Below are 136,668 nucleotides of genomic sequence, written 5' to 3'. Positions count from 1 at the left end.
AATAATAATAATAATAATAAACAAGTATATCACAATAAAAAAAGAAGTACGTCACCAAATAATTTATCATCCGAATTATATATGAATTAAATTGATAATATGAGGGCTAACACTACAAAAATCGATAACAAATTCGATATTCGCACTTTTTATGTTTGGATCAGATATCAAATATATCCATAAAATAAAAAATATTAAAAATTTTTATTTTTATAAAAAAGTCAATAATTTTTTTTGTTTACTTTTGTAAACATATTTACTTCTATATGATTAGAGTGTGGATCCAATTCGATCCAATTCGATCATCTTACATATCAGATACTGGTTCATTGTTGCAAAAGAATGCTTCTTTTATTATAAACCATTATTAGATCTTAATTACCATTAAAACAACTTAATTGTCAACAAAGAGATAATACTTATTGGTCTCTGAAATTATGTTCGTATTTGAATCCATAGTTGTAAAAACCGAACTGAATCGGCTGGTTCGACCAAAAAATTAGTGAACCGGACTAGAACCGAATCCTAGTTCGGTTCGTTTTACTCTTTGGACCGTTTAAGGAATAAAACCGGTGTGAACTGGTAAGAACCAGTGCAAAGCAAAAGCAATCTCTACTTGCCACTTAGCCATTGCACTTCTAAGTATTATATTTGACAAATACTAATTATATAGTATACATAAATATCTAATTTAATTTAATTTTTGTTTTTTCTATTTTTAAAATTAATTATATTTTAATTATATACCGTTATTAATATAAATATAAATTTCACTAAAAATTTATTAATTTACTTGATCTATTTTATTGCTAGTATTGTGATTAAGGTTATTTGTTTTGATGTTAGTGTTAAAATCTACTGATATTATAGTTAGATGATAGGTTTTGTGAATTAATTATTTTTTATTGTGTCAAAATAAGATACTATTGTAGTATTAAAATTTTATGATTTTTTTATATTAGTTATTTTTAGAAGTTGAGACTTGATTCTTCATAAAATGTTAGTGAAGATATGTATTTCAAATTTTAATTTTAAGTTTTTAACTATTTTATATTTTATATTTACGTGAGACCGATTTTATCGGTTCAACCAGTGATTTATCGGTTGAACTAATAAACCAGTGAACTAGTAGTTTGACCGGTTTGATCACTGGTTCGGTTCTAACAACTATGTTTCAATCTAATTTCAAAAATTTCGATTTACTCAATTTAGTCTCCTAACTTAATAGTTATGACTCACATTGGTTCCTAATCTTATTTTTGTCACTGTCTCACAAAATCGTTAATGACATGCTGAGATGGACTAACAACTGTTACATTATACATTCTAACGACTATTTGATGTGACAATTGAAATTTTTTTTACCTTATTTTTTTTTCAACTAAACACTTAAAACCCTAATATGATATGAGTCATAGATACCTAAGTTAAAAAATCAAACTAAGTAAATTGAAACTTTAAAAATCAGATTAAAGCTCGAATATAATTTCAAAACAGAACTTTAACTTATGTAGTGATTAATTTAAATGAGAATCAAATAAATCAAAATTCAACATAATTTTTATCAATGTTTTCAAATTCGAAATTTCTATACCAAAATTAACTAGGATTTTTTTTAAATTAAAAATTTAATGAAATAGTGAATTTAATTATCTTAACCAATGTCCTACTTAATTACTTTTATGTCTTAAAAAAAACTGTATATGAGAAGAAAATAATTAATTTGTCTACTTTAACAAATAGTTATTTTACTAAAATAAAAGAAACTATTTTTTTTTGGAATTTTTTAAGAACTAATTAATATTATATATATTTTGTTACACTACATTTAGTTATAAAAATTTTATTTATTTCTAATGCTTATATTAAAAATAAAAACAAAATTTAAATTAGTAAATTTTAATCTATAATATAATAATAATATAGTAATTATTTTATATATTATACGAATAAAAATTAATTATTTTTTTATTTATAAAATTTTTAAGAGCTTGTTATATATATATATATTTTGATGAATGTGATATATTTTTTTTTGTAAATAATCTTTTAAAAAAAATCTAATAGTTAATCTATTACTTGTTTTGTTTTAGTCTAAATTAAATATTTTTTTATTATTTTTAGAAAAAAAATCTTTTAAAAAATTTAATAATATGTGATGAGGAACACCGAATAAATTATATAAAAACCAATTAAAACACAACATGAAAACATCTTTAAAAAAAGACGTTTTAGGCGTCTTTATTTGAGTGACCTCCTTTTCTTTAATAGGTAAAATATATACTTGTGACTATAGAAGACTTGATGGTCATATATGTACCCAATTAATTGAACCACCAAAAATGCGAATTGAGTATTACTCCTCGTAAGAAAAGATTTGTAGAGTAGAATCATGTGAAGTGCATTTAATGCAAAGAAGTAGAATAGGCTTTAGGGTTTCAGTGTTTCAGAGCTTGGTAGAACTTGATTTTGTGAGTAAACAACTCCTAATTAACTAATTTTAAATAATTACAATTAATTATTATTAATTTTACATTTTAAAAAATAAAATTTAAATAATTACCAATTAATAATAATTAATTAGTATAAAATGTAGTTTAAAAATATTTATTAGCTAGATTTCTGTGGGTTACTTAACAAGATTATTCTTTAAAATAATATATCCATAGAGGCTTTCATAGTCTCGATAACATACATTAATCAAACAGCTAGGCTTCTTATTTATAATAATATAATCATTTAGTAATTATAAGTATTGTCTGCAGTATATGCAGGAGCATTGCAATAACATGACCATGCATGATTTGCAGCTGCCCAATAATTTTCTGTTGCTGCTACTGTGAGTATACAACTCATTCCTTTGGCTCCACTGAACATGATTAATTTTATATTAACTATGTGTTTTCCAAGTCGGTTTTTTTAATAATTATGGTTAGAAATATAATTATTTATATATTTTTATCTTAAATTTTTAACAAAATTAATTTTATAATATAATATAAAATTTTTATAATTTAAAGATTTAGAATTTAATTTTTGTTTATTTTAAAATTTTTTTAATATAAAACAAATAAAAAAAGTCTATACAAAAATAATGAAAGATGAATTAAAAATATAATTATTTATATATATTTTTTACAAGATTAAAATAAGATATGCTTTAGTCTTTTGACTAAAATATTTTTTAATAATTATTTTAATTATTATAATTATATATAAAAATTAGTAATATATAATTGTTTGCTTAATTTAAATAATAATAATAATAAATATTTTAACTTGTTACAGAAGTTAATTTAAATTTTTTTGTATTTCGTAATTGATGGTAAAATATTTAAAAAAATGACATTTATTACATTATGTATATTTTTATATTTTATTCTCATTATTTGTATCAACTAAATAATTATCACTAATTATATATAATCATAATGATTATTGAAAGATATTTTAGTCAAAAAGACTAAACAATAGGTTATATTAATTTCATAGAAAAATTTACATTTTAAAAATAGAGAAAAAGAAAATTTCATTTTTCTATATATAACTATTTTCTGTTTGTTAGATAGTCATATAGATTATAGATGTAGAGATTAGAGCATTTTCAGCATTTTCATAATTACATAATTTCAACTTAAATTCCTAAGCAAGAGGAGGAGCGAGAGATATACAGAAAGAGTGTGTTTTTTCTTTTTTGAGCGTGTTTATTTCCATTTGAAAGTCCGAGACAACAAACATTCACGTTGAACTCTTCTCTCCAGGGTAGTCTCGGTCCAAGTTAGGGTTCCAATTAAGTTTCCTGCCTCACAAAAACCTATAGAAAGTGAACTATACTAGTTAATTATTTTCTTAATATACTCCATCTGTCCAAGATTAATAGCTGTATCATAACTCGCTATTTAGAGCACATAAATACATGAGTACTTCGGATATTAAATGCATGTACGACCACTATAAAATATGTTAGAGTAAAGTATGTTTTTGTCTCCAATGTTTGGGGTAAATTCTATTTGTGTCTCTAATGTTTAAATCATTCTATTTGTATCCCTAACGTTTGTAAAAGTGATTCAATGTTATTCTGTCATCAATTACACATCATGAACACTTTAGTTTGAGTTTTAAAAATCTCTTCTTGAAGTTAAAATACAAATGTCTGTAGGATAGAATCGATGATCCACTCCGAAAAATAGCTCATCAAAAGTTGAAACTAATTCCTACAACATTTACATAATTCATTTTTTTAGGGACATAATTGAATCTAAACACAAATAGTGGGTATAATATTAAAATCGAGCACATCCAAGTGAGACCTAATTGAGAATAAATGTATCTAAGTGAGAATAATTGAAAAATATAATCTAATTTGTTAGTGTAATTGATAGTAGAATAACATTGAATCACTTTTATAAACGTTAGGGATACAAATAGGACGATTTAAACGTTAGCAACACAAATAGAACTTATCCTAAATATTGGAGACAAAAATCATTATTTACTCAATATGTTATATATACAGGTGATGCATGTATGGATGGAATTTTTTTATTTAATTAATTATTGGTTTAGAATTTAAATTTTAAATATAAAAAAATACTGTCGAGAGAGTTGAATTCTTAAATGCTAGAATATATTATATAGTAAGAGAATATTTGTGATATTCAACAAAATATGCTAATTTTTATATGGAATAATAGTAATAATGTAGTTTATAATTTTATATTATATGCCTTTTAAATGAGATGATAAGTAATTACGTCAAACGCATTTTACAATAATATAAGAATATATATTATATGTTCATATAAAATAAAATATATTTACATAATTGCATTAATAGGAAATACAAATTAAATCTTATATATATAGAATAGAAAGTTTAAGAGTCAAATGTGTACGTGAAAACTACACAAGTGCATGGATTGCCAACCTATCACGCGCCTTGGGCAGTGTTTGACCACCGCCTAGGAACTTAATTAGTTATATTATATAACCCCTTGAATTCATTATTTGCCCTTCCCTCTTTGACTTTATTGCTCCCTTAAGTACCTTGTAAATGCCTCAAATACCGTTGTCTAAACTTGTAATTTTAACATGTGAACAACATTTTTATAAATGGTCTTCATGGGAAGAAGTGGTTTCTATATTTCTTCCTTAGTACATCAACTCCATATTTATTTATATTTATTGACAAATAAATTCATGGTTTCACAAGAAGTGCATGTGCCTCTAGTGATGCTACACACTCTAGGCAGCGCAAAGGGACTTTAATCTCACCGTCCATTATATATATATATATATTATAAATAAGGGATTTTAAGTTCAATCTCTTAAATACCAAGCTTCATTGTGCTGTGTTTCACGTTATTACTACTCTTCATATACATATACATCAAATGAGACAATAACAAAATCAAAAAGGACAATCTTTAATTTGTTTCCAAATGGGGGGTTCCTCACCTTGTGCTTCTTGCAAATTGTTGAGGCGGCGTTGCACCAAAGAATGCATCTTTGCTCCTTATTTTCCTTCTGATGATCCTCGCAAGTTTGCCATTGTGCACAAAGTCTTTGGCGCTAGCAATGTCAGCAAAATGCTTCAGGTACCTCTCTCCAACTCTTTCTTACCTTCTTTTTTTCATCCATCAAATCTTTTAGATATACATATAAACAAATATTTCAAATTAATTCTTCAATGTGTCTAAAGCTTAGCATATAGAAAATTTGCCAATTATTGATGGGAATATATGGATATGCCTACTTAAGAAGTTGTGTATAATGTTAATAAATAACTAGCATCCATCTATTATTGTTCTTTGATTATTGTGCAATAAGGTTAAGAATTTATTATTTATTAAATTGATGTATGTATGTATAGGAACTTCCAATTGATCAAAGAGGAGATGCTGTAAGCAGTTTAGTTTATGAGGCAACTGCAAGGGTGAGAGACCCTGTGTATGGTTGTGTTGGAGCAATATCATACCTTCAAAATCAAGTTACACAATTGCAAATGCAACTTGCAGTGGCTCAGGCAGAGATTCTAAGCATCCATCAGATGCAACAAGACCCTTCTAATAACAATACTACCTTATTACCAAGTCAATTATTAGATCAAGATTATAGTGAAAAGTTTCTGCTCCTATCATCAGCTGAAAACAATAACAACTATGACTTTCTTCCCCAATATCTTAGCTTCGCTTCTTCTTCTTCTTCTTCTTCAAATGTATTCCAAGACTCTGAGCCTCTTAAGAGAGAGTCTTTTTGTTAACTTTATCAATGAATTCTATTAGTTCTGTTCATCAAACTATTATTATTATTATTATTATTATTATTATTATTATTATTATTATTATTATTATTATTATTATTATTATTATTATTATTATTATTATTATTTGGGGCTGCTGAGAATATACCTTTTGTCTTGTATAACTGCATGCTTGTTTATGTTTATCATGTTAGAGAGACACGTATAGGGAGATGGGGCCCGAAAAGAAAGACAAAAGAGAAAATTTTTAACAAGGGAGAAATTTTGGTTTATATATATCATAATTTTGGTCTATATAATTTTTAGTCAGTAAAATTTTAGATGTTTCTATTTTATTTCTTACCCATTAATTATTTGTTGGGAGCTACTTAAATAAATATGTCAAAAACATCTTTTTTTAATATATTTTTTAAAAATTAAAAATTTAACACATATAATCAATTAAATTGTATTATTTTTATTAAAATTAGACTAGACAAATCAGTTTAACAAAAAAATTAATAAATTAAATTTTTAAATCGGTATAAATTAATATTTTTTATAAAAAATTACTACAATATTCTTATTATAAAATACAACTAAAATATTCTTATTATATATATATATTAATTTTAAAAATTTTAAATTCTAATCCTATAATGATAGAGAAAAAAAAGGCTAAAATTTAAAATTTTTAAAATTAATATATATAATAAGAGTATTTTAGTCATTTTATATAATAAGGATATTGTAGTTATTTTTATAAAAAATAACATTAATTTAGACAGATTCAAAATTTGATTTACTATTTTTCGATTAAATTAATTTATCTGACCTAATTTTGACAAAAATAACATAATTTAAGTGATTATATGTGTTAAATTTTAATTATTAAAAAATATCTTTAAAAAAAAAGACGTTTTCTGCATTTTATAGGAGCATCCTCTCCTCTTATTGTTGATGCAGCAAGATGTAAAATTAAAAAAGAAATTGTATTGAACCAAAATAAAATACCAAAAGAAAAACTTTATAAGAATAAAAGATTTATTGAAGCTTATATATTATTTATAAAGAATTAATGTAAGTATTATTTAATGAGCATCATGTGCAGATATTATTATAACATAAATCAAGAACATGAATGTTTAATGACAGGAAAAGAGTAGGAAAAAAGAAAATGATAAAATAGAAGAATCAGGATGTACGGGTCAAATTCTGCATGTGAGATTTGGCTTACACAGATGAGGATAATTATATTTACAATAACAAATCATGTTCCATGTCTTATTTTGCACAAATGTTCCTTCGACCCTACTTGAAATCATCGTATTCACATTGATACATAGTAAACATATACCTTTTCTGAAGGAAACTTTGATTCTTAATTAAGATATGTCTGGTAATTGAAAGATAAAAATAGGATAGAAATTGTCACAAATATGAGAGAACGAGTGAGAGAAAGAGCAAGAGATAAGAGGTGGAAAATACAGGTTGGGTTAGAATTAGGAACATGCCTGTAAAAGATTTTAACATTTAAAATTGAGAAGAGTACGAACGGTTGAAAAATAAAATTTTTTTCATGTTTATTGATAATTTTTTTGAAGATATTTTGAAGAATGAATTATTCTATCAATTCAATTAGACTGAAAGCATTAATAATATCTATTTATTATAAAACAAAAAAGTGGTAATATGTATGTTTTTGTGTTTGTCCAATACACAACAAAAAGTGGGATTCTGAAGACTATAGCAAAAATGAATCATATAAGGTTGAGAGGGAAGATTGTGTACGTAGAGAAGCGAAGTATAGAAGGACAACTAAGACAAAGGTCTGAAAAATAGCTCAGAAAAGAGGTGATAGTCGGAACAAGACAAATTCTCAACCTCATTAAGGAGATAACCAAAGGCAGGTAGAGAAACTAACGAGCCACCAAAAAGAACCAGACTTACATGGAAATGGGTGGACGAAAAAAGTGAAAGTATCGGTGGTGAAAGAGAATCTAGACTGGCTGTAGAGAAGTCTGGTCAGCGGTACGACAAAGGCAATTGATTTTAGTTCCTTGAAGGAGATGATTAGAAAAAAACTGCCTCAAATTGTCCAAGTACGAGAACTAGAAGCTTATAAAGTTTTTTTTTTTACTTTTGATTCTGTATTGAATACAGAAGAAGCATATACGTTTAAAATGAATAGTCTCTTGCAATTCTTTCATAGTGTATAGAGATGGGATAAGACGGAGCGATGTGAAAGTCGAAGAGTGTGGTTAGAATGTTACGGAGTTCCGTTACATGTGTGGTCAGCAGATACCTTTAATATGTTAGGAGGCCAATGGAGGGAAGTAGTCGGTTGTGACAAAGTAATAGAATCGTGCATGTCTTTTGGTGTTGGACGAGTGCAAATTGATACTTGTATCATGGATATGATTAATGAATGAGTCCATATCACAGTAAGTATTAGTGGATTCAATGTGCTAGTGAAAGAAGTGAGACAGAAGACTTTTGGATTGAATTGTTACGAAGAAGCTAATGAAAAAAGTAACTATAGCTGTGAACAATGAAGAACAGTTGTAGAAAGAGAGTATGCAGATACGAGTTTAAGAAGTGCACGGGCTACGAAACCGACGGTTTTCAACGACCAGGTAACCGATGTGGTGATGGGGAGCTAAAGAAGACAGAGAAGATAAGGGTAGGTTGATAATTTCTGAAATTATTTTGAATGAGTTGATTAATGATCATTCAAAATAAAAATCAGATAACAACAGTAACATATCAACCAATTTATGAAAAAATTGAAGGGAGAGTGACTTGTGTGGGATGTGGTTATATTAATTATGAAGCTGACTTTGAAAATATAATTACATGGGTTTATAAAGGTAATTCTAATGGGCTGGAAAGGAGGGACAAAGGGAATAAAAAAAAGTTCTTTGTAGGTTTGGTGCTAGGTCCAACAATTTAAGGATGTCCAAAAAAAATAGAGAAGGATCCTTGAACCCGGTTTTCTCAATCAACCGGTTCGGTGATGTTAGGTTGGGTCTAGAATCCGAGTCAGACTTGATGGAAATGGAGCACAACTTCCATGATAGAAATGAGAACGTTAGGAAAAGGTCTACGACAAGTGTGCAGAAAGTTGCATCAGTGATACTTGCGCTGAAGATCGGTGCAGAGGTGATCGAGGGAGGCCGAATTGGTGTTGAAGGAGGGAAGCTAAAAACTAACTACGGCAGAGGAGGCTTAATGTGGCAAGGGAGATGCGCAACCCTGACGCCACCTATGTTAGGTCGTGAGATCGAGGAGGAGTTGGTGGCGGAGAACCAAGCCACTACTCTCCCGACGGTGAGATTGAATGAAGGGACTGGTGGGTTGAATATGTATGTTGATGATGATGGTATGGAAGACATTGATAAAGAAACGGGTGATAGAGATGACACGGTGATTGATAGTTGTATGAATTTCGGTACAAAGGGAATAACATTGACAAAGGGAGAGGGGGATCTGTCGGAACACGATGAAGAAGTAGTTGGAAAGAAGGTTGTTGATGATGGTGATTCGGACAAGAATAGGAAGTAAGGGAAACTTGAGATTTTGCATTGGAATCAGGTGCAATTTTATACAATGAAAAAGATGATATGATCATGGCTATTCTCGAAGCACAAAATGAAAAAATTGCTCAAAAAAGAAAATTGGCAAAACAGAAAAAAGAAGCAAGACGCTGTAGACCCAAAGATAAAAAAAATGTGTGTAATAATTTATTAAAATAATTTTGTTCTTGGAATGTTAGGGGATTGAGGAGAGATGAAAAATTGAGCATGGTAAAAAATAAAAAAAAATTTAAATTGAATATGTTAGGCTTGTTTGAGGCTAAAAGGCAGGTAGTGACGAAGTTTGATGTAATAAGAATTTGGAGGAGTGATGTTGCGAGATGGGAATATGTTGCGTTCGAAGGTGTTTCGGGTGATTTGCTGTTAATTTGTGATAAAATAATGTTTAAAATGAGTCGCTGTCATAAAAGAGAGCGAGAGCGTGTGTTGAAGGGATCTTATTAAAAATAATTTTAATTTATTTTCTTTGGTGTACGAGGCTCATACAAGAGAAGAAAAACTTGCTGTAAGGAAGGAATTAAGTTATATAGCAGTGTATGTTAGTCTCCTATATAGGAGATTTCAACAAAATTGTGTAGGTGGAGGAGAGAAATGATGCTGTTAGATTAATAGCGACTATGAACGATTCTAAGAATTGGTTACAAGATATGTAATTGGTGGACTTCCACTTAGCGATCCAAAATTTACATGGTTTTGACCGATCTTACAGAATTTTAGTAAATTTAGAGTGACAGAATATGTTTTAACAAGTACAAAATTAGAAGTACACTATAAAAAGGTGGAGGATAAAAAATAATTGATGAGCTCTCTTTTATATTTTTTTGTTGTTTTTTTTTATTTTTTTATTTGTTGTTATTTTTGTTCTATTTATTGTGTTGAACTCTTTTATTAAAAAAAAGTTATCATAAATAAATTTTACATGACATTTTATATATTAAATTTATTCATAAAAATTTTATCTCAGCAGTTTAATTACCGCAACTATTTATTGTTTCAAGAAAAAAAAAGTTAAAAGGGAAAAGAGGAGGAGATATATGTTATGCCTGGTTTAACTGGTTTTTTAGGTTCTATTTGCAAAGTACAGCTACAATTACAATTAAATTATATTATAGGATAAAGTATTGTTTTCTTTCTTAACATTAGAGTAAATTTTAATTTAATTTTTAATATTTTAATCATCTTATTTTTATTTTAAAATATTTAAAATTACATTAATATTATTTTACTACTGTCAAATTTTTTGCTAATACTTAACAAATTTTTTTTTACAATATAAAAGAGTAGTTTTCATTCATGAATAAGACCTATTAGATCTAAAAGAGCAAGATTATAAATGTTTGTGTGTCATACTAACACTTAACGAAATTAATGTAATAATAATAATAATAATTTTGTTAAAGTTATATAACCCATCTCTCTCTTATTTTTATCCTTTTTCAACAAGTCTAAACCAAAAAAAAAAAATCCGAATTCTACAAAATATGATTCGGGTCCATGCCGGTTTTTCAAACAGGGTCGGGTCGAACGCCCCTTTCAACCCAGCCGAACTCCCCGACTCATCCTCTTCTCTCCATTCTTCCCCTTATCTATCTTCCAACTATGCCAGAGTCCCCGCCGTCGGTATTGTTGCTCCGTTACCCACATCTCCTCCTACTCCGTTTAACTCCTGCGTCGCCACCCGCGTCTCTGCCCTCTCCCTCACGCAGCTCTACCAAGTTCCAAAAGTCTTCCATCGCACAACCCTTCCTTGATAACCCTAGCCTCATCGCGCCGCCGTTCGTCTCACCCTAGCCGCCCGTCGCGCTGCTCTCCTGTCTCACCGTGGTCGTTCGGTAATTCTCTTGCCCGTCATCCGTCCGTCGTGTGCGTCTACAGCTTGCCGTCGTCCGTCGCCAGCTCGCCAGTGTTTGTCTCGTCGTCCGTCGCTCTCCCTCAAGCCTCTGCTCACTGCCCTCGCCGAAGGTAATGCCTCGAATGCTCAGTTCTCAGTGTTTGTTCTTGGTTGATTGGCTTTGCTGAGTTTGCTCCCTGATGATATTAAATTTGATAACTCTGTTACTGTCTTAATGCTTGATGATAATTTGATAACTCTGTTACTGATTCATTGCTCAATCTTGTTTTTTTTTTCTTTTCCTTTGTTGTTAAATTTTCTTGATGATCAATTTTGTGGTCGTTCAGACATTCAGTGCTTTTTTCTGTCGATAATCATAATCATTGTGCTGAGTTTGTTAAAATTGGGAAATTTTGTTAATTTTTGTTAAAATCTTTGTTAATCTTTGTTAAATCTTGTCAATTTTTTTAAAGTTGTTAATTGTCGTGCTAACATAAATTGGTCAGTTTTGAAGTTAATTCAATAAAGAAAAGCATAAATTGAATTAAGTTAATTCAATGAATTTTTCTTTCAATTATGGATGATAGGGTCAATCAAGAAACACTCATTTGTGCATCTTTTAGCTTTTGAGTTTGTATTTTGTTAACATCACAAGACTTTGGTTGTTATAATGCTTTGAATTTGAATGACATTTTAATGTTTATATTAGATTATAATTATGTTTTTGTGTATTTATTTATATTTTATTTATTATTTTATTGTAAAACGGTTATTTCGGTTGAACCAGTTGAATCAATAAACCAGTGAACCAGTAACAAAAACGATTCGATAACCAGTCCGGTTTTCAAAACCTTGCAGAAAACACAACACCCCCTAAACCCATCAGAGCTGCTGAGCAGAGCTGCAGCTACCTTCAAACAGAACGTGTGCCAGCCCCCACCACTATCACCGCCAGCGGTTGCCATCGTTGCCTCTCGAAGGTCTGCTCGGAGCTGTTGGTGTCTCTGTTTTTGTCCTCGTCGTCAAGCCTCTGTCTTCGAGCCCCTTCTCTCTCTGTCCAAGCATACTCCCTTCCTCCCTCGCCGCCAGTAAGAAAAGCTGCTTCAATTTATGTGTGCTTATTTTGTTAATTTTACTGATTCTAAGTTGCTGAAATCTGATTCTGAGTTGCTGATTTTTCTGTTTTTGTTCATTTTTGCTTATTTTGTTAAATTTTGATGGATGATGGTTGATGGTGTTTTGTTAAATTTTCTGAAATAATTTTGTTAGTCTGAGTTGCTGATTTTCTGAAACAATGTTGTTGCTGATTTTCTGTTATAGTGCCTGTTGCTGATTTTTTGAAATAATGTTGCTGTTTTGTTAAATTTTGTGATTTGTTATGAGTAGTGTCTTTGTTTAGTTGAAAACTTATTTATTAATGTTTCTTTTGGTGGTAGAACATTGTGTGTTTATCATTTATATGTGTTTTAATTTTCTTTAGTTATAAACTTTGATGTTTGAAGTTGTTTGTGAACTTTTAATGATAGATTATGAACATTTTATTGTGAAATGTTGAAGTTTATTAGCTTAGAAATCATTGAATTTAAATATTTGAAATTATATATTAAATTTTTAATAATTTTATTTTATATTTAATTAAACCGGTTGAATTCCGGTTGAATTCCAGTTGAACCTCAGTTGAACTATTAAACCATTGAACCAGTTACTCTAGCGGTTTATTGACCAGTTTGGTTCTCGCAACCTTGGTTATTACATACTGTTCTCTCAATTTCTGCATTGAATTTGATTCATGATTCATGAATTTGAGTTTATCCTAATTAATAATAAGTTTGCTATTGCTGAGTTGCTCTTTAACCTTCTCTTAACAATTTTAACCTTTTTTGTTGCTCTTTAACCTTCTCTTAACAATTTTAACCTTTTTTGCCGAGTTTCTGTTTAACTTCTTTTAACAAAATAGTGAAGATATTCTTGGCCCTGAATCTACAAAATACCATATTGATGTTAGTTATGAACTTTGAAATCCTGCTATCGATGTTTTGTTGTTGCTGATTGTTGATCAAATTGCTGATTAAATTGTTGATAAAAGTCAAGTAAGTTAATCTCAAGTGAGAAAAAATGAGTAAACAAATTAAACATATTGTTGATAACTTTGTTATAGCTGACTTATGTTTAATCTTTATAGTTGCTTGGATTTTGTTTTTTCAGTTCCTAGCTGATATGGTGAGCTTAGTGTTTTAGCTGCTACAATTGGATCTTTGTTTATTGTTTAATTCCATTTAGTGAAATTTTTTCATATTTGTTTTTATTCCACAGCATCTCAATTTATCATCATTTTGCAAAATGAATAATTTTGATGTATAAAAATATCCTAAACAATGTAATTTTCATGTATAATTTTGATACTCATTTTTTGTCGTGTCAATTTGCAGGTTTGTTTATTACATCAGAGAAGACCGATTGCCCAACATTGAGGAGGGGGGAACAATGCACGAGAGGCATTCACAATGGCAGCAACAAGAAGCATTGGCAATTGTATCCTCCGAAACCACTCCGTCTGTTTCTCCACTGCTTCTTGTTACCGGAAACAGATTTCCCTCGCCAGTCTCTTCCAAAGGTATGGTTTCCCCCCTTCCCAAATTCCCCACTTCATCTCCAACAACTCCTTTCTCTTAGATTCCAACATACCTGAACTCGAGAAATCACTTGCCACTCTCTTCTCCTTCCGAATTCCCCAAAATGCTGTTGTCTCCCTCATTCGCAATTGCCCTGCCGTGTTGGAACCCAAGTTCCTTCAAAACTGGGAGCAGGGATTGTCGAAGCTCAAGGCCATGAACCCTTCCTCATCCATGATTGTGAACTTCTTGGAGTGTTCTAGAAGATTCCAACTGGACCCGGTTGAGGCTTCCAAGAAAGTCGAGGAATTGAAGGGATTGGGATTTTCTGATGACGTTGTGTGGAAGGTTTTGGAGGGTTTTCCGAGTGTGATTGCAGTGAGCAGGAGGCAACTTGCTTCTGTGATTGAGTTTCTGGTGGAATTTGGGATTCCGAGGGATGAGGTGGTTGATCGAGTTGTGCGGTTGAACCCAAGGGTGTTGGGAATTGGGGTTGAGCAGAGGTTGAAGCCCCTGATTCGTGAATTGGAGGAGTTAAGATTTCCTAGGAATGAAATTAGGACCGAGGTAGTTAGGGTGCCAAGGATTTTGGGAATGGAGATTGGGGAATTTTCACGGTGTTTGCGGTTGCTAGAGGGTTTGAAGTGTAGGGAAGCCATCAAAGAGAGGATTTTTCAGGATGGTTTGCTGAGGGCTTGTTTTGAAGTGAAGTTAAAAGTGGATTGCTTGTGCGATCACGGTTTGATTCGAAGTGATGCTTTGAAGTTGTTATGGAAAGAGCCAAGGTTGATAACCTATGATGTAGAGTCCATTGAGAAAAAGATTGGGTTCTTGGTGCAGAGGATGAATTATAGTGTTGATTGTTTGCTTCATGTTCCTGAGTACTTGAGTGTGAACTTTGAGAAGCAGATTGTTCCTAGGTACAATGTGATGGAGTACTTGAAAGCGAAAGGCGCGCTTGGTTTCGAGGTTGGACTAAAGGACATGGTAAAGCCAACCAGGCTTAGATTTTACAATCTTTATGTCAAGCCCTATCCAGAGTGTGAAAAGATTTATGGGCGGTTTTCTGGAATTACCAAAGTTAAAAGTAAGCATCCACCTGGTCTATGGAAACTCTTTAAACCTCCCAAGTTCCTGACAACCGATGAAGATGCGAAGAATTTGAAGTCATTCATGAACACACTGGTATAGTGATCTAATCTGATCCTTGTTAATTGATTGTTACATCATGCATTTTTCTGAGCTTTATATAGGATTGTCATTATTTCTCTTGGTTGAATGAATGGGTCATGAGAATCCTTCTTACATTCATGCAGAAATAGGCCATCATTGGCACCTTAGCTCATAATATTTTTACTTGGTTTGCAACAAGCTTCTTGTAAATTTGCATCAAAGAAACAATTGTAGTAATAATTCATTTTAAGGATTCTTAATTTAGCAAGCTGCTAACTACATTCTCTAGTTGCTTTCTTCTAACTGGGGAGTGTTCAAGTTTAAGCATATGGATGTTGGAGTAGAAAGCTTAGAGTAATCTCATTTGTCAGATTCTGAGTTGTATAAATTTGGTAACAAAATTTATTCCCACCAATGTTAAGTAAGGAGTTAAGGACTATCATGAGTATTTTCCATCCTGCCCCATATTAATGTAATTCCTATTTCCTACAAATTTGGTAGACAGTATTTGTTAGATAATGACATAAATCTTAACATAATTTTATGCTGACAATATATTTTATTAAATTTATGCTATTACATTTAAGTGATTTCTTCGAATCATCAATCTTTGATAACAACGAGCCAAAAGTTCATAGATAGCGATATATATAAAATTAGAACACTTAGTCAAATTAATACTAATAGTCACTATGTGACTGAACTGCAATAAGTTCACCTTTTATTTTACACCATAAGCACAAACAGACACAGACACATACACAAACAGTAACTGAGAATTAAAGTAATATAAAACAAAAACCACATGAAATGCGACGATGAACAATGAGTCATAGAAGTAATGATGGAAGAAATACTAATAATAATTAACACCATCATCACCACTTTGTGACAGTGATATATGCAGTCAGTCCCCAAAGGCTTCTTCAATAGAATCATTATATAATAAAAATTATCTAGACATAGCCAAGGCTCTTCAAACTCTCCACAGCATCAGTGATAATTTGATCAATAGGAGTGAACTCTAACCCTAAATCAATGAGCTTCTTTGATGCATCTTTTGCTCTCAACAGTCCTGGTTGGGTATCCTTTGGCAACCTAAAAAAAACACAAGCAAATTAAAATAAATAACTACTAATTAAAAGTTAAAAAATAAAAATAAAAAACTCATAATACTCTATTTTTCCAAGTATCACCTATTCTAACCCGACAGGTCAAGACTCGATTTAAGGGTTTTGATTTTGAAACCCTTGATACTTGTTTAAGCCGATAAATGAAATAACCATTCAACTAATCATTAATTCTCATCTGACTCTGTTGTTGAACTGAAATTCGGTAATTGAAAAAAGAATGGAAAGTAACTCACTTAGCCACATTGTATTCAGGGTAAAGCTCAGCAACCTTGGCAACAAAATCACCATAGTGACGAATAGCTTCTACACACAAGTGCCTTCCAGATGCTTTCTTGTTCTCAAAAGCCAAAATATGTGCCATTGCTATGTCCTTAAAGTGTGCCATTCCCATGAAGAAATCCTCGTACGTTTCTTTGTCACCTGTAATGTAATGGTTCACAAGCTCCAAAATTTTACTAGTAACTTTGCATGACTATGATATATACTTAGAATGTCATCAAAATGAGTTCCTTAACTGCAGGGGAAAGGATAAACAAATATGATTATGAAGAATTCCAATGGTATTATTTGGTATCTACAAATATAATCATTCATATATATTGTTTGTCATAATAGTATAATATCATTTTTCTTTTTAAAAATTTTTTTAAGAGTAATAAAAATCATACTTAAATTATTAAGTAAAAATACATAAATGATTATATTTCGGATGAATCGTATATGTCATCCCAAAATTACAATAATAATTATGTTTAATAAATACGGTAACTATTCAAATGAAATTATTTTCACATGAAGACAATAATTAAAAAGATAATTTAATCAAACATATCAAATTATATAATAATTCGTATCTATTATCTTCATACGAAAATAACTTATTCCAAATAGTCGCAGTAAAAATTTATTTGGAAAGAATAGATTACCTTTAAGGACACTAACAAGAACAGCCATGCTAGAATTGATTCTTGGTGGAATGAGAGGGCCCAAAGCAGTGCCAGGATTGATCATAACCACATCAAAACCTGTCTCCTTTGCAAAATCCCACCCTGCTTTCTCAGCCAATGTCTTTGCAATAGGATAGTATAACTGCACCCATAAAACACATAAATTTTCATTAGAGATACTAAAATTGCCATTAAACCAAAATCTCAAGTGCCTTTAATTACTTAACTTGTCTTGTCCCATCAAGACATCATAGAGAACCGACCAAAAATAAAATGACCCACAAAGGCCAATCAGTGAAGAGTGCAAACACTACTCCATTCGCCAAAAAACAAACATGTAAAACTTAATATGATGAATAAGCTTCCAATTTAATGGCTAAGAAATAGATTTCAATTTCATATTAAAAAAAAAAACTGAATAGTGACTCATCAATTAACTTTGGACAATCATTCTAAGCTTTAGCATTATTGAACTAGTTTGGGACCCAATCAGGAAAGAGGGTAATGGGTTACATCATTATCATATATAAATTAGAACTTTTTTTAAGTCTATAAATTATTGTATTTTCTTGTCTCTCCTTTTCTATTCATCCAAAACGTGCGTTTCAGTGTCTCACTATAATTGGCCTGGCTTGTCTCTTTCATTTATCTTTAAATCAGTGCGGATCACATATTAAGGGAAGTTCCTATATATAAAAAATAAAATTATTTATCCTAATTTTTAGAATTTAGAAAATAAATGATACGCTAAAATAAACCCGTTTTAACAATTATACGGGATATATATAAAAGAAATATACTTCTTGCATATACACCTGCTTTTTACTTTTAATATAGTTATTTTATATAATTATTAAAACAAATTATTTTACCTAATATGTATCTAAAACTTATTATAAGTCGCACAATAAGGAAGAAACACATATGCTAGTATATTCACAAAATTTCCCCATTTTAGATATTATCTCTTCTTTAGTTAGTGAGTTTTGAATCATATTCCTTACAAAAACTACTATTGTAAAAGATTTAATTATAATACCCTAACTAGCTGTATGAAATATTTTATATAATATATAAATATATAGTAACTAATTTTAATGGTTGATTTATAAATAGTATTTTTAAACTAGATATACTTATAAAACTATTTTATATTTATAATATATCAAAATTAAATTTAAAAAAAAAAAGATAATAGTGTAAAAAAATAATTAAAATACTGACCCCCTTCTGCTTGCAATAATCAAGATCAGTCCAACAATCTTCATTCTTAATCTTATCAGCTGGCCAATTAGGACTTGGAATTATGGCAGAGATTGATGATGTTGCCACCACTCTCTCCACTCCTGCTTCCTTTGCTGCTTTCAGCACATTCACTGTCCCTTGAATTGCTGGTTCCAATATCTCCTTCTACACTCTCATTCATTCATTCATTCATCAATAACCATATAATATCACAAATTCAAGATTAATTCCTATCATTAATACTACACATCCAACTTTTTTTATAAACTAAATCTAATTAAGTTAAATAATAAAACTTAAAATAATGCTATTCATAACTGATTTTTGTTGATGTTAGACCAATTTAGTTAAACTCCGTTCCTACCTCCGGGTCTTTGACTTGTCCTATGATGTTGGGACATGCTAGGTGGAAAACACCGGCACATCCCTTTATGGCCTTGGCAATCGACTCCTTGTCTAGAAGATCCATCTCGAAGAACTCCAGATTACCCTTCGCTCCTTCCATGCCTTCCAAATGCTTCGTCTCCTTCTCATCCTCTGAAATTATGAAATATCAAATTTAAATAATTATGCCTTTAGTTATAACAAGAGAATTCTAAGAGACTAATATTAATAGTCTAATATTGTTTTTAAATATTTATGTACTTTATTATAAATACGTGTATAATTTAATTTATTTTTAATATATATTTTATATTTTTGGTAACATAGTGAATATTAGATAATGTGTGTGTTATAATAGTGAGAGTGTAATTAGTGATAGTAGTTAATGAGAGTGATGAATTGTGAGGATCGGAATAAAAGAAAATGAAGTTATGAGAGAGGGTAACTGAGATCTTGGACACAGGCGTGGACGCTGTAGCCACGTTGGAGGAGGAGCTTAACCAGCCATGATCCGATGGCGCCGCTGGCTCCGGTGACACAAACCACCTTCGACATGTTTTTGTTGTGTGATGAGTTAGTTATGTTGTTAAAAGGATTTTGATGTGTGTGGTGGTGAAGCCAGGTAACGGTTCAACCTATTTATAAAGAACAAAGTGAAGAGCAAAATAATAATAAAGAGAAAAAAATATCTAAGATTTCTTGGATTTTTAACTGCCAGAATAAACCAAACGTGAGGAAGAGAGAATCTTCGGTTCTTCCTCATTGTTCACTACTTCACTTGTAGGATAATAATATTTCTTTTTAATTATAAAAAAAATGTATGGAAAATTAAGAAATATAATTTTTAGGGGGTGAGTACGGGTCGGTTTGGTTCGGATTTATGATAAAATTAAAATTGAACCGATCAAAATGTAGTTGGTTTGGTTTGGTTTGAATTTGTATTTTTTTGTACATGTACTCGAATCAAACCAAACCGATTAGGAACGGATTGGTTCGGTTCAGATAATTGGGTACCCGATGATTTTAAAATTCATAAAAAAAATCAAATTCTTATCTTAAAAATTCAACAACTACAATAAACATGTAACATCAATAGAAATAATTCAAACATGTTAAACACCAAATACATTAAAAACTAAACTCATTAAAATCCAAACATATTAATAATAAATAATCATTGTCTCATGAAAAAGTCATATATATATTTTTATTTTTTTATTTAATTAATATATGATCTGGTTCGCGGGTTGGTTCAGGTTTCATACCTCTAAAACCGATACTCGAACCAATTACTAACAAAAGACAATGATTTGGTTCAGGTTAGACCCAATTACCTGTTAATTTCAAAACCAATTTAATTGGTTTGGTTCGGATTCAAACGGGTAATCGGGTACCCGCTACTCGTGCTCACTCCTAATAATTTCAATTCCAAACATTTTTTTTTCGTTTAACTAATTATATTCCAAAACAATATTAAATAATAGAGATCTCTTTAAGTAATAAATACAAATTTAATTATATTAGTTATAAACTAAAATTAATCACTAATATAAAATATGTGTATATATATAATTAATGACTGATTTAGTAATTATTTTTATGTATGTACGTTTATTTTTCGTACAAGTTAAGTGTGTATATAGAATTCGTTTTGGATTCAAAGTATATGTATATGATTTTCCGTGCAAGTATAGGCATGTTTCTTTTACATGGCTCATTCAGCACTTATATTCACTTCTGTTAAGATTTAATAAAATTACCTATCCTCCATGTTTTATGCTTTTTTTTGTAAAGTTTTGAAGGAAAAGGAAAACTTGTGTTTTTATAGGGTTTCCTTCACTTATTATAAGAAACTTTGTGTTATTTTACACTTACATTACCATGAACCATAAAAAGAAAAAAAAGAATCTGATTTTTTTTACTTGTGGGCATTAGAGGTGCATATGGGTCGTGTGAAGTCGGGTTTGATGTGACCTAAATTCGGTTCGAAATATACACCGGGTCTATTTATTAGACTCGAATCCGACCCTAGACCCAATGAAACCAATACACTTTCGGGCCACAATTATACCGGGTGAAAACCGGGCCGTTAACATTACATTACGTTGATATCTTCTTGTAAGCTAGCATGTAAAAGTATCCAAATTTTCAAGACTCCAACCATTATTTAACATGGTAAAATTCACTTAGAAAAATATAACAAGAACCAACCATTCTTCAAAATTAAAGCATAACCACAATCAATACTAAAGCATAACTACAATTAATACTAATATTGTCTAATAATACCAAATATTTAAATCAATGCAAATAACACAATATTATGCATTCTAAACATAAAATATTAACTTATAGTCTTATAATGACTAATAACACAAAATATTAAGGTTTACAATACTAAAATTCCACATAAGAATACTCCTGATACATCACTAATAACACAAAATATTAATTGTGTATGATGACTGGGTCACCGGGCCGACTTCGGGTGACCCGAGCTATGGCCCGAACCCGACCCAAAATAATGACCGGGTCTATTTTTAAGACCCTTACTCGACTCTTAACCCAATAAAATCACACCAAATTAATTTCTAAAATATTCAAGATCGGACTGAACCTTCGGACCAGGGCCGGGTCATGTGCACCCTAATGGGCATAAAAAACAGTAAAGAGTATTGTTAGACGGAAATCAAATGAGTGTCATGTCATAAGGTAGTTTTCACAAATTAAAATTAATTGAAAAATGTTAATCAGTTTTGCACAAGAAAAAGCCAATGGCAATGCTTCACTAGTGATTTGTTTCTTTATGGGAGAGTGAAACTTTACTTCTTTATTAGGACACGCGTCTTCGAATTTTAGGACCCGACAATAGTTGATAGATTCACAATATCTTCTTTTTCTTCTAAAAAAATGGACCCACTTTTTTGGGTTGTCATGAATCAAGTGCCACGTGGGACTCTTAGGAGCTAGGATAGAACATAAAAAAAAAAAAAAGGAAAGAATGAGATATAAAGACATCTAAAATACTGTTTTTATTCCTAATATTTGAATTGAATTTTTATTTTTAATTTTAATGTATGAAATATTTTATTTAAAATATTTTATTTTAGTTTAATTTTTTTATTAAAATTAAATATTTTTTATTATTATTTTTTTCTAATAGTAACAAAACTTATAATTATAATAATCATCATAGTTATTGTAGTGATTTGAGATTAAAAATAATAAAATAATAAAAAATAATAGAAAAAAATTATTTAAAAAAAAATAATTTTAATAAAAATTAAAATAAAATATTTAAAATAAAATTAAAATATTTAAATATTAGAGATAAAATTAAAATTTAATCTAAACTAAAATAATACTTTATCAATAATGATAAAAGAACCTAATTTTGGGGATGAGTCCAAAATGAAAAATAAACTGCCTGATACTTTATTTATGGAGAAATTGCAATGGAATAATAGACTTTTAAAAAAAAAATCTCCAACCCAATCAATTTTATCTAGTAGCTAGTTTGACATTTTAAGATGTTAGAAATTAAAAATTAATTTAAAATAATATAAATATAAAAGGTATAAATATCTCTTCAATTGGTATATGTATAGCCATGCATCATTTGAAGTAATATTTTTCCTTAGTAAAGAAACACCTTTGAAGATTAAATTAAAGTGACATGTCTATTGAGAATTGAGAGACAAAGATGTGAGGAATCACATGAATTTTCTCCCAAACTATAAATACTTCATGCGATCATTTTCAAAAAAACAAAAAACAAAAAAAAAACAAAAAAAAACAAAAAAAAAAACACGCAACATTTTGAAGATATAGATAAGTTATTATATATTTGTAGACTAATTTTTTTACATATTATTTTAAATATTAATTAATTTAATATTTAATTAGAATGTCTATGATATAAATAATTTGCTAGAGTATATTATAAGAGAAAATATTTTTTTATTCAAATTTATAGAAGATGACATATTGTTATTAATCCACAAAAAAAGAGGCATATTATAATATATCTTTCGACAAATTGATAATACACTCTAATAGATTGTACTTGTACAAATAATTTATTAAGATGTATTATCAATTTGTTGGAAAATATATTATTAATTTTCAACTTTTTATTAAACATCGTTCTGTCTAATATATATGTATTTTATACATTGCTCTGCAATATCAAAATAAAAAAAATTGTTATATTTGTAAGGGAGGAGTGTTAGGGGATAGTAACTTTTGTGATTTGTAACCATCAAATAGCTATCAATAATAATTTTAATGGTGTGAGATTTCATCCAATGACTCACTTTTTTTTGCTGGTTACATACTGGTCAAAATTTAGAAAAGTTGTTGGCCCTAGATTTTTTTTTTTCTAAGGTGAGAATCCAATTATTTGGTGTTCACTGTGCAATATAATGTGAGTTTTAAGTATTTTTAAATATAATATTGCAAGTTTGTTAGTGATTCTGATCGATAAGTTTAAGATAGTAGAAAATGCTTTATTGTTGTGTAATGAGAAATTTACAGAAGGTTTATTGTATTATTATTATCAGGTTTTACAGCCACTAGTTATCTAGTTGGCAAGTTAAATTAGTTAGCTATTTTAAGAGTTTAGTTAGAGGTTTTTAGACAGTTGTACGTAGGACTAACCATGGTTAGTAAATATAAGCATACAACATTAATTATTAAAAGATTTCTACTTGAATAAGAGGTAATGACTTGTTAAATAATTGTTTAAGAACATATATATTAAAAAATTAATTATGTTAAAAATAAAAAGAGAATAATAATTGTAAAGTAACTGTTTAATAATAATAATAATAATAATAATAATAATAATAATAATAATAATAATAATAATAATAAGGCACGTTAATAAAATAGCTAAAAAGAACCAATAATTGTAACAATGATTCCAAGGTACTGCAATTATTATTGTTGTTTTGTTTTACCATCTCCAAAAGGAACAGTCATGCAAATTATTATTATTTTTCCTTTTACCTCTACCACAAATGGAGGCTCCACTCACCAAAATATGGGGCCTAAATACGGTCCTATACCGTACTTTCCTACAATATTAGGGCCAACTAGATACGTGAGTATTAACATGGACCACTTATTATTATTATTTATTTTTTATCAAAATTATCAACCAAGAAGCATTAATTTATTTAATATGTAAAGAGCATAATCAAAATACAATATATTTATACATTATTTTTTTTTTCTTGTAAACATTATTCCTTTGATTGAGAAAAATTGCAATTATGTAATTCAGTAAAATCCACAATTTTGATTTTAGTTGTTTATGTAATTTTACACTAAAACTGTGCAATTTTACACCAAAATCAAGTAATCCTAAAATTAAACAATAAATTCTGCAATTCTACATTAAATATAAATTCCATATAATTCAAACAAAAAAATACACACTAAAAATTCTGTTAGCTTAAAGCAGATCAATAGTTCAATACACACAAAAAAATCTCGGAGAAAGCAACAGGCAAAGTCCATTCAAATAAGATCCTATGAATAATTTTATAATAATTTCAAAAAAATTAGACCATTCAAATTCTCTATACTATTATTCCTAATTCTACATTGTACAAATATATTATTACAAAAAAAACAACAGGCAAAAGCCCATGACATAGCCGACAAGGTATAACTCAAGTAAGATACTTCAATAAAAATGGTTAAAACGTCTTTTTTCAAAAATATTTATTATTAACTAAAATTTAATACATAAAATTGATTAAATTATATTATTTTTGTCAAAATTAGATTAGATAAATTGATTTGGTAAACTAAATTTTGAATCAATTTAAATTAATATTCTTTTTTATAAAAAATGACTACAATAGTCTTATTATAAAAAATGACTAAAATATTTTTATTATATATATTTTTTTAATTTTAAAAATCCTAAATTCTAATCTTATAACGACACAAAAAAAAATGTTAGAATTTAGGGTTCTTAAAAAAAATTATATATATATATATATATATATATATATATAAAAGAATATTTTAGTCATATTTTATAATAAAAATATTGTAATTTTTTTTATAAAAAAATATTAATTTAAATCGGTTTAAGGTATAATTTATTGATTTTTTGGCCAAATTAATTTATCTGATATAATTTTGATAAAAATAACATAGTTTAATCAATTATATGTATTAAATTTTAATTATTTAAAATCATCTTTAACAAAAGACGTTTTAAGCATCTTTATATAAGTGACTTCTATAACTCAAATGACATAATTTTTTTATACTCGCTTAAAGTTTGTGAGTTTGAGTCTCACTCATAACTAAAAAAAATGTCCATGACATAGCAAAAGTCATTATAAAATATTGCTGCGATTTCATTCTCTCTACTTGTAGTTTATTTTTTTCTTTATAAGTTTGCTCCTTAAATTCAACATCGCAATAGATGGAGGAAGACAATAACAATTGAGAAACGGAGATACAGAAGGTGGAGATGGTAAGGAAAGACGATAACGGAGAAAGAAGAAAAAACAACATTGACAACAAAAAAAATGGGCGATAATTAAATAAAGACGTTTAAAACATATTTTTTAAAAGATATTTTTTAATAATTAGAATTTAACACATATAATTGACTAAATCGTATTATTTTTGTCAAAATTAGGCCAGACAAATTAATTTGACTGAAAAATAGTGAATCAAATCTTGAACTAGTGTAAATTAATATTATTTTTTATAGAAAATGACTATAATATCTTTATTATAAAAAATAATTAAAATATTTTTATTATATAAATTAATTTTAAAAATCCTAAATTCTAATCTTTTTCTTCTCTACCATCATAAAGTTAGGATTTAAAATTTTTAAAATTAATATATATATATATATATATATATATATATATATAAGAGTATTTTAGTTATTTTTTATAGTAGAAATATTATAGTCATTTTTTATAAAAAAATATTAATTTAGATCGATTCAAAATTTAATTTATTAGTTTTTGGTTAAATTAATTTGTCAGATCTAATTTTAATAAAAATAATACATTTAATCAGTTATATGTGTTAATAAATTTTAATTATTAAAAAATATCTTAAAAAAAGACATTTTTGACATCTTAATTATATGTATTTTATTATCGTTTTAATTTTTTGTTTTTGGACATTCTCCTTAAATATTACTTAAATTAATCATTTGGAGTAATTTTAGTATAAAAACTGTTCCGGGGCTTACCTAGAACCGGACGGTGGTTGGGCTTGTTTGTGAGGCCCAAGCGCTGGAGGAGTGTGGTCTCCGACTTGGTTTACGTCTGGGAGCCGCCTCCGAGTTGTGTGTTCCAAGAGATGGGAGTGGTACCTGCAAAGACACTCCGATGCCTAAGTCAGAGTGGGGTTAAACAGGTTTAGAATGTATTGGAACTTAAAGATACCTGAGGGGTGTCAGTGTATTTATAGTGGTGAACCAATAACAACCGTTAGAGTAGTGCCACCTTTTTAGGTGGATAACCGTCCTTTTTATCTAGGAATTGTTGAGATATGGCTTCTAGAAGTGGGTTGAGAGATTTTAGGGGCAGTTACTTATTTGAATAAGTGTTATCTGCCAGCTATCTCTTAAGCCCGACTTCTTTGGAAAGAAGTCTGTGTTGAGTCTGACCTCTTCTAAAGAGGTCGGTGAATAACGAAGGCCAATCTTTGGATTGGGCCTTTTGGTGTATTTGGACCTGGGCCTTAGTGTTGGGCCAGTGTATGAACAGTGCCCCTACTCGAGTTCAATCTCTTTTTCTTAAGAGTTGGATTCGAGTATTTGAACTCGGGCTTGTAGGCTCTGCATGATTGGTTTTAGCACATCTTGCTTAACCAAAGAATATTTCTTGTCCTAGTTTCATACAACTCGTTCAATTCGAGTTGTTTTGAGGATACATGACTTGTTTTAATACAAATCACCTTTCCGAAACTTATTCTGATTTCTTACGACTTGTTTTGATACAAATCGTTTATTTCAAAACTCGTAATTATTTTTTAGTATAACTTCATCTAGCTCGTTCGACGTGAGTAGTTTTAAGGTCTTACGATTTGTTTCATTTTAAATCGTTTAATTAAAACATGGCTATTTCTTGATCTAATTTCATACAACTCATTTAAATTCGAGCTGTTTTTTAGGACTTCACAATTTGTTTCAAGTACAAATTGTTTATTTTGAGTCCTTTTAAAGTATCAGATCATCTTTATAACCATCGGACTTTGTTGCTTTATCCATTATGCCCCTGCTCGAGGTCGAGCTTTATGAAGTCGGACTCGAGCAATCAAGCAGAAAAGATTTTCGAATGAAGCCTTTTTTTGTTGAATTCATTCATTCTGAGTTTTCTAGATGACTTGTTTTTTTATACAAGTCACTTTTTTAAAGCACAACTCGTTATATATCAAGTTGTTTTACGCAATTTGTTTTAATACAAATTACTTAGATCATATGGTTATTTTTTACTCGATTTTGTTCAACTTATGGGCTTGAGTTGTTTTAAATCATCAAGCCGTATTATAACCATTGGACACCAATTTGTACCTCGTCGCTTTATCCGAGCGACCATTGAAAATGTCAGCTCGTGATTTTTGCGCTTTGTCGAGCATAAATTGGCGCCTTAGGTGAAGGGATTATATGTTTATTCCCTCCCCTTTCTAGTTTTTACAAGGTTGTCGTCCTTGTGTATGATACAACTTGTTTTATCCAAGTTGTTTTGGAGGATAGTTTTTACGTTTCGATTTTGTTCAAAAACATTTACAATCCTTCCTTTTTAACTCGTTTCTATACGAGTCGTTTGGTTGAAGTGATTCATTTTGATACAAATCACTTTTTAATGTTTTGCTTTAATGATTTGTTTTGATACAAATCACTTTTAAAGCTTTACTTTTAGATAGACACGACTTGTGCTTAACACAATTTCGTTGAAAATATGGTTGATGGCATAACTCGTTTAATCCAAGTTATCCTTATGTTGTTGTGAATACTAGAACGAGTTTTCTTGAAACAACTTGTTTTTGTGAAATTGTTCCATTTTATACGACTAGGTCGTTTATTTTTAGAACTTGTAGAGATGAGATCGTGGGCTTGAGATTTTGTACGATCCATTTGTTATCCGTGTGGATCGAGTTGTTAGTTCGTATTTACGCCTTGAGGGGCATATTTAGTTAAGTTACTTTTGCGACTTGTTCTAAACACAACTTTTTCAACCCGTTTGGCTCGAGCTGTTTTGAGGTGTTTTCTTTCCAATTCGCATATGTAACTTCTTTCCACCAATTGGTTCCTCGTCGCTTCATCCAGGCAATTTCTATATGATCGGCCTGTGATTTTTGCGGTTTATCGAGCTTCAATTGGTGTGTGTTAATTGTAGAAAATCAATTTCCATAAGAAATTGTGGTATCTCCTTATATTGGAGGTGTGTCGCGACCTTGGCAGTTTTTCACCCTTGAAGTTAGACACTTTGTAGTAGCCCTTTTATAAGATTTCAGTAATCTTAGAAAAAACCTTTTTGATCTTTGTTTTGAAAAACCTTTTTCTTGGCTGACTGTCCCTTTCTTTAAGTTAAGTTTTCCTTAACAACTCGGGACAGCCTTTTGCCTTAGTGCTTTCAATAGGTTTCCTGATCTCTTTTTGGTATTCCTTATACTCAATTTTTGATTTATTGAGCTCTTATGATTTAGGTTATTTTTGCGATGCGTTTCCTTGTTTCTCGGTTTTTCCGACTTGTAAGTCAGATAATTTCCGAGTTTATTACGATCGACTTTTATAACCTCTTTACACCGACTTGTACCTCGTCGTTTTATCCTGACGACCATCTAGGTCGGTTCATGGGATTTTCACGCTTTGTCGAGCTTAAGTCGGCGCGTTTCATAGAAAGAAAGAAAAACGAGAAGGAATTTATAAGAGATAAAAGATCTTTATTTATTTGCGAAGGTACTTTTACTGCTACTAAGAGTTTTTCACTATCTATGATCCCTTAGTCTCTACTGTGATGCCTCGTTAAAAATTCCCCTTCAGAAAAAATCCTTTCCTTTTGGAAAAAAATCATGAAGTTGGGAAAAGAGTACATCAGGGAGTAGAGTTCGCTTTTAACTATAGTACCTTTTCATGTTACAAGCATGCCACGACCTTGGTAACTCGGTGCCGTTTAAGTCGGTCACCTTATAATAACCTTTGATCCGTCACCTTATAACTCAGTCTTTATTATGCATTATGAGTTATAACTCGGCGTTAATTATCATTTATTCTTTGCTTGTAACCGACACCTTCATTACCGACTTAATGACCATCATTTCAATCTTAATGACCAAACGGTCATAACATGAATATCATTCATCAATTCTATGCCTATAAAAGGAACATTCTAGATACATTCTAGAGAGATTCTAAATACATTCTATATTCATAGAATTATTATAAACACAACATAACACATGATAACTTTCATTTCATGTCTTACATTCTATATTCATAGAATTATTATATACCTCTTAAACACTTACTGACTTGAGCGTCGGAGTGTCTTTTGCAGGTACCCACCCCCTTGTTCTCTTATTGCCGACGTATAACTCATCCTGACGAGAAACTTAAAGACATTCATCGACGGACGAGCTATACACCGGCCAAACTCAGCAAGAACAATTGGCGCCGTCTGTGGGGACGAGTAAAATAATTCCCACTCCCCTTAGGTTCATAAAACTTGATTTACATTCAAATTTTTGAACCAATCTCAACAATCTTATTTAATATTTTATTTGATACATTTTATCAAATTTTAATCTAACGTATCATAATATTTCACATGTCATAATCAATCAAGGAATCAATCCGAGAATAAACTCGGCTTTCAACCAATCCGAAAAAAAAAAAAAACTCGATTTTCAATCAATCAAAGTATAAACTCACCTATCAATTTTGCTAACTTTTTCAAAGTTCTCTACTTACACAAATAACATTATTTATTTTATTCACACATATTTTTGCATTTATATTTTGTGTAACTAATATTTACTGATTTATTAGTTATATTCAAACCTCAATATATGTTTTATACAATAATGACATATAACAACCATGTCAATTGAATTTTTATTTCATTATGTGCTATATTCTTATTGCTTAATGATTTCATTTATACAATTAAATGACAGTAATGATGAGTTCAAATCTTAAAATTAGATTCCATCAAAAATTAATTATATATCAATTGCATATAACTGTTACACTATTCACTTTATGCTATTAAATTTTATGTTACTATTTGTTTAATGTAAAAAATTAAACAGACAATTTACTATTATTGCACGAAGAATATCCCTCGTCATATTGTAACTGCTAGAAACATTATACTAAATGTATAATTCAATAACTGTTATCTTATTGCTTTATTATCAAATTAAAGCATGTCCTACAAAACAAAATTCAAATATTCACATTTGGCATGTATGACATTCATATATGTCGTCTTCTTCTCTACAATTATCAACTTTCAAGGTATATTTTTCTACTTTGAACTTTTTTACTTTTACAATATATATTATTCAATATATGTTGCGATTTTAGACATATTCATTTTCTCAATTTATCTTATTCATGTCGTATGACATTCACTATAAATTGTAAATATTCAATAACTAATAATTGCTTTGAGCGAGAAATTTATCAATAAGTTGTTGTGGGTCAGAAAAATTCCCAAGACAATTAATCATTATATCATCGGATCATACAATCGATTCCGTCAATGGATATCTATCTCTGAACTTTTCAGTTCACATACAATCAAATGCTAAAATTGTTCTTAAGCGGAAAAGTATCCCCCACTCAACTATCTTGATTGAACGACTCTTATCACTCAATTATTTTTTGAATAAGTGCCGACATAATAACCCGACTAAGCTTGGGGGCTCACCATATCATTATTCACTTATCTTTTAACCGAGTTATAACTCATTATATTTTCTAAGCTTAGCCTGGATCATATGATCGGCGGACAAAGCTTGGGGGCTATGATCCGTCACCTTATAACTCAGTCTTTATTATGCATTATGAGTTATAACTCGGCGTTAATTATCATTTATTCTTTGCTTGTAACCGACACCTTCATTACCGACTTAATGACCATCATTTCAATCTTAATGACCAAACGGTCATAACATGAATATCATTCATCAATTCTATGCCTATAAAAGGAACATTCTAGATACATTCTAGAGAGATTCTAAATACATTCTATATTCATAGAATTATTATAAACACAACATAACACATGATAACTTTCATTTCATGTCTTACATTCTATATTCATAGAATTATTATATACCTCTTAAACACTTACTGACTTGAGCGTCGGAGTGTCTTTTGCAGGTACCCACCCCCTTGTTCTCTTATTGCCGACGTATAACTCATCCTGACGAGAAACTTAAAGACATTCATCGACGGACGAGCTATACACCGGCCAAACTCAGCAAGAACAACCTTTTCCTAAGATCTCAGTAATCTTGTAGGGTCCTATCCTTTTTGTTGTCAGCTTTCATTCGCCCGAACTCAGTAGCCTGATATTTTTTCTTATCAAGATGAGGTCTTTTGCGGCGAATCTCGTAGCCATCCTTTGTCTCAAGAGCTCTTTCTTCGTGCTCTGATATCATTGTAGAATGTTGTCTTTGGTTTTTAATAATTTTGGACTTAGCTTTCATGATAAGCCAGTGCCCCTACTCGAGGTCGAGCTTCATAAAGTCGGACTCGAGTATTCAGTCATGCCATTCTTGAATCTTACTATTTGTTGCTATGTGACTTTTACAAGTTATTTTGGACTCTCTTTTTGGGAGGTCGGATAACTTGTTTTATACTTGTTGTGTCAACTTAGTAAGGTCGGATACTTATCTCTTGACTTGAGGAGGCATTCTTATAAATCGCCATTCTTTCTCAATTTGTTTTAAACAAATTGTTGTGACGTCGGGTTTACATCCTCTTCGTGTTGATGTTTGATTATGATCACGTTGTCCTTAAGTTATTTGTGCAATTTGTTTTAGGTTTTGCCCCTTGCCAGCTTGATTTAGTACAAGTGGCTTAATGAGGTCGGACCATGATTTGCATTTATAACTTCTTACACCACTTTGGATCTTGTCACTTCAAGTCAGAAAAAGTGTGCATTAGGGAGTAAGGTGCGCTTTTCTAGCTGTAGTATCCCTTTTGTTGTAGACATGGCACAATCTAGGTAGATTGTTTTCGAGTAAGTCGAGTATGTTGTAGTAGTTCTTTTTCAAGTCTTAAGTGACTTTGTTGGATCTTTTCATTTTGGTGTTGGCTTTTCTTCGTCCGATTTTGGTCCGATGTCATTTTGGATCAAGACGAGGTTGTCAGTTGAGAAATTTCTTCGTATGACCTTCTCATGGCCATTTATGCTTGGGATCTGGTTCTCGAAGTTGTACCTCAAGAAAGAAGTCGGACTTTTCTTTGTAAGCTCTAAGCCTGTCTGACCTTGTTGTAAAGTCTGACCTTTAAAAAAGGTCGGACTTTTCTTTGTGAGCTCTAAAAGAGGTCGGATTTTCCTTTATAAATTCAGAGATTTTGACCTCATTGTAGTCTGACCTCTAAAGGAGGTCGGATTTTCTTCGTAAGCTCTTAAAGGAAGTTGGATTTTTATTTGTAGACTTGAATCCCCAGAAGAGGTCAGATTTTCTTCATAAGCTTGGATCCTTAGAAGAGGTCGGATTTTTCTTTTTAAGCTTGGAAAGAGGTCGGACTTTCTTTCTAAGCTTGGAGGTTTTCGACCTCATTGTAGACTCTGATCTTTAAAAGAAGTCGGAATTTCTTTCTAGTAATCTTCGAGATTTTCGACCTCATTGTAGAGTTGATCATGAAAGAGGTCAGATTTTTTCACAAACTCCAAAAAGAGGTCGGATTTTTCCCTTGTCGGCTCTGAAGAGGTCGGATTCTTCTGAGCAAATGAGGTTTTAGACCTCATTTGTAGAGTCTAACCTTTAAAGAGGTCGGACTTTTACTTCATGAGCTCTCTAAAAGAGGTCGGATTTTCTTTGTGAGCTCCAAGCTTATCCGACCTTGTTGTAAAGTCTGACCTTTAAAAGAGGTCGGACTTTTCTTCGTGAGCTCTCTAAAAGAGGTCGGATTTTCTTTTTGAGCTCCCGGCTCATCCGACCTTGTTGTAAAGTCTGACCTTTAAAAGAGGTCGGACTTTTCTTCATGAGCTCTCTAAAAGAGGCCGGATTTTCTTTATGAGCTCCCAACTTATCCGACGTTGTTGTAAAGTCTGACCTTTGAAAGAGGTCGGACTTTTCTTCATGAGCTCTCTAAAAGAGGTCGGATTTTCTTTTTGAGCTCCCGGCTCATCCGACCTTGTTGTAAAGTCAGACCTTTAAAAGAGGTCGGACTTTTCTTCATGAGCTCTCTAAAAGAGGTCGGATTTTCTTTGTGAGCTCCCAACTCATCCGACCTTGTTGTAAAGTCTGACCTTTGAAAGAGGTCGGACTTTTCTTCATGAGCTCTCTAAAAGAGGTCAGATTTTCTTTTTGAGCTCCCAGCTCATCCGACCTTGTTGTAAAGTCTGACCTTTAAAAGAGGTCGGACTTTTCTTCATGAGCTCTTTAAAAGAGGTCAGATTTTCTTTGTGAGCTCCCCACTCATCCGACCTTGTTGTAAAGTCTGACCTTTGAAAGAGGTCGGAGTTTTCTTCATGAGCTCTCTAAAAGAGGTCGGATTTTCTTTTTGAGCTCCCGGCTCATCCGACCTTGTTGTAAAGTCTGACCTTTAAACGAGGTCGGACTTTTCTCCATGAGCTCTCTAAAAGATGTCGGATTTTCTTTGTGAGCTCCCAGCTCATCCGATCTTTGAAGAAAAGTCTGACCATCATCCCCTCCAATGAAGACTGGGCCTTTGTCACCCTGACTTTCTTTTTTCTTTGGATCAGATTCCAATTTTCTTTCTGGAAGACATCCATCTTTATTGGTGTGCAAACAACATCAAATTCTACCACAGGAATATTTCTTTCCATATTCATTGGCAGTGATGTAATTTGTGAGCAACCAACGAAAGATGTACTATGAGAATTTTTTGTGTTATTCACTGCTCTGTTGTAATTGACATGTGAATCCACTGAAGAAAAACTGGATTCATCACTCCATTGTCGGATTGGGTTGCATTCAAATTGGCTGATGTTGTGTATTTGGAACATGCAACTGCTCCATTCCATGAGTGGGTATCATGGATTTTTCCAAGATTGTAAGTTGGCACAGATGTCATTGTCCATCCTATTTCACGAAGAGGTTGGGATTAGTCACGTTCCCTTTTCCTCTTTTTTTTCACGTAACTTCTTTTGCCAATTGAATTTTCTGAATTGAAAATTCTTTTATTCAATTGGCTTTCGAGTTCATTTTTTTTTTCACGTAACTTCTTTTGCCAATTGAATTTTCTGAATTGAAAATTCTTTTATTCAATTGGCTTTCAATTTCGTCTTTTTTTTTCACGTAACTTCTTTTGCCAATTGAATTTTCTGAATTGAAAATTCTTTTATTCAATTGGCTTTCGAGTTCGTCTTGGTTTGCTTTCTACAATGGCCTTGGGACGGTGCTTTCTTCTCTTTTGTTTAATCCAATTTAACTGTAGAAGTAGAATCATCATCCCTATTTGATATCCTCTGCCCATTGGGAGAAGTTTTTACGGGATTTCTGGTATCCATAGAAACTGTATTCCAGCTTCTTTTTAACATGCTTGCATCTTATTCATGTCGAGTGGTTGTCTGACTATGTTGTTGATCATCCGCCATTATCAAGAGTTGAGCTCCAGGTCCCCGGCAACGGTGCCAATGTTCCGGGGCTTACCTAGAACCGGACGGTGGTTGGGCTTGTTTGTGAGGCCCAAGCGCTGGAGGAGTGTGGTCTCCGACTTGGTTTACGTTTGGGAGCCGCCTCCGAGTTGTGTGTTCCAAGATATGGGGGGTGGTACCTGCAAAGACACTCCGATACCTAAGTCAGAATGGGGTTAAGCAGGTTTAGAATGTATTGGAACTTAAAGATACCTGAGGAGTGTCAGTGTATTTATAGTGGTGAACCAATAACCACCGTTGGAGTAGTGCCACCTTTTTAGGTGGATAACCGTCCCTTTTATCTAGGAATTGTTGAGATATGGCTTCTAGAAGTGGGTTGAGAGATTTTAGGGGCAGTTACTTATTTGAATAAGTGTTATCTGCCAGCTATCTCTTAAGCCCGACTTCTTTGGAAAGAAGTTTGTGTTGAGTCTGACCTCTTCTAAAGAGGTCGTGAATAACGAAGGCCAATATTTGAATTGGGCCTTTTGGTGTATTTGGACCTGGGCCTTAGTATTGGGCCAGTGTATGAACAAAAAATAAAATGTATTTTTTAACAATGAACTTGTTCATACCCTGGCCCAATAAATAGGGCCCAGGATCCGAGCAAAGACGCCCAACCCAGAGGGTTGGCCCTCCATCCAGTATCAGCCTTCACTCAGAAGTCGGTACTGAACACGACCTGTTCCAAAGAAGTCGGACACGAGGGTTAGCTGGCAGATAACACTCATTCGAATGAGTAACTGCCCCTAGAAACTCTCTAACCACTTCACAGAGCCATATCTTAACCTCCCTAAGATATGGGGACGGTTATCCACCTAAAAAGGTGGCACTACTTCAGCGATGGTTATTGGATCACCACTATAAATACACTGACACCCTTCAGGTATCTCTAAGTTCCAATACTCTCTAACCTGCTTAACCCCATGCTGACTTAGGCATCGGAGTGTCTTTGCAGGTACCACCCCCCATTCTTTCACACGTACAAGTCGGACGGAGGAACACCGAGTAACAGATCCACTCGAAAGCCACCTCCTTCACACGTTTGGGCCAACCAACGCCATCCGGCCCATTAATCTCCGGTTACCCACCGTAACATTGGCGCCGTTGCCAGGGACCCGAGAGATCAACCAGTGATGGCGGATAGATCCCCTGAAGAGGGTCACGTGGAGACTGATTCTGAACAAGAGAATCTGAACATTGGAAACAATGAGGCAGACCAGACCCTTCACCAGGAAGCCAATGATCAACACAGGGAAGGCACCTCCGGAATCAAAAACCCGAAGGTGAATTCCTCGGAGGGGCGCGAATCAGAAAAAGAAGGACCATCCCACGCAATTGAGCTTATGGGATTAATCCATAGTCGCCTCGAGCAGCTAGAACAGGAACGGGAACGACAAAAGGAAACCGAAAAGAACCTAAAAGAGGAGATGGAGCGACGAAAAGAGTTAGAAAAAAAACTCTTAAAGTTAGAATCCTCCCTCAAAGGCCAGAACTCCCACGACGGTAGAGAAGATTCTCCCTTAGGGGAGAAAGATCCTTTCAGCGAAGACATAATGAGGGCAAAAGTTTCGAGAAACTTTAGAAGCCCCGATATGGACCTCTACGACGGAACCACCGATCCAAAGCATCATCTGAGCAACTTTAAAAGTCAGATGTATCTGGCTGACGCTTCTGACGCTACGCGATGCAAAGCTTTTCCGACAACCTTGTCGAAAACAGCGATGAAGTGGTTCGATGGCCTCCCTCCGAGGTCAATTAACAGTTTCGAAGACCTCTCCAGAAAGTTCTTGATGAGGTTTTCCATCCAGAAAGACAAAGTAAAACATGCACCAAGTCTCCTGGGAATAAAACAGGAGGTCGGGGAGTCCTTACGGGCCTATATGGAAAGGTTTAATAAAGCATGTTTGGAGATTCAAGACCTGCCCACCGAAGCAATCATCATGGGGCTAGTCAATGGCCTTAGAGAAGGTCCCTTCTCACAGTCCATATCAAAAAGACACCCCGCCTCTTTAAGTGATGTACAGGAAAGAGTGGAAAAGTACATCAATATGGAAGAGAACGCTAGGCTAAGAGACCCGAGTTTGCGACTCGGTCACCCTCCCTCAACGAAAGAGAGGGAGAAGGAAGCTAAGAAGAAGGAAGAACTCGGCCTCGATAGGCCAAGAAAATACCACTCTTATACTCCACTGAAAATTCCTGTAGTGGATGTATACAGAGAAATTTGCAATACCGAAAGGCTGCCTCCCCCCAGACCCATTAAAAATAAAAAAGGGGGGAGCCGCGGTGATTACTGTGAGTACCATAAGATATATGGGCACTCCACAAACGACTGTTACGACCTTAAAAATGTGATAGAAAAGCTGGCCAGAGAAGGTCGGCTTGACAGATATCTCATAGAAAGGTCGGACGGTCATGGAAAAAGAAAGCGAGATGATACGGACAAAAGAGACCCACCACCACAAACTCCGGAGAGACATATCCATATGATCTCAGGAGGGTTTGCAGGAGGGGGACTCACGAAATCCTCTCGTAAAAGACATCTCAAGAGAGTTTACCAGGTTGAAGAGGGATCCTCCGACCTCCCAACCATTTCATTCACAAAGGAAGATGGGCGACGAATAATCCCTGGGCACGACGACCCAGTAGTAATCACCATGATCCTGGCAAATGCCCATCTACACAGAACACTAGTAGACCAAGGAAGCTCGGCGGACATCCTCTTCAAGCCCGCTTTCGACAAACTAGGATTAGACGAGAAAGAGTTAAGAGCCTACCCCGACACCTTGTATGGGTTAGGCGACACGCCAATAATGCCACTAGGATTTTTGCCCCTCCACACCACCTTTGGAAAGGGGGAGAAGACAAAGACTCTGAGTATAGACTTTATAGTCATCGACGTGGGGTCGGCCTATAATGCTTTAATCGGCAGAGCTACCCTTAATCGACTCGGAGCGGTGGTATCGACGCCCCACCTTTGCATGAAATTCCCGACCTCAGCAGGGATAGCAACGGTGAGGGGAGATCAGAAGCTAGCAAGAAAATGCTACAATGAAAGCCTAAACCTGAGAGGAAAAGGCAAAGAAGTTCACACAATAGAGCTCGGTGGAGCAAGGATTAAAGAAGAGCTACGGCCCCATCCCGGGGGAAAAACCGAGGAGATTCGGGTCGGCGAAGAGGAAGGGAAAAATACTCACATAGGAGCCAACCTAAGGGAAACCCTAAGACAAAGGTTGACCAAGCTTCTAAGAGATAATTCCGATCTCTTCGCCTGGAAGGCCTCCGACTTGCCTGGGATAGACCCCGAGCTCATGTCCCACAAGCTTTCGGTCTACTCGGGATCTCGGCCTGTACAACAACGAAGACGCAAACTCGGCCCAGAGCGAGCTCTAATAGTAGAGGAACAAGTACAAGCGCTCCTAGAAGCTGGTTTCATCAGAGAAGTCAAGTATCCAACATGGCTAGCCAACGTAGTGCTAGTCAAAAAACAAAATGGTAAATGGAGAATGTGCGTCGACTATACCGACTTAAATAGGGCATGTCCCAAGGACCCTTATCCACTACCAAGCATTGATGCCCTAGTAGACTCTAGCTCGGGGTATCAATACTTGTCGTTCATGGACGCCTATTCAGGATATAACCAAATCCCGATGTATGAACCAGACCAGGAAAAAACATCATTCATCACGCCCAGAGCTAACTTTTGCTACGTGGTCATGCCATTTGGATTGAAAAATGCAGGGGCCACATATCAGAGGCTGATGAATAAGGTGTTTTCCCCTCACTTAGGGAACTTAATGGAAGCATACGTCGACGATATGTTGGTAAAGACCAAGAAGGAAGTCGACCTCTTGTCCGACCTCTCACAAGTCTTTGACACCATAAGGTTGCACGGGATGAGACTAAATCCTGCAAAGTGCGCCTTTGCAGTGGAGGCAGGAAAATTTCTAGGATTCATGCTAACACAAAGAGGGATCGAAGCCAATCCCGACAAATGTAGAGCTATCCTAGAGATGAAAAGCCCGACTTGTTTGAGAGAAGTCCAACAACTGAACGGCCGACTAGCAGCTCTCTCCAGATTTTTGGCAGGATCAGCATTAAGATCCCTTCCACTGTCCTCCCTACTGAAAAAGGGGCACCCGTTTGAGTGGACTCCCGAATGCGAGGAGGCGTTCCAGGAGTTCAAAAGGTTTCTAAGCCAACCTCCTATCTTGACTCGACCTATAGCCGGAAAAGACCTCGTCCTATACCTATCCGTGGCAGACAAGGCTGTCTCAGCAGCCTTGATAAGAGAAGACGAGGTCAGTCAACACCCAATCTATTTCATCAGTAAAGTTCTACAGGGCCCTGAGCTAAGGTATCACAAATTAGAAAAGTTTGCCTACTCCTTAGTAACAGCCTCTCGAAGGTTACGGCCTTACTTTCAGGCTCACACAATAAGAGTCCGCACGAACCAACCCATGAAGCAAATCCTCCAAAAGACGGATATTGCAGGAAGAATGGTCCAATGGGCAATAGAGCTCTCCGAGTTCGACTTGAAGTACGAAACTCGAACGGCGATTAAAGCCCAGTGCCTCGCCGACTTCATTACAGAATATGCAGGGGACCAAGAGGACAAACCGACTACCTGGGAACTCTACGTGGATGGATCCTCCAACAAAACAGGAAGCGGCGCATGCATAATACTGGTAGATGAAAGGGGAACCCAGATAGAGGTTTCCTTCAAGTTTGAATTCCCAGCTTCGAATAATCAGGCAGAATACGAAGCCTTGATTGCAGGATTGAAGCTGGCAGAAGAGGTCGGTGCTATGAAGGTGATGGTATACAACGACTCCCAAGTAGTGACCTCCCAAATAAATGGGGAATATCAGGCAAAGGACCCAAATATGAAAAGATACTTGGAAAAAGCTTCGGAGCTCCTGGGGCGCTTTGCAGAAACCGAGGTGAAACACATAACTCGGGATCTAAACAGCAGAGCAGACGCCCTATCCAAGCTAGCAAGTACCAAGCCGGGAGGAAATAACAGAAGCCTGATTCAAGAGACTCTCCAGGAACCTTCAGTGGTAAAAGCGGAAGACACACTAGAAGTCTTTGAAGTGGTTGGATTAAACCTCGGATGGATGAACCCCCTAGTCGAATACCTAAAATTCGACATTCTCCCTGAGGGGGAAAAAGAAGCCCAGAAAATCCGAAGGGAAGCACAACATTATACCTTGGTGAAAAATGTTCTCTATAGAAGGGGGATATCAACACCATTGTTAAAGTGTGTACCGACCTCAAGAGCCACCGAGGTGTTGGAGGAGGTACATAGTGGAATCTGCGGGAACCATCTCGGAGCCAGGTCATTGGCCAGAAAAGTGATCCGAGCTGGATTCTACTGGCCAACCTTACGGAAAGATGCCACAGAATTTGTGAAAAAATGCCAGCCATGTCAGATGCATGCAAATTTCCACGTGGCTCCCCCAGAAGAGCTCATTAGTATCACTTCTCCATGGCCCTTTGCAAAATGGGGAATGGATTTGTTAGGTCCTTTTTCCCCAGGCGCCAGGACAAGTTAAATACCTAATAGTGGGAATAGATTATTTCACAAAGTGGATAGAAGCAGAACCACTGGCCACCATCACTGCACAAAGAAGTCGGAGATTCCTCTACAAAAACATAATCACAAGGTATGGGATACCTTATTCCATTACCACAGATAACGGAACCCAGTTCACCGACTCCACCTTTAGAAGCCTAGTAGCCAGTATGAACATCAAACACCAGTTCACCTCAGTGGAACACCCACAAGCCAATGGACAAGCCGAAGCAGCCAACAAAGTCATACTAGCAGGGCTGAAGAAAATGTTACAAGATGCGAAAGGAGCTTGGGCTGAAGAGCTCCAACAAGTACTATGGGCTTACAGAACAACCCCCCAATCCGCCACTGGAGAAACACCCTTCCGACTAGTTTATGGCGTAGAAGCCATGATCCCAATAGAGGTCAATGAGCAAAGCCCAAGAGTGATTTTCCACGACGAGATCAGGAATATACAGGGGCACAAAGAAGAGCTCGACTTGCTCCCTGAAGTCCGAGAAGAAGCTCAGATAAGAGAAGCAGCGCTGAAACAAAGGATGACTACAAGGTACAACAAAAAAGTCATTCGAAGGAGTTTCACCCCTGACGACTTAGTCTTAATCAGAAACGACATTGGAGTCAACAAATCGGGGGAGGGAAAGCTCGCTGCTAATTGGAAAGGACCATACAAGGTCAAGGAGGTCTTAGGAAAGGGCTATTATAAGGTCACCGACTTAGACGGCACCGAGTTACCAAGGTCATGGCATGCCTGTAATATGAAAAGGTACTACAGTTAAAAGCGAACTCTACTCCCTGATGTACTCTTTTCCCCGCTTCATGATTTTTTCCCAGAATCAAAGGGTTTTTTCTGGAAAAGGGTTTTTAACGAGGCATCATAGTAGGGACTAAGGGAAATAAATTATCAAAAGCCCTTAGTAGCAATAAGGTACCTCCTCAATTAATAAAGATCTCTTTCATCTTAAATATCTCTTTTAAATTCCCTTTTTATTCTCTTTCTACGAAACGCGCCGATTTAAGCTCGACAAAACGTGAAAATCCCATGAACCGACCAAGATGGTCGTCAGGATAAAATGACGAGGTACAAGTCGGCGTAAAGAGGCTATAGAAGTCGATCATGATAAAACTCGGAATCAATCTGACTCATAAGTCGGAAAACGAAGCCGAGTAAAGTTAAAATGAATCGCAAAAGTAGCCTAAGTCACGAAAAACTCAATAAAACAAAATTGAGTACTAAAAATAACAAAAAGAGATAAGAAGAAACTAAGAAAAAATAGTAAAGCTGCCTTGAGAATCAAGGAAATTCAGAAAGGCAGGCAAGCCCCAAAGAAAAGGTTTTTTCTAGAAAAGATCAAAGAGTCAAAAGAACCATGAACAGAAAAAGCGTGCGCACATAAGGTAACTCAAAAACCCTTATCCAAAAAAGGGCATTTATTTAACGCTAAATTAAACCCTTGTTAAGAAAGGGCATCATAAGTTGTTTTGTTTACGGCCTTAAAAGGCCAAAAATTGTTCAAAACACCAACAAATAAATATAAAGAGTTTAAAAAGAGGGGCCCACAGGCCGGGCCCCAATAGCCAAAATCACTTTTTAAGAGGATCACCACCAGCAGAGTCAGGGGGAACGTCAGGAGCAGAAGTCGAAGAGGAAGTCGGAAGAAGGGTAGAGGAACTCGGAGCGTCCTTAGAGCGAGGAGGGGACTCTACGATCCTCTGCCCCCGAGTCTTCAAATCAGACTCAGACTCCACCACGGGGACAGGAGGATCCACGATGGAACCATCAATAACAATCTTATCAGGGTCCAAAGGAGAAAGGTCCAAGTCAGGAGCAATAACTCCGACCTGTTCCTTGAAGATCCTCCAAGCCTCATCAGCACCATCCACAATAGAGTCCTCCAACTCGGTGTAGGCCTTCCGAGCGTTCAGCAAGTCGTTCTTTACAGACACAAGATCAGCAAATAAACTGTTGTAGCTGGCTTGCGCTGCTTTTCTCAAATCCATCTCCATGTTACATTGGGCTTGCAACTTCTTCCCCTTCTCCCGGAGGCTGTCTCTCTCCTCCTTCAGCTTGGTAACTTCCCCCTCCAGCTCCCTCTCATGATCCTGATATATGCGAAGCCTACCCTCCAGCTCCTCGACCCTCGAGGTCGTCCCTAAAGAGCTGATAGGAGTCTTCTCGAATATATCTAAGAGTTTGCCACAAACCCCCGCCGTCTTAAGACTCTCCTCAACCACAGTGGTGAGGTAGTGCCGAACAGAAACATCATCCATATTCATACGAGCATGAGGATAAATGTTCTTTCAGACGAACGCAAGAGCGTCTGCCTCACCAGAAACGCCAGACTCTAAGGTCTTGCGCTTCTTTGGCTCTGGTTCGGGAGTAGGTCGGACAGAAGGGGGTGGCAGAGAGGGAGCAGAGGAAGAAATTACAATAGGTTGAGAGGGAGTCCCAACGTTCCGAGGAGGAGGAGGAGAGACAACCGTCCTAACACCACCAGATCTGGCTCGAGACTTTGCCTTGGCTTCCTGAACCCTCTGGTAAGACTCTTGAGCGTTTTTCTTCGCCATCTCTGCAAAAACAAATTGGTAGCTAAAAATCAGACAAGTCGGTAAAAGAAATTGCAAGTCGGAAATAAGCGAGAAACGCAAAAAGCTACCTAATTGTGACTGGACAAAGGCCGAAGACCCCTGGAGAAATTTTTTAGTATCCAAGTATGGGGCCCTCCCCCACACTTCTCGGAGGAACCCCACGATGGCTGCTTCTACCTCATTTAGGTCATCTAGACCATATTTCTCACAGGGGGAGGCCTCCAGCCAATATAAAGGAAATCGGGGAGAAGAATGATCATCCAGGAAAAAGGGGTGGTGACCCTCTACAGCTTGCACTTTGAAAAAGTAGTTCTTGAAGTCGTGAAAGGACTCGTCAAAAAGGGTAAAAAGCCTCCGACCTTGTATGGCTCGGAAGGACACCCACTGTTGCTTATTATTTAGCCCACTGAAGGGCTTGGTCATATGGAAGAGGTAAAAGAAAATCCTCAGAGAAGTCGGAAACTCTAGGGCCTGGCTGATAAATTGATAAATTTTCAGAAAACCCCAAGAGTTGGGGTGAAGCTGGGTGGGAGCAACCCGGCAATGACGCAATACAGACATTTCAAACTTTGAAAAAGGGAGAAAAACGCCCAAACGAGTGACCATACTCTCATACATAAAAAAGAAATGAGGGGCCGTCTCGTCGGCCCTCCCGAAACAAACCCGGTCTTCTGGACCCGGGACCACCAACTTGTACTTTGGCTCATCTTCTTCAGAAGTACAAATTCTATAGTGAGTACGAAGGTGGGTAATAAATTCAGTGTCAACTGAGGGCTCCTCCCCTAGGACTGTAACGTCTACCCACTGGGAGAGAGCATCTACGGAAGCCATTTTCTTTTCTTAAAAAGGGGATGACAAGAAACCTACAAAAGAAAAGGAAAATCAACACACGGTCTCTAAGGGAAGGGGCACGGAACTAAAGCCTACAAACCAAATCTACCTACAAGATAAAGGCACGCAAATAGAAAGCATGTTACAGAAGGGGAAAAAACTAACCTTTAAGTCTGAAATCAAGACGGGAGAAAGTAAGAGCCTTCGAAACGCAAGAATGCAGCACGAACAAATGCAAGGGAAATTCGAAAGATTGCAGAAACGAAACAACGAAAGAGAGGGAAAGTATTTATAAAGACGTTAGGGGCATAATGGTAAAACTGGGGCAACTCTTAATAAAGGTGCACCGTTACCAAGGTCATTAAATCCCTACGCATACCCAACGGACACGACGCTTGATTAGACGCAACCGTCAGAACCGAAAGGTCAAAGAAAAATCACGTCGGTTCTTAATCATCACGTCGGTCCTCTCGCAAATCGGCCAAGACCCCGAGTTGAATACTCGAACCCAACTCTTAAAGGAATTGGGCTCGAGTAGGGGCACTGTTCATACCCTGGCCCAATAAATAGGGCCCAGGATCCGAGCAAAGACGCCCAACCCAGAGGGTTGGCCCTCCATCCAGTATCAGCCTTCACTCAGAAGTCGGTACTGAACACGACCTGTTCCAAAGAAGTCGGACACGAGGGTTAGCTGGCAGATAACACTCATTCGAATGAGTAACTGCCCCTAGAAACTCCCTAACCACTTCACAGAGCCATATCTTAACCTCCCTAAGATATGGGGACGGTTATCCACCTAAAAAGGTGGCACTACTTCAGCGGTGGTTATTGGATCACCACTATAAATACACTGACACCCTTCAGGTATCTCTAAGTTCCAATACTCTCTAACCTGCTTAACCCCATGCTGACTTAGGCATCGGAGTGTCTTTGCAGGTACCACCCCCCATTCTTTCACACGTACAAGTCGGACGGAGGAACACCGAGTAACAGATCCACTCGAAAGCCACCTCCTTCACACGTTTGGGCCAACCAACGCCATCCGGCCCATTAATCTCCGGTTACCCACCGTAACAGAACTCATCCTCTAATATTAGAGTAACTCTCCCTATTTTTTTATAAACACATTTTAGTGTTCCTGATATCAAAGAATTAAGGCTTAATTGGTCTCATAAAATATTCATTTTTTCACTTTTAATTCCTATAATTTTTTTCCAGTTTTGATCTAATAAAATTTAAAAGTTATATAATTTAGACTAAATTCAGATGTTGCACATTCTATCAATTTAATATTTTAGCTTGCCACTTTAATAGTAAATTAATAAAAATGACCAATATAGACAACTTTTAAATTTTATTCAACTTAAAAAAGAAAAAAAAAATTATAGACTCTAATAAATGGGTAAATAGGCCTAAGTCTAGGGTTTGGCGTCATAGCAATAAAGAACCCTAATTCTTTTATTTTTTATCAGTGAACATAGACCCAAAACACTTCCCTTTTAATGAAATAAAAACGCCTTGATACAATAAATGGGCTATCCATGTTTTTGGTCTTTTGTTCGTTTATTTTGGCCTGGATTGGCCCATTTATCTACCTAAGAATATAAAGATATTTGTATTGTAAAATAAAAGATATATAAAATAAAGATGTATAAATAGAAGATTTTAGTATTAAAATAATTAGCTCAATAATAATTTATATATATATATATTATATGTTGTAATGCATAAATATATACAAAGATAGAAAGGAGTATAAAAAGTAAAGAGAGAGAGAATAGCATTTGCTTTTATTATTGCTATGTGTATAAAGGGAGAGAGAATAATATTCAGTTGTTGTTGTTGTGTAAAATTGACGGAGGCTTAACCTCCTTTTATAGATACATAAAGTCAAATATTCAAAGCTCCATTTATTATCATTTTGACTTGGGAGCTTCATATCTCATATGGAAAATGGGCATCCACGTCCTTTCAGACTTATCACAACACTCCCCCTTGGATGACCATTTTAGGATTATGCCTCATTAAAATCTTACTAAAGAAAACCCAATGGGAAAAACTTTAGTGAAGGAAAAAGAGTACAAAATTCTTTAGTGATGGGGACTGCCTCATTAAAAACCTTGTCAAGAAAAATCCAATGGGAAAAAAAACTTGACCAAGGGAAAAAGAGTACAGTCTCCCCCTCTTGCCGACATCATTTAATGTCTCGAAATTGGCGCATCCCAATCTCATGTACCAATCTTTTAAAGGAGGATTTTGGGAGTAACTTTGTAAATAAATCTGCCAGATTGTCAATTGAGCGGATCTGTTGGACATCAATTGTCCCTTGATTTTGAAGATCATGAGTGAAGAAGAATTTGGGAGAAATATGCTTTGTTCTATCACCTTTGATGTATCCACCCTTAAGTTGAGCAATGCATGCTGTATTATCTTCAAACAGGACAGTTGGAGCTATCTTATGATCAACCAGTCCACATGATGACAGAATATATTGAATCAGACTCCTCAGCCAAAAACACTCGCGACTAGCTTCATGAATCGCCAGTATTTCAGCATGATTAGAGGAGGTTGCTGCTATCGTTTGTTTCGTGGACCTCCATGATATAGCTGTACCACCATATGTGAATAAGTATCCTGTTTGAGATCTCCCTTTATGTGGATCAGACAGGTATCCAGCATCTGCATAACCAACTAGTTGTGACTTGGATCCATAGGGATAAAACAATCCCATATCAACCGTTCCATGAAGATATCGAAAAATTTGTTTGATTCCAGTCCAATGTCTTCTGGTTGGAGAGGAACTATATCTTGCTAGTAAATTCACCGCGAATAATATGTCAGGTCGCGTATTATTAGCAAGATACATTAGCGCTCCAATGGCACTAAGATATGGTACTTCAGGACCAAGGATATCTTCATTCTCTTCTTTAGGACGGAATTGATCATTTTTCACATCTAAAGATCTTACAATCATTGGGGTACTTAATGGATGTGACTTATCCATATAAAATCTCTTCAAGATCTTTTCTGTGTATGTTGTTCGATGAATAAAGATCCCATCTTTTGTATGCTCGATCTGCAGGCCGAGACAAAATTTAGTCTTTCCAAGATCTTTCATTTCAAACTCTTCTTTTAGAGTTTTTATAATTGTTGGAATCTCTTCAAGAGTCCCAATGATATTTAAATCATCAACGTACACAGCAATTATAATGAATCCATAGGTAGATTTCTTTATGAAAACACACGGGCAGATATCATCATTCTTGAATCCGTTTTTGGCCAAATACTCAGTAAGACGATTATACCACATTCGTCCAGATTGTTTCAGACCATATAAAGATCTTTGCAATTTGACTGAGTATAACCCTTGCGAATATTCACTAGATGGTTTAGATATCTTTAGTCCTTCAGGGACTTTCATATAGATATCCCGATCTAATGAGCCGTATAAGTAGGCTGTTACCACATCCATTAAATGCATATGCAGTTTATGATATGCAGATAAACTGACCAAATAACGCAATGTTATCGCATCCACTACAGGGGAATACGTTTCTTCATAATCTATACCGGGCCTTTGTGAAAAATCTTGTGCCACAAGTCGGGATTTATAGCGCACAACTTCATTTTTCTCATTTCGTTTTCTCACAAATACCCACTTATATCCAACAGGTTTTACATCTTCAGGTGTACGGACTACAGGTCCAAAGACTTCACGTTTTAGTGAGTCTAACTCAGCCTTCATGGCTTCTTTCCATTTTGGCCAATCATTCCTTAATCGATATTCTTCGACTGATCTTGGCTCAAGATCCTTATTTTCATGCATGATATTCAATGCCACATTATATGCAAATATTTCATTGACAATTGTCTTATTTCGGTCCCATTTCTCTCCTGTAAAAACATAATTTATTGAGATCTCATTATTTTCACAATTTTCAGGTACCTGAACGTCTTCTGGCGTTAAAACTATATCAAAATTTTGGACCACTGCAGGTGTCTCTACTATGTCTTTTTCAACAGGAACAGTATTTACCTCTTTTCTCTTTCGAGGATTTTTATCTTTGGAACCGACAGGCCTGCCACGCTTCTGGCGTGTATTTGCTTCGGTGGCAATTTTTCCAACTGGGACATCAATTCGAATTGGGGCATTTTTTGCTGGTATATAAGATTTCGTTATCCTCTTTGTATCGGAAAATGCATCAGGCAATTCATTTTCTATTGTTTGCAAATGTATAATCTTTTGAACTTCTAGTTCACATTGCCCTGACCGAGGATCTAAATGCATCAATGATGATGCATTCCAATTAAGTTCCTTTTCAGGAAGCTTATTCTCTCCCCCTAATGTTGGAAATTTTGATTCATCAAAATGACAATCCGCAAACCGGGCTTTAAATACATCTCCCGTTTGTATCTCAAGATACCTCACTATAGAGGGAGAATCATATCCAACATATATCCCCAATTTTCTTTGGGGTCCCATTTTGGTGCGATTAGGTGGCGCAATGGGAACATATATCGCGCACCCAAATATTCTTAAATGGGAAACATTTGGCTGCTGGCCAAAAGCTAATTGCATAGGGGAGAACTGATGGTAACTCGTTGGCCTCAAATGAATAAGTGCTGCGGCATGTAAAATAGCATGCCCCCAAACCGAGGTTGGGAGATTTGTTCTCATAAGCAAGGGTCTAGCAATTAATTGGAGGGGCTTAATAAGTGATTCTGCTAACTCATTTTGTGTGTGAACATAAGCTACTGGATGTTCAACACTTATTCCATTAGCCATACAATAAGCATCAAAAGCTTGGGAAGTAAATTCACCAGCATTATCAAGACGAATTGCTTTAATTGGATTTTCTGAAAATTGTGCTTTTAATCGAATAATTTGAGCCAATAATCTCGCAAACGCCAGGTTGCGAGAAGATAATAAGCACACATGTGACCATCTTGAAGATGCGTCTATTAGGACCATAAAATATCTAAAAGATCCACATGGTGGATGAATAGGTCCACATATATCACCTTGAATCCTTTCTAGGAATTCAGGGGACTCAAATTCAATCTTTACTGGTGATGGCCTTAAAATTAACTTCCCTTGAGAACATGCAGCACAACAAAATTCACTAGTTTTAAGAATCTTCTGGTTCTTTAGTGAATGTCCATGGGAGTTTTCAATAATTCTCCTCATCATGGTTGTTCCCGGATGACCCAATCGGTCGTGCCAAGTTATGAACTCATTTGAGCTAGTAAACTTCTGGTTTACAATGGCATGTCATTCAATTGCACTAATCTTGGTATAATACAACCCAGATGAAAGTGAGGGTAATTTTTCTAATATAACTTTCTTATTTGAATCATGAGTTGTGATACATAAATACTCATGATTTCCTTCATTCATAGTCTCAATATGATATCCATTTCGGCGAATATCTTTAAAGCTCAACAAGTTTCTTCGAGACTTGGTAGATAACAGTGCATTATTTATTATAAATTTTGTTCCTCCAGGAAACAAAATTATAGCTCTTCCGGAGCCTTCTATCATATTGCCTGAGCCAATAATAGTATTAACATATTCCTCTTTTGGCACAAGATGGGTAAAATATATATCACTTTTGAGAATAGTGTGCGAACTTGCACTATCCGCAAGGCATACATCTTCATTACATATCCTTGCCATTCTCTTCAAAAACAAATAATAATAAAATGAGTAGTATTCACAGTTAAATTGAATATTTGATCAGAATCATTTTTTAAAAAAAAATACTGTACATAAAATAATGTCATATACTAAAATTTTATTTTAAAATTTGACACATTTAATAATTTCAAAATTCATAAACATTAATATTTCATTATTTATGTACATCACATTTGAAACTTAAATACATAGAAAATAAAACTTAACAATAAGTTCTTTACATTATTTATTTATATATATACTTCACAATTCCACATATTAAACTATTCCATCATTGATCAAATGACCAATATTTCCTTCAGGATCCTCAAAGAAATCAGATACATCATAATGAGTGGTGGAGTTCTCAGCATCATTTGAAACAAAATTTGTTTCCTTTCCTTTGTCGTCCTTTTTCAAAGATGCCTGGTAAAGATCGACTAGGTGCCTTGGGATACGACAGGTACGTGACCAATGGCCCTTTCCACCACAACGGAAACACTTATCCTCTGTTGATTTATTCTGCCCGATATTCCTTTCTTTATCCCACTTCTGGTGAGATCCTCTCTTTTGAACATAATTCTTTTTCCTTCCATAATTTTTCTTATTATTAAAACCTTGCCATTTACCTCTTCTGGGGTAATTTGCCACATTTACTTCAGGAAATGGGGCAGCGCCAGCTGGGCGCGCTTCATGATTTTTCAATAACAACTCATTGTTGCGTTCAGCAACAAGAAGGCAAGAAATTAACTCATAATATTTTTTAAACCCTTTCTCTCGATACTGCTGCTGCAGGAGCACATTCGAGGCATGGAAGGTTGAGAAAGTTTTCTCCAACATATCATGATCAGTTATTTTTTTCCCACACAATTTCATTCGTGAGGTGATTCGAAACATTGCAGAATTATATTCATTTATAGATTTAAAATCTTGTAAACGCAAATGCGTCCATTCATATCGGGCTTGAGGAAGTATCACCGTTTTCTGATGATTATACCTTTCTTCAAGGTCTTTCCAATGATCTGCAGGATCTTTTAATGTAAGATATTCATTTTTCAATCCTTCGTCAAGATGACGACGAAGAATAATCATGGCTTTAGCTTTATCCTTCTGGAATGCATTATTTTCAGCCTTAATGGTATCTCCAAGATCCATTGAATCAAGATGGATTTCAGCATCTAATATCCATGATAAATAATTATTTCCAGATATATCAAGAGCATTGAATTCAAGATAAGAGAGTTTCGACATAATGAAAAATTTGTTACCTGAGTCTTCCTAAAAATTTGATCAGAGTCTCGTGCTGATAACGTATTGTAAAATAAAAGATATATAAAATAAAGATGTATAAATAGAAGACTCTAGTATTAAAATAATTAGCTCAATAATAATTTATATATATATATATATATATATATATATGTTGTAATGCATAAATATATACAAAGATAGAAAGGAGTATAAAAAGTAAAGAGAGAGAGAATAACATTTGCTTTTATTATTGCTATGTGTATAAAGGGAGAGAGAATAATATTCAGTTGTTGTTGTTGTGTAAAATTGACGGAGGCTTAACCTCCTTTTATAGATACATAAGGTCAAATATTCAAAGCTCCATTTATTATCATTTTGGCTTAGGAGCTTCATATCTCATAGGAAAAATGGGCATCCACGTCCTTTCGGACTTATCACAACAATTTGGGATTTGTGGCAAAAGTATTTGCCTCAAACCAAAGCCACACACGTTCAAATTCTAGTGTGTGTGAGTGGGTGTGTGAGTGTGTAACCTAGAATTGGAGGTTGTCCAATTCATCGATAAAAAAAATATATTTGGGATTTTTTCTTCAAAATTATTAATTTTGTTATATTATTTATTCATTTTCGCTAGAATGCTATATTCACACTTTTTAATTTTGACATGGGGATCGGAATGGTGTAGGACGGCGATATGAGGTGCATAGGTGCTATACGCGAGTATGGTGTTAGGATCAAAGAAATTGGACGGTTCGATTTAAGGGTAGGTAATCGAATTCTGATTTAATAAGGGACACAAATCGGACTGTCTGATTTGCGTCCTCCAGGTCACGTGTCGCGCATGCGTCCTCTCCCAACAGCAGTGCCCCTTATACGAACATATTCCCTTGCTGAGCCCATTCTCTCTCTTCGAAGTCACTTTCTTCTTTATCCACCCAGCTACCATTTTCTCTCTTCTTCTTCATCTTCACTACTTCAATTTCATCTTCTTCTGTAGTTAAAAAAAAATTACAATGCCAAAAAAATAAAAATGTAAAGATGTTGATTGTCTTGAATTTCATATTATCAATTATCTCTGCCATCTTGATTATGCAAGTTTTTTTTTTAAATTTTTTTATATTTTAGAATTATTATTATTATTTTTAAAAATTTAGAAATATATGTTTAAATGATATATATGTGGTTGTATTTGTTATTATTGTTAGAAATATTACAGAATTATTATTATTGTTAGAAATTTAGAAATATATGTTTAAAGAATAGTTAGAAATATATATATTTAGATTTATTTAGTGAATATTTTAATCAATAATAATATTTGAATTAGATTAATATGATTGATTAGTTAAAAATATATGTTTAATAAATTCAAAATCTTAATAAATATTTTTAGAAAATATTTGATTTTTAATAATTTATAAAAAATATTTATAATTATTATTTTTTATTTATGATTGAATGTACTCTTTATTGTACTCTATATATACGTTTGGATCATATATAAATAGATGTAAATTAATTCGATCTACTATGGTCCAAAATTAATTTGAAGCAGACCCATTCGAATTACTAGGGACGTCCTAACATGCATAATTCGAATCACCCTGATTCGAACTACCCTAAGACTACATGAAAGCATAATTCAAATTGGACAAATTCGAATTACAAGCATTACTACTAATTCGAATAGGACTAATTCAAATTAGTGTTGGTTTGTCTAATTCGAATGAGACTGATTCGAATTACATAAGAATGTGCTTTTGGGAGATCCTGGTAATGTTTTTCAATTTCGTAGAATTGTGTAATTTGGTCCTCCATTTGATTTAATTGTGCATTTTACCCAATATATAAGGTGTCTATAATAACTATGATCAGATATAAAGTATACAAAAAAAAATTGTGTGACAATCAAATGTGTTCATATGATATATATAATTATTAGCGCTATATACATTGAAGAGACTTGACTTGGTGGTAACATGATATTGTTAAAGCTTTTCCTTCTTATAGGTTCCAGCGCTATATAATTATTAGTGCAATAATTATAATCAAATGTGATCCACACGTTGTGGGTCTATTGGTGGAAGCGCGGGTTTAACGATTGAGTCGGTTGGACTACCGGACGGTTCGGTCCGATTCTAATAACTACAAACAGAATACTAAAATTTGGCGGCGGTTCAAATATTGTTTTCGTTTATTTGTTATTTAGCGGCGGCAAAATTGATAGACGTTTAGCGGCGGTTATTTCAGCGGTTAGCTAAAACCGCCGCTAATCGTTTACCCACGACCTATCTTTCAGTGTTTGGTTTAACCGCCGCAATATGTTTGGCTCCCATAACTGCCGCAAAATGCTGGTTGTGTTGTAGCGATTATCCATTAAACTATGAATATATAAATAAACAATTATGTAAGAAACAATTGAATGAAAATTTAGAAAACCGTTGAATTATTAATATTTTGGAGTTAAATTATTAGTATTATTAATAATTATTATTATTCTAGATGTAAACAGTTGAATTAGTATTAGTCTAATAAATTAGTTACTATTATTAGGGAATTATTAACTTTTAGTAGTTAATTAACATGTTTTGTGTTAAAGCTGGAAATTTTTTTTAATAATGATAGTTAAATTATTGATAGGTTAGTTGTATTTATACGCATATATGCTAGTTACTAAATTAGTATTAGTCTAATAAATTAGTTACTATTATTAGGGAATTATTAATTTTTAATAGTGAATTAGTAATTATTATTAATTTACTAATAGTTTGTTATGTTTTTGTAGAGTTTATAGAATTTGACATGTAATCACCTAGTTACTGCTTTCGGATCGGTATAATTATGCTGTGGAGGAGCATTTATGGTTCACTGATTTTTATCATGTTTCCTAGATTGGAATAGTTCAATGTCAGAAAGTATTGGTAAATGCTCTAGTCGAGAGGTGGCACGCAGACACACACACACACATTTCACCTTTCGGTTAGTGAGTGTGTTGTGATATTGAAAGATGTGGCTTTGATTCTTGGTCTTCCGACAAACAGTCTTCCAGTGACAGGAGTGACTATGAGTAGTCCGAAACCTTAGAGGCTGAGTGTTTGCACCATTTTGGGATTGCACCGAAAAAGTCAGACTATAGAAGAAGCTGCATAAATTTGGCGTGGTTTCGGGATTTAAAAGAACGTTTACAGTGCGTTGACGAAAACAGTATCCATAGATACGTTGAAAACATCTCTTGCATGCTCACTTCATCAGTTACATATTTCGTTTGAAATTGAACGAATCCACCAAATACCGGTATAGGATATCTGTATAAAATACATGATATTTTTTTGACACTGCAGAACCTATCTTTTCACAAATCACACCTTTTAGTTCTTCAAATGAGATTGTGAATGGAATAACAATATCTAACGGATTTTCACAAATAAATTTTACTCCTTCAGATATTTGTAACAAAATCTGACCGAAATAATATACTTTAGTAAGACTCTATCATCCATTTTTCTCACTCATATGAATATAAACTTCACTATCAAATTTTTTTACTTCATCTGAAATAACAGAGAAACAGAGAAGTTGAGGGAAAAAGAAGAAAAGAAGAAGGAGAGGAGATCTAAGAATCCCTCTACGAGTTACACACACACATATATATATAGCAAATCGGACCCACCAATTTGTATTCACGGAATCAAATAACACATATAATAATCAAATCGGACGGTCCCATTTGATTCTCTCGAAATAAAAAAAAAATTAAATCTATAGAAATCGGATGGTCCGATTACCCCCAAACAAATCGGACCGTTTGATTAGTGGGCTTAATTTTTTTTACAAAAAATTGGATGGTCCAATTTTTTCATCCTTTGTTTTAGAAAAAGCTGTCCCACATTCATATCTAGCACCCACATTCTCCATAACAATGCACGACACACACATGCTTTTCATATCTAAAAAAATAAACCCTATATTCATTGGTCGATTTCTTTTATTTTTCATATACAAATTTGAGTATTTAGAAATAACACAAAAGATAACGTTGAAATCATGAATTCATATTTACAGATTACACTAATAAAATAGGTGTCAATATTCCCATATATTTTTATAATTTTTATTCGAGATTAATTATCGACATTAAATCCATTTAATTTTGTCTCCCTCAAAATATAGTAAGTTTGAAGTTCATTTTAAAATTTTAAAAAATTTCTATTTAATTTTTATTATTTCAAGGAATAATATTTTTAAAAATAAAATAAAATAAAAATTATTTTTAGATTTTAAGGTATTTTCACTTCTGGACCAAAGAACACCTAATGCATGATTATAATTCATTTACACATCCACTTGCACCTTATAATTGTGCATGAAACATGATTATTCTTAATTATAATAGCAGGCAATTATAACATCTCTTTCCTTATCCATAGGTGATCATATATGACAGTCTTACAGAACTAGTGAACAATACGGACTGTTTAAAAAAGTATTGCTAATAATTTTCTTAATAAATTTGTTAATTTTTAAAAAAGAATGCATTTGTTTGATGGATTGAAAACATATATATGTCAATTATGTTAGATATATTATAAAATTTAATTTTAAATTAGTCATTAATATAAAATATATATTAAAAAATAAATTAAATAATATATATTTATACACAAATATATAATAATTAGTTTAGTAACTTATTTTTGTGTAAGCACGCGAACAATTGGACATGGAGAAAGTAGAAATTATTACTACAACTCTGCAGTCTATGATTTCTCCATAATAACCATTATTGTACAATGCATTTAAAGAGCAGCCCAATAAGGATCAGACATGAACAATCATGCAACTAACCATTTCTCTTATTTCGTTTCGAAATTCTCCAAAAGGATCATATTATTGCTACACTACTTTTATATCTAACATGCACTTCAGTTAGCGCCTTTTATAAATACTACTTTTTTTTCCCCCAAAAATTCTATAGCCTCATATTTTAAAGATAAAAATTACGATAAATGCAGGTGTAAATGTAATCCATTCAAAATTCTCTTCAAATTTTGCTTAAAATTAAAGACTACCCCACAAAACATGGGTTACATAAAAAAAAAAAAAAAACACAAATTAAAGTGATAAAATATAGAAAAAAAAAGAACAAATAAAAATGATCATATATAGTCCGAAAATCGAAAAAATGACATGATGAATTATCTTCTTCCCATCCATCACAATAATGTAAGAATAATAGAATATAATTCTCTGCTCCAATATAAACTATAAAGTATTCCTCTTCTATGTATATATAAACACCTTCAAACCTCATTGTCCCTCCAAACCCAAATAACATTAAATTCTCCATTCAAAGAAGAGCATCATCGTCATGGGAACTATCCACGTGGAATCCAAAGCCATGTGCCACGTGGTGGCAATGCCGTACCCCGGAAGGGGCCACGTGAACCCCATGATGAACCTCTGCTCGATGCTAGCCACAAGAAAACCAGACATCATAGTATCCTTCGTGGTCACCGAAGAATGGCACGGTTTCATAAAAAACGAAGCGAAACCCGACAACGTTCGTTTCGCCACGATTCCGAACGTTATTCCTTCGGAGCTTGATCGAGCGAAGGACTTCCCTGCTTTCATGAATGCGGTTTCCACCAAAATGGAGGGTCCCTTTGAGGATTTGTTGGACCGCCTTGACCCTCCGGTCACCGCCATTATTGCTGACACCAAGCTGGTTTGGTCCATTGGTGTTGCCAACCGGAAGAATATTCCGGTGGCTTCGCTGTGGCCCATGTCCGCCACGGTTTACTCCTTGCTCTACCATTTTGACATGCTCAAGGAGAATGGTCATTTTCCCATTCAGATTTCAGGTACTATTTTCGAACATTTTAGTAGAGATTAATGCTATAAACCCTACTTTTAAATATCATTTTGTTTTTAATATTAAAAATGATTATTGATCAGAAGTTAAAAAAAATGAAAAAGTTGTCTTTCGGAGGGTGTGTAAAAGAGTGATTTGATTAAATGTCATGTCTCTCTAATATAATATGTATAAACAAACTATCAAAGATAAATACAAAATATTCTGATAAAATAATTTTAAAAGGTGAAAATAAATGACAAAAACTTTTTGAAAAAATAAAAAAAATTTGTCAAAAAATAATCCATCACTATATAAAATTGTCACGTAAGTATTCGTATTAATCATGTCAGACTTTTAGTCAGTAAAAATAGTGCTATTTATTTAATAATATCATTTCGGTCAAATTTTTAAATATTTTACAAGTCTTTGTCATTTTCATTTTCTAAAATTATTTGTTCAAACATTATTTTAATATTAATCTAAAAATATAAAATATATAATTATTTTTTATTTGTAAGTTATATATAATTGTAAATACATATTCATTTAAGAATATCTATATATTGTTACAAATATACCATTTAATTTTGATGTACTGTTAGTGTAAAGTAGTTTTACACATAACACTATATCAGTAAAAATGACTACTTTTTACATTGACCATGTGTATAGTCATCTAAAAAAACGAATATAATTATACAACTGTGTAAAACGTTCTACACTATCAATACATTAAAATTAAAATCTACAAATATATCAACAAAAATCACAATTCACAAACATGGCTTCATTTGTGGTTTCTCATTTTTTGTAATAATCAGAAATTGGAGATGAAGTGGTGGACTACATCCCCGGAATGAGCCCAACACAAATTAGAGACCTTCCAACAGTGCTTCATGGGGAGGACCTGAGGCTATTGGAGAGAGCATTGAACACTGTGAACTTAGTTTCAAAAGCCCAATGCCTTATGTTCACCACAGCCTATGAGCTTGAACCCCAAGCAGTGGATGCTCTAAGATCCAAATACAAAATTCCTGTCTACCCTGTGGGCCCAAGTGTCCCTTTCTTCAAACTCAAGCCCAAAAACACAACTTTGGCCCAATCCAATGGTGACTCTTTTGCCTCTAATGCCAACCTAATTAGCAATGGTTATGCTCATAATCATGAGGAGGAACAAGCTCCTGAGTACTTCAAATGGCTAGATTGTCAGCCTCATGGTTCAGTCTTATACATTTCACAAGGAAGCTTTCTTTCAGTTTCAAGTGCTCAAATGGATGAAATTGTTGCCGGGATTAGAGATAGCGGAGTGTCCTATCTCTGGGTGGCACGTGGCGAAACTACGAAACTTAATGGTTGCCTTGGGGAAAAAGGTATTGTGGTTCCTTGGGTTGAACAACTTAAGGTCTTATGCCACCCGGCTATAGGCGGGTTCTGGTCGCATTGCGGCTGGAACTCGTCTTTAGAAGCTGCTTTCTCCGGGGTGCCGGTGCTGACATACCCTATATTTTGGGACCAAGTGCCTAACAGCAAGAGGTTTGTGGAGGATTGGAGGGCAGGATGGAGAGTGAGGAAGAAGATTGGGAAGGAGAATTTTGTGTCAAGGGAAGAAATATGTGACCTTGTGAGAAGGTTTATGGATGGTGAAAATAATGAGATCAAAGAAATGAGGAAAAGGGCTTTGGAGCTTAGGGAGGCTTGCCAAAAGGCTATTTCTCCTGGTGGATCAACTGAGACCAATCTTGATTCTTTCATTGATTATGTTTCACAAATCCAAGCCCAAGAAAAAAAGTGAACAGGCCTGATTTTGTGATTCAACCTTTGAGGCCCAAGCCCATGATTCCATGCATGATTTAAGGGAATTAAATCTACCACCAATAAACTTACTTGAATGCGATATAGATACTTATATAGTTCAAATAAAGATTTCATCTAGCTAGATTCTAGCTAGTTGAGGATTTGTAATGTTTTTATTTTCTTTTTAATTCCTGTTTAAGAAATCGATCAATGTATGAATTGATGTACTAGTGTCAGAGTTAAATCTCAACCAAACGTGTTCTTGTTTCTCTACAAGCATGTTACTTTAATAGAATGAATGTTTTTATAATTTACTTTCACATGGTTTGAGTTCAAACTATTGATGATATCTAAAACTTTCTGAGATTCCAATTAATTTAATTCATATATGAAAGTTAATTACTTTCAAGGACTGAATAAGGCCGAAGCTCCTCAGTGTTTTATACTTCTTAGAACAGCTTAGCATTATCATGTGGACCTTTTGCTTTTGTTTTTGTCTCTTTGATTTGTCAAGTAGCATTAAAAATTTCAAATGAAGAGAAAGAAAAAAAAAAAAAAAAAAAAAAACACTTGTTCATTCTGTGTGAATCTGAATCTCAATAATAAAGTAAAATGATAAAGCAGTACTAGAAGACAACACAGAAACAAATAAATAAAAGACATTACATGAATGAATAAGACGTTACATTAAAATCAAGTCATAAAAATATATCCTACACAGAAAATATCTAAACCTCCTTTGTCATATACCTAGATATTTAGATAAATAATTTTTGGACGTCCAAGTTTTTCTATACTACACTGACCTTTATTTCATGTTTTTTTTTGTTATTATTATTAATTATCCAAATCAACCTTAAAAATTTTAATATCAGATATTTTAGTTCTCTAAATTTTAAAATATACAAAAAAAAAATTAATATTTATCTCTATTAGATAATACATTCATTTTTTAATTTGTTCTGTTTAATTAAAATAACTGTTTTAGAATTTTTAAAATATTTTAAAAACTATTTTAAGATATTTTAAGACTCTTCAAAAACTACTTTATACTCACTCCTTGCATTAAATTAGAAAAGAACTGTATTGTTAAACGAAAATAAATATTAAAAATTATTTTGTTTATTTTAAAATTTAAGAAATTAACATATCTACTTTTAAAAATCTCAATAATTACTCTTTTTTTAAACATATTAACTCTTATTTTCTATTTTAAAATAAGGTAGACAAATAATTATTATATCTACTTTAAATATATAAAGAAATAATTGGAATATAAAAATATGAGACCGACGCTAATTAATTTTCTACTTTTTCTATTAAAAATATTAACTCCTAACATTTTTCTTAAAAATATTACAAATTAAGTAAAATGATCAATTGAATTCAAATATACTAAACCTATATTATACAGGAGAAACAATTATAGTTGAATACAAAACGTGTTTCCTAATAAATGAAACCTAATATCCTAGCTAATTTTATTAAAAAAAATAAACACTGTTTTGATATTAGTTTTTTTTATACAACTAAATAAATATATACTATTAATTTAAAAATAATTTACAAAAAATTCATATATAATATATAAAAAATTTTTAAAGTGTACAAATATACTAGTGATTTAGTGAATTTTAAACATTGATCTTAATTAACCCTAATAAATGGTGAAAACTTAGGTGCAGTCGACTTCACGTGAAGTTAATAGTTGAGAGCCGTTAAATGGTTTGACTGATTTGATTAGATTTTCATGTAATAGCTCTCAACTATTAACTTCACGTGAAGTCGACTGTACCTGAGTTTTTACCCTAATAAATATGGCACACCGTTAGGCCTTAGCAATTTCAAGAAAGAGAATAACTTTGATTCGGCAACAATGGTGTACCATATTGTGGCAGTGCCATACCCTGGCAGAGGCCATGTGAATCCCATGATGAACCTCTGCAAATTCTTATTAATTTCCTCAAAAAATCACCACCATAACCACGAGATTCTCATCACCTTTGTTGTGACACAAGAATGGCAAACCTTAATCAACAAGAACACCAATCATGCTCATGCTGATAGCATTAGAATCTGTAGCATTCCAAACGTTCTGCCATCTGAGGAAGTTCGCGGCAACGACTTCCCAGGATTCTATGAAGCAGTGATGAGAAAGATGGAAGCACCCTTTGAGGCAGTGATTGATGAGATTGATAGCAATGTGAATGTGGATCTCATCATTGCTGACACTGAGCTTCTTTGGGCTCATGCTGTTGCCACTCGTAGATTGCTTCCTTTGGCTTTGCTTTGGACTGCTTCTGCTTCAGTCTTCTCCATGTTTCTTCATCATCAACTCTTTCTGGAAAATCACTCTTTCGGTAACATCAAATTCAAATTCAAAAATGCTATTTCCACGCTTAAACTAATCATCAGGATTAGTTACAATTTTGTATATAAATATACATGTGTATTTTTGTTTTTTAATATGTATTCTGTACTAATAATTAATTTTAAGGTGGAAACTCAGGTGCAGTCGACTTCACGTGAAGTTGATAGTTGAGAGCCGTTAAATGGTTTGACTAAATTTTCATTTAACAGCTCTCAGCTATCAACTTCAGGGCTCTCAACTATCAACTTCACGTGAAGTCGACTGCACCTTACTTTTCACCTAATTTTAATGACTGATTTTAATATACACTTAGTATAATTGATTAACATTAATAGATGAATTATCCTAGTTAAATATGGTGTATTTTTTTTAACCCTGACTTTTAAAGCAAAACATTATAGATATATGAGAAAAAGTTTTAGGAGCTTTTGAAATTAGCACCCAATATTATTAGGAAAATAAAAAATGCTTCATGTATAAAAAAAAGTCACCAAATCAATTATATATATAAAAAAATGTGTTGTTTAACTTATTTTTAATATATATTTTATATATATTTTTTTATAAATAATATAGTTTGTAGAAAAATACACTTCATTTGACCAACTATAAGACTCTAAAAAATTTACTATTTTTTTTTTTAATATTTCATTATGTGAACATACTATTTAGATTCCACTCATTTAACTCTAGGATAAATGTATTTGAATTTAGAAGTTAACACAATCTAGATTTGAAGAAGCTATGCATGTTTTGTTGAGTTACTGTTCTATTTTTTTTTCAACAGTGATCAAATAGGTGTTGATAGAGTACAAAGAATATATGAAAATGTTCAAAAAATATGTTTCTTATTAAATTTTGGTTTTCCAAGCAGAGAATGGAGAAAAACGTGTAGATTACATCCCTGGCGTTTCCCCATTAAGGATATCAGATTTGCCTTCAATTTTCCATGACAAGAATGGAAAAGTGTTGCAACTATACTTGCAATGCATATCAAAGGTCCAATATGCAAAATACCTTCTTTTCAATTCAATCTATGAGATTGAACCAAATGCAATAGACACTCTAAAATCCAAATACTCTTTCCCACTCTACACAATTGGCCCTTTAATTCCATTCTATGAAGCAACCAACAATGAACACATCAATTACATGCAGTGGCTTGATTCTCAGCCAAAAGGGTCTGTTCTGTACATATCCTTAGGAAGTTATCTTTCAATTTCAAAGGAGCAAATGGAAGAACTTGTTGTTGGATTATGTGATAGTGGTGTGAGATTCTTGATGGTGTACCGTGGACCAAACAAAACACTCTTAAGTCAAAATAGTAACAGTGGTTTATTTGTGCCTTGGTGTGACCAATTGAGGGTGTTGTCACATAAATCTATAGGTGGTTTTTTGTCACATTGTGGTTGGAATTCAGTGTTGGAAGCAATGTTTTGTGGTGTTCCTGTTCTAACTTTTCCAATTTCTATTGATCAAGTTCCTAATAGTAAGCAAATTGTTGAGGATTTGAAGGTTGGTGTTAAGATGAAAGAAAGATTAGGGACTAATAACAAAGAAAATGATGTTGTGATGAGAAAAGAAATTGCTAGGATTGTCAAAGGGTTTATGGATTTTGAGAGCAGGGGAGGGAGAGAGTTAAGGGAAACAGCAAATAAGGTTAGAGAAGTTTGTAGGAATACAATTGTGGAAGGTGGATCTTCTCTGCAGAATCTCAATGCATTTCTTGAAGACATTTTGCAAAGCAATTAAAGCATCAAGTACCCATGAACTTTGCATTGAATAAATAAATTATGATCTTATAGAACTTTTTCAATGTGTTAAGTTAGATTGCAATAATAGGTCCTTATATATAGCAGATTTTATTGTATAAAAGTCACTTCATTCACTCTTATTTCCCAGTGATTAATAACTAGAGACAAAAGTTTAGAGCTTAGATATATTATCGACAAAATTGTCAAATTACTATATATGTTCATAAGATAAGTGGAGAATGGCATTTTTATTTTTTCTAATAATTTTTAACATAAAAAAATCTAATCTGATCATTAAGCTGTGTTTATTTATAGATACAGAATACTAAAATAAAAATACAAAAATATAAAATTATATTAAATAGATAGGACATATATATAGACATTATATTTTGAGATACTAATAAAAATATAACTTATTTTTTATTATATTTATTAATTTTTATTATTATATTTTTTCTCTAAATTTTTGTATAATTTAATTGTGGGATAATATTGAATTTATTTAAATAATTTTAAATATTAAAAATTAAATTAAAATATGGTCTAAATATTAGAATCTAAAATAATAGTTTATCTTATATTATTATTATTATTATTATTATTATTATTATTATTATTATTATTATTTTTAAAATATATAAAAGATAATTTTTACTAATGTTGTCATAACTCATAAGAGCAAGCTAAGTCACTTATCTCAGTTATCTGGTAGGAGCAGGTTAGTTTTTTTTTTGTTTTTGGACGGTGGAGCGGGTTATTCAAATAGGTCCACATATATTAAGAAAGGGCCTCAATAAGAGAATTGATTGAAATATATCCACCTGAATTTAATTTCTCATGTATTTTTTTTTTCTAAAGTTAGCCATTATTATTTATATATTTTTTAGGATAAGTTACATAATTAAATCATTTAAAATTCAATATTACACAAATACAACAAATGAAAAATGGTTATATTTGAGCAAATTAAAGATGCATTTACTTTTTATTTTATTGTTTTGTCTCCGTATGTGATAGCAAGTGTTATACATGTAATATTTTTAGAATTTTATATGGGTAGATTTTAGTATGTTTATAACTACAATGATTATGTAAATATTATTAAAATTAAAGTTATATTTTTTTATATTTTAATAATACTTTTTAAACAATATTTTTTAAAATATGTTGCTAAATAATAAAAGTATTATTTTAATTTTAATAATATTTTTTGAAACATTATAACTATAGTAGCTAGTATATGTATAATAGAATGTACCTTTTAAATTAAGAGTATTATATATGTATTATTTGGTATATAATTTTTTATGTATATCTTTTTTATTTAAAGTTAAAATAAAAAATTAAAACAAATCACTCAGTAAACTTATAAAAAGAGAGATATTTTAGTACAATTACTATTTATTATTTTTTTCATACAAGTATATAAAATACATGAAAAATTTTGATATATATTCAAAGATAGAGTATTTTTAAACGTATACGTAAATGCATGAATTTTTCATTAATTTAAAAAATAAAAAGAGCTAATAAATCAGAGGAAAAAAATAAATGAACGTTCATAAATAACTTTTTTTTATAAAAAGTTAAAAATATTGCATGGATATAACAAATCAACTAATAAATTAATTATTATATATTTGTATATAAATATATATTATTTAATTTAATTTTTAATATATATTTTATATTTTAATATATATTTTATATCATTAGTTAATTATGTGGCAATTTTTTTGTATATACATAGCATATTATTCTTATCAAAAATATTATTTATATATTAAAATGATTTATTATATATTTGTGTATCAAAATATATGTTATTTATTAATTTATTTTTAATGTGTATTTTATATTTCAATATATATATTTTATACTAATAACCGATTTTAGTATACACTTAGCTACTATTGTATTTTTATTTATGATGGACATGATACGATACGGGACATGCTGACATGAAAAAAAAAAATAGCCAAAACTTGTCTTATTTAACATTAATTAATTATCGCAACAATTAATGAATGCTAAACAAGACAAGTTATGACTATTTTTGGCTGTTTTGTTACGAAACATTTTCGCTCAGGAAAATATGCGTGATTGGTAGATTACTATAAATCAAAGGTAGTTTATTGTGTGTGAGCATTTGAGAAGAATAATCTATAGGTTTTGATGGAGTGTGTTGATGATCCTCCAAGAGCGGTGAGGCATGAGCACATGGTGGTTGTGCCGTACCCCTCTTGCGGCCACATAAACCCCATGATGTACCTCTCCAATTCCATTGTCTCCACCAACCCCAACATCCACATCACCTTTGTTGTCACCCAACAATGGCTCCCTTCCATTATTACCGAACAACAAAACAACAACATTCGAATCCATTCCATTCCCAACCTCGTATCCAACGAATCATCGCCCTCTTTTAGTAGCACCGTGGAAGCCGCTATGACCAAAATGGAACCTGCCATAGACAGGTTACTCAATGAAATTGACCAACCACCCACGGCTATCATCTACGACGGTTTCTTATATTGGGTTGCAGGTCTTGCAAATCGGAGGAATATTCCGGTGGCTGCTTTTTGGACCACTACAGCTTCCGAATTGTGGCTGCAGTGTTTTAACTTGCTGCACCAATATCATCAACTCTCTCATCAAAACCTGTTAGGTAACTCTCTCACTTGTGTATTATCTTTTTCAATATTAAAAAATAGAGAAATGCTATTTGTACACCAAAATCAGCCACTAAAATTAGTCACCAATGTATTTATGTATAAATACATGTGTGGTTTAATTTATTTTTAATGTGTATTTATATTTTAACATGTATTTTATATTGATGGTTGATTTTGGTAGCTGATTTTAGTGTACATCTAGCATAACCCTAAAAAATAACAAAAAAATGTAAAAAATTAATTTTAATAAAAAAGTATTACCCTTATTAATCTTTTAAAAAAACTTGTTAAGAAAAATATTATATATATAATATTTGTAGAAATAATTATTTTTTATTTTAAATATTTGTTTATTGTTAAAAATATAATCATTCATGTTACTTCTTTCTATTAATTTAAACTTTTGGGATAAGTGATTTTATGATATGATATTAGAGTTTTATCTTTAAAAGATTTAAACTTCGATTCTCGATGAATTTCAAAAATAAAAAAATAACATAAGACAAATAAAAAAATTTTTATACAAAAATTAAGCAAACGATATTAATTTTTATTATCAGTTTAAACTTTTGAAATGAATGATTTTATGAGCCAAATATAATATATGAATGTTAAACTTTCACGTAGAAGTGTATGCGAATCGGATCGGATATGGTCGAAAATTCGATCCGATCTGCACATTTGCAAATCGGATCGGATTGGATATTGGATATATCCGCATAATTAAATATTCTCTTTCTAATTATATTTCTATGTAAAAGAAATTCAACAAAAATATTTTTTTCACACTTTTAAACCTATTTATTCCTAAAATATTTTAATCAATTTTTTTCTAAATAACAAAAATAAAATAAAATAATATATGAATAATAACTACTAACTAAAACATACAAATAAGCAAATATAATACCAAATATATATATATATATTTACTTTTTTAATTATTATTGTGCGAATCTGCGAATCGGATACGCGGATACAGAGCTGATATCTGCAATCCAATCCATAAAGAGTGCGGATCAGATCCTATCCACAATTTTCAAATTGAATTCAAATATTTACTGCGAATTTATGGATACGATCCGATCTATGAACACCCCTATTTTCACGAGAATTTGTTAGCTTTTCTTATCACATTAGCTATATAAATATTCCTACACTTGTAATCAGTACTATTATTATTATTATTATTATTATTATTATTATTATTATTATTATTATTATTGTTCTATAAGTGACTACTTTTATAAAAACATATTTATATAAATATTTTTATATAATTATAATATTATAAATTATTAAATAATTAAACATATTTAATTTAATATTTTTATTGAATCATCTAACCATTCATATTACTATTTTTAGATGAAACAAAAGAAGATGTTTCGTAGAAGTAACAACCTTTTAGTACATATGTTTACCATTTTCTTGAAATCTGATGAAAAAATGTAAAAGGTGATAGATAAGTTAATTTTTTTAAATATTGAATGATATTTAGCGTAGTGTGTAATTATGATACAGTTATGTATTTTATTGCGATATTAAAAGTCAGTGAAAATTGTTTTCGGCAATTTATAAATAGTAGCAAAAAGATAAAAAAAAAATAGCGGAAAAAAAGAAAATGAAGGGAACTATTAGAAGTATGGTAGAGACATTTGATGTATAGGAGGGATGATTTGCGAAGGAAATAATAAAATTTGAGATTTAACTCAATGTTTTTTTTTTTATTTTTCTTACAAATCGTTCCTAACGTGTATCAATCATTTCCACCATATTTTTAGTCGTTCTTTTTATTTTTATTTATTTGTCTTCTTGTTACCTATAAATTGCAGAGAATAATTACTGCTAATCTTTAATATGGTAGTAAAATATTAACTATTAAACTATTATTCCACCTTAACACAAAATCAGGAACGAATTCAAAGGGGAGCAAGTAGTGGCTTTGGGCTTCCAACAAATTTTAAAAACTCATATACTATTATAATAGTTATATAGAATAAAATTTAATAGTGTAGTGATACTTAAAAAAAAATACTATTCTTTATGTATTAAAATTTAAATTTTTTTACATATATTTATATTATTTGTATTTTTTATTTAATTTAGAGTTTTTTTTACATTTCTATTATTAAGATTAATTTTAACATTTATAATCATATAAAAATACTTTAATATTATTTATAATAATATTTTTTTCTAATTTTATTTAGTTGTTTATTTTTTATTATTTTTTAATTAATTTTTATCCCTATTATTATATAAAAATACTTTAATATATTTTAAATTCATATAACAAAATTGTTATTGCAATTAATTTATATTATTTTATGTCATATTTTTTAATTATATAAAACATAAAAATATGATTTACTGTCACATAAATACTTAATAAAGTAAATTAATTAACAAAATATTTAAAAATAGATAACTTTATATTTTATTAGATTTAAAACTATAAAAAAATTATGAAAAAATTATAAAAATTGAGATAATTTTTTTATTTGACAAGTATTTATTAATTTTTTTAATTAAAAAACTAATTATAATTATATCTATTATCAAATATATAACATTATATTTGATTATACAAGATTTTAATTTTCAGCCCTTCCACTCTTAGATTTCTGGATCCGTCCCTGCACATAACAACAATAAAGAAGTCTTGTGGCGCACAGATTGAACCTAACAGAATACATAAATTCAATTACAATTTTAGTTTTTATTATCTTATCTTATCTTTATGATCTTATCTTATCTTTATTTATTTTTAAAATAAAAACAAATATTTAAAAAAAATAAAATCATGATAGATACTTGCATGAACAAAGATAAGTGACAAGTGCCAACAAAAAAAAAAAAATAATAAGTGACAGGTTCACTTGAAAAAAAGGCATAGTACGTGTCAGAACAGAACACATGAGTATTGTTTTTGTATTTCTATTAAGAATTCAACATAGACTTGTACTTGTCGAGCTTAAGCAACGGAAAAGACATGTGATAATACGACAATCATATTTAACCTGTATGGACCTGTGAGTTGTTGGAAATTAAAGTAAGATCAATCAATACTTATATTCTTATAATAGGATATCAAATTTTATGTACAATTTTCATAGTTTAAAAAATTTACTATAATTAATAGCACTAATAAGTAGTATCATTTGTACTGATATCATATTTCTAATTATAATATTTATACAAGGCAACATAAAATTTTCAATGTGCAGGAGGAAATAGTGACAAACTTGTAGATTATATTCCTGGAAAATCTTGGATTCGTTTGGCGGATATTCCTCTTCTTGACAAGAACAACCAGAAAGTTTTGCATTGGGCTATGAAAAGTTGTGAATCGATGCTTAAATCACATTGCTTATTATTGCCTACCTTCTATGACTTAGAATCCAAAGTCATTGATGCTATGAGAGTAAAAACTTCGATACCCATTTACACGATTGGCCCAAACATACCTTATTTTAGCCTTGAAGAAGAAAATTCAAGAACAAGAAGTGATGTTGATGATAAAAATGTTAATGGGCACGGTTATTATTTAGCGTGGCTAGATACCCAACCCTCTAATTCTGTTTTGTATATCTCATACGGAAGCTTTCTTTCGGTTTCAAGTGCACAAATGGATGAAATTGCTAATGCTTTGAAAAGAAGTGGTGTTAGATTCTTGTGGGTTATACGTGAAGAAGGTTCTAGAATAAAAGAGATTTTTGGTAACAACAACATGGTGGGTTTGGTGGTACCTTGGTGTGACCAATTGAAAGTGTTGTTACATCCTTCAATAGGGGGTTATTGGACACATTGTGGTTGGAATTCCATAATGGAAGGTGTTTATGGTGGTGTTCCATTTTTAACCTTCCCAATAGGATTGGATCAACCACTGATTAGTAAGATGATAGTTGAGGATTGGATGGTTGGGTGGAGAGTGAAGAAAGATGATAGAAGTGATGCTTTGGTGACAAGTGATGAAATTGTTACGTTACTCAGGAAATTCATGCAATTGGATAGTGTTGTTGGAAGTGATATCAGAAAAAGGGCTAAAGAGCTTCAGAGATTGTGTCATGTTGCAATTGCAAAAGGTGGGTCTTCTCAAATTAATATCAAGGCATTTCTAAAGAATATAACATCAACTGTGGTGTTCAAGCCTAATGGATCAAATGGTAGTGCATAATAAGCAGGAAGATTTATTATTTGAGAATCTCAATTATTGCTTTATGTTGGGTATGTCATGTTTTACGAGTTTTATATTTTTGAGATAAATAACAAATCTTTACTTCAAAGATTATAACACTCATAAAATGGTATTTGATTGTTTTTATTCATAAAATAGCTCTTAAAAAATTTTAAAATTTGACAAAATTACCCTTAATAATATAAAAGAAACACGTTACAGTAAACGAAAAATCCTAATATAATCGTCCAAGGATATCAAGACCACCACCAACCCCTTCTTCTTCTTCCCTCTTCAGCGCCGGTGAAGGAGGACACACGCGATGGCAACGCAAGAGAGTACGATCCATTACGGCGTAATGGAGGAGGGCAACGCGTTTACTCATGGCCGCTGCTTCACTTTTGAACCCCTGTTCTTCTCTCGCATCAACCGCCGCCACCTCTACCACCACCACCTCCATCTCCAAACCCTCTTCTTTCCCTCTCTTCCACAACCAAACTCTCCCTAAACCCACCGCTACCACCACAACATGTGCCGCCAGCTCCCACAACCACAACTCTCCAATCCCCAAGCCACAACAGCACCAGCACTCGTCTCTCTTCTCCTTTTCCGATGACGACGAAAAGCCACGTGAAGAGTGCGGCGTCGTTGGAATCTACGACGACCCCGAAGCCTCCCGCCTCTGCTACCTCGCACCCCACGCTCTCCAACATCGCGGTCAAGAAGGCGCCGGTTCGACCAGCTCTCCGGCTTCTCGCCATCGGCCATGTCCGTTACTCCACTGGCGCTGGGATACGCTGCAAAAGCCGGTGTCCTCTTCCAGTAGGGGCTAACTAGGTCCCACTATTAGAGAAGAAGAAGGGTTGGTGGTGATTTTGATGTGGCCGAAGTTATCTAACATGAACAATATAAACAATTACTAATTAAATAAAAATACATTACATCTTAATTTAATGCTAATAATTAAATTTAATTAATTTACTCTTTTTATACTATTAATTTATATTATTCACACATTATTTAAAAATGTTGTTGATTACTTATACTTTTTCAATTAGTATTTATCGTCTACTGTAACGTCATTTTTTTATGTTAGAAGTGATTTTATCAAATTTTAAAATTTTTAAAAATCATTTTATTAATAACAAAAGTTAAAAAAATTTTTGAGTATTGATTTAATATTTATTATTTTATTTTTCTAGGTAATCTTCTAATAACTTTTTTGAATATTGATGAAAGATCAATTTATCAATAAATTAAGAAAAGCATATTGATTGCTTTATGTTAGGCTTCTTTTTTTTTTTTTACCAAAGATAGAAAAACTCGAACCCGCAACTTCTTAGATGAGTATGGGGAGACTATACTAATGAATATTATTATTATGAAGTTTCATTGAATAATTCATATTATAATAATAAAAAATTGAGTATTAAATTCTAATATTTTGTTTCAATTTGTTTGATCAAGGGTTACTAGTCATCCAAACTAACATTTGGAGTGAATTCAATGTTTTGAAAATCAAATCAAATTATTAAATTATTTTAATTATTTTTTTATTAATTTAAAGATTTAATCGGTTTAATACTGATTTAGTATTTATCAGTCGTAGAATAATCGAAATAATTGAGTTATAATAAAAATAATATATAAATATATAAATAAATACATAAAAAACAAAAAAATATGAATTTTAAAAATGTGTAAACTAAAAATGTAAAATCAACTAAAATATCATAATCCTATATAAATATAACATAAAAGTTAAATAACAAAGAAAATAGCTAAGCATTAAGATTTATATTTGAATAAAATTTATGATATTATATATTTTATGTTATAAAATAATAAAGAACACAAATAAGAGCATTAGTTTAATTATGTCTTAATTTTTAAATTTTTTATTTGAAATATAATGTAGTTTATATCTTTAATTTTTAAAATATATTTAATTTAAATTAGATTTATTATATTACTATCTTAAAAATAAGTATAATTCAAGATATTATATATCACATGTTATAGAATAATAAAGAATAACCACACAAAAAAAGCTTGTCATTATAATTGTATTTTATCCTAAGTTTTTATATTTGAAAAAAATGTCTTTTATATCTTTTAATTTAAATTATATGTATTATCTTAATTAGTATCTAAAGATAAAATCTATGATTAAAATAAATAAATAAATAAATATTAAAAAAGTATTATGAATAAAATAAAAAACTTTTTTTTTTGTCATACAACACACTCACACATAGGGGTGGCAATGGATAGAGTAGGATAGGGTTTGGAGTCAACCCTAACCCTACTCGCAAGTTGAGATTTTTATATAAACTCAACCCTACCCTACCCGCGGGTTGAGAATATTTCAACCCTAATCCTATTCGCTCTTAACCCGCGGGTACCCGACCCTAGTCGCGGGTTACAAAAAAGATGCAACATTATTATATAACTTGATGATAATTTAAAATAGAACTGACTTTTATGTAAAAAAAATATTAAATTTTCAATTAATGATCTTTTTTTAATGACTATAAATCTTTTCATTTAGTGAAAGGTCTTTGGTTCAACATCCACTTAAAACATATTTTTATATAAGTATATAACATATACATATATAGGGTGCGAGTTAATCGGATAGAGCTGAGACACAACCTGCACCCTACCCGACCCGCACGAGAACCCTACTCGCTGCGGATCGGGTTGGCAACCCTACCCAACCGGACGGAATCGGGTTGAATACCCGCGAGTAAAGTATATATTGGTACCTCTACTCACACACACATTTCACACACACACACTAACCTAGCACCTCCACTAAGATTCGATCCTGGTGTGACTTTATTTGAGGCAAATATCTTTGCCACTACATCACATACCTCAGCCACAAATAAAAAGCTTTTTGTCACAAAAAAAAAAAAGCTTTATTATTGGGCCTAAGAATGCATCCCAAATACTAACTACTGAGCCTTTTCCGTCCAGAAAAACTTACTAACGCTAGTGTATAATGAAGCTGCCCCTAGTGGACACCATTTCAAAAGACCTAACAAAGTATCGGTCCAACTAGTCAACTAGATATCCATTATAAATTTATAATTCATCTTTTAATCACTTATTATTTATTATAATAATTATTTTTAGATATTATATTTTAATTTTTTTTATATATTTAAATTTTAAAATTATATCTCTTTAAAGTTAAAATATTTAAATTTAAATTCAAACTTAACAAAACAAAAATAACAAACCAAAATCAAATTCTAACAAAACTAAAATTAAAATAATACTATTAAAATAAAATTTTTCGGTGGATATATATATATGATTTTTTCAGTTCTAATTAACAAGAATAATGAACATAATTATTTTTGAACGAGTTTCGAATGTGTAATTTTGTAATTTTAGATGTATTATAAAATTATTTATATTTAAAAATATAAATACGGATTTAAACGAATTTTGGATGTGTTAAAAAATTATTTTATTAAAAAAATATAAGCACAAATTAAATAAAGTTTGGATGTATATCAAAAATATTTTATATGTTATCTTATTATTTTGGATGTGTACTAAAAGTATTTTGTGTTATCTTATTATTTTAGATGTGTTATGGACATATGTAAAATAACAAAAAAATTACCACAAAAATAATCACGCGAGAAAGAAAGAAAAAATAATGTTTAAACACAAACATATGAAACTAAAATATAATTGGATATAGAGGATAGAAGAGGTGATATTATTTAGTTAATAAGTTAATTTTGTTATTTGTTATTTTAGATGTGTTGTAAGCATATTTAAAATACTACATTAAATTTTTACAACACATCTAAAATAATATAATTGGGAAAAATCTAAATTATAAATACATCTAAAAAAAATGTTAAAAAAGACACTCGAGTAAAAGAAAAGGATTCGGATTTTCTAAATTTTGAATTTCATTTTGAAAAGTAAAGTATGATCTATCACCATTTATTTCAAAGGTAAGATCAAGAGAAAACATGAGAGAAAAACATTCAATAATCTCATTTTATCCTATAAAGTGAAAATCTAAAATTTAAAAGATCCAAATTCAAAAGAAAATATAAATTACTCAAATATTTTTATTTTTTGGTAGATTTTTTTTTGTAGCAACTCCATTATTAAAATTAAATAGGATAAACTTAGTTATTATTAAATAAATAAATTATTATATTTTTTTAAGCATAATTAAAGATGTTGATTCTTGTTTTCTTTAACATATTAGGATAAAAAAAATACAAAATTGGTAGTCACATAAATAATGAAGCAAATAATAATAAATATTAGATATAAATCAAGTAAGTGTTTTCTTACTTGCAGAAGAGAAAAGAACTTTTATGGAGACTTCCTTCACTATAAAAAGAGAGAGAACACGCATACGAGAGCGAAGAAAATGATAGAGTAAGATAACGGTTTCTAGAAAAATTTTAATGTTTAAAATTTAAACTAATTTCAATTAATTATGTCTTTATCTAAAAAATAGAAACATGTCTTAATTAAATAATATTATTTAAATTAAAAGGTTGACTAAACTTTAAAATTTAAAGGATAACTAATATTTAAAAAAAAATAATATTATTTAATGAAAATTAAAGTGAGATCATCTAATGTTCTTGCTAATGTTTTCTTTCTTTCGCAACACCCTCCTCCACTGTTGAGAGCTAAATCTTCTTTTACTTGTTATTTTTCTTTTTCCAGGCAGTGTAATTTTTTCTACTTCACCACAAGCACATTACTTTGACTGTCCATTCCAACTGAGCTCCGAGAGATGCAGCGGTACCACTTCACATTCATCTTAACTTGCTTTAAGTTCGTCCTCTCACTCAAACTATGAAGAACCATGTGTTTGCCTTAGGTTAAGGCCAAGAAATGTAATGTTTACTCAGAATTGTGTGCTGGTCAGTGGTGAAACTTAGTTCAGACAAGGAGTGGCCATGACCCCAAACTTTTTATAAAAAATTTAGTAGTATTTTTTCAAAAGATAAAAAATAGTTCAATTGACTTAAATATTTTACTATGACTTAAAATATCTAATAAGTTCAATAAACAACACTCTCTCTATCATTAGGTTCAAATATAAAAAATTAGATATCTTTTATTTATTTAATTTAATATTATTTTATATTTTACTATTTATTTAATTTAATTTTTTATATGATAAAAAATAATAGAATATTCAATAAGTATTAATATTATTGTATTTGTATAAATTGATAAAAAAAATTCAATAAATATTATAAATTTTAATATTTGTCCTTCTAACTTTTTTTTTATATATTTTACAGGATATATATTCAAATTTTTATATAAAATAATAATAAAAAATCAAAGAATTGATACATTTTTTAAGAAGAAGGCTAATATTTAAGAAGGAGAACATATAACTTTTACAATATCAACACATGTAGATAGTTCTTCTACTTTAATGAATCACAAAGAAAGTGAGATATAACCTTCAAAAGTTCAAAAAGTTATATCTGATGACTTTAACTTTAACTTTTTGGAACGAGATCTTGAAAAAAGACTTTAAATTTAGCAGTATCACCCAAACCAGAGAGATGAGATTAGACGAGTTTATCTTAAATGAGATCCATATAAAAAAATATTTTAACAATTATTTTCTATTTCACCCCCAAAAATTTTGTTTCAAGTTCCGCCACTGTGCTGGTCTTTCCACACAACTTTGGAATTTTGATATATATTCAAATTTTTGCTTCGAGATATTTTTGATTCTTTCTGTTATATCTTTTCATACCAACCTCTTCAGCTGGGAAAACAGGTAAGCAATGTGGAGTTGATAGAGGGCGATACAATTGTCATGGGGTCTGATGGTCTTTTTGACAATGTTTTTCACTATGAAATTGTTTCAATCATTGCTAGCAAAGGCATTAGCTAACTTGGCAAGAATTCATGCCTGGATTCAAATTTTGATTCTCCCTATTCATTGGAGGCCAGGTCTAAGGTAAAGGAAAAGTTATTGCTTCCGTCTTGAAATGATGGTCAATTTCGACAAAGTAGTACAACTTTTTAAATCAGAGGAAGTTTAGTTAAGAGTTTCACAAACTTTGGTTCTCCCTTTTCATATTATTTTCTTAATGTTTCTCTACCAATATGCCAGGGTTATGATGTGCCGCTATGAAAGAAGATTCTTGGAATGAAGCTTACAAGCAAGGCAAAACACACCATAAAATGAGGGTATGCTCATGTGAAGATTTCCCATGACCTTATCGTGTTGATTTTACCATTGATTAGATGTTCTTGATCTTCTATGGGTCTATACTTGGCTCTGCCTTCTTGATCAATGATGAGAATCAACACGATAATGTTCCGTTCCTTCTTACAGTTGTGTATTGCAAGGCTCGTGGAGGTTTGAATTTATGACATCATGCAAGCTACTATTCGTATCTTTACCTAGAGACTAATCTTAGCAATTTTATAATGACTATTTTTCTCTGAATTTGTGGCTAACCACACTATTATATCATTGTATCAGGTGGAAAGCTTGATGATATTACTGTAATTCTTAGTCAGGTTGTAAGTTCCTGAGAGCTGCTAATCCATCTTGATTGGTTGATTATATTTGAAGAAAGCAAGGATCCTGATTGTGGAGATCACCATAGCAGCAATTCTCTTCAGTATACTGTGATCACTAAATGTTGGTGATGCACTCGGAAAATGGACGTAAGGATTTATCATGGAAATATTTATGCTTTGCTATGAAGTGTTATGTTGTGCATCATGCATTTAGAGTGTGTTGTATAATGTGATATTCTTTATAAATTAATTTTCTGTTTCTAAAGTGTTAGGTCTGTTTCTGATGAAGGGTAGTTATGCAAGTAATTCTACAGAAAAATAACGTTATAATTACTGTCAATTTGAATTAGAATTCTGGTAAACAATACTCTCTTCAATTCCTTTGTCTGATATTTGAGACTTTGTTATATTCTTAATCAGTGCTATAAGATCCAAAAAAAAAAAAAAATACTAAAAAGTGAAGTGACAAATGAAAGGGTAGGAGAATTTCAGGAAAAGGATGACCAGCCAAAACCAAATATAACTATATGGAAAAATGGCAGAGCAACAAATTAAAGAGCCAGATGAGTATACTAACACAGTAGTTGCCATAAAAGTGAATCCCTTAAAGTTCCAGAATATATGGCAATCCTTCTGGTGAAATGTTAATAATACAAAGGTAAAGAAACAAATGCATTATCATAAATCCTTAAACTATGGTTTTGCTATAAGCGTGGGATAGAGGATGTATTCAAGGATTTACCTTGTGGTAAAAGGTATAAATATTACAATGAACTAAACAAAAATAATAAAAATACAATTTTAAGAATTATTTATCAAAATTGGCAGGGTTTAGGGTTTAGGCCCTGATTGAAGAAGCTCTATACCAATGATGTTGACAAATAAATAAAGGACAGAACAAGGGGTATTCTAACCCCATTTGTTCATATGATAGTGCTGCTGTCTTTACTCTGATTTAATTCTTGGAAAAAGGACTTCCCTGCCTCGTACGTTGACCAGCAGATTGCGGCTGCAGGAGCATGGAACAGCATCCTTGGAATCCATCCTCGCATGAGCCCTCTGTATCCATCCTTTTTCACTATTGTTTTTAAAACATCTGCAATTGAACCATTTTCGAACCTATCGCATCCACAGACACCCTGCACCATAAACCGATATCATGATACTCCCTCCCTTCAGCAGATATGATTAAAATACCAACTATGATATTGGTTGTGCAGAAGCTGATAGGGTACATACAAAGGAATAACACATGTATCTATATGCATAAAATTTCTTGCATGCATCTTAGCCTTGAAATGAGAATCAGATGGGTCATAATCAAAGACTAACTATTACTAACATAATCAATGGTAGACTAGCAATTTTTACAGTTTGAGATTAAATACCTGATTAGTAACTCTCTTTCTCTCAACTCATTCCTTGTCCGTTCGCTGTGAACTTCTTGACTAAATATATTTTGGACTATTTTCAACTCGATTCACACAAGTACATTAAACTTACACCTCAGAATACGATGGTATATTGCTTTTTCTTTTTCTCAATCTCCCTCCCCTTCTTGAACTTTTTCTTTTTCTTTGGCCTTCTTTTTTTTATTTTTCTTGAAATGATATTTCAAGTTTTCACCCTTTTTTTTTTCTTTTTTATACTATCTCTTTTTCAAGTATAAATGGCACATACACATAGAGTGGAAACTACCCAGCGCCTTCCAACGTGAAGTCGGAGTATAATCCAAATAAACATGCCTGTATAATTACAACTACAACTACTGTAGTCCAAACGATTTACTTAGATGGAGGTTCTGTCCAAAAAAATTCACAACCCCCTGTTGTTGTAACATTTCTCAACGCAAATACTCCAAATCGAGCACGAAAAAAACGCCGCTTATCCGAGGTGGTGTACCTCGACTCAGAATCAGAAGAAGCAGAAGAATCCAATAGTTCTAGCGACCATGAAGTGGATCCAATGGAGGAGGACCTGGAAGAAGACGCGTAAGAGATTCTGAAGAAGAAACCCGGTACAAAGGTGTTGGAAGAGATTTACTTTGTTATGCTTTTATAACTTTGTTATGCTTTTTAGTAAAACATATGGGATATTAGTCATCTTCTTCTATCACCTTTGTACCGGGTTTCTTCTTTAGAATCTCTTCCGCGTCTTCTTCCGGTCCTCTTCCATTGGATCCACTTCATCGTCGCTAGAACTATTGGATTCCTCTGCTTCTTCTGATTCTGAGTTGAGCTACACCACCTCGGATAAGCGGCGTTTTTTCTGTGCTCGATTTGGAGAATTTGCGTTGAGAAATGTTACAACAACAGGGGTTGGAAATTTTTTTAGACAGAACCTCCATCTAAGTAAATCGTCTGGACTACAGTAGTTGTAGTTATAATTATCCAGACATGTTTATTTGGATTATACTCCGATTTCATGTTGGGAAGGCGCTGGGTAGTTTCCACTCTACGTGCATGTGCCATTTATACTCTTCTAGAGATAGTATAAAAAAAAGGGGTGAAAAATTTTAAGAAAAAAAAAAAAAAAAGCCAAAGAAAAAGAAGATCAAGAAAGGGAGGGAGATTGAGAGAAAGAAAAAGCAATTTACCATCGTTAATTACCTGACTCTAGGGGGCGTTCATGGTGCGGTTTGGTTCGGTTTTTGAGGATAAAATCATCCGATTCGATCGTTTAATTAAATTGCGGTTCGGTTTGATTTGATTTTTTTATCGAAACCATCCAAAACAAACCAAACCAAACCAATTAAAATCGGTTTAGTTTGGTTCGGTTTGTTCGGTTTTTTCAATCAATTAAAAAAAAATACATCACGATTAGCAACGCTTTGAGCAAGGCTGATGGCCCCTTCACTATAATCCATACCAGTCAAATCAGAGAACCTGGAAAGGTAGCAAGAGTAAGATTAATAACACATGCAATGCAACATAAAAAAAACCCAGATATCTCTCATAAACCAATAGGCAGAACTTCCAAGTACTTATAAGTGTACCTTCCCTCCAAAAAAGCATATAATAGTATATACATTTCCATGCCACCTTTATGTAGCAACTTTCTTTGTTTACTTGAATATATCTTTGTTTTTCATGATTTTCACATTCACACCTTGCTTTTGATGCTATGGAATTCTCATTTAATTAGCAATTAAATATATTTGTGTATGAACAAATTTATATGGCACAAGATTCACATGCCTTCCGATTTCCAACAATACACATTTTGTTATAATAAATAGTAATTCAGAAATTCGCTAACTTTTACAAAGTCTTTCTTTTCTCTTTTTTTATATAAAAGAATTATACAGCATATATTACTAAAAGTGCAGAACATCGCAAGAAATACCATACCCTTGTTTAGCTAATTCTTGGAGAAGCAAACCATTGCCTGTCCCAATGTCAAGTACACTCCAACCAGACAAAACTTTATTTCCTAATTCACTACCTTCAGCTTTGACATCATCAACATGATTTGGTATGCGGCCTTGAGAGATGTCAACGCACAAGGCTTTTGTCCAAGATACAACTACTTCCATCACATCAGCCCCAAACCTGCACAAGCAAAATAAAGGCAGAAAACATAAATGAAAGTTAAACAAGTCATAATGTTCATCATTATAGAAGTGGATTTGTTGAGAACTAAAAGAAGTGTTCCTGAGCCCTTGACCTGAGTTCGATCTTTCTTGTGTAACGGAAATTAGCTTCTGGAATGTTGTTGCAAACCGCGGCAATTTATTTTATTGGGACGTAATAGTATTATTGTCGAATCAGTTAGAAAAAAAATTATGCAGGACTCCTTCAGCTTCAAAAGGTAAACAACTTTTTCATCACTAATCTCGTTATTGAACAAGACAGAGATTATTGAACAAAACACACGCACACACATAATGAAAAAGAAAGAATGTTACAATACAGAGTAGAATTTTGGAACGAGAAATTGCGATTCTTCGTGCCTGTTTCGGTAACGAGTTGCCTTCCTTGTCTTCGGCGAAGGCGTCGTACCTCCTGGCGGCGAGGGGGTAGAGGAGGCAGTTCGCGGTGACTCGTTGGATCAGATCGGAGAAGTTGGAGACCTTTCTCGTCATTGTTGAGTTGAGAAAGAATATTGGTGTGTGTGAGTCGGAATATTGGGTGAGTGAGCGAGTGGAGAAGAATGTAGGAGTTCAGTTGATTGATGTGGTGAGTTGTAAGCATGTATATTTGAGTGAAGAAGGTGTCAGAGGAAGCAGTAGAACGAGGAGAGTGCGCAGGATAAGGAACACGAGTACGATAGAGCGCCTCGTAATTTAAGGAGAGAGAAATTGCGAATTGCTAGTTGCTACTCCTTACTGATTGGGGATGGTAGCAAACTAGCAATAAAATAATGTAAGAAACAGGTAAACCAATTGCACGAAACAACCTTTTAGTAAATATGTTTTACCATTTTCTTGAAATCTAATGAAAAAAACACGTGATAATACGACAATCATATTTGTCCTGTATGGACATGTGAGTTGTTGGAAATTAAAGTAAGATCAATCAATACTTGTATATTCTTATAATAGGATATCAAATTTTATGTACAATTTTCATAGTTTAAAAAATTTACTATAATTAATAGTATTAATAAGCAGTATCATTTGTACTGATATCATATTTCTAAATATAATATGAAGTCTAGAGAGCAGATGTAACAAGTTGCAGCAATAGTCTCATGGCTATTGGCTACTAACTTCACGTGATGTGGAAATGTTATTATCTTGTGTTAACTAGTATTTGTTCTAGTTGGATCTCGTTTCATTGGACTTTTTTTTATAGGTGGAATAATTCTTATAAATTGCAGGGGTTAAATTTGGTGGGCTTTGTGGTTTAGGATTTGGAACAAAAAGATGCGGGAGAAAAGGAAAGAAATGTATTGGGAAATTCAATAGGGAAAAAAGCTCAATAAAAATTATCATGTTTTTGGCCCTTCCTCATGGTCCCAAAATCAAATTCTGATATGTTAGAGATTTATGGGCTTTGGCCCTTTCTCATGGTAAAAAAAAAAGTTTAAAAAGAAAACCCTACTACCCTAAAATCGGCTTACATAATAATTATGAAAAAAAATTTTAAATGAATAATTCCTTGCATAGTTGCGTTTACATGAGATATTAGACAAAGACAATGGCAGAATGAAAGGAGTGAAACTCATTCTTCGGTGGAAGCGGAGGAGTGATGGGGGAAAGTTGACCACACATCTTGCCATGTCTTGTGGCCTTCAGTTACCTCACGAACAACAGATGCAGCCTTTTCGGCATCAACCCGCACTTGATCCTTGCTGTCCCTCTCCCGAATAGTTACTGAAGATGTTGAATCTACAGTGATTGCCAAGGGCACACCAAGTTCATCCGTTCTTGCATACCGTTTTCCTATTGATGTACCTGTTAACATTTTTCAAAAGGTAAACAAATGCATGACATCAGACCAATTAATCCATCAATAAAACTTAATCGACCATGCAAAGCATGTGAACAACGATATAACTTGTCCTCATGCAAGCATCTAGTATTTGTGCTCCTCAACAAATGGTGTTAATGAGAACAACTATTTATTGACTAACCTGTAATGTCAATCTTATTTGATATACCCGCAATAGTCGATGACTTAGAAATGTATTTAGCAACATCTTCATACTGTTTATTCTGAACCAGAGGGAAAACTGTGCACTTAATAGGAGCCACAACTGCAGGGAACCGAAATACATTTAACTGTTCATCCCCAGCTTTACCTGGCCTCATGTAGAAACAGTGCTCAAATAGACAATAAATAATCCGTCCAATTCCAGAGGATGGTTCAATCACGGATAGTGTAACAACTCGTTGGTGCTCCTTCTTTTTCTCCTTCTGAATAGTTACCATTTTGTTTGTAACAGTCACAGTTTTACCTAGTGTACAAACATCAAAGTCCACCTCCCCTTTTGATTCAAGAGCAGCCTTCATATCCAAAGCTTCTTTCTCCTTCATTGCCTGCAGAAAAATTTGATGTGTCATAAGTAACCCCGGTAGCTGTTACCAAGTGTCACCATATTAAAGGCATTACACTATACATTACCTCAAGTGCTTCAACCACATTCTTCTGACTCCCCTTGAATGCCAGACCCAACTCTTTCTTGACTGGCGTTATAACCAATTTCTGGCATCATTCATAAACCATATCAACTAATGGGTACCGCAGATTTTAGTGTTGCATATCAAGTTTCAGGACCAGTGTATATATAAACACTATTAATGTTACAACGTACCTCCACTCCCTTAGGCTCTGAAATTTTTTCATGAGCCACCAATGGAACCCCACTTTTATCCTGAAATATCAAATAAAAAGTTGCAATGAGAATGAAACAAAAACAAACCACAGGCGTATAATAATATACTAAAAGATTTATTTAGTGATCATGATATTACAACAGAGGGTAAAATATAGTATACAGTATGACCCGTTAAGTATAGACACTTCTAAACTTACTGCCCTTCCAGCTTTTTGCGATCATTAAAGCCCCATCTAAGTTGTTTCAAAGTTGAAAGTTCTGCTTTATTAATTAAAAATGCACAGTAAGCACTAGACAGTCAAAAATGAAACTTCAAGAGTAGAATAAGTGATAGATCAAATGATTTATCGTGTAATGTTAAAACGAAGGGGGAAATGACTTTTCCAATGACAAAAGTGTATTTTACTCAACAATATGCCAACGTCAACAAAGCACATGAATTATATTTATAATATACACATCAAATTTCCTTAATCTTGTAGTTAACATACACAATTTGAATTATACCAACCACCAAAGTTACCATCCTATTCATCTATCAGAGAATGTTACTTAATGGTCATTACCGAGTGAGCACGCAAATCATATGCAGACCTATCTGCAATGCCAACATACTCAATCCAACCGTAGGAACACTCAATCTCAGCATCCCAGCAGTCAGCAGCATAATGGGCCATCTCATTAGTAAGGTGTTGCCTAAATCGTAACCGGTCTTTGTCTATACCGAGACGTGTCAAGAAAAGATATACTCTACCGATGAAATAACCAAGAGTCTCATTGTTGACAATTCCCTGATAATAAAATAATAAAAAAAAAGAATTGGAAAAAAGAATCATAAAACATAATAGAAGATGACTGAAAATCAGGGGGAGAAGAAAACAAGAAAGCTTGAACTCATCATAGCTCAAACTGACCCGTGACACAGCTTCACCGAGGCGAATTCACTTTGCGGATTGACCAGGCATTTGTTCTTCCCTTGGGAACATTAAAAATTCCAATTCAGCAACCTCTTTGTACTTTGGATGAGATTTATCTTCTGGATCAACAAAGTGCTCAATTTCTGCCAATGTAAATTCACGGACTCTAGGAAGGCCTTGTCGGGGAGATATCTACACATAGACAACAATCAAGAAAAAGAAAAGGTTATAAACCTGTCATCACATTAAAGATAATGTAGCAAGTTCAAAGAGAAACATCTAGGTGTTTGTAGAGCAAAAACAAGGCAACAATTACCGACCTCATTTCTGAATGCCTGCCCGATTTGGGCTGCAGCAAATGGGAGTTTGTTTCCATTGTAATAGTACAAGTCTTTGAAATTCACAAATATGCCCTGTGCAGTTTCAGGACGCATATAGCTGCCACATTTGATCAAGAGAAAAACGTCTTCACCGCAGTAAATAGAAAATAGCACATGCTTTGACGGGAAAGTTACTTACCCAGGACTCAAGCCAGATTGACCAATAGATGTCTGGAACATCAAATTGAACGGATAAGGGTCAGATAGTGGATTCTTGGTTTCAGGAGCTGTAATTCCATACTCCTTAATCTTGGCACCAAGTGCTTCAGCAGAGAGATCATCCAAGGTTGCCAAGACATGTTTAAGCTCCGCAGCCTCCTCGGATGACATTGTGAGGTCCTTCTGCAGCTTCTCATTGCTAGTCCTTGAGCAAGTGGTCGGCACGGTAACATGTCCCCGTCTTCTCATCCTTAACCATGAGGTCAGTAAACTTATCCACATGACCTGAAGCCTTGAGGACAATCTCAGGTGTCATGCAGGGGCAGTCAACTTCCAACATGTTCTCTTCAAGAACAAAATGCTGCCAAATACAAAGTAAAACGACACAACACAAAACATAAAGCTCTCAACTTAACAATGAAACCATAAGCACATCCATTTCTGTTTCTATTTTAAGCGTGCAAGAACTTAATCATCTGAAAGCTCAAGTAACTAAGCTAATATCGCAACCATAACGATTAACTTTGTAACCACATGCATGTGCCAATCAGCAACCACAAATAAGTGAAATAACTCAAGTCTCACTCAATTCCTTCTACAATACACAACATGCAAAATTCCATAACCACAACTGAAATTCGAAAGCCCTACGTTTTCAATTAAATCAAATCATTTATTGAACAAATTGTGGATACCTGGCGCCAGAAGGCGAGAACATTGGACTTGACAGCGCATCCGGGAGGGCCGTAGTCATAGAGGCCGGCCACACCGCGGTAGATCTTGAACGATGGGATGTAGAAAAGGCGGCGCTCGAGCGTGTTGACAGCTGTCTGACGGAACGCCTCCCTGCTTAGTCCACCGTCGGTGGAGAGGATTGACTGGAGCTGGCGCTCGACGTCGTTCTTCTCAAGCTTGAGTGCGTTGGGTGACTGGACGGCGGCATCAATGTCAGACTTGGGTGCTGTGGCGGCCTTGAGTGCACGGACAGCATTTCCCTGAGCCTCCACGGCAGATTGCTTTTCGGTGAGGGCCTTGCGGAGCGATTCTTCAGTGGCAACCATTGCAGAAGAAGTTGAAGAGAAGAGTGAGTGTTGTGTGCGTTGGAATGAAGCAGCAGCTGAGAAGGTTGAACCACGCAAACACAAACGCAAACGCGGAAGCATTAGCTAAGAAGCACTAGCACTAACAATACAGCAAGGAATCATAACAAGAAAAAAAATTCAGAATAAAAAACAATAGAGAACCAATAATCAAAGAAAACAAACACCGAACAACAGGAGAACATACCAATTTAAAATGTCTATTCCTCTGCATAAAATATATTGTCTTTTCAATACAAAAGCTGAGACCATAAAGATGCCCAGTATGTCCTATTTTCTACAAAGTTGCATATAAGAACATTTATCCTTTAAAATAGCAAATTGCTCTCCTTATTTGACCTGCAGTGTGAAGAAAATGAATCATTGATATTTTTTTAAATTTTGCAACTTAAGAAATATCTAGGGATAACATCTTGCTGAAGTCTAACTATCTAGCCAAAAAGTATTACAAATGCAATTATTATGTGAAAATTCTGGAAGGGTCAAGTTCCCGAACAAAAATAGAAAATAGAACTAATAATCATAACAAATTGAAAATCATCATAACCACAATCAGAAAATCAAAACCAAGAACAAAGAACGAATAATCATAACGAATAGAAAAGTCATCAAGTCACAACATAAAAAAATTAGAAATCAGAACAGAAAAAAAGTTCAGAAAAATCAGATTAAACAAGAAATCAGAACAAAAATTGAACCTGAGGCCGAGAGACTTCAATTATGGCTGTGTAGAGGAGGTTGCCGCGCAGAGGAAGCCATCCGCAGCAACTAGGAAGCATAATTCATGGCTACGGAGTCCATTCACAGTAACGGCGGCCAGGGAAGTCATGACTAACGCAACATTAGTTTATGGAGTGGGTCGGGTGGTTCTCGGAATCGGGTTTGGGTTGTTGGGCATAGCCCAAGTCCAAAAAAAAACCACCAATCCTTCCTTCTCGTTTGTCTTTTTCTCGCGAGACTCTCGGCCTCAGCTTGTCCTCTCCTTCCTCAGTTTGAGAGAGTGAGAGGAACAATATTCTCAAATTGATGATCTGGAGTTGGTATCACTGCAATCTTAGTTGAAGCAAATGGCGCACAAGATTCTCGAACACCGATCAACCTACGGCGGAGTCCAATCTGCATTCGAAGTCCCAGTGACCCAGCCCCGTCATCCTCTCCGACGCATCACTCCTTCCCTAGCTCTGGTCCAGTGGTTTGTATTCAACTAATGATGGCTCCGAACAAGACCTCTGAAATGGTGGATATGCATGAAGCCACTTGGAGCTCTCAAACTGATGATTTGGAGTTGGAATCTCTGGAATCTGAGTTGAAGCTAATGGCGCACAAGATTCTCAGACCCTACGGCGGAGTTGCGCCGAACTGGAACGAGATTCAGGCGTCTGTAGCAGTAGGCGACAGTAGCGAGGGTTCGGGCTTCATTGGAAAGCTTAGGAACAACGGCGCGCAAGGGAACTGTTGGGGAATGAACTCCGGGTCAGGTGGGTCATGGGTGGTTCATCCGCTTGTTGTGCTTTGGGCCCTTTATGGGCCTGGCACCGTCCAAAAAAAAAAAGAGAGTGAGAGGAGAAACCAGAAAGTTCAAACTCCTGAACCGCAAATGCCATTGATTCACGGTTGAACCGATCCAACCGACCGGTCCAGTTCGGTTTTAGAACACTGCAATAGTTTAGTTAGTTGGGAGTGAAGTGGTTTTGAATATGAAGAAGAATCCAACGTCTTTGTAATCTCCGTCTTCAAGCAACACTTTTTTTCTTATTTCTGCAACCGAATGCAAGCTTTGCTTCACCATTCCCCTCTTATCCGAACCTCACATTCTTCCTTCCCAGCTATGGCTTCTTCTTCCCTCACTCTCCCTTCTCTCTCTCTCAACAACTTCCCTTCTTCCCCATCAAATGCACATTCTAGAACCTTCAACCTTCCCCTCCTTCGATCTAGGGTTTTCATGAGCGTCGCTTCCGGATCCCAGGTCTCCGTTCTCAACGATTCTCTCTTCTCCGATTACAAACCCTCCAACGCTTTTCTTTTCCCCGGTCAGGTAAACGGACAATTGTGATCAGCATTTTTTTATTTAATTTTTATGAATATGATATATTTTGTTTATTCGATGTATGAATTTCTGTATTAATGTGATTGCAGGGTGCACAAGCCGTTGGAATGGGAAAAGAAGCTCATAATGTGCCTGCTGCTGCGGTTCTGTATAAGAAGGCAAATGAGATATTGGGGTAGTTGCTGATTTCGTTTTATAATAACTATTTTCTCATGTTTGTCTTTTTATTTATTTATTTATTTAAATTCTATGATTCTGGGTTCCTTGTAGTAACTGATATTGTGTATTCTCTGCCTTCAGGTATGATCTTCTTGATATATGCATCAATGGCCCAAAGGATAAGTTAGATTCAACTGTTCTTAGTCAGGTAAAGTGGTAAATCTTTTTTACTTCTTTTTGGGTAGTGGTGGTTGTTTTTTTAATAATCTATTGAACATGAATTTAGAATATAGGGTACATTCATCTTAGTTTTATCGTTAAAATAATTAGTGGAGTATTATGGAGTTGGTTTATGTGCAAATAATTGAGCTAGGCAACTTTAGTTAAATGATTGCTTGTCATGCGGAGGGTAATTAGTTTTGGTTGGGTCAAATCCCAACCAAGAATTTTTCTCCTCCTCATCGTGTCTTTATTTATATTCAAGAATAAAATAAAAGAATTAGTGAAGTAATAAACAAATTCGTCTTTAATAGAGATCTTTTATGATTATGATATTATATTAGTGAGTCCATACATAGTTATCCACCAGTCTGTTCTTCATGTTTATTTTTGTCACATATAAAGATTTACATGGGCATAATGTTTACCAATTTTTTTCTACTTCTTCAGCCTGCTATTTATGTCACAAGTCTCGCTGCTGTGGAGCTACTTCGTGCACGAGATGGAGGACAACAGATTATTGATTCTGTTGATGTTACGTGTGGTCTAAGTTTGGGAGAATACACTGCTCTTGCTTTTGCTGGGGCTTTCAGGTGATTTGCCAAGTATTAGTGATTAATATATAACTGGATTTTGTAATGCTTTCCCCTTATGGCCCCCTGTTCTTCATATTATTCCTCATGTATCAAGAAATCACTTTAAAACCAAAGGAATAGCAAGTACGACATATATGCCCCTTCTTTTTGGTCATAGTGACCTATTCTGTCATAAAAGTACCATCTGTTAGAACCATTGTTTATGAACCATCGATAAAGTACGATTTTGTTTGGAGTTCAACTTTGTTCTTTAATTGACTTGCTATCAACCCATGTATTTATTTGAATTGTAAGCTTTGAAGATGGACTTAAGTTGGTCAAATTGAGGGGAGAAGCCATGCAGGTAAACAATGTGTTCCAATTTCTTGTCTGACTTATATCAACTTGTTTGGATAGAAGCTCGTAATTTTTATTCACAGAAATAACTTCCGCTCTTTATCTAGGATGCTGCTGATGCTGCTAAAAGTGCCATGGTTAGTGTCATAGGACTGGACTCAGAGAAGGTCCAACAATTGTGTGATGCGGCGAATCAGGAAGTACCCGAAGCTGAGAAGGTTCAAATTGCCAATTACCTATGTCCTGTAAGGTTCTTATGGATCTGATTTTTAACAAGCTTAGCAGACAAAATTTAGTGTTTAAATTTCTCATCACTAGCTTCTTTTTGATGTTTTTTTGTTTTCTTAGGGTAACTATGCTGTCTCTGGGGGCTTAAAAGGAGTAGAAGTGCTGGAATCTAAGGCAAAGTCTTTCAAGGCTCGAATGACTGTATGAACATATCCCCAAATCTTATCTTTCCAATGCTAACTTTCCTAAAAGGTTTTAATGCCTTTCACTCTATTCTGCAGGTTCGCTTAGCTGTTGCCGGTGCATTCCACACTAGTTTTATGGAACCAGCTGTGTCAAGGTTGGAAGCAGCATTGGCAGCAACAGAAATCAGAACACCAAGAATACCAGTCATCTCCAATGTGGATGCACAGCCACATGCAGATCCCGACACAATCAAGAAGATATTGGCACGTCAGGTATGCTGCTGAAACTCCATCATGCAGAAATACATGAATGGGAAATAATTGCATTCTATACTACAATTTGCAGGTTACTTCACCTGTTCAATGGGAAACAACAGTGAAGACTCTTCTAAACAAGGGGCTGAAGAAAAGTTATGAACTAGGACCTGGAAAGGTAGGATATATAGATAACAAATACTGTTATGGTAAACAAATACTGTCAATGGGGGAAGCGTATTAGCATTTCAAAGGTGGAGTCTTGTAGTTCTTAGGGTTAAGTACACTTTATCTCCATGACCACACGATGTCCACTTAAGCCACTGGAGTTTAAAAATGTGAAAATCATCCTTTTGAGTTTTGAATTTTTCAAAATGTGTGGATTAACCATGTTGGTTCTTTTCCCAGAAATTAACAAAAATAACACATTTAACAAAATTTAGAGCATCAAAATTCCATATTTAGGAAAGTTGATGGAAAGTTCACATGATGTGAAGGACTGGAAGTAAAGTACAAACTAAACCTGATTTTTATAACTCTGCTAAAATTTGTTTTGTTGTTCTCTTCTCAGGTAATTGCTGGTATTATCAAGAGAGTGGACAAAGGTGCTGATATTGAGAATATAGGTGCCTGAGAAGTGAGAAGGCAGTGAAACCTTGCTCCTTCTGTGACTTCCAAATTCCAATCAACCCAATAGTAAACCAACATTTTGTCTCGTACAATCTGGGAGAAAAGGTTGCATCCCCAAATCAAGAGAACGTGGAGCTTGGGAATTTTGTAAACATAGATTAGGTACAGTTGGATTTGAATGCCAATTTTAAAGTTCAATTTTAGTTTTAACTTTTTAAGAATTGACACTATCATGATGATGAACGTATTGGACTGAATAATGGGTTTATTTACCTAATAAACATTGTGTCATAGTTGGTGTTCCCTTTTTTAAGCTTTCCAGTTCGATTGGATCAACCATTGGTTAGTAAGATCATAGTTGAGGATTGAATGGTTTGGTGGAGAGTAAAGAAAATGCTTTGGTGACAATACTTTTTTTTTTCTTAGGAAATTCATTCGATTGACAAGTTAAAAAAAAGATTATTGCTAATAGAAGTTCTTAAATTTTTGTTTTAATAAAAAAATAATGAATGTATTGAAAATTTAAATATTGTATTGTTATACGTATATTTTTTTAAAATTGATAACGTTAATATGTGTCTTTATGCTAAATCCTAAGTTTAAATAGAGAAATATTAAGTGATTAACATTTTTTTGTCATATATTTTGAACTAATACTAAATAAATTTTTTTACACTAAAAATATTGATACTTAAATATTTTTCTTTTAACTTCTTGTTGTTGGATTAATAGACACTAGGATAAAACTTGAGATAGTGAAAACTATGGCAGCAGATAAATTGCATTTCTATCTAAATTTCATTCTTTTGATGATAATAAAGAATTTGTGCCACACCAAAACGTCGCAATTTGACAAGAGCATTAGCGCAATGCTTCGACACAATTAAAGCATATCATGACAAGTTGACAACCATAACTATGAATATCCTAAATCTTCATCCTGACTTGTCTCGTTTTCTTCATCATCTCCATCAGATATTGTCGATGTGTCATCATCGTCAGAATCCTAAAATACATAGAACAAATCATTTTCTAAGTGTTTTGTTGCATGCCTAAATCAAAGTGTGTGTAAATAAAATCTAACCAAATAAATATCTTAAAGTATCGTTTTAAGTTATAAGTGGAATGTTTTAGATAATTCTTGAACTTTGGTTCATGTGCAAAGTTGAATCCAAAGTTTTAAAAATGTGTTGCATCATTTGATTACTTTAATGTGTTGAATTGCACATTTCAAAAACTAAAGCAAAGTTAGGGACGTAGGGGGTTATTTTATTTGTATTATTTTTTCCAAATAAAAATGAAGGTGGTTTGTTCAAATCAAACCTGATGATAGTGGCGGTGAATACTACTATGTATGCCTCCAATTGTCCTAATTATTATGTACATGGGCACAATAATTCCACTTGCCCTTAATATAAACACCTAAAAAGATAAAAATAAAAAAGAAGTTAAACACATTATTCAAAAAGCAGATATTTATTTAAGTTTCTTTTTAAAATAAATAAATAAATAATGGTGGAAACCAAGTACTTACAGTAAGAATTGTAAATGGATAATCTTCCATGCCACTTGTAAGTGCTGCAAAAAGATGTCTTACAAGCAAGATGAGTGTAAACTGCATAACAAAAATGAAACAATAATGAGTTATCACACAAAGGTTTCTAAGTTTATTAGTTGACTTGGCTAAGTTCAATATTATTATTATTATTATTATTATTATTATTATTATTATTATTATTATTATTATTATTATTATTATTATTATTATTATTATTATTATTATTAATGATAAAACTTTCTAATGTATAATACTTTCAGATAATATATATATTATAATTTAGTTGTTAAGACACTAAATCACTAATGAAGAGATATAAATACATTTGTTATTAAAAACCAATTTTAATTCTCATAAAAAAATTTGTTGAGGATGTGATGAGAATAAAAGTAAAATTTTAAAAATTTTGAAAGGATAAAATTGTAAGAAAAATCTATATCTTATTTAATATTTATTTCTTAGCTTTTTATCTAACAAAACACTAAATATGTACTGTTGTTCAAGCACGGATCCAAAAAGTTTAATATAGAGGGGCCAAATTTTAGATAATTTTTTTTATTTCATAAAAATAATTAACATATAATTATTAGAGTTAGTTTTTTAAAAGATTTATCAAAATATATATATATATATATATATATATATATAATTATAAATTTTTTTCATAATTTTATTTTAATTTTAATATATGATAGTTACATAAAAGAAATATAACAATATCAATAATACATTATAAAATTATAAAGTATCAATAATTTATAGCGTGTTTAGTTAAAAATTATCACATATCTTATTAATTAAAATTAAATTCTTTCAAAAATTTTAAAAAATTTGAAAATTAATGATAAATTATTAATTATTTAAAAGATACAATACCTTTATAAAATACAAGATATAAGATATTTTTATAAAAGTTTTTCTTTTAACAACGTAAATTTAGAATAAAAATAAGTATTTTTTATAAAAAAATAATATCTAAAGTACATAATGTGATTACCAAAATATAACTACGTAAGTTATTATTAATATAATAATATAAACTTTAAATATGTTAATATAAAATAAATAAATAATTTTTTTAAATAAATATAGAGATTATTATATAAAAACTAATTTAAAAGTTACAAATACTTGAGGTATGATATTAAATTAATTAAGTGAAAAATATTAGTGAATTAAACAATTAAGACATAAATCTATCACATAATAAAAAATAATACATATAAAAATACTAAATTATATAATATTTTTATTTTTTAAAATACATATCTCATATATAAATATAGTTTCTAAAAATTTTGGGGGGAGTGAGGCCACTACTCGCCCCCTCTAAGTCCGTCCCTACTGTTGTTGTATATTGATGTGTCTTTCTAAAATATGTCTTATTAAACAAACAATAGACATATATTACCATGTTCATATTTCTAATAAACATCCTATTATCTATAGGTATGGATTATGTTTCTTGTTACACATGACATAGTCAAAGAAAAAAAATTGAAGTATTCATCTTATTTATTCTCTAACACAAAATTCTTTAAGAAAATGCTTAGAAGGTCATTTGGCGACAAATGCTTCATTTCCTTGAAGAAAAAGAAAACGGCAATGTACAATTGTAGTTTTAGTTGACCATAATTGTAGTCAACCTTGGAGTTCTTGACTCGTTATTTTCCCATTAGAAAAAGTGTATATCACTATATCTTTCCTTTAAGTGCAATCATCGATAAAAAAAAGTGTTCTACCAATTTTTTTGTTTTCAGAAAAAAAATCAGAACCAAACTTGATACCTCTAATTAAGGAATAAATGTACCTATGTGTTAAGTGTGATTAAGAGGGAATACATTAAGTTTTGAATGTATAAAAAGAATGAAATAAAAGATGATAGTGCTTACAGAGAAAGCAAGTGATCGAAAGCAAGAAGCGCTTCTATCTGCAGGAGAAGTGCATTCAGAGTAATCGTTTTCAATTGTTGTTGCGTTTATTAAGGGTTCTACCTCCCTTCTTGTTATTTGCAGGCTATCCCTGTATACCAATTACCATTTGGATGTAAAATAATAATCACTAATGTGTAATTCAAAAGACTTGTTAAACCGCTACAAAGAAGTAATATCGAGATGCAGAAAAAAATCTTAAAGTGTTAAATTAATGGATTTCTCGTCGTATAAATTTTTTTATTTTTTTATTTTTTTTCGATGTGAGACTAATTTGTTATTCTCCTCACACTTACAACTTAACAACTAAATTTAGAAGAGAAAAAAATAATTAAATAAATAAAAATGTATCTAACATGTGTTTTATGAGTGTCTCTACTTGATAGATTAAGAATAATATTTAAAATCCATATTAATTGAACTTTGGAAAAAACCAACATATAGTTTTTATATTTTCAAATTTAAAATAAGGTTTTACTAATAATAAAATGAAAAGAATTATATAAATTTTTTTGTGAAAAAATAAAATTCATTGCTCACCAATATATATATATCCAATTTAAAATTTTTTTTTGTTGTTAATTTAAATATTGGATTTTTACATTTTAAAAACAAATTTGACTAAATAGAAAGAAACAAAGTGCAACTTAGTTTCGTAAAGGGATCACACTTAATGTGCCAAACAATAAAAGAGATCACATTTTAAGATTCGATTAAGTCAAATAATTAGATGCAACGCACATAATTTAACTTTGATTATATTGCACGCGGGAAAGTTGAGTCACTTTGAGACATGTGAAATTCTGTGTTGCACTCCATCAGCAGCCTAAGCATGTGGTTTTCATATTTATCCTAATCTAATAATATACATAAAAAATTATTAAAATAAAAATTAATTATAATGTGAAATTACCTAATGGTCATTGCTGCATCAGCTATCTGAGATTTCTTTGGAGGTGCTGTATATCCAGGTTCATATTGCTGTCAAACAGGGGCATAGTAATAATTTTAGATCACTTAATGTTCAACAATTTTAGATAAAACAAATTCCATACACTCAAAATTATCATAATAAGAATATAACATTGATGCTAATTAGAACAAAAACAAATAAACTATCGGAAAAAAAATAGAACAGAGACTTAAACTTTGAGCAAAGTCAATCAAAGACAATAAAAAACAATAAAACCTGAAAGGAACTTTAAATGTTCATATATCTTATTTGATCATTAATTACTTCTTTTTCTGCTTAAATCTTTTACCACTAAATAGGATCGACTACATGAATTAAAACGTCATTGCGTCATATCGATGCTTTGAGACGGACTTTGTTTTACGTTGGTTGTCACAAACTTAACACAACCCAACATAGTCGGTCCCAAAGTCCGGAAAAATGAAGAGGGTTATTCTGCTTGTGAGATTGCCAACGTAAAACAATGTCGCATCCTAATACATTTGATCATTAATTACTAAAAAAATTGAAATTTTTTTAATATTTTAATAGACAAGATGCATAAATAATTTTTTTTTAAAAATTTAAATAATATCCTTTCGTTCTTACATATTCAGAACGAAATTCAAATCCCAATATTTTTTTAACGGACTAAGTCAATAATATCATTGAATTCGAATATACATAAGCCAAGAAACCATCCACAAGAAATTAATTAGTTTAGAAAATCATAGTTGATTCAAGTTTTGATACCTGGAGACAAATCTCACAAGTTGTATTGCCTTTTTCATTGCACCATTTCTGAATGCAATCTCTGTGAGCAAACTGCACAACATAAAAACGCAATCAATCAATAAATAAATAAAAAAGAAAGAAAAAAATAAAACAAAGCCATAACAGAAAATTTGAAAATAAATAACTACCTTAACGGTTCCAGAACAAGCACAAGGAGCTTCCAAGCTTTTGGAGCTCTCGAATTCTTCTTCATGGCATATTCTACACCGAGAATTCGTACATATTGATCTCAAATCATCCACAACTAACACAACTTCTTCAATTTTATTATTGTTATTCATACTTACAAGCTCCACGCTTCTTCAAAAAACAGAAAAGTAAAAGAACTTGATGAGCCTTTTTGGGTTTTCAAATTCTTCTCTCTATAGTACTACTCTTCTGTTTCTCTTTCTCTCTCGAATCTCAACTTAAATTATATATATAATATATAAAAGGAAACGTTACCGGATTTCCAATACTACCCCTCGTACCATTTTCCACAATAAATTAAATTTGTCAATGTTCGAGAAATTTTCTCCTTTTTATGTGTATTTGAAGAAACAAAAATTTATAAAAACCTATGGATGCTTTTGGATTAAGAAGCTTCTATTTTTATTATTTTAATTTTCTTTACAAACTTTTAAAAAAGAAATATATTAAAATTAAAAATAAGAGTAAATGATAAATAAGACTCTAATTTTTTTATCTCAAAGATAAATAAACCATCAACTAATTAAAAATACAAGAATGTCCATCACTTTCTAAAACGCGAGACATTTGAGTCATTTCGAATGATCGATTTGTCGTTATATATTTTGGATAAAAAAATTTAAATATCTCGTATTTTAAAAAATATGACTTTTTTATTTTTAATTAATAAAAAATTTATATGTCTTTGAATTAAAAAATTAAGCATATATTTATTTTTTTATTAAAAATAAAATATAAAAACACAAACTAAATCCAATCTAATTAATAACCAAGGGTTGCTTTGACCACAATTGGCAAAGAGAGTTGCAATAAAGGGTCAAAATTAAACAAACATATAATTTTGGCTTCCTTTGGAGGGCTAAGTAATAAAGCATTAAATAATTGTCAAAATAATGAATGAGTATACGGTATATAAATGAACACATTAATAGGTTCTAGAATTCCTTTCTTACGTAAAGAGAAAGAGGGAAAGAAATAATATATCCGAACAAGTCATTTGAAAGAAAAGTATATTTATAAAGAGTTGTGCTACGTGTACACTAAAATCAGTTACCAAAGTCAATCATCAGTATAAAATATATATTAAAATATAAATATATATTAAAAATAAATTAAAGTACACATTTATTTATATACAAATACATTGGTGACTAATTTTAGTGTACAAATAACATTTTTGATTTATAAATCCATTCTCCAATTTTCTTAAGATAAGCCAATTTTTTCATTTATTGGATTTTTCGGGTAAACTAAATTTATCTCAAGATCTTTCACAGTTGAAGTTATGCTATCCATTATATTCACTTACTTTATGAGGCTTTTATCCGTTTTCTTGATTAATACAAATTATGTCATGTACTAAAGATAAATTACATGTCAAATTATAAGCAGTTAGAGGGCGTTTGGAAGCATAAATTTTTTGGAGAATAAAATCAATTTTCATAGTATATATATGAATTTAATATTTATACATTATTAAGTAAAAAATTTTAACACAGATGATCGTGTATTACCAAATTAATAGTATTATTTATACACCAAATATTCCTAACATCTGTATAAAAATATATAATTAATTGTATATTTAAATTATTTTTAATTAGTAAAATAAAAAGAATGTGTATTATTTGTTAAAATAATATTAATATCAAAATAGTATTTACTATAAAAGATATACATACATGTACTGATATTGTTATCATATTAGAAAAAAATAACTAATTTTTAAACTCACAACTTGAAATTCTTTGATTAGTGTATCAAAATTCATATATATAAGTAACCAAATTTTCAGTTTTATTAGAAGTAGATAAGAGTTATTATTTTATTTAAAAGAAAAATAGTTTTTAACTTTTTCAATTATATAAAAAGGTTCATTTCTAAATCACTTTACGAGGCTAAAAAGTTAAGAATTAATAAAAGAGAAATATGCATGATTCTCTGTCTATGAGACCTACATGCTTCACCAACGGTACAAAAAAAAAAAAAAGGCTCAATACAAACTGAAATTTGAAATCATGGGCCCCTTTAATAATTGTTGATAGAAGCCTATTCACCCAAATACATTATCAACTGTCATTCGGCCCCTTCCATGCCACGCTTTCATTTCTTCTTCTTCTTCTTCTTCTTCTTCTTCTTCTTCTTCTTATTATTATTATTATTTTAATGTGTATAATAATAATAATAATAATAATAATAATAATAATAATAATAATAATAATAAGGAGACATGTTTATCAAAATATAATAATAAAGAAACATATCCATTAAAAAAATTTATTTTGCTTGATTTATTAATAAGCAAGTTTCTCAATTCTTATCCATGCGTTATTTGATTTGAAAAATATAAGGTACCCAGTAGGTAGTAGTAGCATTATTATTACTAATAATTCTCATGCAAGTAGCTATATTTATTAATTGTTTTCTTTCATAAACATCTCTCTTTAAATTTCATTCATATGTTATTGGATTTTGTTTGTGAAAATCGTACCAAGAAAAGATGCATACATAGAATCATCACCTATAATTTATCTTCTACCTATAATGAAAAGAAAGCATGCATAATTTATAGTCAGATGTATTTAACACAATTAAAATTAAGGGTATTTTTTATTCTATAGATTATAATACTGGAAGTTATTTATTATAAACCCTAAATTAAACCTTACATCATAAATATAATTTAGAACCCACACACACGCTGTTACAATCATCACATCTAGTTACCACTCAAATAGGCCTCTCAATCTTTTGCATCTTCTCCAAACAGTACGTTATTTTAAATCCATGAATGAAACTGAATGATGAGAATGTTTAGAGTGAGTGTTTTGTTTATACAAAAAATAAATAAATAAATAAAATGAATGAAAAAAAAAAGTTAATTGATTTCAAATTTGTTGAAGGAACCAATAATACATGTTCATCATGATATTTAATTTACTTAATATAATATTTGTGACAAAAGCTGACACATGTCTCATGCTTTCTCGTTCTTATCGTCTCCGGAACTAAAATGGTTTGAATTTATATCCATCAATCCATCACTTTATGAGAAAAACTTGCCGTGTGGAAGCTTCGGATTTAATTTAAAACATTTGAACCTTTCTTGAACCATTTCTACCAAGAGATTCTCAAGATTGGTGTGGTCAGCACTCATCACTTGTATTTTGCGAAGAGGTCTTAGGTGATCCTTTTGGCACCTAGGCCCAGTTTGGGTAACCAACTTAATTAAGCTCCTTTTGATAAAATAATTTAAACAATAAATGACTCTGTTAAAAGTAACTTATAAATAAGTTATTTTGTGTTTGGATTTTTAATTCTAGAAGTACTTATTTTATAGAAATGTGATGAAAAGTAGAAGTATTATGAGAGAAGTCATTTTTTTAACTTCTCTATAAGCTCCAAAATAGTTTCTTAGAAAGTTACAATTTGATTTTGAAAATTGCACCAGACATTAATACTACTACTTTTTATAAGTCAAAAGTTAAAAAAAGTTACTTTTAAAGTTTCCTAAACGGGCCCCTAACCATTCTATTAGTTGCTTGGTATGTATATCAAAAATTATTACTAACTAATTTATAACATGTTGCCTAGCAATTATTCTTGAGTAGATATAAAATTATGTTAAATAAAACAGGGTAGTAATTTACTTCTTTATATATATTCTTTTTATTGAATCCATGTAATTGGTATAGAATGTAAAAATTTATGAATGTCAACAATAAAATGTTGCATGTATCTGGATTTTCAAGAAGCACCAGTGGTCTAGTGGTAGAATAGTACCCTGCCACGGTACAGACCCGGGTTCGATTCCCGGCTGGTGCATTTCATTTTTCATCTTTTACGATTATTATTGATTTATTGTTATTAAAATATCATTTCAGTTTCAGGGCGCTTATTTTACAGTTTCTTCCCTCTTCGATCTTTGCCTCCACTTTCTTCTTCAGCTCCCAACAATGAACGCCACCATCAATAATTTCAACCAAGGTGAAAACTAAATCTCTTCACAATGTCCATAATTTCATTTTAATTTTCTTTTTTATTTCATTATTTTTTCCCTTTTTTTTTCCTGTGGTGCGTAGAAAACGGACACGGAAGCGATTCGGATACGAATTCCGGAGACGAGGCAGCTGCAGCGGAATACTACCAGCCGATCTCCGGCGTCGACGATGGCAGTGGCGAATCGGACGGCGAGAACGGCATTAACGGTGTGGCTGAGAACGGGATCTCGTCTTTGGATCAAAACGACGTCGTATACGAAGAAGAAGAGGAGGAGGAAGAAGAGAGGAATAGAAGAGAAGAGATACGGAGGGCGTTCAGTGAGGACGAGAATAGAAGAAACGCGCCGCTGAGTGAGGAGAACGCGACGCGGGTTATGGAGGCCATGCGCGGCGTTTCTTTCGGCGGCGTGGCTCCCGATTGGGCCGATCGGGTTCCCGAGGACCGCTGGATCGATCAGCTTCGCAGGTTGAGACTGTCACCCAACACTTGATCAACGTTAATCCTTATTTTTTCTTAATTAATTTTTTTAAGATTAATCTTATTCTTATGCATATCTATCTAGAAAGACTTTCATGTTAATGAAGTGATTGATAGTCTCGGATATTTGCGTATGTGTTTATGAACGCCAAAATATTATGAGAAAGTTGTACAATGAAAGTTTAGGGAAGTATTAGAGATATAGCCATTAATGTTATCTTTTTCCAATCAGTTGAAGTTTTTGGGATGAGTGATATCATGACATGATATTAGAGTTCTAAATTTAAAATGTTAAGAGTTCGATTTTTGGTAAACTCTAAAATCAGTTTAATTCTAGATAGTACATATCAATCCTAAAAATAGTTGTCATTGGTTAAAAAAAATTGTGATATACACACTAAAAATAGTTATTAAAATCAATCTAGATGTATTTATATATAAAATATATGTTGTTTAATATTTATATTTTAACATATATTTTATATTAGTGAATAGTGATTAATTTAATGATTGATTTTTATATACACCTAATATAATAGGTTAAAAAAGAGCTTAGAAGTATTCGAGGTCCCCTGAATTTCCATTGATCTGTCAGGATAAACGAAAGCATAGATAATGCCCGTGACACAAAAATGTGTTAGTTTTGTTAATTTATGGTAGAATTCGAACATGATTAATTTACACATTTAGGCAAATTCAGAAGGTTGATTTACACAATTCTATGGCTTAAGTGCACATCGTGTGGTAATTGAGGTAAAGCATAATTAACCCTAAGACTTTGCCTTGATTACTAACACTTCTACTACTTTTAAGCCCTCAGAGACACAGCATAGTTTTCCTAAGAACACAAAAAACATTATAATGAAGTTATCCATCAAAAACTTAGACACTAAATTTTGTCTGCTAAACTTGTCAAAGATCAGATCCATGAGAACCTTACATAGAGGACATAGGTAATTGGCAATTGGCAATCTGAACCTTCTCGGCTTCAGGGACTTCTTGATTCACTGCATCACACAATTATTGGACCTTCTCAGAGTCCAGTTCTATGACACTAACCATGGTGGCACTTTTAAGTTAACCATAGTTGGCAGTTGACACCAACTGTAATTAGATTATTGTAGATTAATTGGTGGATGTAACTGTAATATAAAAAGCACAATATATAGCTGTATTGAATCCCTTTCGTGATTCACCATTATTCATCATCAAGTTAATCTTTCACATCTCTAATATCCATCAAGTTCTAATGTAAGTATATTATTTACAAACTAATAGTGAAGTAACAAATTGGCCTTAGAGCTAGCTACTCCTAATTTGTGGTGATTGGGGCTGAAAGAACACAACACCAGCAATAAGCAACCAAACTATTTAATTAAGTTATTTGATACTAGCCCCTTTACTTCTTTTCAAATGTGCATTATATATCAAATGTTAATATCATGAACTTTTATATGATTATGGTCCACCTTAAGTGAAATGCTTCTAAATTATTTTATGACCTTAACCTGAATGGTGTATCTGCATGAACTTTGAAGGTAAGATATCAATATGAGCAACAGGGATATTCCTTCTAGCACTCTGATCTCTCCTAATATAATCAAAGCTGTTAAATTTTCAAATGTCAATCGGATCATGGAAGCACTTTTGATTTTGGGTTATTCAAGAATTATAATCTGCTTTTCCTTGATTTAACCGAACTAGTTCGTTGTCAACCACCACTACTTCTCCTGGCAGAAAACGAAAAGAAAATACCACCCTTACCTAATTAATGAACCTTTTAAAAGTTACTATTCTATTAGATGAGCGACATTCAAATTAGTTAGTAATAATTTTTGGGTATGTTCTATAGTGCCTACAAAATTAGCATGTTTCAATTTTTATAAAAGAGTGGGTCTCATACTCTCATCTCTTAACAGTTAACACTCGGGTTTAGAAAATTTAAACATATAATTATAGGCACTATAAAATTGCCCTAATTTTTGTATCGAGCAAAATAAATTAATTTTAAAGAAAAATAATTGGTCCGTGGGCGGAGCTACATAGTACATAGTGCCAAAGTACAGTACGTAGCCATCTTGAGAAATTTTGTGATAAAATTTTATTTATTTCTACTTTAGACCCTTTTAAATTTTACGTTTTAACTTTTTTTTTTTTAAATTATGATTTATCTATGTTTAACCAAGGATCCCAAAAAATAATTGTACACATTAAATCTATCTATAATTTATTTTTCTAAACAACCTTATAGTTAAATTTATTAAACAAATATAAAAATATAAAGTAATATTCCTTAACATAATTGTTGTGAAATTGAGTATTGATGATGATATTCTTAGCTTTGTTACTCTTCATGATCAGTGATGAATCATGGAAAATGATTCTCATACCAACACTCTAATACATGAATCTATTATTAAACCAACAAATTCTATTGGCGTAGACAATGTTGGTTAACAAAAAAAAAAAATGATATATTAGAGCTCAGATGCGTTCCTTTTCATCCGAGTAAACAGATGCTGGTGATAGACCCAATCCATCACAGTGAGCGCAAGCCTCTTCACAGCTCTGCACCAGCCGGGAATCGAACCCGGGTCTGTACCGTGGCAGGGTACTATTCTACCACTAGACCACTGGTGCTTGTTGTGAGAATTATACAACCTTTAATATTTATATCATACTTTGTAATTTTGTTTCTTTTATTGTAAGCGATAAACGTTCATTTTCACAATTCATGGCAGTGGCAGTGTGTGAAGGAGAGGAAGAAGGAAGCAATGGCAATTCCCATATTGAGGGCTGCAATCATTCCTCACTCTCAACCACTCCTTCATTCTTCTATATCTGGTGGTATTGATGAAACTGCCAAAAAGAAGAAAAGACTGTTGCTTCCTTGTTCTTCTTCTTCTTCTGAGCTAAACCCTGCAATTCGGTCAGCTACTCACCAAACTATATCTTATCTGATTCTCTTTCATGGTTTTAGACTTGTTGGGCCTTTCTTAAACTTGGGTTTCTTTGTTTGTTTCATGTTTGCTTATGTTGATAGGTCAGAGGTTTCATTTTCTGTTGGGTCTTGCCTCCTTCCTCATCCAGACAAGGTACTAAGAGTGCTAAATTCTGATAAACCCATGTCATATTTATGTTTGGATTGGTAATTAGTGGAAGCTAATAGAATGGAATAAGATGGAGAGGAAAGCAAGGGAATGGAATGGAGTAGAGTGATATAATCATATAATTGTTCTGTTCCATTGTTTTGATGTTTTTGTTATTAAAATGGAGTAATTTTTCATTCTATTTTTTTGATATAGCAATGGAATATACTAATTTTGTTGGGGGAAAGAAATTAGCATTTTGCATTGAATCCTATTCCTCCCAAATTAGAGGGAAGAAAACCAACATAAGATGGTGGCATTAGATGGAATTTATTCTATCATTTCTCATGTCCCTCCCACTTTCTGAAGTCCTGTTCTTTTTCTTAAGGTTGATAGAGGTGGGGAAGATGCTTTGCTTGTCAGCAACTATAATGGGGGAGTTCTTGCTATTGCTGATGGTGTTTCTGGGTATGCTACTCTCTCTCTCTCTCTCTCTCTCTCTCTCTCTCTCTCTCTCTCTCTCTCTCTCTCTCTCTCTCTCTCTCTCTCTCTCTCTCTCTCTCTCTCTCTCTCTCTCTCTCTCTCTCTCTCTCTCTCTCTCTCTCTCTCTCTCTCTCTCTCTCTCTCTCTCTCTCTCTCTCTCTCTCTCTCTCTCTCTCTCTCTCTCTCTCTCTCTCTCTCTCTCTCTCTCTCTCTCTCTCTCTCTCTCTCTCTCTCTCTCTCTCTCTCTCTCTCTCTCTCTCTCTCTCTCTCTCTCTCTCTCTCTCTCTCTCTCTCTCTCTCTCTCTCTCTCTCTCTCTCTCTCTCTCTCTCTCTCTCTCTCTCTCTCTCTCTCTCTCTCTCTCTCTCTCTCTCTCTCTCTCTCTCTCTCTCTCTCTCTCTCTCTCTCTCTCTCTCTCTCTCTCTCTCTCTCTCTCTCTCTCTCTCTCTCTCTCTCTCTCTCTCTCTCTCTCTCTCTCTCTCTCTCTCTCTCTCTCTCTGTATCTAGCTCTTTCCTAGTGTAAAACTTCAATCATTGAACAAAAACACAATATAAAACTTTGAAACTGGTTTTGATTAATTAACTTAACTGGAGTAAGATTGCATCATATGTTAAAATTGAGCTGTGTTAACATTATCTTCTTCTCGTTCTGTGCCACAGTTGGGCAGAAGAGGATGTGGATCCTTCGTTGTTCCCACGTGAATTGCTGGCTAATGCTTCTAATTTTGTTGAAGATATGGAGGTAATTATGACAATGAATATTGTTTTTAAGTTATAATTATTCTGTTCTCAAGGTACATGCATTTGTTCTTGAGTGAACGACATTGTCCTCCCTTGAGGTTAAGGAATATTACACACGAGTCTCTTCTGTTTGCAAAAAATACACTGACCTTTCTATCTTACAAAATGTGATACCGAGCTCCCTACATGCCATTAACATCTTGGGTGGTATGTGTAGGCATGATGAATCAAAGGTATTGTTTGGAATATCGATGTGAATGTTTCTATGTAGTTAATGCTGTTGGCTAACTAGCAACTTGGATATTGATGGGTTAATCAGGTGAACTATGATCCTCAAATTCTTATAAGGAAATCGCATGCTGCTACTTCCTCAACAGGCTCAGCCACTGTGTAAGTCCATTCACTTTTCAATTGGATTTTAAGTTTTCAGTAGATATATTCAAATATTTACTTGTGCATTTTAAACAATTCAACTTTTAAGTTACTTCATTTTCTATCTTTTTCATGAAGCATTGTTGCTATGCTGGAGAAGAATGGGATTTTGAAGATTGCCAATGTTGGGGATTGTGGATTAAGAGTTATCCGCAATGGTAAGATCTAATGCTATATTTCATCCAACTATGATCTTTGCTGATAAGTCTAATGGAATTTGCTATATGAAAATTTTTGGGTAAATTAAAGTGAGATACTCTAATGTTCTTGCTAATGTTTTCTTTCTTTTGCAACACCCTCCTCAAGTGTTGAGAGCTAAATCTTCTTTTATGTGCTGTTTTGCTTTTTCCAGGCAGTGTAATTTTTTCCACTTCACCACAAGAACATTACTTTGACTGTCCATTCCAACTGAGCTCCGAGAGGGCCGGCCAAACATACCTTGATGCAGCGGTACCACTTCACATTCATCTTAACTTGCTTTAATTTCGTCCTCTCACTCAAACTACGAAGAACCATGTGTTTGCTTAGGTTAAGGCAAAGAAATGTAATGTTTACTCGGAATTGTGTGCTGGCCTTTGCACACAACTTTGCAATTTTGATTTCTAGATATTTGTGGTTCTTTCTGTTATATCTTTTCATACCAACCTCTTCAGCTGGGAAAACAGGTAAGCGATGTGGAGTTGATAGAGGGAGATACAATTGTCATGGGGTCTGATGGTCTTTTTGATAATGTTTTTGACTACGAAATTGTTTCGACCATTGCTACATACAGAGATGTTACTGAGGCTGGTATTGTCTTCCTTCTTTCCTTTCTTGTTGATTGATCCATTTGGAGGAATTTAGAAAACCACCATTTGAGCTTCACTAACCTGAAATTCATTTTGTTGCTAGCAAAGGCATTAGCTAACTTGGCAAGAATTCATGCCACGGATTCAAATTTTGATTCTCCCTATTCATTGGAGGCCAGGTCTAAGGTAAAGAAAAAGTTACGCTTCCGTTTTGAAATGATGGTCAATTTCGACAAAGTAGTGTATTGAAAAATTAATATACTCGGATTGTCCAAGTATATTAATTTTTTGATGTGCTACTTTGTCAAAATTGACAACTTTTTGAATCAGAGAAAGTTTAGTTAAGAGTTTCACAAACTTTGGCTCTCCCTTTTCATATTTTTTTTTAATGTTTCTCTACCGATATGCCAGGGTTATGATGCGCCGCTATGGAAGAAGATTCTTGGAATGAAGCTTACAGGTAAGGCAAAACACACCATAAAATGAGGGTATGCTCATGTGAAGATTTCCCATGACCTTATCGTGTTGATTTTCACCATTGATTAGATGTTTTTGACTTTCTATGGGTCTATACTTGGCTCCGCCTTCTTGATCAATGATGAGAATCAACACGATAATGTTGTGAAATTTCCACGTCTGAAAATCCGTTCCTTCTTACAGTTGTGTATTGCAAGGCGCATGGAGGTTTGAATTTATGACATCATGAAAGCTACTATTCATATCTTTACCTAGAGACTAATCTTAGCAATTTTATAATGACTATTTTTCTCCGAATTTGTGGCTAACCACACTATTATTTGTGGCTAACCACACTATTATATCACTGTATCAGGTGGGAAGCTTGATGATATTACCGTAATTGTTGGTCAGGTTGTAAGTTCCTGAGAACTGCTAATCCATCTTGATTAGTTGATTATACTTGAAGAAAGCAAAGATCCTGATTGTGGAGATCACCATAGCAACAATTCTCTTCAGTATACTGTGATCACTAAATGTTGGTGATGCACTCGAAAAATGGACATAAGGATTTTTCATGGAAATATTTATGCTTTGCTATGAAGTGTTATGTTGTGCATCATGCATTTAGAGAGTGTTGTATAATGTGATATTCTTTATAAATTAAATTTCTGTTTTTGAAATGTTACGTCTGTTTCTGATGAAGGGTAGTTATGTAAGTAATTCTACAGAAAAATAACGTTATAATTACTGTCAATTTGAATTAGAATTCTGGTAAAAAATACTCTCTTCAATTCCTTTGTCAGATATTTTAGACTTTGATATATTCTTAATCAGTACTTTAAGATCTAAAAAAATACTAAAAAGTGAAGTGACAAATGAAAGGGTAGGGAGAATTTCAGGAAAAGGATGACTAGCCAAAACCAAATATAACTATATGGAAAATTCAAAACTTAACTCTGTCATGAGAATCCCACAAACACGAAAGAATCACACATGACAAACCCTACCCTACCTGATTTCAATAACAAAGCAACAAATTAAAGTGCCCGATAAATATACTAACACAGTAGTTGCCATAAAAGTGAATCTCTTAAAGTTCCAGAATATATGACAATCCTTCTAGTCAAATGTTAATAATACAAAGGTAAAGAAACAAATGCATTATCATGAATCCTTAAACTATGGATTTGCTATAAGCGTGGGATAGGGGATGTATTCAAGGAATAACCTTGTGGTAAAAGGTATAAATATTACAATGAACTAAACAAAAATAATAAAAAATATAATTATAAGAATAGTTTATCAAAATTGGCAGGGTGTACAATACTAAAGAATGTACCCCCTAACTTAAGCTAACGCCTGCCTCATAATTATGTAATCCTTCAGGGTTCCACAGGACATGAAAAGCTAGGCCATGCCCCTGATTGAAGAAGCTCTTTACTAATGATGTTGACAAATAAACTAACCACAATGTAAATACAGAACAAGGGGTATTCTAACTCCATTTGTTCATATGATGCTGCTGTCCTTACTCTGATTTAATTCTTGGAAAAAGGACTTCCCAGCCTCGTACGTTGACCAGCAGATTGCGGCTGCAGGAGCATGGAACAGCATCCTTGGAATCCATCCTCGCATGAGCCTTCTGTATCCATCCTTTTTCACTATTGTTTTTAAAACATCTGCAATTGAACCATTTTCGAACCCATCGCATCCTGCACCAAAAACCGATATCATGATACTCCCTCCCTTCAGCAGATATGATTAAAATACCAACTATGATATTGGTTGTGCAGAAGCTGATAGGGTACATACAAAGGAATAACACATGTATCTATATGCATAAAATTTCTGGCCACGTAGATAACCTACTCCCAAGATATGTTTGGTTGGAGGGTAGAGAAGGGTTATGGAGGAAAATGTGTTTCGTTTCTAAAAAAAAGAAATTAAAAAAAAGGGGGAGGGGGGGGGGTTTAATTTTATCTTAATCATCTTTTATCGGATAACAAGAATCTAAGCTCAACCCCACCACAAATACATCAGGTCCATTCAAGGCAGCTTGTAATCACATCCTCAAGTTTATAATGTTATTACTCCCTTCACATAGGGTACAGATTCGTGAGAAGAGAGCACACTGTTCACAAGTTAGAACCTCGCACTCAGCATCCTAACACCCCACTAATCGGAACAAAATATTTCTGATAAATAACCCATAAGAGCTGTTCCATTAAATCATAATCTGACATCCAGATCAACAACTTATTCTTCTCCTTGGTTGGTGTCTGCTACAAGGACAACATGACCCATTACCATCACTAATCTATGTTCATGACACTTCATGATTCTACATAGCATTACTAGGTTGCAACTTGTCATAAGCCTAAACACCGCGGATATGCGTATGGGATCCGATCCATGAACACCTCTAACCGGTTCTAATTGGTTCTCATCAATTCTAATCTTTAACCGGTCTTAGATTGAATCGAACTGATGAAATTTTTTTATCATTGAGGAATCCTTAATTAGTAATTTTGACACATTGTATGAATCCTTAATTAGTGTCATTATAATTAAAGCGGGGAGATTCAATTAATTGATCATATAGTTAAAAAATTTCGACACTTCAGAGTACCTGCCAAATACATTATAATTAAAACGCGTGATACATTCAATTAGTTTATCGTAATTGGAAAATTTTGACATTTATTAAGATATTTGACTAGTGTAATTTTTAACTAAAATGGTAATACATATAATTGACTATAAAATAATTATTTACGTTGATTGTGATTATATAGGTACAGGCCACCAAATATAGGTACACAATTTAGTAATCTCTCCGCTATATCAATAGATAAATTTAGAAATATGATTTTTTTTTAACTTCTGATGGATCTCTTCAATTCTTCGAATTACAAATTATACACAATATTATTATTATTATTGTTTTTCTTAGTAGTTAGGATTATGTTATTGCTGATAAAAAAATTAATATTGAGTTATTTAGTGTAGTAATTTAATTTAGATATTATTATTATTATTATTATTATTATTATTATTATTATTATTATTATTATTATTATTATTATTATTAGTGCATAAATTAACAAAATAGTTATAATAAGCTTTTTTAATTTATCAAATATTAAACCAGTTATTTTTCAATAAATACATATAGTATATAATAATATAATAAATATAAATTAATTAATTAGTTATAAAAATAAAAAATATTTACTTTACTAGAAAAATAAAATTAAAAAAATTTTGTTGTGGAAAAATACTAAAATTTTATATTCTTATTTAATAATAACTAGATTATAACTTGTTGACTAAAATTTGTTGAAACTTGATTGTTTTTAAAATATTAATGAAGATATATATATTTTAAAATTTAATTTTAAGTTTTAGACTATTTTATATTTTTTATTTACGCAAGACCGATTTTGCCTGTTCAACTAGTAACTCATCGTTTGAACTAATAAACCAATAAATCAGTTACCTAATCGGTTCGATTACCGATTCGGTTTTGACAACTATGATGCTAAGCATAATTGTCAGAACCAAACCGATGATCGAACCGATTAGGCTATTGGGTCACTGAATTACTGGTTCAACTGGTGGGTCACTAGTTGAACCGGTAGAACTGCTACTATATAAATAAAAAATATAAAATAGTCAAAAACCTAAAACTAAAATTTAAAATACATATTTTCACTAATATTTTAAAAACAATCAAGTTTCAACAAATTATAATTAACACATTATATTATAATCAACAAATTATAATTCGGTTATTATTAATAAGTATATAAAATTCTAATATTTTTTATAATAAATATTTTTTAATTTTATTTTTGTATTAAAGTATTTTTATATTTATTATATTATTATATATTGTATGTATTTATTAAAAAAAATATTAATAAATATCATATAATCATATAAAAATAACTATATTCTAATTAATAAAAATATTTGATATTTTTATTTATACTAGTTTGATAATATTTATATTAATAATTATGAATAATAAAAATATAATCAATTTAAATATAAGTGAGTATAGAATTAAAATAATATTAAAAAAATTATTGTACAATTTTATTATATACTTATTAAGTAGCATATAAAATAATAAAAAATAATATAATTTGGTGTCAAGAAAAATATGTAATACAAAGATTTAAAGAGGATCCAAATTTAAACTATATCTTTATTAATTTTAAAAATTCTTCTCAAATGATTCGGTTAGATTGGATTTTACCGGTTCTAATTGGTTCTCATCCATTCTAATCTTTAACCGGTCTTATATTGAATCAAACTGATAAAAATTTTTTATTGATTTTTGTAGTTGCAGAGAAATTACATCCACAACTGACAATTGAAAAATTTTGCACATTGTAGAAATTCTTGACTAGTAATTTTGAGGCATTGTAGGAATCCTTGAATAGTGCCATTATAATTAAAGCGAGGAGATTCAATTAACTGATCATATAGTTAGAAAATTTTAACACTTCAGAGTACCTGCCAAATACATTATAATTAAAACGTATGATACATTCAATTAGTTTATCATAATTGGAAATTTTTGACATTTATTAAGATATTTGACTAGTGTAATTTTAAACTAAAATGGTAATACATCTAATTGACTATAAAATAATTATTTACGTGATTGTGATTATATAGGTACAGGCCAGAGGCCACCAAATATAGGTACACAGTTTAGTAATCTCTCCGCTATATCAATAGATAAATTTAGAAATATGAATTTCCTTTTTTGACTTCTGATGGATCTCATCAATTCTTCGAATCACAAATTATACACAATATTATTATTATTGTTGTTTTTTTTAGTAGTTAGAATTATGTTATTACTGATAAAAAAATTAATATTGATTTATTTAGTGTAGTAATTTAATTTAGATATTATAATGAAATGTTATATTATTATTATTATTATTATTATTATTATTATTATTATTAGTGCATAAATTCACAAAATAGTTATAATAAGCTTTTTTAATTTATCAAATATTAAACCAGTTATTTTTCAATAAATACATATAGTATATAATAATATAATAAATATAAATTAATTAATTAGTTATTAAAATAAAAAATATTTACTTTACTAAAAAAATAAAATTAAAAAAATTTTGTTGTGAAAAAATACTAAAATTTTATATTCTTATTTAATAATAACTAGATTATAACTTGTTGACTATAATTTGTTGAAACTTGATTGTTTTTAAAATATTAATGAAGATATATACATTTTAAAATTTAATTTTAAGTTTTAGATGATTTTATATTTTTTATTTACGTAAGGCCGGTTTTGCCTGTTCAACCAGTAACTCATCGTTTGAACTAATAAACCAATAAATCAGTTACCTAACCGGTTCGATTACCGATTCGGTTTTGACAACTATGGTGCTAAGCATAATTGTCAGAACCAAACCGATGATCGAACCGATTAGGCTATTGGGTCACTGGATTACTGGTTCAACTGGTCGGTCACTAGTTGAACCGGTAGAACCACTACTATATAAATAAAAAATATAAAATAGTCAAAAACCTAAAACTAAAATTTAAAATACATATTTTCACTAATATTTTAAAAACAATCAAGTTTCAACAAATTATAATTCGGTTATTATTAATAAGTATAGAAAATTCTAATATTTTTCATAATAAATATTTTTTAATTTTATTTTTGTATTAAAGTATTTTTATATTTATTATATTATTATATATTGTATGTATTTAATAAAAATAATATTAATAAATATCATATAATCATATAAAAATAATTATATTCTAATTAATAAAAATATTTTATATTTTTATTTATACTAGTTTGATAATATTTATATTAATAATTATGAATAATAAAAATATAATCAATTTAAATATAAGTGAGTATAGAACTAAAATAATACTTAAAAAAATTATTGTACAATTTTATTATATACTTATTTAGTAGCATATAAAATAATAAAAAAATATAATTTAGTGGCAAGCAAAATATGTAATACAAAGATTTAAAGAGGATCCAAATTTAAACTATATCTTTATTAATTTTAAAATTTTTTCTCAAATGATTCGGTTAGATTGGATTTTACCGGTTCTAATTGGTTCTCACCAATTATAATCTTTAACCGGTCATAGATTGAAGATAAAATTTTTTCATTGATTTTTGTAGTTGCAGAAAAATTACATCCACAGCTGACAATTAGAAAATTTTGCACATTATAGGAATCATTGACTAGTAATTTTGACACATTGTACGAATCCTTGAATAGTGTCATTATAATTAAAGTGGGGAGATTCAATTAACTGATCCTATAGTTGGAAAATTTCGACACTTCAGAGTACCTGCCAAATACATTATAATTAAACGCGTGATATTAGAATATCATAATTAGGAACAAAATCAGGAAAATATCAAAGAAGATTAGAAAAAAATCAATGCAATTTATTAGGATATTATTCCATAACGAATGTACTCTTAGCGTACTCTTGTTCTACGTATTGGTTAGAACTTTGTAATCACAAATGAGAAATATGAATAAAAATAATACTTTTCTAAATAATTCTTGATTTCTTTCTTAGACTCTTTGTACCATGGTAACATGGTATCAGAGCTTTACACTTGTTGGAGGTAACCTGGTAACTTGGAAAAACAAGAAGTAGAAAGGTGTAACTCTTTCAAGTGCTGAGGCAGAATTTCGAAGGATCGTTAAAGGCATAACTGAAGTATTGTAGATAAGACAATTGATGACAGAGATTGAGTTTCCACCACAATCGCCAAGCCAGTTGAAATGTGACAAGAAAGCGCAATGAGAATCCTGTACATGATAGAACTAAACATGTTGAGGTGGATCGACACTTTATCAAAGAAAAAATTGAGAATGAAATTATTGAACTTCCATTTGTGAGATCAGAAGATAAAGTTCTAACCAAGTTGAGTATTGGTGATCCCACTACTCACCTTGAGGGGGAGTATTATAATATCATAATTAGGGAACAAAATCAGGAAAATATCAAAGAAAATTAGAAAAAAATCAATGTAATTTATTAGGATATTATTCCATAACGAGTGTACTCTTAGCGTACTCTTGTTCTATATATTAGTAAGAACTTTGTAATCACAAATAAGAAATATGAATAAAAATAATACTTTTCTAAATAATTCTTGATTTCTTTCCTAAACTCTTTGTACCATGGTAACACGTGATACATTCAATTAGTTTATCATAATTGGAAAATTTTGACATTTATTAAGATATTTGACTAGTGTAATTTTTAACTAAAACGGTAATACATCTAATTGACTATAAAATAATTATTTACGTGATTGTGATTATATAGGTACAGGCCACCAAATATAGGTATACAGTTTAGTAATCTCTCACCTATATCAATAGATAAATTTAGAAATATGAATTTCTTTTTTTGATTTCTGATGGATCTCATCAATTCTTCGAGAAAGAGTACGTACTCAGTACTCAGAGAGAATGAGAGAAGGAGAGAGCGGGAACGAGTGTTTGAGGGCGAAACACAGTGAGCATGGCGGCCATGCCGTCGGAAGAGATAAGGGGGAGAGTGTGGGTGGGAGTGCATCCGGTGCCAAGGAGGGTTTTTCACGAGGGAGTTTTTCAAATCCTACAAAGATCTCTTTTAGAGATAAAGTCATTGGTCCAGAGAAATCGAAGGCGTTTGCACTTGCAGGATCTCTATCTGGGGATAGTATAGCCACGATGGTGGGCAAGTAGGGTGATTTCCAACCTCCATGTGTAAACTTCACTGAAGAAGCCAAGCTTTGTTTGGCAGAGCCTTATCGAGAAGCTTTAATGATTACGGTTCTTGATAAAAATTATAGTTACACAGCTCTTTCACACAAGTTTCGGATGGTTTGGCGCATTAAAGGTGGCTTTGATCTGCTTGATGTGGGGTTTGGGTACTTCATGGTAAAATTCGATGCATGTGAAGATCGTGAGAAGGTCATGCTTGGTGGTCCGTGGTTGATTGAGGGGCACTATGTTGCTGTAAAACCGTGGGATATAGATTTTCAGCCATGTGAGTAATCCTTCGGGTCTATGCTTGTATGGGTTCGGATTTCGGGGCTCCCAATCTGGTGCTATCAGGAACAGGCCATGATGTGTATTGCTTCTGCAATAGGAGTTCCCATCAAAGTGGACTTAGCCACTAAATTGGCTGAGAGAGGACGATATGCCCGAGTATGTGTTCAAATAAATTTAGGACTGACAGTGATCAAGCATATCATTGTGGAAGGCGTAACTCATGTAGTGGAGTATGAAAGTTTAAATTTAATTTGTAACTCTTGTGCCCGTTATGGTCACGATATGGCACAGTGCTTGGGTAGAGACTCTAGGGAAGGAAAGAATGTTGATTCCGATGCCACCAAGCCACGGGACGGTACAAAGGCAGTGCTACATCCTGAGACCAAAATTCACAATTCAAATGAAGTAGAACCTAATGTGGTAGGTGGCGTTACTGGCGAGAATCCTGCATCGAATTTGCAAGAAGATTTGGAGGCTAATAATTTGGAAGGAAATAATGTTGAGGAGGCTTGCATGCATGATGAACCAGGCTGGGAGCAAGTTGTGAGGAAAGGTAAAACCAAGCTGGGTCAGAAGCAATCTAACAAGGTCCAAAGAGGCATTCAATCCAGAATCGATTCGGGTAGAGTAATCAAGCCCACCATTCACTTCTCTCACACGAATGGATCAAGCTCCTATCGTGCTAGGGTCGGGTCACGAGTCAAGGTCGGACACAGCGCTTCCCGTGTTGGTGAGACGTCGATCTCCTCAACCCGACACACCCCAGTGCCTTGCGGGCCCTCTCTCCGAAAACGACCAAGGCCGGGGTCCCTACAGATCTCGCCAGTTGAGAAGAATGGAGGCACGGTGGTGGAAGCATCGTCATGTCTTCCTGCAACCGTGAAGGAGGGTGTTACCGTGGCGGTTCCATTGGAGAAGGAAGGCGCATTGCCGGCTGTTACTGCGTTGGTAGGCAGGATTAAGGAGATATTCCAGGGAGATCCGGCAAACCTGAAGGTCACGGGAGTCACTTCCGCTGGGCAAGCCTCGGTTTGAGGTTGGTGAAGCACTTTGATTTCCTTGTTTTATATTTTTATATTTTATATTATGGATAGTTTAAATATAATAGCTTGGAATATTAGGGGTGCTTCTAATAAGTTAGCCCCGGGTGAATTGTAAAGAGCTGGTTAGGAAATTTAAACCTGTAATTTTTATTGTGGTTGAAACTCACTGTCCTTTTCAACACTTGAAAATGTTCTGGGAAAGACTTGGTTATCACCCTATTGGTATAGTGGAGGCGTCAGGACACAAGGGGGTATTTGGTTCCTTTCTGCAATACAGGGTGTTCACTGCAAATGGCTTGATGCTTTCGATCAGTGTGTTACAGTTGAGGTTCAGGTAAATAATGTGATTTGGAGGTGCAGTGATATCTATGGTAGTCCTCAATTTAATACCAGAGTTTTGCTATGGGATTATCTTGTTACTCAGTCTTCGTCTTTCTGCGGGCCATGGATTGTTCTTGGTGATTTTAATGAAGTACTATTCTCTCATGAATCTAAGGGTTGCCTCTTCTCGAGTCATCATGCAGATCGGCTTGCTGCCTCTCTAGGGGATAGTAATCTGTTTGACTTGAAGACTATTGGAAGATAATTTTCTTGGTACAGAAGGGTTAAAAATGGTGTTGAGGTGGCGAAAAAACTTGACCGGGTTTGTATCAATAGTGGCTGGCTATCTCTCTTTCCAGAGGCTTACGCAGAAATTTTAAATAGGCTTCAATCTGATCATTGTCCTATCCTAGTACGCTGTACAGGTCGTCCCCAACTGAAAAAGAATAGACCTTTTTGGTTTATTGCAGCTTGGGCAACTCATCCGGGGTACAGAAATATTGTGAACCAGTCATGGCAGGCTGGCTACAGAGAGATGCATGGCAAGCTTTCAGAAGTGCAGAAGAACTCTTTGGAGTTTAATTCTAAAGTGTTCGGCAATATTTTCGTTAGGAAATGCAAATTGGAGAGACATATTAATTTCCTTCAGAAGTGACTTGAAGTCATGGAAGATTTGTCTATGCGGCAAAAAGAAAAACAGCTGATTGAGGAATTTAATAACACGCTTGTGCAGGAGGAACTTCTATGGTTTCAAAAATCCAGAGAGCAGTGGGTAAAATTTGGGGATAGAAATACCAAGTTCTTTCATGTCCAGACTCTTGTGCGGAGAAAGCATAATAAGATTCATGGTCTCTTTCTTCAAGATGGGGTGTGGGAAACGAACCCGGATGTCCTTAGAAGGGAAGCTGAATCCTTCTATAAACGCCTATTCTGCCAGTCGGAGGATGTAGACTTAGGTTGTCTTGGTGATGTGCCACTGCCTTCCCTGAATGATGAAGCCTGTTGTAGCCTCACAGCGCCAGTTACTCTGGAAGAAGTTAAGTCGGCTGTTTTCAGTATGCATTCTTTTAAGGCGCCGGGCCCTGATGGGTTTCAGGCTTTCTTCTTTAAAGAATACTGGAAGATTGTTGGTTTTGATGTTTGGACTATGGTTCGTCATGCGTTCTCTGGTTTGGATATGGATCCAAGGATGATGGAAACTCTTGTGGTTCTTATTCCGAAGGTAGAAAACCCGGTTTCCATGAAGGATTTCCGACCAATTAGTCTCTGTAATGTGGTTTACAAAGTTATAACGAAGGTCCTGGTCAATAGACTTCGTCCCCATCTCAAAGAGATTATTGGGCCCCTTCAAGGAGGGTTTATCCCGGGGAGAGGAACCCCTGACAACATCATTGTAGCACAAGAGGTTCTCCATTTCATGAAGAAGACAAAGTCAAAGAAAGGCACCCTGGCCTTTAAGATTGATTTGGAGAAAGCGTACGATAGAGTGGATTGGGGATTTCTGAAACAAACCCTGGTGAGTTTTGGCTTTCCTCCTCCGATAGTCAATCTGATTATGCGTTGTGTCACTGCTTCCTCACTGTCTATCCTCTGGAATGGGGATAGATTAAATAGCTTTACTCCGAGCAGGGGTCTTAGGCAAGGAGATCCTATATCACCATATCTGTTTGTGTTGTGTATGGAGAGATTGTCCTGTTCTATTAATCAGCAAGTTGATAAGGGCTTGTGGAAGCCAGTTGCGGTTTCTAGAGGGGGTCAAAGAATTTCTCATTTGATGTTTGCTGATGATTTGCTTCTTTTCTGTAAAGCTGAAAAATAGCAAGTTCAAACTGTAATGGTAGCTTTGGAAAATTTCTGCAGAGCCTCTGGGATGAAGGTTAATGTGGAAAAATCTAAAGCGCTATGCTCCAGGAATGTTTCAGCGACAAGAAAAGAGATTTTCACTGGAGTCTCCTCCATCAGATTCGTTCAGAACTTGGGCAAGTATTTAGGGGTGAACCTTAATCACTCTCGGGTGACACGCGCAACTTTCAACGATGTTTTGGACAAGATTCGGGGAAGGCTAGCCAGCTGGAAAGGAAGATTGCTTAATAAGGCAGGCAGACTCTGTTTGCTCAACTCGGTAGTGACTGCGATTCCTACTTATCGCATGCAAGTATCTCTCTTCCCTAAAGGGGTAACTAATAAGATAGAATCCATGATGCGAAACTTTCTATGGAAGGGTCAAGCTGATGGTAGAGGCCTGAATCTAGTTAACTAGAAAGTGTTGGTCACTCCTAAGAAGTTTGGAGGTCTGGGAATTAGAGATCCTTTTTGTGCCAATATTGCTCTTCTTGGAAAACTAGTTTGGCAACTTTTTCACCATCCCAACAAGCTATGGGTTCAACTGTTGACGGAGAAATACCATTCTTCTAAGGATGATTGTTTTAGTCAGTCTCGAGGAAGGGGATCTTATGTTTGGAAGAGTATATGTCGAGCTTGGGATATCCTAAAGGAAGGTTTTAGTTGGTGCATTGGGGATTTGGAACAGAACTTTTGGTTTTCTAAATGGAGAAGAGAGGGGCGACTGTGTCAGGAGATGGATTATGTTCACATTTCTGATTCGGATCTCAGGATCTTGGACCTTTGGTCATCTGGACAGTGGAACCTTGAGAATATCTATTCTCCTCTGAATCAGTCTCTGCAGAGCAACATTAATTCTTACAACCCAGATGTTCAAGCTGGTTCAGAGTTCGGCTGGTGTTGGACTGGTGTGGCCTCAAAGGTTTATGATGCTCATAGTGGTTATTTATGGCTTTGTAAGAAGATGTTTAGTTGGGAGGATAGGGGTAATTGGCTTTGGCTTTGGCGTCAACATGTTCCGGAAAAGCACAAATTTTTGGCCTGGCTATGTCTTTGGGAGGCTCTTCCTACTGCTGTATTTCATTTTAGAAGGGGCATTTCGCACACGGATAGCTGTCCACGATGTTTCTCAAGTCAGGAGTCGGTTTTACATTGTATTCGGGATTGTCCAAAAGCCCAACTTGTTTGGCAAGCTTTAGGGATCTCCGATCAACCAGTGGATTTGATGAGTTGGTTCTTACATAATAGCAAACAGCGCCCCTTTAGATTCTTTTCTGGTCCCTGGTGGATTTGGTGTTCGAGAAATAACGAGATCTTTCATCCTCACGAGCATTGGACCACAGACAAGGTGATTGGTATGGCTTTGTCCTTAGAAAAGGAGCTCCGAAATATTTTTGAGTTGCAACGACTATCTATCCCCTCAACCATTAGTGGCTCTTGGATTCCCCCCTCAGTGGGTACCTTTAAGATTAATTGTGATGCTAGCTATCCTGGCAGTGGTGCTCGAGTTGGTTTTGCTTGTGTTAGCAGAGATTGGAAGGGAAGGTGGCAACGAGGCTGTCTGGGAACAATTGAGAGTCGTAGCATTTTGCAAGGAGAGTTGTTTGCTATTTGGAGAGGCTTTCTTTTAGCATGGGACTCGGGACAAAGAGACATTATATGTGAGACAGACTGTGTGGAGGCTTTTACTATTGTCAATAATTTACAAGATTGCTCTGGGTTTATTGATCCTTTGGTGTTAAAAATCCGAGATATCATGTCTTGGAAATGGCGTGCTGATCTTCGGTTGATCTTGAGAGATGCAAATACAGTAGCAGACATCATGGCAAATACTGCAATGAGGACTATTTCTCCCCAAGTGGAGCTTCCATTGCCTTGGAAGGAGTTTGAGAGTAGTATTCAGCGGGACTGCCTTTCTTAAGCAGTTTCTTATTTTTTTTCTTTCTTAGTTTTTGTTTATTTTCTTTTAAGTCACCAAAAAATTCTTCGAATCACAAATTATACACAATATTATTATTATTATTATTGTTTTTTTTAGTAGTTAGGATTATGTTATTGCTGATAAAAAAAATTAATATCGATTTATTTAGTGTAGTAATTTAATTTAGATATTATAATGAAATGTTATATTATTATTATTATTATTATTATTATTATTATTATTATTATTATTATTATTATAAATTAACAAAATAGTTATAATAAGCTTTTTTAATTTATCAAATATTAAACCAATTATTTTTCAATAAATACATATAGTATATAATAATATAATAAATATAAACTAATTAATTAGTTATTAAAATAAAAAATATTTACTTTACTAAAAAAATAAAATTAAAAAAATATTGTTGTGAAAAAATACTAGAATTTTATATTCTTATTTAATAATAACTAGATTATAACTTGTTGACTATAATTTATTGAAACTTGATTGTTTTTAAAATATTAATGAAGATATATATATTTTAAAATTTAATTTTAAGTTTTAGACGATTTTGTATTTTTTATTTACGTAAGACCGATTTTGCCAGTTCAACCAGTAACTCATCGTTTGAACTAATAAACCAATAAATCAGTTACCTAACCGGTTCGATTACCGATTCGGTTTTGACAACTATGGTGCTAAGCATAATTGTCAGAACCAAACCGATGATCGAACCGATTAGGCTATTGGCCATTGGGTCACTGGATTTCTAGTTCAACTAGTGGGTCATTAGTTGAACCGGTAGAACCGCTACTATATAAATATAAAATATAAAATAGTCAAAAACCTAAAACTAAAATTTAAAATACATATTTTCACTAATATTTTAAAAACAATCAAGTTTCAACAAATTATAATTAACACATTATATTATAATCAACAAATTATAATTCGGTTATTATTAATAATTATATAAAATTCTAATATTTTTCATAATAAATATTTTTTAATTTTATTTTTGTATTAAAGTATTTTTATATTTATTATATTATTATATATTGTATGTATTTATTAAAAATAATATTAATAAATATCATATAATTGTATAAAAATAATTATATTCTAATTAATAAAAATATTTTATATTTTTATTTATACTAGTTTGATAATATTTATATTAATAATTATGAATAATAAAAATATAATCAATTTAAATATAAGTGAGTATAGAACTAAAATAATATTTAAAAAAATTATTGTACAATTTTATTATATACTTATTTAGTAGCATATAAAATAATAAAAAATAATATAATTTGGTGGCAAGAAAAATATGTAATACAAAGATTTAAAGAGGATCCAAATTTAAACTATATCTTTATTAATTTTAAAATTTTTTCTCAAATGATTCGGTTAGATTGGAGTTTAACGGTTCTAATTGGTTCTCACCAATTCTAATTTTTAACCGGTCTTAGATTGAATGGAATTGATAAAATTTTTTCATTGATTTTTGTAGTTGCAGAGAAATTACATCCACAACTGACAATTGAAAAATTTTGCACATTGTAAGAATCCTTGACTAGTAATTTTGACACATTGTAGGAATCCTTGAATAGTGCCATTAAAATTAAAGCGGGGAGATTCAATTAACTGATCATATAGTTGGAAAATTTCGACACTTCAGAATACCTGCCAAATACATTATAATTAAACGCGTGATATTAGAATATCATAATTAGGGAACAAAATCAGGAAAATATCAAAGAAGATTAGAAAAAAATCAATGTAATTTATTAGGATATTATTCCATAACGAGTGTACTCTTAGCGTACTCTTGTTCTATATATTGGTAAGAACTTTGTAATCACAAATGAGAAATATGAATAAAAATAATACTTTTCTAAATAATTCTTGATTTCTTTCCTAAACTCTTTGTACCATGGTAACATGGTATCAGAACTTTACACTTGTTGGAGGCAACCTGTAACTTGGAAAAGCAAGAAGCAGAAAGTTGTAGCTCTTTCAAGTGCGGAGACTTGGAAAATTTTGCACATTGTAGGAATTCTTGAATAGTGCCATTATAATTAAAGCGGGGAGATTCAATTAACTGATCATATAGTTAGAAAATTTCGACACTTCACTACCTGCCAAATACATTATAATTAAACGCGTGAAATTAGAATATCATAATTAGGGAACAAAATCAGAAAAATATCAAAGAAGATTAGAAAAAAATCAATCTAATTTATTAGGATATTATTCCATAACGAGTGTACTCTTAGTGTACTTTTGTTCTATATATTGGTAAGAACTTTGTTATCACAAATGAGAAATATGAATAAAAATAATACTTTTCTAAATAATTCTTGATTTCTTTCCTAAACTCTTTGTACCATGATAACATGGTATTAGAGCTTTAAACTTTTTGGAGGCAACCTGATAACTTGGAAAAGCAAGAAGCAGAAAAGGTGTAGCTCTTTCAAGTGCTGAGGCTTGGAAAATTTTGCACATTGTAGGAATCCTTAACTAGTAATTTTGACAAATTGTAAGAATCTTTGAATAGTGCCATTATCATTAAAGCGGGGAGATTCAATTAACTGATCATATAGTTGGAAAATTTCGACACTTCCAGAGTACCTGCCAAATACATTATAATTAAACGCGTGATATTAGAATATCATAATTAGGGAACAAAATCAGGAAAATATCAAAGAGGATTAGAAAAAAAAATCAATGTAATTTATTAGCATATTATTTCATAACGAGTGTACTCTTAGCGTACTCTTGTTCTTTATATTGGTAAGAGCTTTGTAATCACAAATGAGAAATATGAATAAAAATAATACTTTTCTAAATAATTCTTGATTTCTTTCCTAAACTCTTTGTACCATGGTAACATGGTATCAGAGCTTTACACTTGTTGGAGGCAACCTGGTAACTTGGAAAAGCAAGAAGCAGAAAGTTGTAGCTCTTTCAAGTGCTGAGACTTGGAAAATTTTGCACATTGTAGGAATCCTTGAATAGTGCCATTATAATTAAAGCGGGGAGATTCAATTAACTGATCATATAGTTGGAAAATTTCGACACTTCACTACCTGCCAAATACATTATAATTAAACGCGTGATATTAGAATATCATAATTAGGGAACAAAATCAGAAAAATATCAAAGAAGATTAGAAAAAAATTAATATAATTTATTAGGATATTATTCCATAACGAGTGTACTCTTAGCGTATTCCTGTTCTATATATTGATAAGAACTTTGTTATCACAAATGAGAAATATGAATAAAAATAATACTTTTCTAAATAATTTTTTATTTCTTTCTTAAACTTTTTGTACCATGGTAACATGGTACTAGAGCTTTAAACTTGTTGGAGGCAACCTGGTAACTTGGAAAAGCAAAAAGCAGAAAAGTTGTAGCTCTTTCAAGTGCTGAGGCTTGGAAAATTTTGCACATTGTAGGAATCCTTAACTAGTAATTTTGACAAATTGTAAGAATCTTTGAATAGTGCCATTATCATTAAAGCGGGGAGATTCAATTAACTGATCATATAGTTGGAAAATTTCGACACTTCCAGAGTACCTGCCAAATACATTATAATTAAACGCGTGATATTAGAATATCATAATTAGGGAACAAAATCAGGAAAATATCAAAGAGGATTAGAAAAAAAAATCAATGTAATTTATTAGCATATTATTTCATAACGAGTGTACTCTTAGCGTACTCTTGTTCTTTATATTGGTAAGAGCTTTGTAATCACAAATGAGAAATATGAATAAAAATAATATTTTTCTAAATAATTCTTGATTTCTTTCCTAAACTCTTTGTACCATGGTAACATGGTATTAGAGCTTTACACTTGTTGGAGGCAACCTGGTAACTTGGAAAAGCAAGAAGCAGAAAGTTGTAGCTCTTTCAAGTGCGGAGACTTGGAAAATTTTGCACATTGTAGGAATTCTTGAATAGTGCCATTATAATTAAAGCGTGGAGATTCAATTAACTGATCATATAGTTAGAAAATTTCGACACTTCACTACCTGCCAAATACATTATAATTAAACGCGTGAAATTAGAATATCATAATTAGGGAACAAAATCAGAAAAATATCAAAGAAGATTAGAAAAAAATCAATCTAATTTATTAGGATATTATTCCATAACGAGTGTACTCTTAGTGTACTTTTGTTCTATATATTGGTAAGAACTTTGTTATCACAAATGAGAAATATGAATAAAAATAATACTTTTCTAAATAATTCTTGATTTCTTTCCTAAACTCTTTGTACCATGATAACATGGTATTAGAGCTTTAAACTTTTTGGAGGCAACCTGATAACTTGGAAAAGCAAGAAGCAGAAAAGGTGTAGCTCTTTCAAGTGCTGAGGCTTGGAAAATTTTGCACATTGTAGGAATCCTTAACTAGTAATTTTGACAAATTGTAAGAATCTTTGAATAGTGCCATTATCATTAAAGCGGGGAGATTCAATTAACTGATCATATAGTTGGAAAATTTCGACACTTCCAGAGTACCTGCCAAATACATTATAATTAAACGCGTGATATTAGAATATCATAATTAGGGAACAAAATCAGGAAAATATCAAAGAGGATTAGAAAAAAAAATCAATGTAATTTATTAGCATATTATTTCATAACGAGTGTACTCTTAGCGTACTCTTGTTCTTTATATTGGTAAGAGCTTTGTAATCACAAATGAGAAATATGAATAAAAATAATACTTTTCTAAATAATTCTTGATTTCTTTCCTAAACTCTTTGTACCATGGTAACATGGTATCAGAGCTTTACACTTGTTGGAGGCAACCTGGTAACTTGGAAAAGCAAGAAGCAGAAAGTTGTAGCTCTTTCAAGTGCTGAGACTTGGAAAATTTTGCACATTGTAGGAATCCTTGAATAGTGCCATTATAATTAAAGCGGGGAGATTCAATTAACTGATCATATAGTTGGAAAATTTCGACACTTCACTACCTGCCAAATACATTATAATTAAACGCGTGATATTAGAATATCATAATTAGGGAACAAAATCAGAAAAATATCAAAGAAGATTAGAAAAAAATTAATATAATTTATTAGGATATTATTCCATAACGAGTGTACTCTTAGCGTATTCCTGTTCTATATATTGGTAAGAACTTTGTTATCACAAATGAGAAATATGAATAAAAATAATACTTTTCTAAATAATTTTTTATTTCTTTCTTAAACTTTTTGTACCATGGTAACATGGTACTAGAGCTTTAAACTTGTTGGAGGCAACCTGGTAACTTGGAAAAGCAAAAAGCAGAAAAGTTGTAGCTCTTTCAAATGCTGAGGCTTGGAAAATTTTGCACATTGTAAGAATCCTTGACTAGTAATTTTGACAAATTGTAGGAATCCTTGAATAGTGCCATTATAATTAAAGCGGGGAGATTCAATTAACTGATCATATAGTTGGAAAATTTCGACACTTCAGAGTACCTGCCAAATACATTATAATTAAACGCGTGATATTAGAATATCATAATTAGGGAACAAAATCAGGAAAATATCAAAGAAGATTAGAAAAAAAATCAATGTAATTTATTAGCATATTGTTCCATAACGAGTGTACTCTTAGCGTACTCTTGTTCTTTATATTGGTAAGAATTTTGTAATCACAAATGAGAAATATGAATAAAAATAATACTTTTCTAAATAATTCTTGATTTCTTTCCTAAACTCTTTGTACCATGGTAACATGGTATTAGAGCTTTACACTTGTTGGAGGCAACCTGGTAACTTGGAAAAGCAAGAAGCAGAAAGTTATAGCTCTTTCAAGTGCTGAGACTTGGAAAATTTTGCACATTATAGGAATCCTTGAATAGTGCCATTATAATTAAAGCGGGGAGATTCAATTAACTGATCATATAGTTGGAAAATTTCGACACTTCACTACCTGCCAAATACGTTATAATTAAACGCGTAATATTAGAATATCATAATTAGGGAACAAAATCAGAAAAATATCAAAGAAGATTAGAAAAAAATCAATGTAATTTATTAGGATATTATTCCATAACGAGTGTACTCTTAGCGTACTCTTGTTCTATATATTAGTAAGAACTTTGTAATCACAAATGAGAAATATGAATAAAAATAATACTTTTCTAAATAATTCTTGATTTCTTTCCTAAACTCTTTGTACCATGGTAACATGGTATTAGAGCTTTAAACTTGTTGGAGGCAACCTGGTAACTTGGAAAAGTAAGAAGCAGAAAAGTTGTAGCTCTTTCAAGTGCTGAGGCTTGGAAAATTTTGCACATTGTAGGAATCCTTGACTAGTAATTTTGACAAATTGTAGGAATCCTTGAATAGTGCCATTATAATTAAAGCGGGGAGATTCAATTAACTGATCATATAGTTGAAAAATTTCGACACTTCAGAGTACCTGCCAAATACATTATAATTAAACGCGTGATATTAGAATATCATAATTAGGGAACAAAATCAGGAAAATATTAAAGAAGATTAGAAAAAAAATCAATGTAATTTATTAGCATATTATTCCATGACGAGTGTACTCTTAGCGTACTCTTGTTCTTTATATTGGTAAGAACTTTGTAATCACAAATGAAAAATATGAATAAAAATAATACTTTTCTAAATAATTCTTGATTTCTTTCCTAAACTCTTTGTACCATGGTAACATGGTATAAGAGATTTACACTTGTTGGAGGCAACCTGGTAACTTGGAAAAGCAAGAAGCAGGAAGTTGTAGCTCTTTCAAGTGCTGAGGCAGAATTTCGAGAGATCGTTAAAGGCATAACTGAAGTATTGTGGATAAGACAATTGATGACAGACCGGTTGAAATGTGACAAGAAAGCCGCAATTAGCATCTCAGAGAATCCTGTACAACATGATAGAATAAAATAGGTTGAGGTGGATCGACACTTTATCAAAGAAAAATTGAGAATGAAATTATTGAACTTCCATCTGTGAGATCAGAAGATCAGTTGGCTGATATTCTTACTAAAGCAGTTTCAAGACAAGCCCTTACTAAAGTTCTAACCAAGCTGAGTATTGGTGATCCCACTCCTGACCTTGAGGGGAGTGTTAGAATATCATAATTAAGGAACAAAATCAGGAAAATATCAAAGAAGATTAGAAAAAAATCAATGTAATTTATTTGGATATTATTCCATAACGAGTGTACTCTTAGCGTACTCTTGTTCTATATATTGGTAAGAACTTTGTAATCACAAATCAAAAATATGAATAAAAATAATACTTTTCTAAATAATTCTTGATTTCTTTCCTAAACTCTTTGTACTATGGTAACACGTAATACATTCAATTAGTTTATCATAATTGAAAAATTTTGACATTTATTAAGATATTTAACTAGTGTAATTTTTAACTAAAACGGTAATACATCTAATTGACTATAAAATAATTATTTACGTGATTGTGATTATATAGGTACAGGCCACCAAATATAGGTATACAATTTAGTAATCTCTCACCTATATCAATAGATAAATTTAGAAATATGAATTTCTTTTTTTGACTTCTAATGGATCTCATCAATTCTTCGAATCACAAATTATACACAATATTATTATTATTATTATTATTATTATTATTATTATTATTATTATTATTATTATTATTATTTGTTGTTTTTTTTAGTAGTTAGGATTATGTTATTGCTGATAAAAAAAATTAATATTGATTTATTTAGTGTAGTAATTTAATTTAGATATTATAATGAAATGTTATATTATTATTATTATTAGAGTAGTGCTAGGGAGCCAATGGCCTAAGTGTACAATGTGTACAATGGGCTAAATCTTTGGTTTATGAATCAAATGAACATCACCTATACTATGCAGAATAACCATCCGGATACCAGGGATAACCATCCGGATACCAGAGATAATAAACATTTCATGTTATAAAAAGCTAATTTTGGGTGACAGGACAATGTAACACTAATAATAATATCTCTACTACTTTCCAAACCTTCATTGTATACATTGTACGCTTAGGTCATTGACTCCCTATACTTTCTATTATTATTATTATTATTATTTTATAAATTAACAAAATAGTTATAATAAGCTTTTTTAATTTATCAAATATTAAACCAGTTATTTTTCAATAAATACACATAGTATATAATAATATAATAAATATAATCTAATTAATTAGTTATTAAAATAAAAAATATTTACTTTACTAAAAAAATAGAATTAAAAAAATTTTGTTGTGAAAAAATACTAGAATTTTATATTCTTATTTAATAATAACTAGATTATAACTTGTTGACTATAATTTGTTGAAACTTGATTGTTTTTTAAATATTAATGAAGATATATATTTTAAAATTTAATTTTAAGTTTTAGACTATTTTATATTTTTTTATTTACGTAAGACCGGTTTTGCCTGTTCAACCAGTAACTCATCATTTGAACTAATAAACCAATAAATTAATTACCTAACCGGTTCGATTATCGATTCGGTTTTGACAACTATGGTACTAAGCATAATTGTCAAAACCAAACCGATGATCGAACCGATTAAGCTATTGAGTCACTGGATTACTCGTTCAACTGGTGGGTCACTAGTTGAACCGGTAGAACTGCTACTATATAAATAAAAAATATAAAATAGTCAAAAATCTAAAACTAAAATTTAAAATACATATTTTCACTAATATTTTAAAAACAATCAAGTTTCAACAAATTATAATTAACACATTATATTATAATGATACAATTAGTATTGGGCTAGCCCAGTTAGAGAACTATACTATAAATAAGAGTATGATGTAATAATGTGAGATATGCACGGTGTAATTGGAAACTCTACTCTCTCTCTCTTTGGCCCTAATTCTAGGAATTTCTCTTCTATTCTCTCTGATTATGTCTAATTCTCTCTAGTTCTTGATACAAATTCGTATCAAATGGTGCTTTCATTGAACACCATGCCAAATTCCTATGATGACGCAATTTGGGATCAGATTCAAACTCAAACTAGCTTAGATCGCTTGAATTCAGATTATGAAAAACCATCCAAGATACTTGCAGATATTCAGGCAACCTGCACCAAAATTTGTACAACCTGGCGAAATCATCAACGACTCCAACAGCCTCCAATATGCCAGATTCAAGCCAAATCAACCTCAGCTTTTCCACCACTCAACAATGATTCAACAGCTCTAGAAGCAAACAATTCTACACTTCCGGCTCTGCAATTTCAGAATTCAGCATCAGATTATGAGAAGGCAGCATTGGAGAATGCAGCAACCAATTTTCCAGAATTCAACATGACTCCAGTTCACACAAAAGAGGAAGACGAAGCAGAAGAATCAGATTTCTGTTTCCTAGTCCAACCACAGCAACAAGCAAAATCAACAGAAACTCCAGATCAAGCAACAATTCAGCGCTCACCAGTGTCAATATGTAATTACAAAGAAGCAGTAATACAATTTCAGCAACAACTACAAAATTCATGCCAAAATTAAAAAAGGATAGATGCAGAAGAAGAAGAATTCGATTCCAATTTTGAATTTCTACCTGAAGAATCAACAGAACTTGCAGTTCAAGTAGAATGTCTACCAGCAGATCACACATTTGAAAACTCAATTCCAGGGATTCCAACCACAGCAGATCTGGCAATTTCAGTGACAAATGATTCTAGTGCAATTACAAGATTTATGACCAAGAACAATACAGAAGTCACAAACAAACCTGGTGGTAAAGGTATTCTGTGGACTGCAGGGGATCGACCTTGGTTTGATTCGTCGATGACGCACCCAGGAGATTTGCGGCCAGATCGAGATGCGGGAGGGGAGGACGCTTGGCGGTTTCTTCCTTGGGAGGCGCCGAACCCGCGGACAACCGCCACTAATGACGATGAGAGGAGCAGCGCCGACGTCGGCGCTTTCGCGGCGCGGAAGGGAGAAGCCCATGGTGCTGCTGTAACAGGGGTGTGTGCTCACGCCATCAGAACCACAATCCGGGGCAGAGATCGTGGAGTTTGGGGGTTCTGTCGAGCCTCTCCAATCGTGGCTAATCCACCACTACTCCTGGTGGCGGTCTTCCCTTGGAATCGAGACGGAGAACGAAGCGGCGAGGGCTTGCAGGGGCGAGTGGCGGCTTCGGGAAGAGGTAGGGAGAACTCGAACAGCGAACAGCGGAGGGTTGGGAGCTGGACGGCAGCGGCGGTGCCTCCATGCAAGCTCGCGACGGCCGGTGGCTGCGGGTTGGACGCAGGGGCGGCGGTGGGTGCACCTCCGAGGCAGAGAAACAACAACGCGTCTCTCTTCTTCGATGAGGATGAGGAAGAGATGCTGAAGCCTAACAATGTGTTGGGCTTCTATTGTGAGCTAACCCAAATTTTACCTTCTGAAGCCCAAAATCAGAAGGTGATGGATGGTACAATGACTTTAAGCTCAATTCTAAGGATTTCAGTCCAATTTCAGATTTCAACAGGAATTATATTTTATTGGTTTTGGATTGAACAAAAAATTTTTCAATGGGATCCTGGTGGTTAAAATTTTTTTTAGCAGTAGCATAGAAAATATTGTTTTAGAAATACTAATTTTTTTTATTACTTGTAATTAGCTTTTATAATTTTTGTTAGAGTTTATATTTTTCCGCAACTTTCAGGACGAGGTTGTTTTGAAGGGTAGGGTAATGATACAATTAGTATTGAGCTAGCTCAATTAGAGAACTATACTATAAATAGGAGTATGTATGATGTAATAATGTGGGATATGCATGGTGTAATTGAAACTCTACTTTCTCTCTTTAGTCCTAATTCTAGAAATTTCTCTTCTATTCTCTCTGATTATCTCTAATTCTCTCTAGTTCTTGATACAAATTCGTATCATATAATCAACAAATTATAATTCGGTTATTATTAATAAGTATATAAAATTCTAATATTTTTCATAATAAATATTTTTTAATTTTATTTTGTATTAAAGTATTTTTATATTTATTATATTATTATATATTGTATGTATTTATTAAAAATAATATTAATAAATATTATATAATCGTATAAAAATAATTATATTCTAATTAATATTTGATATTTTTATTTATACTAGTTTGATAATATTTATATTAATAATTATGAATAATAAAAATATAATCAATTTAAATATAAGTGAGTATAGAATTAAAATAATATTTAAAAAATTATTATACAATTTTATTATATAATTATTAAGTAGCATATAAAATAATAAAAAATAATATAATTTGGTGGCAAAAAAAATATGTAATACAAAGATTTAAAGAGGATCTAAATTTAAACTATATCTTTATTAATTTTAAATTTTTTTCTCAAATGATTCGGTTTGATTGGATTTTACCGGTTCTAATTGGTTCTCATCAATTCTAATCTTTAACCGGTCTTAGATTGAATCGAACTGATAAAATTTTTTCATTGATTTTTGTAGTTGCAGAGAAATTATATCCACAACTGACAATTGGAAAATTTTGCACATTGTAGGAATCTTTGACTAGTAATTTTGACGACTAAAACCCCATTTTGGTCCCTGAGATACACGCAATTACTCATTTTAGTCCTCGAGATTTAAAATTATCTATACTGGTCCTCCAGATTTAGATCCGGGCACCAATGTAGTCCCTCAGCCCTTTCCGGTGATGACTCAGCAAACGGAGTGCCAAGGTGGCACCCTCTCTGCCACGTTGGACCCTGCAACGGTTAGCTGAGGTGGCGAGAGTTGTATTTATATCCAATTTAGTCCCTAAAACCCTAATTTTCTCTCATTTATCTAAGTTACGATCTTCTTCAACTTCCGTCTTCCCTCCTCTTGTCTTCTTATTCTTCTTTATCTTCTTCTTCTTGTTGTTGCTCTTCTTGTTAAATCTTTGTCATTTGTCGCTATTAGTTGCAGCACCATGGCGGGTGGTGGAAGCACCGTAGCTAGAAACTCGAATCATTCTCCTTCAAGCGATAACTGGGCCAGGTCACAAAGCCGAAACAGAAGTGCGAGGGTGCCGGAATGGTGTGGGTGTGGTTATCGTCCAATTCTACGATGGTCTGGAACATAATCAAATTCAAACAAGCCATTTTTTGGATATCCCAATTATAATGTAAGTTAAATATATGATATTTTGTTAATTTGTTTTTGCCTACTTCATTTCATCATCTTTTATTGGTTCATTTCAGACAAAGAAAAAGACTTGGTGTGGTATGTTTGTTTGGGCTGACATTGTTTAAGAGGAAAGTGCTGGAATAGCAGATTCTGATAGAGTCAATGGTAGAATGAAGATGAACCTAGCATGAAGGGTTGGGAGGTTGGAAAATGATGTAAGAAGTCAGAAATTCATGACCAATTTGTTGATGGTAGCTGTGTTTATGATGGTAGTGTTTCTGTTAGTGATGTGTGACAAATTTTGAAGAAAAAATTATAGAAGGATTCATGTGTAATGTAATGTAATGGAATATATATTGTGTAAAAATATTTGAATGGAATGAATAAAGAGTAATTTGTGGAATTCCTGTGACTTACACATGATTCAACAAAACTGAGTTATATTTAAATAGGATTATAATAAGCAAGTTAAACAGCAAACTGAATTTATATTAAATTAGTTATCAGAGTTGAACAAAAAAGATGCATAACCAAGCATCATGAGTATTAACATCAAAAGATCCACTGTGATATCAAAATAATCAGGACTGATCTTAGTAGTCATTGTCTAAATTTTAACAAAACATTAAAGGCCTAATGCCACATACTAATTTTCATAACCTCCCTAAACACATCTAACTAATTTCTTCAAGTCTTTTTCCTTGGTGCTTTGAAACCGGGAGTAGGCACAAAATTCATTAAACTTGCCATCCTTGATGTTGTTCCTGAGCTAGCATCCTGCAATGGATTGACTGTGACAGAACTCGGTGGTGGAGAACTTCTTCTTCTTGTCGGCAACTTTACAGGCCTTATATTTCCAGCAACCTATATCATGTAAAAATATTTAAGTTCCAAAGTTAAAATACAGTAATAGGTTATGATATAACAATGGCATTTACATCTTTACCTGCTGAGAATCCTCTTGTTCAAAACAGGTAGGTTGAGACAACTCAAGTTCTACTGGTTGGACATCACTGGCTGCTGAAACAATAGGTGCTAAATCAATAGGTTGTACATTTCCTCCTTCACCTTGTTGGTTCGTTCCATCAGAGGTAGCAACGCATGTTTGGTCGGCTGTTGGATCTCCTCCCCCTACGCCCTCTTTGTTTTTTGTAGTAGCCTCAGCCTCAGCCACAGCAGCAGCAGCTGCTGTATCAGCCAATCTCTTCTTTTTGCAACCTCTCTTGGTGTGACCTTTATCACCACAATAACTGCAAGTAAAATTTTCAAGCTGTCTTTTCAAATGAGTGTTATCGTTGAATGTTTTTATTTGCCATGTTTCTGTCCTCTCTAGCACAAGTGTGATCATTGTTGAATGTTTTTATTTGCCAACAAGTATCCTCATGGTCTCTTGAGGCATACACCAACCATGGACATTCCTTTACTTTTCATACAGCTCTCACTCTTTTGCTATCATTTTTTTTCAACCTAAGCCTCTTCCCTTCCTGAATTGTGTACTCCCTAACAGCCTATTTGAACTCCCATTTGGTAGTGAATTTCATACCAACCTCCAGCACTAACTCTCCAAACCTTCCTCCATCTTTAAACAATGAATAACCATTATCTGAGTCAACATCTGTTATTTCCTCTTCAGAGTTGGGAGAGATCTTCATCTCCTCAGAATGCCATGAATTAGCCCCATCAGAATCTGTACTAGGATCAAGTCCAAAGTCTGCACCAACAAAACCAATGTCAACTTCGCCATCCGAGACATCCTCCACTAGTCCATCATCTTCAACAACAATCTTCTCCTTAAGTTTTGCAAATGCAGAGGCAGATGCATATTTAAACTTAAGAGAACTCCTCCTACCTTTGACAGACACAAACCCTTCATCTGAATAATGATTTTCTTCAAAATGCATGTTGATAAATCCTCCATCAACTTGAATTTTCAGTGTAAGATTCAAAATTGTTCAGAGATGAAAACCCAAATTCAAAAACCAATTTAAAATTGCATAGCCCTAACCCTATCAATATCATCCCCTGTTCCATTCATAAAAAAACAGAGCACCCCAACAACCCAACCCAACGTATAAGCAATCAAAGAAACCCTAGAAAAAATAGTTGCAACAAAGCATAAAGGTTCTCCATTGACAAGAACACCAGCACCATAGAGTACAATCATACATGCATTCCAAAAATAAATTAAAAAAAATTAAAGCCACTAAACCCCAAGATTAACGCTTACCTTGGCTAAGAACGAGAGGAGAGCAACCTCCTTCCTTTGAAACACGATTCCACTCTAACCTAGCCGTGAGTTAGTTCAACTTGGGTGATGAATGATTTCAGAAACTCCTCATTGGCACCATTGATTAGAGATGAAGAAGAAGATGAATATTTTGTATGGGGTAAAACTCGTTTCTTCTCCTTCATATACAAGTCACAGCGTTTTTTTACTTATTTGGGCGCTAAGGAGGGAAACGACGTCGTTTAGAGAGGGTCCAGCGTGGCAGAAAGGGTGTCACCATGGCACTCCGTTTGCTGAGTCATCACCGGAAAGGCTGAGGAACTACATTGGTGCCCAGATCTAAATCTGGAAGACCAGTATAGGTAATTTTAAATCTCGAGGACCAAAATGGGGTTTTAGTCAATTTTGACACATTGTAGGAATCTTTGAATAGTGCCATTATAATTAAAGCGGGGAGATTCAATTAACTGATCATATAGTTGAAAAATTTCGACACTTCAGAGTACTTGTCAAATACATTATCATTAAAACGCGTGATACATTCAATTAGTTTATCATAATTAGAAAATTTTGACATTTATTAAGATATTTCACTATTGTAATTTTTAATTAAAATGATAATACATCTAATTGACTATAAAATAATTATTTACGTGATTGTGATTATATAGGTACAGGCCACTAAATATAGGTACACAGTTAAGTAATCTTTCCGCTATATCAATAGATAAATTTAGAAATATGAATTTCTTTTTTTTGACTTCTGATGGATCTCATCAATTCTTCGAATCACAAATTATACAAAATATTATTATTACTATTGTTTTTTTTAGTAGTTAGGATTATGTTATTGCTGATAAAAAAATTAATATTGATTTATTTAGTGTAGTAATTTAATTTAGATATTATAATGAAATGTTATATTATTATTATTATTATTATTATTATTATTATTATTATTATTATTATTAGTGTATAAATTAACAAAATAGTTATAATAAGCTTTTTTAATTTATCAAATATTAAACCAGTTATTTTTCAATAAATACATTTTATTAATATTTTAAAAACAATCAAGTTTTAACAAATTATAATTAACACATTATATTATAATCAACAAATTATAATTCGGTTATTATTAATAAGTATATAAAATTCTAATATTTTTCATAATAAATATTTTTTAATTTTATTTTTGTATTAAAGTATTTTTATATTTATTATATTATTATATATTGTATGTATTTATTAAAAATAATATTAATAAATATCATATAATCTTATAAAAATAATTATATTCTAATTAATATTTGATATTTTTATTTATACTAGTTTGATAATATTTATATTAATAATTATAAATAATAAAAATATAATCAATTTAAATATAAGTGAGTATAGAACTAAAATAATATTTAAAAAAATTATTGTACAATTTTATTATATACTTATTAAGTAGCATATAAAATAATAAAAAATAATATAATTTGGTGGCAAGAAAAATATGTAATACAAAGATTTAAAGAGGATCCAAATTTAAACTATATCTTTATTAATTTTAAATTTTTTTCTTAAATGATTCGGTTATATTGGATTTTACCAGTTCTAATTGGTTCTCACCAATTCTAATCTTTAACCGGTCTTAGATTGAATTGAACTGATAAAATTTTTTCATTGATTTTTGTAGTTGCAGAGAAATTACATCCACAACTGACAATTGAAAAATTTTGCACATTGTAGGAATCCTTGACTAATAATTTTGACACATTGTAGGAATCCTTGAATAGTGTCATTATAATTAAAGTGGGGAGATTCAATTAACTGATCATATAGTTGAAAAATTTCGACGTGATATATTCAATTAGTTTATCATAATTGAAAAATTTTGACATTTATTAAGATATTTGACTAGTATAATTTTTAACTAAAACGGTAATACATCTAATTGACTATAAAATAATTATTTATGTGATTGTGATTATACAGGTACATGCCACCAAATATAGGTACCCAATTTAATAATCTCTCAGCTATATCAATAGATAAATTTAGAAATATGAATTTCTTTTTTTGACTTCTGATGGATCTCATCAATTCTTCGAATCACAAATTATACACAATATTATTATTATTATTATTATTATTATTATTATTATTATTATTATTATTATTTTAGTTGTTAGGATTATGTTATTGCTGATAAAAAAAATTAATATTGATTTATTTAGTGTAGTAATTTAATTTAGATATTATAATGAAATGTTATATTATTATTATTATTATTATTATTATTATTATTATTATTATTATTATTATTATTATTATTAGTGTATAAATTAATAAAATAGTTATAATAAGCTTTTTTAATTTATCAAATATTAAACCAGTTATTTTTCAATAAATACATATAGTATATAATAATATAATAAATATAAATTAATAAATTAGTTATTAAAATAAAAAATATTTACTTTACTAAAAAAATTTTGTTGTGGAAAAATATTAAAATTTTATATTCTTATTTAATAATAACTAGATTATAACTTGTTGACTATAATTTGTTTAAACTTGATTGTTTTTAAAATATTAATGAAGATATATATATATATATATATATATATATATATATATATATATATATATATATATATATTTTAAAATTTAATTTTAAGTTTTAGACTATTTTATATTTTTTATTTACGTAAGACCGGTTTTGCTTGTTCAACCAGTAACTCATCGTTTGAACTAATAAACCAATAAATCAGTTACCTAACTGGTTTGATTATCGATTCGATTTTGACAACTATGGTGCTAAGCATAATTGTCAGAACCAAACTGATGATCGAACCGATTAGGCTATTGGGTCACTAAATTACTGGTTCAACTGGTGGGTCACAAGTTGAACCGGTAGAACCGCTACTATATAATAAAAAATATAAAATAGTCAAAAACCTAAAACTAAAATTTAAAATACAGATTTTCACTAATATTTTAAAAACAATCAAGTTTCAACAAATTATAATTAACACATTATATTATAATCAACAAATTATAATTCAGTTATTATTAGTAAGTATATAAAATTCTAATATTTTTCATAATAAATATTTTTTAATTTTTTTTGTATTAAAGTATTTTTATATTTATTATATTATTATATATTGTATGTATTTATTAAGATATTTGACTAGTGTAATTTTTAACTAAAATGGTAATACATCTAATTGATTATAAAATAATTATTTACGTGATTTTGATTATATAGGTACAGGCCACCAAATATAGGTACACAATTTAGTAATCTCTCCATTATATCAATAGATAAATTTAGAAATATGAATTTCTTTTTTTGACTTCTGATGGATCTTATCAATTCTTCGAATCACAAATTATACACAATATTATTATTATTATTATTTTTTAGTAGTTAGGATTATGTTATTGCTGATAAAAAAATTAATATTGATTTATTTAGTGTAGTAATTTAATTTAGATATTATAATGAAATGTTATATTATTATTATTATTATTATTATTATTATTATTATTATTATTATTATTATTGTATAAATTAACAAAATAGTTATAATAAGCTTTT

General features: G+C 32.3%; 10 protein-coding genes, 3 long non-coding RNA genes, 3 other non-coding genes and 1 pseudogene across 26 annotated transcripts; 10 read left to right on the top strand and 7 right to left on the bottom strand.

The window, feature by feature from the left end:
* Positions 1-5,140: 5,140 nt before the first annotated feature.
* Positions 5,141-6,343, top strand: LOC112719949 (LOB domain-containing protein 12). Its single transcript, XM_025770697.3, has 2 exons — positions 5,141-5,597; positions 5,873-6,343. Exons 1-2 carry the CDS (start codon positions 5,442-5,444, stop codon positions 6,260-6,262), a joined length of 546 nt encoding a protein of 181 aa, XP_025626482.1. The 5' UTR covers positions 5,141-5,441; the 3' UTR covers positions 6,263-6,343.
* Positions 6,344-11,248: 4,905 nt separating this feature from the next.
* On the top strand, positions 11,249-15,946 carry LOC112719947 (transcription termination factor MTERF15, mitochondrial). Of its 3 annotated transcripts, none has more exons than XM_025770693.3 (3): positions 11,321-11,799; positions 12,527-12,756; positions 14,098-15,946. In XM_025770693.3, the coding sequence occupies exon 3, from the start codon at positions 14,173-14,175 to the stop codon at positions 15,469-15,471; it is 1,299 nt and encodes a 432-aa protein (XP_025626478.1). In that variant the 5' UTR covers positions 11,321-11,799; positions 12,527-12,756; positions 14,098-14,172; the 3' UTR covers positions 15,472-15,946. The 3 variants fall into 3 exon arrangements, with proteins under 3 accessions (XP_025626480.1, XP_025626478.1, XP_025626479.1); XM_025770694.3 differs by having other exon boundaries at positions 11,345-11,799; positions 12,456-12,756; XM_025770695.2 differs by lacking the exon at positions 12,527-12,756 and having other exon boundaries at positions 11,249-11,799.
* A 181-nt stretch (positions 15,947-16,127) lies between these two features.
* Positions 16,128-19,933, bottom strand: LOC112719948 (cinnamoyl-CoA reductase 1). Its single transcript, XM_025770696.2, has 6 exons — positions 19,609-19,933; positions 19,143-19,315; positions 18,758-18,943; positions 17,513-17,675; positions 16,820-17,006; positions 16,128-16,551 (listed from the first exon to the last, which is right to left on the bottom strand). Exons 1-6 carry the CDS (start codon positions 19,715-19,717, stop codon positions 16,410-16,412), a joined length of 960 nt encoding a protein of 319 aa, XP_025626481.1. The 5' UTR covers positions 19,718-19,933; the 3' UTR covers positions 16,128-16,409.
* Positions 19,934-56,074: 36,141 nt separating this feature from the next.
* Positions 56,075-58,882, top strand: LOC112719946 (UDP-glycosyltransferase 87A1). Its single transcript, XM_025770691.3, has 2 exons — positions 56,075-56,785; positions 57,600-58,882. The coding sequence occupies exons 1-2, from the start codon at positions 56,293-56,295 to the stop codon at positions 58,568-58,570; spliced, it is 1,464 nt and encodes a 487-aa protein (XP_025626476.1). The 5' UTR covers positions 56,075-56,292; the 3' UTR covers positions 58,571-58,882.
* A 1,490-nt stretch (positions 58,883-60,372) lies between these two features.
* Positions 60,373-62,837, top strand: LOC112719945 (UDP-glycosyltransferase 87A2). Its single transcript, XM_025770690.3, has 2 exons — positions 60,373-60,932; positions 61,818-62,837. Exons 1-2 carry the CDS (start codon positions 60,449-60,451, stop codon positions 62,693-62,695), a joined length of 1,362 nt encoding a protein of 453 aa, XP_025626475.1. The 5' UTR covers positions 60,373-60,448; the 3' UTR covers positions 62,696-62,837.
* A 2,021-nt stretch (positions 62,838-64,858) lies between these two features.
* LOC112719944 (UDP-glycosyltransferase 87A1) lies at positions 64,859-70,150 on the top strand. Its single transcript, XM_025770689.2, has 2 exons — positions 64,859-65,368; positions 68,606-70,150. The coding sequence occupies exons 1-2, from the start codon at positions 64,876-64,878 to the stop codon at positions 69,553-69,555; spliced, it is 1,443 nt and encodes a 480-aa protein (XP_025626474.1). The 5' UTR covers positions 64,859-64,875; the 3' UTR covers positions 69,556-70,150.
* Positions 70,151-75,328: 5,178 nt separating this feature from the next.
* On the top strand, positions 75,329-76,494 carry LOC140176302 (uncharacterized). Its single transcript, XR_011867187.1, has 3 exons — positions 75,329-75,538; positions 75,695-75,943; positions 76,070-76,494. It is a non-coding gene; the product is annotated as an uncharacterized lncRNA (long non-coding RNA).
* A 184-nt stretch (positions 76,495-76,678) lies between these two features.
* LOC112719942 (uncharacterized) lies at positions 76,679-80,478 on the bottom strand. 2 transcript variants are annotated; one of them, XR_003161958.3, is made up of 5 exons: positions 80,023-80,478; positions 79,777-79,911; positions 79,461-79,661; positions 77,499-78,995; positions 76,679-77,249 (listed from the first exon to the last, which is right to left on the bottom strand). It is a non-coding gene; the product is annotated as an uncharacterized lncRNA (long non-coding RNA). The 2 variants fall into 2 exon arrangements; XR_011867186.1 differs by having other exon boundaries at positions 80,018-80,457.
* A 533-nt stretch (positions 80,479-81,011) lies between these two features.
* LOC112719940 (glycine--tRNA ligase, mitochondrial 1-like) lies at positions 81,012-85,290 on the bottom strand (annotated as a pseudogene).
* A 285-nt stretch (positions 85,291-85,575) lies between these two features.
* LOC112719941 (uncharacterized) lies at positions 85,576-89,907 on the top strand. Its single transcript, XM_025770688.3, has 10 exons — positions 85,576-86,983; positions 87,085-87,170; positions 87,296-87,362; positions 87,824-87,966; positions 88,264-88,312; positions 88,413-88,550; positions 88,654-88,734; positions 88,815-88,991; positions 89,065-89,151; positions 89,545-89,907. The coding sequence occupies exons 1-10, from the start codon at positions 86,717-86,719 to the stop codon at positions 89,605-89,607; spliced, it is 1,158 nt and encodes a 385-aa protein (XP_025626473.1). The 5' UTR covers positions 85,576-86,716; the 3' UTR covers positions 89,608-89,907.
* A 475-nt stretch (positions 89,908-90,382) lies between these two features.
* LOC112719939 (uncharacterized) lies at positions 90,383-95,239 on the bottom strand. Its single transcript, XM_025770687.2, has 7 exons — positions 94,968-95,239; positions 94,798-94,869; positions 94,006-94,073; positions 93,054-93,183; positions 91,138-91,218; positions 90,927-91,025; positions 90,383-90,609 (listed from the first exon to the last, which is right to left on the bottom strand). Exons 1-7 carry the CDS (start codon positions 95,118-95,120, stop codon positions 90,520-90,522), a joined length of 693 nt encoding a protein of 230 aa, XP_025626472.1. The 5' UTR covers positions 95,121-95,239; the 3' UTR covers positions 90,383-90,519.
* A 3,543-nt stretch (positions 95,240-98,782) lies between these two features.
* TRNAG-GCC (transfer RNA glycine (anticodon GCC)) lies at positions 98,783-98,853 on the top strand. Its single transcript has one exon. It is a non-coding gene; the product is annotated as a tRNA-Gly (tRNA).
* Positions 98,831-99,738, top strand: LOC112719938 (uncharacterized). The gene is made up of 2 exons (XM_025770686.3): positions 98,831-99,015; positions 99,111-99,738. The coding sequence occupies exons 1-2, from the start codon at positions 98,985-98,987 to the stop codon at positions 99,518-99,520; spliced, it is 441 nt and encodes a 146-aa protein (XP_025626471.1). The 5' UTR covers positions 98,831-98,984; the 3' UTR covers positions 99,521-99,738.
* Positions 99,739-101,987: 2,249 nt separating this feature from the next.
* LOC112725760 (small nucleolar RNA snoR114) lies at positions 101,988-102,076 on the bottom strand. The gene has a single exon (XR_003164845.1). It is a non-coding gene; the product is annotated as a small nucleolar RNA snoR114 (small nucleolar RNA).
* TRNAG-GCC (transfer RNA glycine (anticodon GCC)) lies at positions 102,077-102,147 on the bottom strand. Its single transcript has one exon. It is a non-coding gene; the product is annotated as a tRNA-Gly (tRNA).
* A 46-nt stretch (positions 102,148-102,193) lies between these two features.
* LOC112719937 (probable protein phosphatase 2C 26) lies at positions 102,194-106,177 on the top strand. Of its 8 annotated transcripts, none has more exons than XR_011867182.1 (11): positions 102,194-102,436; positions 102,551-102,602; positions 102,985-103,064; positions 103,738-103,819; positions 104,138-104,208; positions 104,329-104,408; positions 104,603-104,700; positions 104,916-105,039; positions 105,147-105,224; positions 105,450-105,498; positions 105,871-106,177. XR_011867182.1 is itself a non-coding variant. In XM_025770684.3 (11 exons), the coding sequence occupies exons 1-11, from the start codon at positions 102,282-102,284 to the stop codon at positions 105,921-105,923; spliced, it is 927 nt and encodes a 308-aa protein (XP_025626469.1). In that variant the 5' UTR covers positions 102,194-102,281; the 3' UTR covers positions 105,924-106,177. The 8 variants fall into 8 exon arrangements, 4 of the variants coding, with proteins under 4 accessions (XP_025626469.1, XP_072062418.1, XP_025626468.1 ...); XR_011867183.1 differs by having other exon boundaries at positions 105,699-106,177; XR_003161954.3 differs by having other exon boundaries at positions 104,904-105,039.
* A 390-nt stretch (positions 106,178-106,567) lies between these two features.
* On the bottom strand, positions 106,568-107,671 carry LOC140176301 (uncharacterized). The gene is made up of 2 exons (XR_011867184.1): positions 107,310-107,671; positions 106,568-107,209 (listed from the first exon to the last, which is right to left on the bottom strand). It is a non-coding gene; the product is annotated as an uncharacterized lncRNA (long non-coding RNA).
* Positions 107,672-136,668: the final 28,997 nt, after the last annotated feature.

This window comes from Arachis hypogaea, chromosome 11 (genome assembly GCF_003086295.3).
Source record: "Arachis hypogaea cultivar Tifrunner chromosome 11, arahy.Tifrunner.gnm2.J5K5, whole genome shotgun sequence".
Lineage (NCBI taxonomy): Eukaryota > Viridiplantae > Streptophyta > Magnoliopsida > Fabales > Fabaceae > Arachis > Arachis hypogaea.
This window is presented reverse-complemented; position numbering and strand designations above follow the sequence as displayed.

Bases quoted from the DNA above. Each gene is read 5' to 3' on its own strand.
- LOC112719948 (XM_025770696.2), bottom strand. From the start codon at position 19,717: ATGTCGAAGGTGGTTTGTGTCACCGGAGCCAGCGGCGCCATCGGATCA. The intron at 17,676-18,757 runs GTCAGTATTTTA...TTATGGGTGCAG, and splicing joins ATTATTGCAAGCAGAAGGGG to TTATACTATCCTATTGCAAA. The intron at 16,552-16,819 runs GTGAGTTACTTT...TGTTTTTTTTAG, and splicing joins CCTGAATACAATGTGGCTAA to GTTGCCAAAGGATACCCAAC.
- LOC112719939 (XM_025770687.2), bottom strand. From the start codon at position 95,120: ATGAATAACAATAATAAAATTGAAGAAGTTGTGTTAGTTGTGGATGAT. The intron at 94,074-94,797 runs GTATCAAAACTT...CCTGTTTGACAG, and splicing joins CTTGTGAGATTTGTCTCCAG to CAATATGAACCTGGATATAC. The intron at 90,610-90,926 runs GTTTGATTTGAA...TATGTATTTTAG, and splicing joins TTCACCGCCACTATCATCAG to GATTCTGACGATGATGACAC.
- LOC112719941 (XM_025770688.3), top strand. From the start codon at position 86,717: ATGCAAGCTTTGCTTCACCATTCCCCTCTTATCCGAACCTCACATTCT. The intron at 88,313-88,412 runs GTAAACAATGTG...CTCTTTATCTAG, and splicing joins TGAGGGGAGAAGCCATGCAG to GATGCTGCTGATGCTGCTAA. The intron at 88,735-88,814 runs GTATGAACATAT...TCTATTCTGCAG, and splicing joins CTTTCAAGGCTCGAATGACT to GTTCGCTTAGCTGTTGCCGG.
- LOC112719949 (XM_025770697.3), top strand. From the start codon at position 5,442: ATGGGGGGTTCCTCACCTTGTGCTTCTTGCAAATTGTTGAGGCGGCGT. The intron at 5,598-5,872 runs GTACCTCTCTCC...ATGTATGTATAG, and splicing joins ATGTCAGCAAAATGCTTCAG to GAACTTCCAATTGATCAAAG.
- LOC112719946 (XM_025770691.3), top strand. From the start codon at position 56,293: ATGGGAACTATCCACGTGGAATCCAAAGCCATGTGCCACGTGGTGGCA. The intron at 56,786-57,599 runs GTACTATTTTCG...TGTAATAATCAG, and splicing joins TTTTCCCATTCAGATTTCAG to AAATTGGAGATGAAGTGGTG.
- LOC112719944 (XM_025770689.2), top strand. From the start codon at position 64,876: ATGGAGTGTGTTGATGATCCTCCAAGAGCGGTGAGGCATGAGCACATG. The intron at 65,369-68,605 runs GTAACTCTCTCA...TTCAATGTGCAG, and splicing joins CTCTCATCAAAACCTGTTAG to GAGGAAATAGTGACAAACTT.
- LOC112719945 (XM_025770690.3), top strand. From the start codon at position 60,449: ATGGTGTACCATATTGTGGCAGTGCCATACCCTGGCAGAGGCCATGTG. The intron at 60,933-61,817 runs GTAACATCAAAT...TTTTCCAAGCAG, and splicing joins TCTGGAAAATCACTCTTTCG to AGAATGGAGAAAAACGTGTA.
- LOC112719938 (XM_025770686.3), top strand. From the start codon at position 98,985: ATGAACGCCACCATCAATAATTTCAACCAAG. The intron at 99,016-99,110 runs GTGAAAACTAAA...TGTGGTGCGTAG, and splicing joins CATCAATAATTTCAACCAAG to AAAACGGACACGGAAGCGAT.
- LOC112719937 (XM_025770683.3), top strand. From the start codon at position 102,282: ATGGCAATTCCCATATTGAGGGCTGCAATCATTCCTCACTCTCAACCA. The intron at 104,701-104,903 runs GTACCACTTCAC...CAACCTCTTCAG, and splicing joins AAACATACCTTGATGCAGCG to CTGGGAAAACAGGTAAGCGA. The intron at 105,225-105,449 runs GTAAAGAAAAAG...CCGATATGCCAG, and splicing joins CATTGGAGGCCAGGTCTAAG to GGTTATGATGCGCCGCTATG.
- LOC112719947 (XM_025770695.2), top strand. From the start codon at position 14,173: ATGGCAGCAACAAGAAGCATTGGCAATTGTATCCTCCGAAACCACTCC.